This window comes from Cibotium barometz, chromosome 29 (genome assembly GCF_041138505.1).
Source record: "Cibotium barometz isolate CiBa-2024 chromosome 29, ASM4113850v1, whole genome shotgun sequence".
Taxonomy (NCBI): Eukaryota; Viridiplantae; Streptophyta; class Polypodiopsida; order Cyatheales; family Cibotiaceae; genus Cibotium; species Cibotium barometz.
The window spans coordinates 36,631,018-36,775,196 of record NC_141074.1 but is presented as its reverse complement, the minus strand read 5'-3'; the positions used below and the strand labels follow the sequence as shown (position 1 = coordinate 36,775,196).

The window sequence follows — 144,179 nt, the reverse complement described above, 5'->3', positions numbered from 1 at the left end:
CCACAGTGTATGTACAGTTTTGGACCTCTTTTGGTAGTAGTAATATACAATACCTAAAGGAAACAATGAAAAGAAAAAAGAATTAGTCCATTGGTACTTATAGCTCAGTCATGCATCATACTATATACATCATGCATTATATATACTATACATACCACCATAGTAAAATATTGAGAATTTTATCTGTGATTTTCATTGCGTCATTCATCTCAAAATATGTAAACCGTATCCATCCAGAGGCTTGACAAGTCTTTGGCCCCGAAGTGAAAATGCTGCTCTCTAACCAGTGCAGCAGCCTCCAAAACTCTCAATTCTCGAATATTCACTGCTTCAATTAGATTTAATTCCCTCTCTATCCACTCTGCATCTTCTTCTTTTGCAACAATTTCAATTTCAGCGAGACGGAGGGCTGTGGTGGCTGTGTGCTGCAGTAGCCTCCGGTTGTGGTTGGTCCTTCGATTGTGGTTGTGCCTCCGGTTCTAGTTGTGTGTGAGGTTCTGCTGCTTTAGGGGCATCATCACTGGGGTGTTCTAGTCTTAACCTACTCTGCGAATGGGTGTCCCTATCGTGAGGAGCATGGGAGCTCTCAGATGATGGCCTTATACGAGGATGGAGGGGGGGAACTGTAAGGATACGTCGCATTCAGGGATCGCTTAAAGAAACAAAAACAAGCATCTGGTCGTATCTGTCACGCAATCTACGAAGGGTATCAAAATCCCTCGGCATTACTGTCAGCCTATGGGCATGATCGGCAAGAAAGTAAGCATTTTCAAAAAACTCGATGATCCAGTCCTCAGTGATTTCTTGAAGACATAATAATGCAGAATCTTGCCACCGCATGCCAATACTCCATTTCTCAAAAAAATTTACGCACAATCCTCTAGAAAGGGAGCTTGGATATCGCAGGCTGCGTGTGTCGCTCAATGCGATGAAGCTCCCGCAAAATTGCCCTCCTGTGAGCTTAATACCTCCTTGTTCTTCCTTGCGCCTGCAGTGACTTGGTATGTCTTTCAACCCTCTGAGCAATTGCCTTGGTACGGGCCATCTAAACATATAAACAAAGTGTGATGAGAAACACATTTAAAAAAGTCAGTACCAAGCAATATAACACAAATAGGATTCCAGAGCACATTGTATCGCTTGTACCTGACCCCACGAAAAACATTATGATAATGTGGTCAAAACCAAGCGATATGAAACAAACAAGAGCCCAGAGGGCTTAGAATCGCTTGGTACTAACCCCATGACCAACGTTATCACAGTGGGTTTGGTACCAACAAGCGATATAAAGCAGACAGGATTCCGGAGGCCTTTGAATCGCTTGGTACTGACCCCATGGAAAACATTATGACAATGGAATCGGTACCAAGTGATATAAAGCAGATAGGATTCCGGAGGCCTTTGAATCGCTTGTACTAACCCCATGGAAAACATTATGACAATGGAGTCTGTATCAAGTGATATAAAGTAGACAAGATTCCGGAGGCCTTTGAATTGCTTGGTATTGAGCCCATGACCAATGTTATCACACTGGGGTCAGTACCAAGCGATATAAAATAAACAAGACTCCAGAGAGGGCTTCGAATCGCTTGGTAACTGACCCCATGACAATGGGGTCGGAACCAAGTGATAAGAAACAAACAGGACTCTAGAGGGCTTAGAATTGCTTGGTACTGACCCCACAAAAAACATTATGAAAATAGGGTCGATACCAAGCGATATAAAGCAGACAAGATTTTGGAGGCCTTTGAATCGCTTTTGGTACTGACCCCATGGAAAACATTATGACAATGGGGTCAGTACCAAGCGATATAAAGCAGATAGGATTACGAGGACCTTTGAATCGCTTGGTTGATCCCATGACCAATGTTATCACAGTGGGGTTGGTACCAAGTGATATAAAACAAACAGGACTCCAAAGGGCTTCGAAATGCTTGGTACTAACCCCACAAAAAACATTATGACAATAGGGTCAATACCAAGCGATATAAAGCAGACAGGATTCTGAAGACCTTTGAACCACTTGGTATTGACCCCATGATCATCGTTATCACAGTGGGGTTGGTACCAAGCGATATAAAACAAACAGGACTCCAGAGGGCTTCGAATCGCTTTTAGTACTAACCCCACAAAAAACATTATGACAATGGGGTCAGAACCAAGCAATATGAAACAAACAAGAGTCTAGAGGGCTTAGAATCACTTGGTACTGACTCCATAAACAAGAGTCTAGAGGGCTTAGAATCACTTGGTACTAACCCCATAAAAAACATTATGACAATAGGGTCGGTAACAAGCGATATAAAGCAGACAGGATTTCGAAGGCCTTTGAACTACTTGGTACTAATCCCATTGATGAGATATGGAGCTCATCTAGTGAGGCGGTGGTGGACACGGATGACCCGCCTAAGCGATAGGCCTCACACTTACACCACTGGCATGGTTGGTGAGATCATGGGTGATATGCGGCCAGTGGGATGACAGGCTGTGTGATAGCCATTCTAGAGACTGGCATAGTTGTAGCGCCAGCTCATTTAGTTGGGTTCACACTATATAGAACCCTAGTATGTATTTGGTTGAGTACCTTTCATATTGTGTGTACTCTTATCTTTGTATATGGTGTGTTGAGTGTTGTGTGAAGAAGAAGATTTTCAGCCTCTCACCTTGTGTGTTCTCTTTTAGGGTTTTGTGAGTGTGTGTGTGCTTGCAAGAGCTCAAGCTCTCTTCTCCCCTGCATCTTTTCATGGTATCACAGCCTGGTTCATGTTAAGGGTTGAGCTGCAAGCAAGAGAAGCAGAGGAAGCGGTACGAGGGTAAGAGCTTCATCTACTCTTCCCTATTTGTGTTGGTGACTACACCCTTGTCGGGAGCTCTACGGGAGGCACCGACAAACGATCTCTGATTGAGAAGCTTTCTTTGTGGGAGTTAAGCTATAGGACAACAATAATGTCCTATCGAACATCAGACAAAATTTTTTGGACCGAAAATGCGTTTCGGGCGCATTAGGACCTCCGTTTTTTGGAAAGTAAGCGATTTCGAGCACTACGGGTAAGTCATTGATTCTCTGCAGAACTCTATTTTAAGAACTACAGGAAGATAGATTGGTTGTGTAGACATTGTGTGTGCTGCAAAGGAGGTTAACAGTTGCCATTGGGTGTATGTATGCACATTGAGGTCACTGGTTGTGACATTTGAGTGTAATACAGTACCACTGTAGAAAATATAGCAGTTTGTGCAAGACAAACCAGAGTGATGTTTCTGGTAAATTTGTGTCTGGCAAGATGTCAAATGATGGCATAAACCAGATTGTTCCTGCTGAGAAGCTTGATAAGAATAACTTCCATGCTTGGATGTTCAGGTTGACAAATTTCTTGATGGGAAAGGGTTACTGGGACTACATATAGAAGGTGAGCATGAAGAGGCAGCACCGGAGATACCGGAGATCAATCCGACTGCTGCAGATGTGAAAGACTTCAAGGATTGGAACCAAGGAGCCAGAAAAGTTATGTGTTGGCTCTCTATCAGTATACACAAGACACCATGATTGGGCACATATAAGATGCCAAGTCCCCTAAGGAGGCATGGGACACCTTGGTAAAACTCTATGAAACGAATACCAAGGCATGAAAGATACAGTTGAAGAATGAACTTCATACTGTGGAGAAAAAGAGTATGTCTGTGAATGACTATGCATTGAAGATCAAGGGTATTGTGGAATCCCTTGCATCTATTGGCATTTCAGTAGATGATGATGATAAGGTGGAAGTCTGTCTATGTGGTCTCGGGCCACAATACAAGGCGTTCAAGACGTCTATTCAGACTTGGGAAAACATTCCCAATTTCACAGATTTAGTGTCTATGCTGATTATAGAAGAGAAGAGCTTGGGTGAAGACCAACAGTCTTCACAAAACAAAAACAGTTCAAAGCAATAGGTCTTCTACACAAGTTCAAGAAGAGGACGAGGTAGAGGAGGAGGCCGTGGACGCGGCCAAGGAGGTGGCCGAACAGGTAATCAGAATTATGGCCAGCACAGTAGCAAAAACAACAGTCCCAGTTCACAACAACAACAACACGTAGGTGGAAGAGGCCAATTCAGAGGCAAGGGGAGTCAAAGAGGTCGTGGAAATTGGCAAAGGCAGTATAATGATACACGTGGATGCTTTTATTGTGGTAAGCCTGGACATGTGCAGGCAGATTGTTATAAGAAGCAGGCTGACATGCAAAATGGAAAATTGTAGCAGAACAACTATGCATCCTCGAGCAGAAACAATGAGGATAATGAAAGGTTGTTTGTTATACAGCCTGTCGCGTTAATGCCATGTCTGAAAATGTTGAAGCAACACACAAAGATGATGTATGGTACATTGATTCAGGTGCTTCGAACCACATGACAAGTCATGGGGAGTGGTTCAAGGAGATGAAAAACCTTGAAAGACCAAGTTTTGTGGAAACATGGAATGACACTGCTCATCCAATTGCCCATGTTGGAGATGTGCCATTGTCTATGTAGGATGGCAAAGTGAAGTTCCTTGCAGATGTACTTCATGTTCTAAACATAACAAAAAATTTGGTTTCAATTGGCCAGATGATTGAGCAGGGTTTGCAGGTTCAGTTTAACCCTGATGGTTGTTATGTTGAAGACTTTAAAGATAAGTGCAGGTTGGTCAACAGGCAATAGAGTGGGCAGAATGTTTACATTGAATGTAAACACTAAAGTGAGTGCTGCGATGTTTGCAAATGGTTCAGGAATTGTTGCAGACACAGACATTTGGCATAAAAGAATTGGACATGTGAATGTGCAGAGAATGAAGTCTATGCAGACTAAAGGAATTGTGATAGGGCTGCCAAAGTTTAAAGTTGAAGATATGCAGAAAATATGTGAAGCATGCCAATTTGGAAAGCAAACAAAGCATGTATTTTCACGTGACAGAAATGTGAGCAGAAATGCACTAGATGTTGTGCATTCAGATGTATGGGATCCTACGAAGACCATGTCTATGGGAGGCTGCAGGTATTATGTGACATTGATTAATGACCACACAAGGAAAGTGTGGGTATACTTCATGAAGGAGAAGGGTGAGGTGTTCTTTCATTTTCAGAATTTCAGAGTTATGGTTGAAAAGCAAACAAGGAATTATGTAAAGTGCCTAAGGTCAGATGGAGGGAGAGAGTACTTCTCCAATGAGTTCTCTGAATTTTTTAAGAAGAACGGTATTTGGAGACAGTTTACATGCAGATACACTCCGCAGCAAAATGGAGTTGCTGAGCGAAAAAATAGGCACATTGCTGAGATTGCACGAGCATTGATGGGAGAGAAGAATATGTCGCATAGCTATTGGACTGAAGCTGTTTCTACAGCAGTTTACATCATGAACAGGACTCCAACTGCAGCCATACATGATGTAACTCCAGAGGAGAGGTTTACTGGCAGAAAACCTGATTTGTCCCATCTGAAAGTCTTTGGATGCATTGCATATGTGCATGTGCCAGATGAGCTGAGAACTAAGTTGGATCCAAAAGTTGAAAAATGTGTGTTTATTGGATATTCCCTTGAGCAAAAGGGATACAGGTGTTATAACCCTGCTACACATGAGTTGAGGGTAAGCAGGGATGTTGTTTTTGATGAGATGAGCAGCTGGTATGCTGCTGGAAAAAGATGCTATTGGGGCTGATGTGAGTGAAAATGTGGTTGCACAAAATGCAAGTCAACAATCACAGTCTTTGAGTGGACCAGGAGAGTCCTTATCTAGTGGTTCAATTGATAGACCATGGAGTGGCAGGCTACGTCATAATACCAGTCCTGCAAATGTGATTAGTACATCACATAAAGGCAAAGAGAAAGTGATTGAGCCCCTTAGTATGCCCGACATTTCTTGCAGGGCATTCTCATGTTGATGGAGAGTCTAGTGGCTCAGAGATGAGCCTTGATGAGGATCTTGGGATACCAGCTATGAGAACACCTGGTGTAAAGAAGGCTATGGAAGCCATGAATGCAAAGATGCAAAGATCTGGGAGAGTGAAGAATCCTGTGCAGAGGTCTACCTATGATGATGGTTATGTGGCACATCACTATGCATACATGGCAAAAGTTGTGCTGGTTGTAGAGCCCACATGCATACATGGCAAAAGTTGTGCTGGTTGTAGAGCCCACATGCATTGATGAGGCTATTGGAAATGTGTGTTGGGAGAAAGCTATGGATGAGGAGATGGATGCACTATATGGAAATGAGACTTGGGATTTAGTGCAATTACCTGAAGGCAAGAAAGACATTGAATGCAAGTGGGTGTATAAAGTAAAACATGTGATGGAAGCATAAGCAGGTACAAGGCTAGATTGGTAGCCAAAGGATATGCGCAGACATATGGCATTGATTATGAGGAAACTTTTAGCCCAGTTGCCAAGATGGCAACAGTGAGAGTTGTGATAGCAGTGGCTATGTCAAAGCAATGGTCTTTACATCAGATGGATGTAAAGAATGCATTCTTGCATGGGGATTTGCAGGAAGAGGTGTGTATGTTGCAGCCATCTGGTTATGAGGATGTGAGTCACCCCGAGCATGTTTGCAGGTTGAAGAAGGCCTTGTATGACTGAAAACAAGCACCAAGAGCATGGTCTGAAAAGATTTCTGAATATCTTGTCACTATTGGCTTTCATGTAGCCAATGCAGATTTCTCGCTGTGTATGTGAGACACAGTGATAGAGGGGTTGTGCTTGTTTTGTCATCTATGTCGATGACCTGATCACAGGGGACCATGATGCAGAGATCTTTGATGTAAAGATCTTGCTTAGATAGAAGTTTGAGATGAAGTTTCTGGGGGAGCTCAGATATTTCTTGGGCGTTGAGGTGATTAGGTCACCACATGGTATTGGATTACTGCATAGACAGTATGGCTTGGACATGTTGTCCAAGTATGGTATGACAGGCTATAAGCCTATCTCGGTGCCATTGGATCAGAATGGCAAGTTGAGTACAGATTCTAGAGAGATTTTGGAGGATCCTACTATGTATAGGTGCATAGTAGGAAGCTTGATCTACATGATGATCACCAAGCCAGATTTGAGCTATGCTGCTGGGCTGGTGAGTCAGTTTATGCAGTTTCCTCGAAAGCTGCATTTGGATGCATTGAGATGCATACTGAGGTATGTGACGTCTACTTTACATTGTGGACTATTTTATGAAACCAGGACAGAGATATATGTACATGGGTACACAGATGCTGATTGGGCTGGTAGTATCTCAGATAGAAGATCTACTAGTGGCTTCATATTTTCTTTGGGGAGTGCTGCTGTGATTTGGAGCAGCAAGAAGCAGCCTACGGTTGCTCTACCAAGTATAGAGGCCGAGAACAGAGGTGCTGCTATGGCAGCATGTGAGGTAGCTTGGTTGAGAAAGCTACTTGTAGATTTGGGTCTATCAGTGTGGATAGACAAGTTGTCATTTTCTGTGATAATATTAGCAGTATTATATAGTTGGCCAGGAACCCAGTTTTTCATGCTCGCACACGAAGCATATAGAGGTCCACTATTATTTTGTCAGAGAGAAGGTTTTGGTAGGAGACGTTGACCTTGTTTATGTTAGCACACAGGATCACGTCGCTGACATCTTCACCAAAGCATTGGGTACAGAGAAGCTCAACAGATTCAGGGCTTCGCTTGGTGTACATGAGATGGAGTTGAGCTCGAGGGGGAGTGTTGAGATATCGAGCTCATCTAGTAAGGCGGTGGACACTGATGACCCGCCTAGGGGATAGACCCCACACTTACACCACTGGCATGGTTGGTGAGATCATGGGTGATATGCGGCTAGTGAGATGACAGGCTGTGTGACAGCCATTCTAGAGACTGGCATAGTTATAGTGCCAGCTCATTTAGTTGGGTTCACACTATAGAGAACCCTAGTATGTATTTGGTTGAGTACCTTTCATATTGTGTGTACTCTTATCTTTGTATATGGTGTGTTGAGTGTTGTGTGAAGAAGAAGAAGATTTTTAGCCTCTCACCTTATGTTTTCTCTATTAGGGTTTTGTGAGTGTGTGTGTGCTTGCAAGAGCTCAAGCCCTCTTTTCCCTTGCATCTTTTCACCCATGACCAATGTTATCAACAGTGGGGTTGGTACCAAGCAATATAAAACAAACAAGACTCCATAGGGCTTCGAATCGCTTGGTACTGACCCCACGAAAAACATTATGACAATGGGACCGGAACCAAGTGATATGAAACAAACAAGATTCGAGAGGTCTTAGAATCGCTTGTGGTACTGACCCATGACCAATGTTATCACAGTGGGGTCGATACAAATTGATATAAAGTAGATAGGATTCTAGAGGCCTTTGAATTGCTTGGTACTGACCCCATGGAAAACATTATGACAATGGGGTCACCACCAAGCGATATAAAACAAACAAGACTCTAGAGGACTTCAAAACATTATGACAATGGGGTCACCACCAAGCAATATAAAACAAAAAAGACTCCAGAGGACTTCAAAACGCTTGGTACTAACCCCACAAAAAACATTATGACAATAGGGTCGGTACCAAGCGATGATATAAAGCAGACAGGATTCCAGAGGCCTTTGAATCGCTTGGTACTGACCCCACAAAAAACATTATCCCCTTATGGGATTGGAACCAAGCGATATGCATAGACAAAAACCCACAGGAGGTCGGAACCAGCAAAACATTAATAGAGGGTCTGAAAGAGCTCTGAAATACCTGCAATATGGATGTAGAGGCCGATGGCATTTGGCTCATTTTGGGGGGCATTGAGGAGGTTGATGTAGTCAGAGACTCGAAGGATGATGGATTAGCTAAGACACCCATTTGCATTGAGTAAGATACGTTGTCGTCCCTCTGCATCACCAACGCCATCGTCCCTTCGTCCTGGAAAACTAAAGCGTTCAATTTTTTCTGCAGGTATGCCCATCTCTCCCTCCCTCCCTCCCTCCCTCCCTCTCTCTCTCTCTCTCTATCTCTCTCTCTCTCTCTCTAAAAAACACTCAAAAGGAGCAAGATCAACACACACACACACACACACACACACACACACACACACACACACACACACACACACACACACACACACAATGAGGTGGGGGGCGAGCCGGTTTGAGCCACCCTCCACTAAAGCAAAAACCTTCATATTTTTTCTGTAAATATGAAGGCCAAGTAAGTTGATAGGCTTTCACGTTGAAGGTTAGGGCAGGCCATCAATTTTCAGGCCTGGAAGACAGACTATTTTAGCTTACAAAATACAACTAAAATACAAAATACGCCACTTGTATGTTTTTTATTTAATATATAAAGACTTCATCTCAAAAAAAAAATATTAACCCCTTTAAGTCTCTTCAAATTTAGGGGTCAGTACCAAGCGGTGATGGTCTCGTGAATCCCACGTGAGCCCTCTACCGCTTGGTACTGACCCCTCTTTAGGGGGCTTGCATGTGTATATCCAAATCTCCTTATCGCCAGGTACTAACCCCATGCATAATAAGCGTGCATGTTCTAATTGACCAAAATGTTTCTTTTAGGCATGTCTTTGAAAGAGTTGGACATTGTCTACGAATCGGATAACGAGGCTAGGGAGTCTTGTGCAGAAAAGCTATTTATGTTCTTGTACAATGCACAAGCCCACAAGCGTTTGCATGAGTTGTCTTCAATGTTCAACAAGGAACTTTCTCTTAAGAATGTTATTAATTCTTGTAGGATTGTTCTCATCAGTGACCGTGAGTAGGAGTATGAAGACATTGTTTCTGCCAATATCGTTATGTCCGATATATGAACGATATGTTTATCCATCTGATTTTGCAAACAGACAAAGTCATGAAGAGGAGTCTTAGCCATTGTCTTGAAAAGATTCCCAGTTTTAGCAATAGAGTAGAGGAAAAATGCCCAATACACTCAAAGAAGTGTTGCCTACTCCAATTTAGTTCTGGTTTTCTTTGTTTTCTGCGTCTTCTTTACTGAGGACTCAGAGCCCGAGACAGTGACTTTGGCAAGCACTCAAGTGCCAATCGAGGATGATGGGGTTGAGGAAGAGGTGGCTATAGACCCAGCAGAGGAGAGGACAGAGGTCGAAAAGGAAACCTTTGAGGCTAATGCATCCCTTATCCCCTTCGATGCAGCACCTATTTCATTGGAAGACAGTCAATCTAATGAGAATGAATGAGTTGTCACTACCTTCCTTGCCCAGCTTTCCTATGGAAGCCCAAGCTGATTATGTATTATTAACAAACATTATGCAACATTTCAATATTCCTGAAGACTATTGCTTGGCTACCTTAGCAAATTTTAGTGAAGCAGACATGGGCTAGATAGAGGAAGGAGTTGACAATTATCTACTAGTAATTAATTCTGCAGTCCAAGACTCTGAGTACCTGCCTGGCAAGGAGATATTAAAGAAGATTTTCGATGAAGCTAGGACATATGAAACCCAATTGCCTTTCGAGGAGGAGGCTGCAGCAGTTGCCGACTGTCTTGGTTTGGCAGATATGGGTAAATTTTTGGTACCTACTGTGCATGAAGACAGTAAGTCCACAATCCCTTTGTGGACAAGATCCATCCTTGAGGGTGATGAAAATCAATAGGTAATAGAGCCGAAGATTTTTCAAACTATAAGAATTTGATTTACATGGACTTTGTCGATTGTGTCAACAATTAAACATATAACATTGGGGGTACCAAGTTTTTGTATATGATAATGATTTCCTGAAGAGAGCAGGAGGCTCAAGATCATCCAATGCTTCCACTTCAAAGTCAACAGGTCATCAAAAGGATGTTGCTCTCACTCAATATATAAGACATTTGAATCGTCAAAAGGTACGTGCAATTTACAACACTTGCTTAAAATTGACAAAGCAAGAAGTGACATGAGCCATGATTACAATTTTAATACGCAAATCATTATATTTCACAAGGAGTTCTCAAAAGACAATGCAAAATTTCCTTTATTTGTATTCAAAGTACTATCCAGGTGCCTTTAAATGCTGAGAAGGTGGTGCTTTTAGAGAAACAATTTGCATTGCGGGTGTTTGGTCAGGGGTATGGTTGCTAAGCTAAGATGCCCCTACTACCTGTCATATATAGGGCATGCTGTTGTAGCGGCAATTACACACCTAGACACATTGCATCCATATGGGAAAAGATATCTAATAAGGACAAGAAAAATCCGATCAGAACTGTTGCCTCCAACGGTGCAGATGCCAAAAATAGATCTCCCGACAGATGAAGAAAGAAGAGGAAAAGGAAGATGAAGAAGGAAGACCACTGAAGAAGATCAAGCCCACCTCATCTAGACCACCTTCTCCCAACCCTGACTCTTAAGCGACATCACAACTGATGGCGCTCTCTTGTAGATGACTGATTCCAAGCGCATTGTCACTTTTCTTTATTGAAAAATTGTATTACACGTGTCAATGATGAGAACTTGAATGTGTCTTTTTGTTTTGCTTTGTGAATCAATTTCCTGTAAGTCCATTGATGTAACTCTAAAAGACTATTGGCTCGACTCTTGCCTCCACTATGTCTAGTGTGCTTAAAGTAACATGTTCTTGCCATGTAATGTGACTTCTCCATGCCTTGAGTTGACCATATTGACAATGAACCGTATGTCTTTGCAAAATATGGTGTATGATTATATAGTATATGCTACAATCAATGACAAAACAGAAAAAAATCTAATGTATGTATTAGTTGGTCTCATAGTATTGAGATTGCAGCAGTTTTTAAAGTTCTTACCATGTAATGAGTTACATGCTGATCACTCCATCCTACAATGAATGCCTTCCTCCAAGTCTCTAATATGTTTTTAAATAATTTTATCTCACTATTGCTCCAGCTCTTTTTCTCCATGAATGCAAAGATCTTGTCAAGTGAAATCCACACATCTGCCTTTCGATTTTGGATTGAACCTTCATTTCCAATGTCCTTGACTGCATTATGTAGATCTTTCCATCGATTCAACATCTTTTGCTTGTTTTTATCTCGATAGTCTTTGAGGCAGTATGACAAAAATCTTTTAGCTTTCACACCACCTATTGATGGTTTTTTTGGTACTTTGCTGCCCCCTTGTGATCGCTTGTCATCCTCCTCAATTTTAACATGCCCCCCATGCAAGCCAATGTTTGATAGCACTTTTTCTATTGCTTTGATTGCTTTTAAAGATTCCAACGTCCATGCAAAGCATATGTACAAATACACCACCTTCTCTACAATTCTACATAGTGTATGCAATGTGCATATGTGCACTCTGAATAGAGGAATCTGCTTTGAAATCTTTATCTTTTAAATGCCTATCAGGAGCTTTGTTCCATAGTACACGATCTAAAGTCTTGGCACTTGACATGTAATATAGACATGGACTCTTTGCATTTTCACCTTTGTTTATGTTATACATGCATTTTAGAGTCTTCAAATCACCTGCCATGTGCCATTCCACTTTATAGTCACCTGCCATGTAATATAGACATGGACTCTTTGCATTTTCACCTTTTCTTATGTTATACATGCATTTTAGAGTCTTCAAATCACCTGCCATGTGCCATTCCACTTTATAGTCACTGAACCCAGGCACATGAAGGCTCGGGGGGGTCACTTAGCATAAAAAATGAATATCATGTGCGTTCAACAGAAGGAATTTAAAAAAAATTTGACTTACAGATATTTATTCATCACAGAAGGATTTATTTCAGAGCATATGCATGTATTTACAGAAGGTACTTTTTTATTGATAAATTTGACCCAAGGTTGTAAAGATAAGAAAGGTATAGGTGTAGTGGTTTAAGCTGCAAGAGCATAATTTTCCACACAATGGATCGAGGTTCAAATCTTGGGAAGATTTTTTCCTGGATATAAAATTTGATTTTTATTTGGGCTGCAACGTGATGATTCTGAAATGAAAAGACATTTGATAATATTTGAAATTGCTTTTACTACACACGATTTATAGGTGCGCATTCAAAACACGCAGCATTGGGTGGGTAGTGTAGGTTGAAACCAATACTATGGCAGACGGGTAGTATGCTCCCAAACTCAGGTACGCAGCTCTCTCTCTCTCTCTCTCTCTCTCTCTCTCTCTCTCTCTCTCTCTCTCTCTCTCTCTCAAGCATAAGAAAACTCAGGTACGTAGCTCTCTCTCTCTCTCTCTCTCTCTCTCTCTCTCTCTCTCTCTCTCTCTCTCTCTCTTTCTCTCTCTCAAGCACATGTAAACTCAGGTGTGCATATGCTCTCTCTCTCTCTCTCTCTCTCTCTCTCTCTCTCTCTCTCTCTCTCTCTCTCTCTCTCTCTCTCTGTGTGCTTGATTTCTGCCAATCTTCCAAGGTGTCAATGATGTTGCCAAGGTGCCTTTGCAGAACCATGCATTGTCATGACAATGATGCTTGCCAAATCCAACTTGGCATTCCAACCTTATGACCTGGTTGCCTTTCGCAACTTGCACTTCAGCGGCGCGTAAGTGCGTAACAAAGGGCTTGACAAAACCAGATGCAAGCTTCTCCATGAGACCATCTGCTGAAATGAAGAGTTTGCATCTGCGGCACAAGAACAACAAAAGAAGTGAATGCAGATCAACTTAACAAGCAAGCAACCGACCACTTTATAGAATTTGAACAATAGAAAAGCTTTTGGGAATTCTTTTGAGTGCTCTGACCATCTTACAAAGGGGCCCTTATTACCTGGTATGCTTGGGCGTGAGCTGAAACTCTGCATAATCAAGGACTGTGTCTCCTCTCATTGTGTTGATATGTACAGCTTTGACTTATGCGTTATGCAAGATTGCAAATACTTCAACTGAAGTTGGGGAAGATATCTTGCACTGCATTTTGAATGAAGCAAGCAGGTTGGATAAGCTCTTCTAATATGAGAGAGAGAGAGAGAGAGAGAGAGAGAGAGAGAAATGAAATGAAATGAAATGTTGTATTAAACGTCTTTAGAAGGCCAAAATGACCTATGAGACCAAAAAGATTACATCCCAATAGAATCTGATTCTCTGTCTGGAAAATAAATGAAATGAACAATATAGATTCTAAAATCTAGGCCTGCCATACATCAAGAGGATATGAATAGGGGAGGAGGTGGTGGGGGGTAGAGGCTCAGGCTGTATACAAGCTCATCTCAGGAGGTCAAGCATGGGTCTCTGTCGTAAGGAGTCGATGCCTTCCATGCCGAGAGACCTGACAGGCCGTGCTCAATGTCGATCAATAATGACTCTAATCCGCCTATGCAAGCGTATGCGAAGATGTGAGGATCCTGGTAGTCTGGGGCGTCTGGATCGTCCTAACTGAACAGCTCTGTCAAGTAAGGTCCCCTGCCTATCTGTAAGATTCCTCCCCAGCCTCTCAAAATGTCCAGCATCTTCCCCTGTAATCAATTCCCTTTTCTGAAATATAAGAGATCTTGTCTCTGTCTGTTTTGGCATAGAGAGAGAAAATATTCTAGAGAGAGAATATTCAGATTATGAATATTTTTGGATAGAAAAATAACTCATCTTATTAAAATAAGTTTCCCTAAAATAGAAATTCAAAAAGAACTTTCCAATGTGCAATTGGAATTAATTGGAAATGGGTATAAAGGACCTTAGCCTAAGGGTCTAGATTTTTAGAAATTTCTGGATTATGGTCCAATTAAGGTTCGTATGGGCCAATAGCATCAATCCATGTGTAGGGAGGAGATAAATCCAATTTGTAAAAGAAGATACCCAAAAATGAGTAAATGCTCACATAAGATGAAGAGTTGAAAATGTACAAGGTTTATTAGTAAAAAACTATGAGCAATATTAAAAATATGAGATATTTGGGTATAATGATTCCATTTTGACACATATGTAAGGAAGGGGAGTTCTTTAAAGGAGGTGCATATTTCACATAAGATGAAGAGTTGAAAATGTACAGGTTTATTAGTAAAAAACTATGAGCAACATTAAAAATATGAGATATTTGGGTATAATGATTCCATTTTGACACATATGTAAGGAAGGGGAGTTCTTTAAAGGAGGTGCATATTTCACATAAGACGAAGAGTTGAAAATGTACAAGGTTTATTAGTAAAAAACTATGAGCAATATTGAAAATATGAGATATTTGGGTATAATGATTCCATTTTGACACATATGTAAGGAAGGGGAGTTCTTTAAAGGAGGTGCATATTTCACATGCTTGAATGAGTTTTAAACTCATAAAAATTGAGATATTTCATCTCTCATCTCTCCTCATTCAAGTCTAGTTCCAAAAAGTTAGCTTAACTGACCTAAAAATGGTCAAAAATTGACCAAATTGATTTGGAAAATTCTAGAATCAGTTTGTTTGGTTAGGAGCTCAATTTTTCCTATAAATAGAAGCCTCCCCCTTGTTGAAAAATATATAGTGTTTATGCATCGTTACTCTACTCCACCTAAGCCAAGAACTGTGAATTCATTAATAATTCACTAGTTTTTGGAGCTTCCCTCTTTCTTCAATCCCCATTAATGGCTCCATCAACATACTTAACCAATTGATTGGTTGGGGGCCTCTACCGTGAACAAAGAATCAAGCAATTGTAAGGTCTATAATTTCTCAATGTTTCTCTCTTCTCAACCCCTCTCAAGCTTGAGAAGCTTAATTGGTATGGTTTTTAAATGCTATTGAAGTTAATTGGTGAATAGTAGTGAAGAGTTACATAATTTGATGAATGCTATTGAAGTTAATTGATTAATGATAGTTAAGAATTACATAAATTTTCATTTATGCTTAATTCAAATGGTTTTTATGTAATTTCTCTCTCTCACTCAAGAAATGGTCATACTCATGACCCATTCTCAATCCAAATGAAGCTTTTCATAAAGCTTTTCCTTAATCCAAGATTAATCTATACTTGAGGCTAAATTAATGGCTTTTTTCTATGCTTTTAGTTTATGTATTTCATGAATATTGATGATTCAATCCATTATGGATTATTGATCCAATTAGGGATCATTCTAATTATTTCTTAATGATAAGCTTTATCCCTTAGAAAAATTGAGATTTATTAGTCATAGCAGCGGAGCTATGGCAAAATTTTTATAAAAATTACGCATAAAATAATTTCATTCAAAGCATGAAAAGAGGATTTCCTACCATATTCTAGGAATTATCATCCTAGATTAATTAATGATATTCATTATAATCATAGAGAAATTGATTTTCATATTATGCATAATTGATTTCATGCATAGAGGTATGCATAAAAGATTATTATTTTAACATAAAAGTGTTACTTTTATCATATTTAAATTTCATGCATAGAGGTATGCATAAAAGATGATTATTTTATTATAAAAGTGTTACTTTTAGCATAATTGAATTTCATGCATAGAGGTATGCATAAAAGATGATTATTTTATTATAAAAGTGTTACTTTTAGCATAATTGAATTTCATGCATAGAGGTAGGTATACATAAAAGATGATTATTTTATTATAAAAGTGTTACTTTTAGCATAATTGAATTTCATGCATAGATGTATGCATAAAAGATGATTATTTTATTATAAAAGTATTACTTTTAGCATAATTGAATTTCATGCATAGAGGTATGCATAAAAGATGATTATTTTATTATAAAAGTGTTACTTTTAGCATAATTGAATTTCATGCATAGATGTATGCATAAAAGATGATTATTTTATTATAAAAGTGTTACTTTTATCATATTCGAATTTCATGCATAGAGGTATGCATAAAAGTTGATTATTTTATTGTAAAAGTGTTACTTTTATCATATTGGATTTTCATGTATAGAGGTATGCATAAAAGATATTCTTTTTATACTAAAAGTGTGATTTTTCATCATAAATGGATTTTATGCATAGCTTAGATGCATAAGAGAAATTCTTTTATTCTAAAAGTGTAATTCCTACCAAATTGATTTTATGCATAAGAAGATGCATAAAGATTGATTTTTAATTCAAAAGTGTCATTCTCATCTAAATTGAATTTATGCATAGAAAAATGCATAAAAGATTGAAATTTAATTCAAAAGTGTCATTTTCATTTAAAATGAATTTATGCATAGGAAGATGCATAAAAGATTGATTTTTACTTCGAAAGTATTAATCTCCTTAAATAGAATTTATGCATAAATAAATGTGTAAAGAAATCTTATATCAAATATAAGAATTCTCTTGTATTCTATGAATAGATATGAGATGTGATAGGATGTGATAAGAGGTGTATAAGATGTGATAAGAGGTGATAAGATGCTTATGAAATAAGTTAGGAGGTGATAAGATGAATTAAGATGTAATAAGATGTGTATGGGAGGAGGTAAGAAGTGTATGTGATAGGATAAGATGTATATGGGTTGTGATAGGGCGAGAATGGATGTGATGTAAAAGATTAGATGTGAAGGCATATGGGGTTATATGAATGGGAATGTGGAAATGGATGTATGTATGTGGATGTGTGGATGTGGAGATGGGAGTGTGGATGTATAAATGTGAAAATGGATGTATGCATGAAGATGTATATGTATAGATGTGAATGTGGATGTAGATGTGGCTATATAGATGTGAATGTGGAATGTGGATGTGGATGTATGTATGTATGTGGATGTAGATGTGGATGTATGTGAATGTGGATGTATAGATGTGAATGTGGAATGTGGATGTGGATGTATGTATGTATGTGGATGTAGATGTGGATGTATAGATGTGAATGGGAATGTGGATGTGGATATATGTATGTATGTGGATGTGGATGTATGAATGAGGACGTGATAGTGGATGTATGCATGTGGATGTGGATGTATGAATGTGAAAATGGATGTATGCATGAAGATGTATATGCATAGATGTGAATGTGGATGTAGATGTGGCTGTATAGATGTGAATGTGGAATGAGGATGTGGATGTATGTATGTATGTGGATGTGGATGTGGATGTATGTATGTATGTGGATGTAGATGTGGATGTATAGATGTGAATGGGAATGTGGATGTGGATGTATGTGAATGTGGATGTAGATGTGGATGTAGATGTGGATGTATAGATGTATAGATGTGAATGTGGAATGTGGATGTGGATGTATGTATGTATGTGGATGTAGATGTGGATGCATAGATGTGAATGGGAATGTGGATGTGGATGTATGTATGTATGTGGATGTGGATGTATGAATGAGGACGTGATAGTGGATGTATGCATGTGGATGTGGATGTATGGATGTGGATATGGATGTGTATGTATGAATGTGGATATGGGATGTGGATGTATAAATGAGGATGTGAAAATGGAGGTAAGTATGTAGATGTGGATGTGGATGTAGATGTATGGATGTGGATATGGATGTGAATATATGATATGTAATGTGAAGGAATCTGAAGTGAAGAGATGGAAAATGATGTGATTGGATGAGTACACATATAAATGGAATGTGGAATAAGTAATGTGGATTAATGAGAGATAATGTGGAAAAATGAGAGTTAATATAGAAATTGTATTTGTAAACTGTTTGTAAATGGCTGTTTTATGTCAAGAATGCTGGGGAAGCATTTTGACCGTCTTGTGATTAAGGTCGTGGAGACCTAACTGATAAAGTTGCAACTGCTGATGGAGAGTCAATGGAGGACGTCTCGCGTAGCAAGGTCGACCGAGGTCTTGACCAGCCTCGGTTAAAATGGTGAGCTTCCGGTATGGTGGATGAGGGACCAAGGAAGCGGCCTATGAGTGAAGCACTAGGTCACCTGCGAAGGATCCTAGAGGGTGCTGACCATACGGTGCTCGGGCTCTGGGTCGCCTAGGATACCCACACGTGCATCGAGGAAGATATTGGAACAAGGAGTAAGAGTTGTTTTCTGAAACCGGGCATGGATCTGATTGATTGACCTTGCTGGTCTTCAATGGATGAGTCCATGGCTCTTTTTATGGATCTGTTGGTTGATCTTGCTGATCTTCAACAAGAGTCCATCTTGATTTTTATAAGTGATTATATTGCCGAGTATTATGGGCTAGGAACTATTGAAAAGGCCCCTGAGTGGACAGGTGGTGAGCGTTCTAGTTGCCAATGATGCCATAGATACTCTGATGAAGGAATGATGGAAAATTATGGATCAACCGAATAAATTGAAAGATTGTGATCAGTGGTACTATGATTTCATTAAAGTATTGTTTTAAAGTTTGCTGATGTTAAGAAAAAGGCAATTTCATATTGGGTGTGTAAGTGGTGTGGCTAGTTTTATATTTGCATGAACTTCCGGCTAGGGGGCCTTGGAACTCTTTTCCTTGGTACCCGGGACAAATCCTAACCAAATTCCAAATTGGATGCCATCACTACAGTGGTTGGGCGGTGGGATCGGATGGGGTTAGGCTGGACTAATGGATCCGTAAATCGAGACTCAATTTTTGTTATTACGATAGATAAAGTAAATCCCGGATAGTAATTGTTCTATGGATAGGAATCAACGGTTGTGCCTCTTGATGGGGAAAAAAGCGTTGATCCCAATGATCCAAGTGCAAGTTTCTTCCTTGATCCGATCGAGTATCTTTATAGGTGCAGTCGGATCAGCGTGATCAGTAATGATCTTGACTACGTTAGAGTGAAAAGTTATCCTGGTGGAATCGCCCGTGCTTTCCGGGTAAGGGAAGTTTTTCCGAGTTCGGTTTTGGAAAAACCGACGGATTAGTCTCTTGTCCGGATATCCGTGGACGAGGCCCCGAGTGTGGATCCCTGCCCCGCGCATGAAGTGCTACTTCCGCTGCTAGTACCCCGAATCCGTCGCATGGTGGGGATAGGGATCTCACACTATCAGGTAAAGTCTCCTCTCTATCGTGCTGTTGCTGGGAGTGGCCTCTAAAGAAATCTGTCATCTGTCTCTGTGCCGGGTGTCTGCCTCTGAGGAGAATCTCTCTAAATCTGCGTATCTCTAGGAGGTATAGCCCTAGACACCTCTGGTCGTATTACTCCATGACCCTAGATAATGGTCCAAAGCCCTCTCTGAACAAACAGTGGAAGCGTCCTCTAATCTCATAGAAGGCGGTACAATGGCAAATGTAATGTTCCTCTGTCTCTGGCTCATGCTGGCACACCTGGCAAATCCTCTCCTCTGGTGGTACTCTCTGGTGGTACTCTCTCTCTCTCTCTCTCTCTGTCTCTCAAGCACAAGTAAACTCAAGTATGCATATGGGTTCAGCATAGACAGGCTACCCCCCTTTCAGTACTCTCTGGATGCACCCTACATCTCCTCCGTCACTTTTTGTGCTCTCTGACGTATATTGCATTTGGCATACATGTCGCTCAAGGCGATGCAAAACGCAGCCTTTATTTTTCAAAAGCAATAATATTAGTATCTTCTGTAGTGCCACCAACCATCAAGATGCAAGCATAAGTGATTGCATCTATAGAGATCAAACAAGAAGCTCCTCAAGTACTTTTTGTGCTTTTTGAAGTACACCACATTTGACATACATGTTGATCAAGGCATTTCCAACAGCCCTGACTAACAATATCATCCTTCAACATCTTGTGTAGTGCACATGCCTTTAAGATGCAAGCGTCGGTGATTGAATCTGTAGAGATGCTCTCACTTCGTATCTGCTGAAACCAGCCCACAGCTTCCTGCCCCTGCTCATGTAGGCATATCTTGCAATCAGCGTGTTTCAAGGATGACCTTCTAGACAAGAAGCTCCTTGAGCACTTTCTATGCTTCCTAAAGTACATCACATTTGACATTCATGTCGATGAAGGCATTGCCTTCCAGCTCCTAACTTAGAATATCATCGAGAATTAGTTTTCCCATATCAACATCTTGCGTCGTGTTGGTGATTGCATCTGAAGAGATGCACTTGCTTTGCATCTGCTGAAAACAACTCAAAGCTTTCTGGTCTTGCCCCTTTTGGGCATTTGATGCAATGAGTGCACTCCAAGAGACTACGTTTTGGACATAAATTGTCTCTGTCACTTTTCGTGCAAGTGTAGGTGATTGCATTTGGAGAGATGCCCTCACTTTGCACACACTGAAAACAGCCCAGAGCTTCCCGCCCCTGCTTCTATTGGGCATATCTCGCAATCAATGCGCTCCAAGAGATGAAGTTTTGAAAAGAAGCTTCTTTTGTGCTTTTTGAAGTACACCACATGTGACATACATGTTGATGAGGGCAATGCCAAGAGCCCGTGAGTGACTAAGAATATCATTGTGCATTCTTTTGCTACCACATGAAGACCGCATGCTTGGTTGCATCCGGAGTATGTATACTCATGCAATGATTTCCTTGCTGGTTAAAATGAATGTTTTACATGAAAGGGTACCTTTCACAGAAAGGCTTACCTTTTGCATCCCCATTGAAGGGCAACTCTCAAAAATGTGGCTAACTTTGAGACATAGCAGGGTCGTTCAAAATGTCGAGGATGCTGATCTGGGTATGCTAGGGTTCTTGGCCTGCTATTAGTGAAGACCAAGGGACAACATTTCAAACCAAAAGCTCTTTAAGCACTCGTCATGCTTTTGCAAGAGCACCACAGTTGGCATACATACCCACCAAATCATTGCCGAGCATAATATCTTTCTCCAGCAACCCCTCTCTGGCAATTTCATTAGGAATCTGTTGCCTCTTATCAGATGCTCCTATGCTGCCATACACTTTCAAGACCCAGGCACATTTCCATGATCATCTAGCTCCTTGCGCATCGAGGGGCAGCGGTGGGTTCCACAGTTCCACCACATTTGGCACCAATCAAAGCATTGCCAAAAAGCAGCACATCTTTACCCAACAAACCCTGCCTAGCAATCTCATCATGAAATTGTTCCCCTTTGATAGCTACTCCTATACAAGTGCAGGCCTTCAAGATGCAAGTGTACGTCATTACATTTGCTGGCATGCCCTTGCATTGCATCTGCTCAAAACACTTCAAAGCATTCTCACCCTGACTCTGTTGTGTATATCCTGCTATTAGTGAAGACCAAGAGAAAACATCTCAAATTGGAAGCACTTGTTGTTCTTTTGCGAGAGCACCACACTTGGCATACATATCAACCAAAGCATTGCCAAGCACAATATCTTTCTCTAGCAACCCCTCTCTGGCAATTTCATTATGAGTTTGTAGCCTCTTGTCAGATGCTCCTATGCTGCCACACGCTTTTAAGATCCAGACATACATCACTGCATCCTTGTCCCTTGCATTGCATCTGTTTAAAAGAGTTCAATGCATTCTGGCCTTCTGCATGCCCGCTGGGCATGTACTCCAAGAAGTGTGCTCTAAAAGACAACATTGGTTGTAGGAAGCTCCTCAAGAACTCGTTGTGCTTTAGCAAGTGCACCACATTTTACATACATGTCCACCAAGGCATGAACAAGCACGATATTTTTTTCTAGAAATCCTTGTTTAGCAATTTCTTCATGAATTTGTTGCCCTCATTCAGTTGCTCGTATGCTGGCACATGCTTTCAGCATGCAAGTGTGCAGGCAAGTGCAGGTCACTACATTCGGGGAAAGGCCCTTGTGTTGCATCTGTTCAAAACAATTCAGGGCTTCCTCACCTTGGCCTTGTTGGGCAAATCCTACGATTAGTGCAGACCAAGAGACAACATCTTGTGTAGGTAGATGGTCAAGCACTGGCTGTTCTTTTGCCAATGCTCCACATTTTTGCATACATACCAAAGCATTGCCTAGTACAATATCTCTAGGGACTTCCACCCTTACTTTTGGGGTTGTCAAAGACCCAAACCCACTACCATGTTCATCTGGATCCTTGTGCATCGAGGGGCAGTGGCTAGCCTACAATTCCACCACATTTGGCATCCACCAAAGCATTGCCAAGCAGCACATCTTTACCCAACAAACCGTGCCTAGCAATATATCATGAATTTGTTCCCCTTTGATAGCTACTCCTATACCAATGCAGGCTTTCAAGATGCAAGTGTATGTCACTACATTTGCTGGCACACCCTCGCATTGCATCTATTCAAAATAGTTCAAAGCATTCTCACCCTGACCCTGTTGTGTATATCTTGCTATTTGTGAACACCAAGAGACAACATCTCAAACTTGAAGCTCCTCAAGCACTCATCGTGCTTTTGCGAGAGCACCACACTTGGCATACATATCCACCAAAGCATTGTCAAGCACAATATCTTTCTCTAGTAACCCCTCTCTGGAAATTTCATTATGAATCAATTGACTCTTGTCAGATGTTCCTATTTTGCCACACGATTTCAAGATCCAGACATATGTCACTGCATCTAGGGAAACACCCTTGAGCTGCATCTGTTCAAAAGAGTTTACAGCATTTTGGCCCTATCCCTGCCAGGCATATCCTCCAATAATTGTGCTTCAAGTGACAACATTGGTTGTAGGAAGCTCCTCAAGAACTCGTTATGCTCTAGCAAGTGCACCACATTTTACATGCATGCCCACCAAGGCATGACCAAGTACGGTATTTTTTTCCAACAATCCCTATTTAGCAATCTCTTCATGAATTTGTTCCCCCTGTTCAATTGCTCGTATGCTGAAAACAACCCAGAGCTTCCTGCCCCTGCTCTTGTTGGGCATATCCTGCAAGCAATGCGTGATAAGATGCAAGCGTCGGTGATTGAATCTGGAGAGATGCTCTCTCTTCGCATCTATTGAAAACAACCTTGAGCTTCCTGCCCCTGCTCATGTAGCATATCTCGCAATGAGCTTCTTGCCCCTGCTCATGTAGGCATATCTTGCAATGAGCGTGCTTCAGGAGATGACATTCTAGACAAGAAGCTCCTTGAGCACTTTCTGTGCTTTCTGAAGTACAATAGATTTGGCATACATGTCGATGAAGACATTGTCTTAGATTTGGCATACATGTCGATGAAGACATTGTCTTCCAACCGCTAACTTAGAATCTCCTTCTGTGCTTTTTTGTCCTTTATGTGATGATGCCTCCTAGTAGTGGGATGATGATGCAACAAAATGGTGGGGTGGTGATACATGCAAACGGTGGGAGGATGGTCCACTCTATGCGCGATGCAGCCTCTGCCCTTTGCCTTACTGTAATGCACAACCAGCCAAGGCTGCTTGCAGCAGTGTGCAAGTAATTTTGGTGCCCCTCACCTACTCCCTTCCCTTCACCCCGCCATCCTTGCCATTCCTGCTGTGCAAGTGATTGTGCTTGACGCTTGTGCTCAGCCCCTGGATCTCTCTTGTTGCTGCTGCCTCGTGTGGGCTCGCCCAATCGAGCTCCCTCTCTCTTGCTCTTGGTGATTGCCAGGTGCACGCTCTCGTTGTCCCCTACCTGCTGTAAGTGCGCCCGTCCCTAGCGGTTGGCAGCAGTGTGGGTATAGATCAAGCCTTCCTCTTCTGCAACTTGGTTTGAGTTGTGGTTGAGGTTGAGCCTCTCTCTCCCTCTCCTCCCGACTGCCAGGTGCACGCTCTCGCTATCCCCTACCTGTTGTTGTAAGTGCGCCCGTCCCCAGTGTGGTTGGCAGCAGTGCGAGTACAGAGCAAGCCTTCCTCTTTCGCAACCTGGTTTGAGTTATGGTTGAGGTTCAACCTCTCTCTCCCTCTCCTCTTGACTGAGCCGACGGAATTTTGGTGACTGGCCTCTCACTTGCCGTTTCCTCCCCCAATGGCTTCTCCCTTCAGTTGCTCCCTCCTCTCTGGTTCCTTCTTCCTCTTCTGTTTAGCTTCTTTGGCCCTGCTCTTGTTTTCTATTTTTTGAAAATGTATTGCTGATATACTTTGTTGATATTGCATGCCACAATCTATTTTTTATGTGAGGTTGATGTTGCATGCCACAATCATAGCTTAAAAACATACTTTGTGTCGCAGGCTAGATGGGATCTTTTTATAAGATTCAAGTGATCAATGATGATAATGAGGATGAATTAGGCCTTGTGAGGCTAAAGAACGATAAAGACGAGCCCACCTTTGCTTTGGTTCGTGAGCAGATAGAGGGCAATGAGCTTGTGATTGGATCCTTCGTCTTCATAGAGGAAAATTATATTATAAAGAAACGACAAGAAGAGCGATGGACACTCAACAATAAGGTTCAAGTACGCATTAAGAGGAGTGCCAATAGCATGCATGAACTTCCTTCTCCAAGTAAGCGACAATGCTCAAATCAGCTTGATAACAAGAAAGGTGACACTTTGAGTGGCTCCACTTCCAAGCTTACAAGCAAATTGTTAAGTGCAAGTGTTCTTGAGCAATGGGAACAAGAATGTATTAGAACAAAACTAAAGCTGAAACAGATGAAGGTTGAAAGGGATGATAGGTTTGAATTACATAGTGAAGATGTCAATGGGAAAGCTTTAGTTCGAATATGGTGTCATGAGTGCAACTCTTTGTATGGCGTAGGTTCAATAGAAGGGAAGTATGCTGCATATAATTGTCATGCTAACTTTATGAGAACCCACATCTTGGAGAGCAAAAGACATGAAAAAAATTATATGGCATTTCGGGGGCTTGGAAAGGAGTCGACGCACCGTGTGCAGGCTGATGAAGAACAAGATGATAGGAAAGAAATAGAGAGACTCTACGCTTTTTGATGGAGACCAATGAAGGTATTGTTCAACCTTCATAAAGTTACTTAAATGTTTGAAAGATAGAATGGTTTTGGAAAGTCGATTTTGTAACTTGTTTGACTTTGTTATGTGTTGTATTTGCATGTAGGTTGGGACTTTGAAGTCGTTGCAGCCACACTACATGATTTTAAAGACAAAAGCTTTGTTCGCGTGCTGCGTTTGTATCCTCCAAGGTCAGATCTGTGTACCATTCTCACAGAGCACTCAAAGTCAATCTTGCACACAAAGGCAGTCATGAAGGAGGAGTTGCAAACATCCAAGCCAGTTCTAAGTGGCTTACGTGGATGTCCTCGAAAGGGGAAGGAGCATGATCCAATGCAAACATCTCTCAGCAAGTTTGTGGTTTCTACAAAGTTTGAAAGATCATCTCATGATGATTCTCCTTCACTCTATAACAATGAAGAAAGTGGGAAATTTTCAATAGGTTTGAATTTTTTATGTTGGGGTTTATGGATTCACGAAATCAAAGTGAACAACAAGAATATTAGTGTGAAACCTTTGCTAGATGATCAGTGTGGTGGGAAGCTTTGGTTTGCAGAGCCTTTCACAAAGGCTATCCTAAATGATGGAACTTCAACCTTTCACATAGATGGTTGCTTTCGTCATATTAGTTGTCCACGTGTTTCCAATAATGGGCAGCCATTTGAAGCTTTCTCATGCAACAATTGCAAGGGTATGCCTAAGCTTCATGATTTTAGGATGAGATTATATAGGGAGAAGACGGCGGAGAAGAAGAGAGGCACTAGAGGAACGGATTGCGGAAGAAGATTAGACTTTCTCACTAAACAAGAGCTTCGGCAAACAACTTTCATTGCTAAGAAGCATGCAAGAGATCTCACCCTCAAACTATGGTCAGCAAAGGCTCATATTGCTGTCCTTTCGGTGCGACTACGAACTTTAAGGGAAGCAAGCATGGAGTCCCTAAACTGCAAGGATGTAAAGAGGTTTTGTAACAATATAGTAGAAGCCCATAGACTAGGTAAGTTTGGTGGAAAACCTGCTCTATGGGACTTCTTACAGGATGTGGCTACAAACATGTCGAGGCCAAAGGCAGGCAAGAGTGCAAATACTAAGGCTTTGTTTGAGGTTGCAAGGATGTGGGGTGGACCAAGGTTGCATGATTTTCTTGCTGCCAACCTCAATGGCCCTTCACTCTCAACGACAAAAAGAGGCCAAAGCCTTGCCACACAATTTTTACCGGGCATACATGGCTATATCTTTGATGCCATTGCTGAAATATATCAAAACGAGAAAGAAAAACATGGAATCAAATCACTAATTCCTTTCATCTTGGTGGAGGATGAGACCGCCATAAAGAAACGGATAAGGTAAACATAGTATAATGCAAAAGTAGTTCTCATGAGACATGTTGAATTGTAGTGGCTCTTACATATTTTATGTTTTCAATCTTAATATTGTAGGTGGAACCCAAAAGATGACACGCTTGTTGGATTTGATGGATACAAGGTGGAGAGCCATGAGTGTGGAACGTCAAGCTTAATCAAAGTTGGAGCGAGAAAAATAGGCTATGACATAATTGTTAAAGCATTTGAGAATCATGTGATTGGTGGTTATGCAAGAGTTTTTGTGGCAAACCCACTTCATGAAGCACTTCCACGCTTAGTTTTGGTTGCTCATTGCACTTGTAATCGATTTGATGCATGTTTTGTTCGAAGACAATGGGCTGAGATTTTGAGCTTATGGGATGAGAAGCTCAAGTCTAAAGTAGGTCCGATTATTGGGATGGAGATAGTCGCCGAAGAATGTTGATGCTAGCTGATTATGTTGACAAACATGCTACTAGATTCAAGATTGGATGGGATGGATGGCCTCTTTCCGCCAAATTGTCAAACGGAGATGTTTTAGGCATGCATGATCAGGACTTTGTACACAATGGAAAGAAGCTCGTCAATGTTCTTGATAAACCAAAGCGTCAGTTGGCTCTTGGTGATGTATAGGTTACCTTGAACCATGTTACCATTGTATATGATTCCTTTGTTGTTGTGACAAGCATATGCTCACGGAAGGCGATATGAGGCGAGATGATCGTCAAAATTGGGCAGCAGCTCAAAGGATATGTAGTAGACAAGTGCAATGGTGTTTGGGAGAGTTGGCAAACAATGGGCAGCATAGAAAAGAGCGGAGTATGGTAGGGACACAAGCCTACCTTGAAATTTGTGGAGACTATATTGACATTTTCTTGTCTCCACACTTGAGCTTGGCAGGGAGAGTTCATTTAGCAGCCAAAGTGACTTTTTTCTTTCAGATTTGGAGATCTTGGATATTACAACATCCAACATATACACTATCAGCAAACTTCATTAGCACGGAGACATTCTTGGATGTGCAAATCTCTTGCCATTTTGTGGTGTTGCTAATAAAGTATTTCAGAGACTTTAACCCAAGCTTGAAGTGCCCTCTATATCTCACCGACACAGATGCGGCTGAAATCTTCTTCAGCAAAGTCGGAAGTATGGTTGGGCAAGAGCGTACTTATGACTTGATGGACATGCTTCATAGCATAGACATTTTGAATAGGCTTGCCCATTTTGAATGCAAGGAGGATGGTGTGGCATTCATAAGAGCTCACAAGAAGCAGGAACATATATGGAGAGAGTTAAATCTTAACGAGGGCTTGCAGATTTGGAGATCTTGGATATTACAACATCCAACATATACACTATCAGCAAACTTCATTAGCAAGGAGACATTCTTGGATGTGCAAATCTCTTGCCATTTCGTGGTGTTTCTAATAAAGTATTTCAGAGACTTTCACCCAAGCTTGAAGTGCCCTCTATATCTCACCGACACAGATGCGGCTGAAATCTTCTTCAGCAAAGTCGGAAGTATGGTTGGGCAAGAGCGTACTTATGACTTGATGGACATGCTTCACAGCATAGACATTTTGAATAGGCTTGCCCATTTTGATGCAAGGAGGATGGTGTGGCATTCATAAGAGCTCACAAGAAGCAGGAACATATATGGAGAGAGTTAAATCTTAACGAGGGCTTGCAAGAAGCCAATTTAGGTGACTATGATTGTGTTTCAACTGATGAAAAGGTCATTGCTACCTTGCAAAAAGGATTGCAAAGTGCCCAAGAATTATGTGAACGCTTACACATGAGACCAAAAGGTAAAGAGGACAAGAAATGGTGGGTGCAGCCTTGGTCCATTAGAGTGTTTGACACATATGCAAATTCAAATCTACAAGACTCTGATACAGATGAGGAAGATCCTACTGAGGTGGGCCATGCATTAGATTCAGATGAGGATGCTTCTACAAGTGAAATAAGGCATGTAGTAGATTCAGATGAGGATGCTTTTACAAGTGAAATAAGGCATGTAGTAGATTCAGATGAGGATGCTTCTACAAGTGAAATAAGGCATGTAGTAGATTCCATTTTGGATGAGAAAGAAGAGGTGAACCCGGTTGTTGAAGTTGAAGACAATAAGTTTCTCTTCAAGTCTACATTGGTCAGCCAGCTCAATGGCAATCCAACTTTGTCAAAGGATAGACTTACCAGGGTCCAACAAGGTGTGTACTATGCCAAAGAAGAAAAAAAGTATATGGAGACAAACGAGAATTTATTTGGCATTGGTTCAGATTGTGCTGTGTTCTTTCATGAACAAATAGTACAAGGGAAGATCACAAGGTCATGTAAGCCAAGCTCTTCAGGAGGCAAGAAGAAAGCCAAAAGTGTATGGTATCTAGGACGAGTTCAAAAGATGAGAAGAATGGTTAGTGGTGCATGTGTGGAATATAAGCGAGGATTTAGCCTTTCAGATAGGCCATCAGGGGTGGAGGTTCAACTTGGTTGGTATCAAAAAGCAAAACGAACTAGGTGCTTTACGTATGACCTAACCGACCTTGATATGATAAGCATTGATAGCATCATCGCTCTCACAAACCTTACATATGATTGTGGCAGCAACAACAAGTATGAACTTGATGAGAATGATTGGAAGGTCTTTAATGATTTTGTGAGGGATCACTAGGTACGCAGAAAGGATGCATCTGTTTTTTTTTTCTTTGTTTGATGAGACATACTTTGTATGAGTTTGAAAAATAATTCAAAATATGAAAATCTCATTGACTCAACATCTTCTTTGTCTCATGCAGGAATTTGAATTGGAGAATGAAATCTTCATATTTTGAGAAGGTGACCATCGACAATGTGTATTTATCTTTTTGTACATCTATAAAAATCGGTACAGATTATACAAAATGTATAGCTATTAGATGTATTAGTTTTGCTAGATTTGTCCACAAGATTCTATCTTATTTTTTGCAAAAATAATTTTAGAGTGTATAAGATGTATAGGTCCCATATGTATGATTTGAGCAACATGTATCGACATGGTAATTTTGTTATAACCATGCTGCAAGTGGATGTTTCGGATAATATTTAAGAAAGTATTGTGGTTGTTTCAATGGATTTAGCATGAGGCTAACGGAGTCACTTGCGTCTCGAAAGCTTATGAGTTGTTTGTCGAGATCTCTCCCTATACTTGATCAGAGGCTTTGAGTTTGCACAGGGGCTTTTTAGTGGCCAAGGATTTTCATGCCTTGATGTGGGACATTGCAGCCAGCAATGAGCAGCAAATCAGCCCCACACTTTCTGGCCAAGGATTTTCATGCCTTGATATGGGACATTGCAGCCAGCAATGAGCAGCAAATCAGCCCCACACTTTCTGACACATTTTACAAAGGCAACAGCTAGGTCATTTCATCTCTAGCTTGTGGTCGCCATTCAAGCCACTTTTGGGCTGCATTTGGACATGGGCTGGGGTCATTTTGATGTGGTCATTAGTGTTGGTCTTGAGCAGTTGGAATGAAAGTGTACATTTGATAATTTTCAGCCATTTACAGATCATGAACATCATGGTTTCTCAACCAATTTGTTGTCCACAATTTATGTTTGATGCATGTTGACGCAATGTGCTCTGTAATCACTGTGATTTGTTAGTAGTAAATGGTTGATGTTGGAGTGGGAGATTGGTATAATCTCAGCTTGGAAATCTCAAGTCATTGTTGTCTTGGACCAGTGTTTGAGCAGTGTTGATACTTAGTGTTTGAGCAGGTGTTGATGTTGAGTGTTGGAGCATTGTGTATGTATTTTTGGTTGCATCTTATATGGGACTTGCATGGTCTCATTGAGTAGTTGACATTGGGGCTATGTATTGTAAATGCTTATGGCCCTTGATGACTCCTAAATGTTTGGCAAGCTGTACTTATTGATTAGGAGTGATACTTCTTTGGTCATCTGTATATAACATTCTGGATTCAAATGCTTTGAGGATCGTGTTGGTCATGTATGTTATGGTATGCTCCATGGATTGAGTAATCTTTTGGAGTTTTGAGACTTCAATTGGAGCTATAGTCAAAAGTTTTTGTCTTGAGCTTATGCATTGTTTATGCTTGGCATTGTTTGCCAAGCATAAACAATGCATAAGAGTAATAGTAGTTTATGCTTATGCATTGTTTACTCTTAGCATTTGTTTTGCCTAGAGCTTGCTTGAGCTTTTGTTTTGGACATTGGGAAAGTACTTGGTGGATACTTTTGGATCCACTGGGAGAGCTCTAGATTGAGCTAGTTGATTGAGAATATGCATTGAGAGTTTATGCAAGACAGGTCATGGGATTTGACTTGTGGTTCTAAAGAACTCATGGTTAGTTGATCTATTGATATGCATAGAGCTACTCTCTTGCTATGCAATTTGGTATCATGGAGCTAGATACTGTGGGTTGTACTCTCATTCGTGGACATTAGAGCTATGACTTATACTCTTAGTAGCTTGTTCAAAATATCACAAATGAAGAGCTTACAATGTAGCGACTTTCATAGTTCAAAACAGTTGCATTTGTCACTTTCAAAACCCCCCAATACTTCTAGAGTGACTTAAAATGAATTACATCTCTTACACAAGGGATTTTAAAATTATTCTATAAAAAAAAATTTATTGACAGAAAGGGAATTATATATTTTATCAAAAGTTACAGAAAGGGTTTAAAAAATGGCCAGTGTAGGTTACATAGGGATTTATAAAATAGGCCATGAACGCACGTGATATAGGCAATTTTGCTAAGTGACCCCCCGAGCATGAAGGGCCCTTCCATTTCTTTGCTCACTAATCAATGATGGAATTGTAGTTTGATGAAACGCCCAATGCAAAATTTCAGTATCTTCTTTATCCACCTGTGTCATTAGGAAGAAGCTCATGTTTAATACAAGTTTCGTATTTAAATTATTTCAACGTAATACACAGTCATATTCAATGATAAAGAAGATACCTCAAAATATCCAAGCAAAAATATGTTATTCTCTCTGATTGAACACTGAAATATCTTGCATCATCTTTTGTAATTGATGTGTCTAAGGCCCTCTTCATTAGAGTGATAGTAAACCTTTCCATTTTTCTGTTCTTTAAAATCTCACACTCATCCAATTTCAAAACAAATTTTAGAACTCCTTCACATTCTTCTTGACTAATCTCAAAGAACTGAACTCCATACCTTTGCAAAGCTTCGAGATCAAAGAAAATATTGTTGTGCTGGTTAAAGAGTACCTCTCTGTCTTTAGCAATGAATGTTGCTTCAATATGTACTGGTGAACCAAGCTTCTCAAACACCTCTGAGTTCACATGTTGGCGTGCAGAATTTACTTGGATTGGTTTTGGAAGTAACGAACCTTTACGCTTCTTACTTTGACATTTCTCTGCTAGTGCCTTAAACAGTATACTATATGCTTTCTGAGAGATTCCAGTCTCATCTAGCATTTCTTGCACCTAAGTTGCATCGAGCTGGTTCTTGTTCATAAAAGAAGACACATGCTTCTCATTGATTTTTTGAAACTTCTTTTGATATAGCATCTCTTCCACTATTCCTTTTGGTACCAAATCATGGTATCCTCCTTATTGATCTCCTTAAGCCACTATTTTGGTACAACTCTTATTTTTACTTGATCATCATGAGTACCGATTGTAATCATATCTTGATGCCAACTTTGGTCACAAAACGAGCCTGAAGTAGCCACAGTCATCACAATAGCATAGGATAAGACAAAATTTAAGACGTGGGGTGCACCATTAGGAAACATATCCTAAACTCTAGCCCTGCAATGATAGTGTTTATAACTCTTAATGCTCATGCTGGTTTGACTTTGTGTTGGTTAGCCAATCGAACTATAATAGTTGTCTCTAGGCCCTTTAGACCTAACCTTTCCATGGTTTGTTCAGTTTTTATTAAAAACTAACCACAGCTCCACCATCTAATTGTGCTCCTGTGACACAAAGATTACCAATTTTCACATCAATAATAGGAGCTCTTGGATCTAAGAAAAGATCCACTATGTGCACCTCTTTGGCTTTTCCCATTTTTGGTCTTAACCTCTCCCCTTCTACCCTAACTCTTCAAGTTCTTTTGCTCACTAACTTCTAGAAAAGTTGCCCACAACAACTAGGGGAAGTTTCAAGCAATTGTCTCAAATTAATGTTCAAAGGGATTTTTTCTAATTCAACCCCATAAGTCAAACATTTGGTTCTCTATAGACTTTTCTGATCCTCCCTCTCTCTTGTTTCCTACTTGAACTAGTCGCTCTGGCAAGGTCGCCACTCCCATTTGAATTTGATGAGTTTGCAAAGGAAAAGGTAGCATGGGATGAGATCCGAAGATTTCCCTTGGGACTCCAACTCTGGTGGTTCAATGTCATGGCCTACATTCTCCCCCCCCCCACACTTATCTTTTTAGGTTCAGGTGTTGCCACATCTGCTAGGTGAGGTTCTTTAGCCTCTAACACTTTTGGTTTTGATTACAAATGCGTAACCACGCTAATCATAGGCTCAAGAGAAAAGGCCACTCTTCATGATACAAAATTTGACCTAATAGATGACATTGAATCCTCACTTTCTATCTCCACGATATTGGCCAATGAACTAAGGCCCTCACCAACCACTTGTTTATCCCTCCCTAATATCCCTCCCTATTACATTTAATGAACGTTGTTGCTCATAATGTCCCCCTCCCTATTACATTTCTGACGTAATGGAATACATGTTTGATGCTCATTTGGGAAATAAGTAATAATCCTGGTTTGACGACAAGGGTCACTTTTTGTGATGCTTGTTTACATTGTCGTTAAAGTCGGGCTTATGATTTAATGGACATTGTTGCTCGTAGTGCCCTTCTCCACTACAAGTTCAACATAACGGATGCTTAAGTTCATTTGGGCAGTAAGCAGCTATGTGTCCTTCTTTCTCACAACTGTAGCATATAATGGGGCCTTGCGGCCTAAAGTGGTTCCTTCATGTTGCATTGTTCTTGAAAAAATTTCTCCTAAAAGGAGAAGATTCTTGCACATTTCTACTATTTCTACGATAAGCCGTTCTTGGCATAGGGGGTCGGCCTTATGTAGGTAGACCACATTGCATGAAAGAATGGGGTGGTGGACCTATTTCATGAGTGACATTGGATTGGTGCATGAAGTTGTAATTGGTTTGCAAACCTTGGGCTTGCCGTTGTTGATGATTACGACTGACAAAGCATTGATCCTCCGTATGATTTTTTTTCAAACAATTAGCAGAATAAGCCACGAGGCTGATCTGGGACATTTCTCAAAATTGTCACACTCTATTGCCAAATGTTCCCAACCATGGCATTTTCCACACCACACATTTGATCTTGGTGGAGGCTGGTTATTAACCACATTTTGTGATGTTACGGTGTAGACCCCTTTCTCCTGTGGGTGCATTGCATTAATAATATCTTCCTTAAATTTTCCTGGTGAGGTTGCCACTATCTCAAAAACTTTAGCCTCTCGCTTAAGGGTGCTTGGGGAGTCCCCATCTGCACCATGTATCCGGGTGCCATCATATAAGGATTAGGTGGCACATATGCCTGCTAAATTAGCCTAGGAGCCTCACTCTTAAAGAAGACTCCCCTATCACGTATGTTCCAAGGGTATTAAAAAATAGGTTTGTATACATGGTTTTTGGAATATATATATATATATATATCATTTCTTGTATGTATACATTTTTGTTTTACACTAGAGCCTAATAAGTTGGACACCTCCTGTAAATGTAAACCTATAAATGGCCTAACTAAAAAAGGGTCTCCTGTGCATGCACGTGATATCATTAAAAAAATTTAGTGACACCTAGGACTTACTACTGTAGGGTTATGCATAGTGGCACTCGGCATAACTGGCATAGCATAAGGTTGTGGCAATTCTGCCAGCCTCACTGGGGTCTCATGCATGGGTTGAGGAAGCCTAGGGTCTTGAAACAATTCTGGTTGTCATTGTTGGCTCAATTGGACTTCCTCCCAATACCTAGCCTCTTGTTTAATCCTAAGTCTTCTTCTTCAGAGAAATTTAGGGCTTTTCCTATAGGTATGTGATATAATTGTCTAAGGCCAAAGCCTTCACTATCTTCTATCTCATTATATTATTCTTGATTTTGTAGAACACATGTACTATCATCACTCTCAACTATACTCAATGGTGTACTTACACGTATGTAGTCCACAGGGCTGATTTTTTACGGGTCCTGTTGTGACGGGTCCTGTCAAAATCTGCAAAATGCAAAAATATGCATGAATTTTAATGTAAATTTTACCGGCTAGAAATTTTCCAGCCTGTATTTTACGACCCACAACCCCAAAAACGGGTGTGACACCAGCTGGTAAAAAACGGCCCTGGTAGTCCATAACATGCTCCATGTAAACCCAATTTTGCCTTCCAAGACTTAACACACGCATGCCTCACTAATATCCCAAACTCACTCATCTCCCACTCCAACACATCACACAAAATTCAAACATATTTGACATTATAAACTCATAAGAATAAGAAATTCAAACACTTTGCTTCCCACATCTCTCCATTTCAAAACACCTATCCATAGTTATTACCAAGACACTATTTCCTCTTGAACATCATTTTCTTTTGAAAATAATTAATAATTCCTCTCTCATGTATAATGAAATGCTCCAAACACAAAATCTATTCTTAAAAACCTCTAGAACTCAAGAAAAATTTGTGCTTTTGCTTTTCATTCCATTACAATCCAACATACACATTGAAAGATATGATAAAAATAGCATTTTCATCGAAACATAATTAAAAATTAATTTTCTTCATCCACTACTATGAAAGTTCCACAAAACCCATCTTTGACCACCACAAAACCTTTTTTCAAATCATAAAAATAACATAAGCCACTCTTCATTTTAACCCCATATGACAACTTGTTCAAAAGATATAGCCAAAACAAAAGTTTTTAATTGCGATTCTTAAATGATTTGTGATACACATCATCATTCACTCATGTATTCCAAACACAAGTTGCAACTTTGAAATCGAAATAAACTTAAAAAATAAAGAAAGGTTGCTTTTCATTCCATCTGATTTTGAGATATCATTCATAGGATATGCGTGAAAACAATGAATTCGATGACATGCATAAAAGATGGAAGTTTTAGATTCATTGATTCCTTTGCACTTTCACACGCTTTGGGTGACATATGCATATTGTAAACCAAAGTGAAAGGAAATATTTTCATGTTTTTAACTGGACATACCAACTTCAAGATATGACATAAAAAATTGTGTACAACTTTATAAGCAATTTCTATCAATAATGTGTCTTACAATACATCCTCCAAGTTGAAAGCAAAATCCAAGAAGTCATATGACCGCCAAGGTCAAATGGAAAAGGATAATGATGAAGCTAAGCATGCAATCGCCTGGATCGAAGGGAAATCTAAACCATCCAAATTCTAAAAGAATGGTCCTCCACCCACTGGATCAAAGGGTAAATATGGAAGACCAACATTGATAATGAGGATAGCCCCAAATCCTCCTGTTTGTAAGGGAAGACCAATAACTAGCCCATTTTGGCAGTCATAATGTGAGTTTGACACTGTCGACATCCACACGATAAACTCAAAACTCATGGCTAAAATGTCAAAATATCCTGGCACAAAAGAACCATTATGCAAGCCAAGACTAGGATGTGCCATAGGTGCATTTGAATGTTAAGCCACATAATCAAAAACCAAACACTCCAAATGGAAAATGATGCACCCAAAAGTCAATGTTGTTGCGGCTCCGCAAAACATAGGATCATGTCAACAATCACAAGAACCAAATGCACATAGCTCATAGTCAGCATCATGTAAAGCTAAATAAGAATCGATGCCGGCACAACTCGATACATCCAAGGCATGACCCTCTATATCCATGTATGTATATACATGACCTAAACTATGCGTCACATCCTCATGTGCAAATCCCTCTATGTGCATGATCCTCCAAGATAAGAGTATGATCAATAGGATCATCATAAACATCATCGTCATTCACTGAGGGGGGCTGACAATGTATCCAGCACTACACAATGCACTGAGCTGCTTGCCAGTTCTCAGATTGGATGAAGGAAGGAGCTTCATCCATGTGTTATATTTGAGACCAAAAGCAACAAGGTCAAGGGGCTCAGTTTCCACACTCGCAAACCCTAGATATTAGCAAATCTTCATAGCAATGCAATTACTAGATAGGAACGCTGATTGATAGGTTTAATGATCTTGAGAGCTGCACTTTCACGATTCAACCTCTTTTTGTCTCTAGAATGAGAGAGAGAGAGAGAGAGAGAGAGAGAGAGAGAGAGAGAGAGAGAGAGAGAGAGAGAGAGATACTCTTGCCTATAGTGGATGCTTCAAACATCAAACGATCTCAAGAACATTTTGTGGACTCTAAAGTAAGTAATTTTCATGCTTATGGGAAGGTTGTTATGCCACGTTGGAAGCTCTTGAGCAGTGCAAACAATGGGAGAGTATGATGCACTTGACCTTGACAAACTGAGCTAAGCCTTAAATGACCAAGGTGATGAATCTTGTTTATAGATGGCCATATGAGGCTAACATCACTCAAAGTACTTGTGCACCAAGGCCTCCAAAGGAACCTAAAGGTGAAGATTGAGCCTTCTTCTCTATCATAGGCCGACTAAAGAAGGCGATGAAGACTGACCTAAGGGTTGCAATCAACAACATGTAGATATTCCAACCATTTTGTTGCATCTAAAGAAATCTTTAATCTTTCTTTACATGTGAGGGTTCCAAGTAAGAAGGCGCTGACTATGATACACTACCCTCAGTGTGCCCATGAAGCCTAGAGCTTAAAATCTCAAGGATGGCTATGCACCTACCTGCATCCACCAAATGAACGATGCATCTCATTGTGTTTTTGACAAATGAAACAAGAGATAGACATCAAGATTCATATCTTTGACATGTTCAAAAATATTTAGCTCATTGTTGAATGTTGTTGTTTCTTATATTTGTTAAGGGTTGAAAATAAGGCTATGGCTAACATGTATAGCATTGTTTATGTTTGCCCAAAAACTTTACCACAACTTGTAAGTCATACCCATAGGATTTTACCGAACCCTGGATCAAGATCTACATGTGGCATCCATAGATTCAAGCCTTAATAAGGCTCTGCTATGAAACCTTATCTCAATTGTGTGTATGTTGAGCTACCTTGCATAGTGTCTAGGAGACCCTCTGTGGTGTATAAAGCACGCTGGTTTCACCAGTGGACTGGGTTTAATTCCTAGGAGGGCTGATACTGAAATGGTTGCTAAAAACTTGGTTAAAATGTTTGTATTTTCATGTCCCTTAAATCTTCTAGCAACTTTTCATCAAAGCTTTGCAAGATTTATCCTTTTCTTGATCAATAAACTATCAAGCTACTTCTGATTTGTCAAGTTTGATCAAGATTACTTACTAATCACAAAATCATCGCTAGTGTATTGTTGTTAATGACTTTCTTGGTCAATAAGATGTTCCCACTATCTTAGATCATATCACATAATAAATTGCTATCTCATAATCTTGCATTAAAATATACTAATCTTGCTTACTTACATCAAATTAAGTAAGAATACCATAGTTGTGCATATCTTGTGTCAAACTTTGTAGTATTTCTTGATTTCTTGCAGTTTCAACAATTACCTATTAAAGAAACATAATTCTTGTAAGAAATGATCAAGGTTAGGAAAGTTTCAATCAAGAATCACTCACTGCTCAAGGTTGCACCAAGATTTGTTGATTTATGTACTTATTCTTTTAAACTTTACAATTTTGCATCAAGATTCTTGAAATTTGACTTTGCACAAGAAGCTTTGTATAAATATGCAAATAAACTGTAAACTACAATAATCTACATAAAACTCTTCAATAGGACTACAATATGTATACTGGAGTGCTCAAATCTGCTTCATAACTGTTACTACATTGAAATCTGCATAAAATCTTCAATATACACCAATCCTTGATAAAACAAATGCACCAAAATTTGCACAACAACCTTCAATATCCTTCAAAAAGTGCCAGCATTCTCTATAAACTAGGCACATAAAAGCAAATTAAGGTTTATGAATAGATTTGATGAAAAGAAGGACTAATCAAGGAGATTTAGCAAGAAAAGTCTAATAAAACTACTCTAAAAATGAATGAAAACCAAATCAAGGAAATTTAATCAAGGAGATTTAGCAAGAAAAGTCCAAGAAAGATACTCTAAAAATGGATGAAAACCATAATTCTAAAATCAAGAAAATCAAGATTCTCTCAAATATGTATAGGAATTAGGGTTTGTGAAATGTGTGATTAGCATATATCCAAAAATGATTACCATTAATCTCATTACTAATCCATTGAAAATAGAATCAATAAAAAATCTAAAAAACTATGTAAAATTACTAATCTAAAAATAGATTAAGCAATAATCACTCCCTAATTAAAATATCAAGATCTTAGCCAAGAGCTCTAATACCGATGCAATGAAGAGACCTAGGGGTTTACACTTATTAGTATGGAGTACACACATGTCCCACTCAACCCACGGAGTAGCACCTAAACATGGAAAGACTACCATGAATCAACCATAAAGCTTGGGCATAAGCTCCAAGAAGACAAGATGTTTATATCAAATGATAAGGTGATAAAAGATACAAAAGCCTTGACCAAGGTCACTTATATATAGTTCCTAGTCATTTCACACTAGCTAATCGATATGCCCATGCCCCAAATCTATGCTCAAGGGACCCAAGGTCCATGTGCCTAGGCCCATACCCATACATGTGCATGTGCATATATAATTGCTTCATTACAGGATGTTTTCTATGGGATGCATCACACGAAGGTGGTCTCATCATCCTGAGACAGTAACCTCTCTTCTCGACCAAATGTGGGTGGTCTCATCATCCTGAGACAGTAACCTCTCTTCTTGACCAAATGTGGGTGGAGTCTTGGCCACGGTTGATGTGATGACATGGAAGCGGCTCTAGTTTGATTACGGGCAAGTGGAGCCTGGTGACTAAGTCTGTGTGCTGATACTAGACATATGTGTCCCTTGACACCGCCTACTAGAGTGTAAAAATGTTTGGGACTAGTAACAACTTAGTGAAATGACTCCTTAGGATAGTGGGTTTTGGTGGATGTGAGATGTATGTGGGCTTCTCCATGCATTGGCCTCATCGAGGTCTAAGAGTGATCATGCTCTATAGTACGTGCCATCTTGTTGAGGATCATGGTCATGGTACAAGCAGATATGTGTTGATGATGTGTTACCTTATGTTATATTATTGGACATATGGAATCATGCATGTTATGTGAAAACTTTGTATGATGTTACGTTTTTATGAATGAAAAGGGCTATTTCCACAAAAGTGTGTGTGTGAATTGTAAGCTAAATTATAGTTTCAACTATGGGTGTGTGAGTTCACATCGGCTCCATAGTCCCCACTTATGGGAGATGCATATAGACATCACATAGGTGTTTGGCATTGTTCTTGAGCCCGATGTCCCCACTCTAAGAGATCTATTCCTCTAACCACCACCACTAAAGATATAGGAAATCCTCAATGCCAAAGAGATGTACCACTAGATGAGGTGGAGATTGTTGCACTATACACCAATCAAGGGGAGATTCAAGATTAGGATTAGCTTTGAGTCTCTTTTTATATCCATGGTTTCACTAGTACGTGGGCCTATTAGATGTTTATCTTTTTTATTGTTTTGACATCTAGTTATTCATGGATCTTGGTTTTATGTAACATTACAAATAGCCTATATACAAAGAGGAACTACCTACATGTGGAAAAGGTGGCTTATCTTTATTGGCTTTTGTTTGGAGGAACTACCTACATGTGGAGAACATGGCTTATCTCTATTGGCTTTTTTTGGAAGTTCAATGCTCCCTTATTTCCTTGTCACTTCACAGTCCTTCTAGCTCATTCATGATGCCATACTTGACTTGGAAAATGGCTCCTACAAGGAGGATGGAGAAATAGATTTTAGAATTGTAGGAAATGTAATTTTTTCTTATGATTTAAAGGGTCCCATGTTGCTTAATATCTTAGATCATAAAGGGTATGTGGGAATCCATTTGCTGTAACCACCCTTTATCATGCATATGTATTATTTTATGGTGATTATGTTTTCCTTATACTTGGAAATGGAAGTGGTTAGGCTTTGTTATTCTTGATGTAAATGATTTTGAGATGCTCTAAGACATACAAAAAGGGGTTCTTGTTGGAAGATGCATACACTAACATAGAAAAAGGGTTCTTGTTAGAAGATGCATACACTAACATAGAACTAAGTGTGGGATTATATGCTTTGGATTGGTGCCATGAGATTAGTGCACAAATATTAATTCCCAAAGGTAACACTTTGTCGATTATCCACTAGCTATAATAGGTATTAAAGTTATGTAGTGATAACCTTTTGTTACATTTTGATAGGGGAATGGACCTCCTTGAAATATTGAAAGCATATCGTGTGTTTGACATGGCAAGGGTTAATGATCTTGCTTAGTGAGGTTCCAATCATAGTATTAGCCCAATGGTTTGAGGTGTCCTAGATGTCATCCTTACCCTAGCCTCACCTTCCAAGTCATGATGGGAATCTCTATCATTTGGGTAAAGACCACATGTGATTAGCTAGAAAGTTTATGTCATCCTTACCCTAGCCATGTGTTCCAAGTCATGATGGGAATCTCTACCCTTTGGGTAATTGGGTAAAGACCACATGTGATTGGTTGGAAAGTTTATGTGATAACCACTTTTTGAACATGATGTAAAAATCCATAAGATTCTCATGCTTGGATTTTATTAGCCCAATTTGTATAAGCATCTTCTATGGCTATATCCTTCTACTCGTACTTCTTTCTCTCTACTTAGCTTCCTCCAACTTATGCTCCTTTTCTTGAGCTTTCTTCTTTCCAAGGTCTTTTTGCTTTGGCCTTTTGAACTTTCTCCTTTTCCTATCTCTTCTTTTCTGCAAACACCCATTCTTTTGCAAATACTTTTCATTCTCTCCCACTCTTCTCAAAAAATGACTTTGACAGTGTATCTTTTCTTTATGTTGTGTCCTAACTTTCTTTTTTTGGTCTCGTGTTGTGTTCCTTCCTTTTTCTTTCCTCTGTAAGCTTTCTTTCCCTCATTGGCACCTACTTCCTCCAGATACTTACTTCTTAATTGGCATCAAAGACTCCACTAGTCTTGCAAGATTTTCCTTCCCTTCCATGGGCTACGGCCTCTCCTCACCTTCTTTCTCAGCTTGGACAACTAGGCTACCTACTTTACTTCTTTCTATCCTTTTTTTAAAATGATCTTGAATCCTATGTTGTATTTGGGTCAGCATAATCCTATGTTGTATTTGGGTCACCATAATCCTTAGGTCTATGAGTGGAAATATTTTCCTAAGGTCTTTTGTTAAAGGTGCATTTATCAAAGGGTTTGGATGGATCTTACAAGGTGGATGATGATACATTAAATATGGCCAAAGGTGGCTCTTAGAGTTAATAAGGGCCGTGTATGTGTAAGTGGATTTTTCCTCAAATCCTATAAAGATGTATTTAACCTTTTTCTAATTACACATTAATCTTAATTAGCAATTTCAAATCTTTATAACAATGTCTGGCTCCTTAGTCTATGATCTTGGCTATCACGATTTTAATTTCTCTAATTATACATTAAGTCTTAATCTCAATTAGCATTGCTTGATATTTTTCACAATATCTAGCTTCTTAGTCTATGATTCTACCTAGAAATCATGAATCCTAAGTTATTTCTTCTTTTTCCTCTGATCTTTCATCTACGTGGAAGTTTTCTCTGTCGAGGCCTTTTCCTACTTCTTTGTCTCCTTTTCATCCACTCTTTTCTTTCTTTTCTTTGATCCTTTATCTCTTAGCGTCTTTCACTTTGGCTTGGTATAACAAAGTCCCGTGTTTCTTGCACCTATAAGTCTTTTTCCCATTGTAATTGTTTTTTATATATGCCCATAATTTCTTTTCCAGGGTTCTCCCTAAGTTTGCTAGCTTTCCTAGGACTCTTGTTATAGCCTTTTATTAACCCATTTTTAGGTTTAATAGATGATGTCACTAGTATTCTACACTAAAGCATAAAGACAGAGACACCAAAAGAATGTATAGTCAAGCTATAAAGTAACAGTGTAAGATCCCTCTTCTTCCTATGTAATAAATTAACACGAGGTATTGTTCTCTCTAAGTGTACATTCTAGTGAGAGAGAATACAAATATAATAAAAGGAGGTGTGCATTTAAATTAGATAAACTTAAAATTTTAAAAAAATCAAATAAATATTTTAGTATTTTTCTATGTAATTGAGGCAAGCTAGTGTGTGCACAAATTTATTCAGGTTATCTCGTGTGCACATGATATTAGAGTTAAAAAGAGAAATACAATATTACAAAATATTATGAAATGAATAATCTATTTCAATAAAATTAAGTAAATAAACAAATAATCTCCATGCAAATAAAAATAAAACATATGCTTAGGTGTGATAGAAATAGCCTTGACATTTGTAAATAAAAGAGTGCATATTAGAATAAGGTTGAATGCGTAAGGTGTAAAGCCTAAGGTTGAATTTTTGAAGCCAAGGAAATAAATTGAATAAGGAGATAATCTTTGGAAGTAATAGAAAACCCCAATCATGCATGAGAGAGAGAGAGAGAGAGAGAGAGAGAGAGAGAGAGAACCTAGCCTGAAGTCTAGATGCATGTGAGAGTGCTTAATTGCATGAGAAGTGTAAAGAATTCCTCAAGCTCATTGGCCAAATACACAAATCTTTTTTGCAGCTAGAGATTATATTCTACATCAATTTCAATGTTTAGACTAGATTTGTACAAGCTCATTGCATAGGGTACCTCAAATCACATCAATTTTTGTGCATTGGGGTTTGTAGCTGCACAAATGGGAGCTCAAAAGTAGGCTTGTATTTTTGAATAGGAGGGAGCATCAACATCACCCAAATTAGCATTTACATCAACCCCAAAGCTAGACTATCAAGGTATTGCAACTCTTTTGCTTTATGCAAATTCTCACGTTTCCTTGTAAATTGGTAGACATTTTTATGGGAATGAAAGCTTAGGGAAAATGTAAATAGAAGACCCTCATTTACTGTACTATTCATAAGAACATAGTATATTAAGGCCTAAAATTGACCTTATGGCCTTAGTTTAATTTAGAAGTATGTATACTCTTTTTTATTCCACATTAAAATAGATGAAACCTTTGATGTCTAGACTGCTCTTAGATTTACTCGTATATACTGCCAGTAAAGAGCTGCAGTTATACCCTCGGTATATACGAGTAGTCACGGTCCTTGGAATTATAAGGTAAATACCATCATGTCTAGGCCTCAAGCAAGTCAGGGATTCCATGCAATTGCGGTACTTCCATCTGAAGACCCAATTACTAATTTATAAATTTCAGTCTAAATATCAATTTGTATGAATTTCATCACACAATTATAACCTTTTACTGCTACTTCATAAATTTTTTGACATTTTAGGCTTCTCCGTTGATCCACATTAACCAAATGGCTCTGATACCATTTATGAGATCCCTGTCCCCACTGCGTAATGAATTCAAGGGTGCTAGTAGAGCGGAAGCAACACTTCTTATGCGGGGCAGGGTCCCTCACATGCGGCCTCGCCCATGGATATCCGGACAAGAGACTAATCCCTCGGTTCTTCCAAAACTGAACCTCAAAAAGCTTCCCTCGCCCGAAAAGCACGGGCGATTTCTCTAGGATATTTTTACTCTAATGTAGTCAAGAGCCTTAACTAACTGAACTAATTTGACCGAACTCGTAAGTCCCATAGTCAAATCAAGGAAAAGATTGCACTTAGATCATAGAGACCAACACTTTTTTCCTCATTGAGAGGCACAGTCGTTGATTCTTTTCCATAAAACAATTTTTATCTGGGATTTACTTCACCTATCATACCATAACAGAATTGAGTTTCAATTTTAGGGATCCATCACTCCAGCCTCAGTCCCATGGGTTAGCCAACCACCTAATCATTGTAGTGATGGGATCCAATTTAGGAATTTGGTTAGGTTTTGTCCCGGGTACCACGGAAAAGATTTCCCAGGCCCCTTAGCCGGATATTTAGGCAAACTTAAAATTAGTCACACCACTTACACACCCAATATGAAATTGCCTTTTTTCACAGAATCAGCTGACTTTAAAACAATCATTTAATGAAACCATAGTGTCACTAATCATAAACCTCCAAAATATCCGGTTGAATCCTAATTTCCAATTTTTCCTTTATCGGTGTACCTGTGGCATCATTGGCAACCAGAACGCTCACCACCTGTCCACTCAGGGGCCTTTTCGATAGTTCCTAGCTCATAGTAACCGGCAATATATTCACATTTCAAAATAGAATCTCTGTTGAAGTTTAAATTCAAAGATGAATTTTAGATAAATTTATTTTATCTATGAGAAATATTTAAATGTTAAAAGAGCAATTCCTATGACATTTGGAATTCCATCATTTAGATGGGAAAAGAGAAATTCCTAGCATATTGGAATTAGTGAGTATTGTATTTAAATTCAAAGATGAATTTTAGATAAATTTATTTTATCTATGAGAAATATTTAAATGTTAAAAGGGGAATTCCATCATTTAGATGGGAAAAGAGCAATTCCTAGCATATTGGAATTAATGAGTATTGTATTTAAATTCAAAGATAAATTTTAGATAAATTTATTTTATCTATGAGAAATATTGAAATGTGAAAAGAGGAATTCCTATGACATTTGGAATTCCATCATTTAGATGGGAAAAAAAACCATAGGATAAAGGAGATTTGGATCAACTCTACAAGAATTTGATGAAAACATTAAAATAGATGAAACCTTTGATGTCTAGACTTACAATAAAAACATAGGGTAAAGGAGATTTGGATCAACTCTAGGAGAATTTGATGAAATGAAAACATAGGGTAGAGGAGAATTGGATCAACTCTAGGAAAATAAGTAATTAATTTATAATTAAATCTTAACTAATTAGGCTAGCGAGAGAAATTAATCTATGTACATTAACATACACATAGATTAGTCTATGTCCATCAATTAATCTAGAGAGAGAAATTAGTCTATATGCATTACCATGCACATAAATTAGTTTATGTGCATGGTAATGCACATAAATTAGTCTATGTGCATTACCATGCACATAAATTAGTTTATGTGCATGGTAATGAGAAAAAAGCTAATACCTTTCGACGTTCTATCTTGAAGCTTGCATCTTGTACTTCCTCAAATCCCATGATTAGTAGGTGTTCTCGAACGTCTTCTAAGTTCCATTCTTTGCTAGCGTTGACAAGGTCAATGGTGCCATTGGATAGTTTGACCGGTAGTTCTATGGGTGAATGAACACCCTCACATGACTACAATGGTATCCACTCCCCCTTTTTCTTCATGGATCGCTCGTAAAAGAATCAGATGTATAAATTTGAGCGTAATTTCAAGTATCGAAGTGTGATACTTGAAATCACAACTCTGCAAGAATATACATCTCCCTTATGCACCCCTTACACTATATCCCATGCATTTCCAAATAAACCATTCATCTGCTCAGATTGCAATTTCTTGCAAATGAACATTGCTGGAGTGGCTTGTGACAATATCTTACAAAACATGTGCACAAAAAGATGAATGGGAGCATACCAACTAGACCTACTGATCAAGAGGGCTTTGTACATTTTCAAAAGGATTGGATATCACTAATCATCTTTTGTTTGAAGGCATCTACACACCATTTGTTTGGGATTGGCCATTCAATACTGCCTAATGAGGGAAATGGAAGCTTTTCAAGTCTTCCATAGTCTTTAGGTCTAGAGGGAACTATGTAAGAGTGTGTGAAAAAGAATATTCTATTGCCAAGAAGTGTCCGAGGGTTCTTGTTGGAAAATAAAACCTCACCTATGGTGGAATGAAAAGCATTGAAGGTCCCTGTTATGCTCTTCAATGGTTGTTCCTCTATGTAACTTGATGGGAATATATCTGCATACACAAACCACCAAAAAAAAGAAGTGAACAACAAGGGTATAACAAATTTATTTGAATAGAACCACATTAGTAACAAAATACTTACAATTACAAGGAAACTTAGTTTTTGCCATTTGAGGAGGAAGATGAATGTCTGAGCCATGTAGACATGTTGAACCACTGCCCACCATGCCTTCATTTCAAGTTTTCTTGAAAGCTAGCAATCTTCCCTTCCATGACGATGTTCCAAAACACCACAAGCTTTGACTCTGTGGTGGCTCTCTTGAGCTTTGGCTGTAAGTAAACCCAATCATTAAGCCTGAATCTCTCTCCAACCCACATACCTTGCTCATTCCTAGAGTTGTTAAGAACATACTCAGAGATGGAATCACTAGGTCTCCTATTCGATGTTTCCATGGCTGAGAACTTGCTTACAAGAGGATAAAGTGACTTAAGTGGGATAAGAGGAGGAATAGGTAGGTTAGAAGGTTGCTAGAGGATTAGACAAGAGCATAGGGAGCCATTAAACCTTGCACAACAAGATTTACATGGCTGAGAACTTGCTTACAAGAGGATAAAGTGACTTAAGTGGGATAAGAGGAGGAATAGGTAGGTTAGAAGGTTGCTAGAGGATTAGACAAGAGCTTAGGGAGCCATTAAACCTTGCACAACAAGATTTACAAGTGGTTAGAGAGGGATTAAAGAGGTTATAGCAAGATTAATAGAGATATGGAATCTTGCAAGAGGGTTAGAAACTTGCTCTGCAAGATTAAGGAGAGATTAAAGACACACAAGAGAATTGGAGAGAGAATACAAGCTTACAACAACGACTAGAAAGAGATTAGAAGGTTTCAGGCAAGATAGAGAGGGATTAGAGAGGTTATAGCAAGATTAGTAGAGATATGGAAGCTTGCAAGAGGGTTTGAAACTTGCTGCGAGATTAAGGAGAGATTAAAGACACACAAGAGGATTGAAGAGAGATTACAAGCTTACAACAAAGATTAGAAAGAGATTAGAAGGTTGCATGCAAGATCAGAGAGCTTTAGGGCTAATCGTTTACAAGTGTAATTAGATTAAGAGCATAGAAAGGGTTTAGGAAGCTTGGAGAATCCTTTTTTCACTATAGAACAATATGGAAGCACTTTTTTGGGGATAAAATCACATTTTGAGAGGGAAAACAATTTTCATGGCTGTGCAAATCTAGTGGGGCCCAAGAGGGAGGTGAAGTGACTCTAGTGAGACAACTAGATAAAAAAGGAGATGTGATTGGGGTTACTAGGGGGAAAAGCCTAAAGTATATCAATAAATACCCCTATTTTAGGTCCTAAATCTAGTAGATAGAATGTGCACTCCCCCCCTCCCATTGGTCCAAACTTGATTAAAATGTCATTCAAATTAATCCTAAAGGTCCCTTTTTGTAGTCCATATTTCCCTTAAAGAATACCTTAACTCTCATAACTTGGCTCGAATATACCATTGACAGGAGCTTGGTACAAGGAAAAATCTGATACCTTAGCATTGGTACCACTGACATGATCTTGGTATAAGGAGAAATCTCTCACCACTTATCTTTCAAACTTGAATTGAATGACTAAAAATCAACCATGTTAAAGTATATAAAATCACATAAAAGCATAAAGAAAAATAACACAAGACAAGTTGGGTGCATTCTCCCCCCTCCCCCACGATGTGAGTGGCTCCACTTCTCATGCATGGGTATTTTTTATATTTCTTCCTAAAAAGCTCAAGGAGTCATAATTAGCTTTCCTTACAAAGTTGGGCTGGTCTTTTACCAAAAAAAAACCATAAATTTTGCTACTAAGGTTACAACCATAAATAATTACACTCACATGTATACAAAATATAACACGCCCATCTATACAAAATGGGTGGTGGATATAAATGACAAAATGTCAGCTCATGGCTAAATAAATCAAGTAGCTCTGCATGATATATCAAATGATAAATATGCACTACGCACAACCCTACACCCATACGACATCCTAGTTGACTCCGTCATAGTACTCATAAACTATTACGCAATAATGCCAATCATGTTAGTTACATATAATCAATTGGAGTCCTCACATTAGGAAAATTCTAGACTCAAAAGAGGGCTGTTTCAATAATAATATAATAATAGACACATAGATTGAGTGACATGAAATCTAGCAACGATATTCATCGGTGGTGGGACCTCTGTACAAACCCACCTAAAATGTGGAGAAACTCTTATCTTCATGAAATATTAAAAAAGCCATCACCTTGTCTTAAAATATTTTAAACCGTTTTTTTGTCAGCACCTAACACAATAAAAGAATGTTTTCCACATTCTTGTGTTAGACGTGGAGAAACTCTTATCTTCATGAAATATTAAAAAAACCATCACCTTGTCTTAAAATATTTTAAACCGTTTTTTTGTCAGCACCTAACACAATAAAAGAATGTTTTCCACATTCCTGTGTTAGACGTGGAGCACTAAAAAATTCTTTCCACCACCCCTAGAACTAATGATTTTGAATGCTTGGAATAGATAGATACCCAATCTCCTGGTTATTTCCTCAACTTGGTTCCACTTTTGAAACTCGAAACATCTTTGGCACCCAAAAGGACACACCATCCCTCATTTCTTCTTTCCTCCTTGATCCACAAAAGTGGTTAGCTCAGTCATCCACTTTTTGCTACTTCTTCTTTCTCATACGTCTGTTAATCTCTCATGGCAACCGAAAGTGGACTGAAACGAGCAAGGAGCTGTATCTCATCTGTTGTGTTGTATAACATAAAAGACGAGAACAAAGCATGGATTCCCCAAGTATACAGGAAGTACTCTTGGGTCACTATGCAGCCAGGAAAACGTGGCCACTACCGAGTGAAGGGAAAGGCATCTGAAGACTTGGCCAAACATTGGAAAGGAAGGATCCTTGACTTCAAGATGGCACTAGGAGGGAAAACTGTCAAAGAAGTGTTGATCCAGCATGTATTCATGCAAAAAGAGATCAACGTGGGACCATTGGAAGGACCAAGACACAGACCACATTGTAAGTGCTTGTGTTTTATATTCCAATGTTGCAAATAAGGTGATTGATATACATTTTTTGCCTTGCACAAATTTGTACCCATCCAATCTCCAGGAGTGGGAGCCTGCACAATGCTTGACGGGATTCTTGAATGTCGTACATGGTGAGGTGGGGGAACTTCAATATGAAGGTCATGCATCAAGTGATCTCGCAAGAAGTAGAACATATTTCTATGACTCATTTTATACCTTGCCCACTCAATCGAGTCGACATGGAAAGTTGGAACGTATTCCTTTGCCTGCACTTGATAGTCCTGAGTGGCCATTGCTTGATACAGAAGTGATAGAGTCATACAGGACCAAAATGTTTAATGATATTAAATGTGCTATAAAGCCTAGCATTGGTGCAAGAAATGTCCACTTAAGTTTGTGTGTTCCAATTGCATGCTTTGTTGATTTATTTTCTGATTGTAAACAATTGAGAAAAACTAGAACAACTTTTATGTGCAAAGATATAGATGAAGCCTGGCTTGATCATTTGTTTGACAAAGGTTGGAGAGTGAATCATCAAAGGAAGATGATTTGATCGAATGTCGATTGAACACCTCCGACATTGCATTTCGGTGAGTGTTATAACATTCAAATGTCTTTTTGTGAAACAGTTACAAAGCTTATTTGATTATACTTGAGAAATTATCCTAATGATATTTTGGAATCAGATACTATATTGCCAGGCAACATCTGTGCATGTCATTTACTTATAGAAGGTGGCGATGGATCAACAACAACTGGGAAAGCATGGACCAAGATACAAGAGATGGCAGCCACTCTTGCTTGATAGATATAGTTATGATTCGACAGGGTCACCCATCATTGACATTGGAAGTGGAAGAGAATTGGACTCTCGAATATGTTAGGAAGGAATTAGAAGTAGCTATTCAGAATCCTCCAGATCAATTTTTCTTCAAGCTCGATGGTCAGAAGGTAAGTAGAAGAAGAGAGCATCGGATCATTTGTAAAGATGTTGCAGCCCCACATGAATTGGAGGCACTATAAGATATATAATGTGACCATGTATATGTATACGGTGACAATGTGTTTTTCATATGCAATAAACTTATCTATTCAGAACATTGCTTTTGTAATGCTTTATTGTTTAAAACAATGTATTGAAGGTAAAAATTCCCCAATTGAATTTTTATGTACACAAAAAGGCCTAAAGTAAGAAAACAAGAAGTGAAGGAACACAGTAGAAAATTTGATCCTTTGATTTTCAAATTAAAAGTGCATTTTCAATTGATGTTCTCTCTCCAATAACACTAAATATGTGTTAAAAAATATAAATGTACATGTGTAGTTGCATATTTACAAATAGCATGTTACAGAGTGGAGTACATTTGTTGGAAGAAGCAATCCAACAACATATCGATAAGGAAAAAACTATATATCACTAGAACCCATAGGCCTGGGCTTCAGGATGGAGCCATGGCTCTTCTCCCAAGTACGGAGCCCATCTCTAAGAGGCTCAGGGGGGCCTATCCCCCCTCGTGGATTGGGCGGGATGAAGTCCATTGGGCCGTCTGGAAGCATTGCTTCTGCGACCTCGATCATTTTCGCAATCGTTTCCTCCCTAAACGTTTGGACGTCTAGGTCCACGTAACGAGACATGGATGGAAACTGCCATCATAATTCATCAAGGCATAACATCAACATGACAATATACAAGAAGATAAACAAGAGTACACATGCGTATGGGAGCTGGAAAATGCTTACATCCTCTGAAGGGAGCTGAAAAATACTCCGTGGATAGCAGCAACAATGCATTGAGAGCAACCCTCCACCCACAGCTATAACCATCGTCTTTTTTGGGCAATCTAACCCTTCGAATGGTCGCTCGCTCCAGGGTGTCGGTGTCCATGCTCAGGCTCTCATAAAGCGGCCTTAGTTTCCTGACACCACTGCAAACAAAGACCAATCAATATCTTGGTCAATCCGGACTTCTAACTTAAACAATAATATGTATCGTAATGATTTTAACTCACAACAAAACATTGCCATCATGGACACCAGATGTCGAATTTGCAAGGTAAATAACATTGTCTTGCACATCGACTAGAACAAGACTCCAATGGGCACTGCATCACATCCAAATAGATTTCTATTAGTTTCAAGCTAGATGAAAAACAAAATGCCTCCTCGCATTGTGGGTGAATCGATTCACTGTTGAGCGAGAGCACGTGCCAAAGGAAGCACTATATAACTCGTGTATGGTGATTCATATAAACATCATGCAAGAGAGATACAGAGACAAACTTGCTAGAGCACAACGAGTTCTTGAGGAGCTTCCTACAACCAATGTTGTCGCTTGAAGCACAATTATTAGAGGATATGCCCGTGGTGGCAGGGATAGGGCCAAAATGCTGTAAACTCTTTTGAACAGATGCAGCTCAAGGGTGTTTCCCTAGATGCAGTGACATATGTCTGGATCTTGAAATCGTGTGGCAAAATAGGAGCATCTGACAAGAGGCAATTGATTCATAATGAAATTTCCAGAGAGGGGTTACTTGAGAAAGATATTGTGCTTGGCAATGCTTTGGTGGATATGTATGCCAAGTGTGGTGCTCTCGCAAAAGCACGATGAGTGCTTGAGGAGCTTCAAGTTTGAGATGTTGTCTCTTGGTGTTCACAAATAGCAGGATATACACAACAGGGTCAGGGTGAGAATGCTTTGAACTATTTTGAATAGATGCAACGCGAGGGTGCGCCAGCAAATGTAGTGACATACACTTGCATCATGAAAGCCTGCATTGGTATAGGAATAGCTATCAAAGGGGAACAAATTCATGATATATTGCTAGGCACGGTTTGAAGATGTGCTACTTGGCAATGCTTTGGTGGATGCCAAATGTGGTGGAACTGTAGGCTAGCCTACACTCACCACTGCCCCTCGATGCGCAAGGATCCAGATGAACATGGTAGTGGGTTTGGGTCTCTGACAACTCCAAAAGTAAGGGTGGAAGTCCCTAGAGATATTGTACTAGGCAATGCTCTGGTCATGTATGCGAAATGCGGAGCATTGGCAAAAGAACAACCAGTGCTTGACCATCTACCTACACAAGATGTTGTCTCTTGGTCTGCACTAATCGTAGGATTTGCCCAACAAGGCCAAGGTGAGGAAGCCCTGAATTGTTTTGAACAGATGCAACACAAGGGCCTTTCCCCGAATGTAGTGACCTGCACTTGCATGCTGAAAGCATGCGCCAGCATACGAGGAGCAACTGAACGAGGGCAACAAATTCATGAAGAAATTGCTAAACAAGGATTGCTAGAAAAAAATATCGTGCTTGTTCATGCCTTGGTGGACATGTATGTAAAATGTGGTGCACTTGCTAAAGCACAACGAGTTCTTGAGGAGCTTCCTACAACCAATGTTGTCTTTTAGAGCACACTTATTGGAGGACATGCCCAGCGGGCACAGGGCCAGAATGCATTGAACTCTTTTAAACAGATGCAATGCAAGGGGCAAGGATGCAGTGATGTATGTCTAGATCTTGAAAGCGTGTGGCAGCATAGGAGCATCTGACAAGAGGCTACAAACTCATAATGAAATTGCCAGAGAGGTGTTGCTAGAGAAAGATATTGTGCTTGGCAATGCTTTGGTTGATATGTATGCCAAGTGTGGTGCTCTCACAAAAGCACAACAAGTGCTTCCAATTTGAGATGTTTTCTCTTGGTCTTCACTAATAGTAAGATATACACAACAGAGTCAGGGTGAGAATGCTTTGAAGTGTTTTTTAGATGCAATGCAAGGGCATGCCAGCAAATGTAATGACATACACTTGCATCTTGAAGGCCTGCACTTGTATAGGAGTAGCTATCAAAGGGGAACAATTTCATGATGAGATTGCTAGGCAGGGTTTGTTGGGTAAAGATGTGCTGTTTGGCAATGCTTTGATTGGTGCCAAATGTGGTGGAACTGTAGGCTAACCTACACCCACCACTGCCCCTCGATGCACAAGGAGCTAGATGATCATGGAAATGTGCCTAGGTCTTGAAAGTGTACGGCAGCATAGGAGCATCTGACAAGAGGCAACAGATTCCTAATGAAATTGCCAGAGAGGGGTTGCTGGAGAAAGATATTATGCTCGGCAATGATTTGGTGGGTATGTATGCCAAGTGTGGTGCTCTTGCAAAAGCATGACGAGTGCTTAAGGAGCTTTTGGTTTGAAATGTTGTCCCTTGGTCTTCACTATAATAGCAGGCCAAGAACCCTAGCATACCCAAATCAGCATCCTCGACATTTTGAATGACCCTGCTATGTCTCAAAGTTAGCCACATTTTTGAGAGTTGCCCTTCAATGGGGATGCAAAAGGTAAGCCTTTCTGTGAAAGGTACCGTTTCATGTAAAACATTCATTTTAACCAGCAAGGAAATCATTGCATGAGTATACATACTCCGGATGCAACCAAGCATGCGGTCTTCATGTGGTAGCAAAAGAATTCACAATGATATTCTTAGTCACGGGCTCTTGGCATTGCCCTCATCAACATGTATGTCACATGTGGTGTACTTCAAAAAGCACAAAAGAAGCTTCTTTTCAAAACTTCATCTCTTGGAGCGCATTGATTGCGAGATATGCCCAATAGAAGCAGGGGCGGGAAGCTCTGGGCTGTTTTCAGTGTGTGCAAAGTGAGGGCATCTCTCCAAATGCAATCACCTACACTTGCACGAAAAGTGACAGAGACAATTTATGTCCAAAACGTAGTCTCTTGGAGTGCACTCATTGCATCAAATGCCCAAAAGGGGCAAGACCAGGAAGCTTTGAGCTGTTTTCAGCAGATGCAAAGCAAGTGCGTCTCTTCAGATGCAATCACCAACACGACGCAAGATGTTGATATGGGAAAACTAATTCTCGATGATATTCTAAGTTAGGAGCTGGAAGGCAATGCCTTCATCGACATGAATGTCAAATGTGATGTACTTTAGGAAGCATAGAAAGTGCTCGAGGAGCTTCTCGTCTCCAGAAGGTCATCCTTAAAACACGCTGATTGCAAGATATGCCTACATGAGCAAGGGCAGGAAGCTGTGGGCTGGTTTCAGCAGATATGAAGTGAGAGCACCTCTACAGATTCAATCACCGCATCTTAAAGGCATGTGCACTACACAAGATGTTGAAGGATGATATTGTTAGTCAGGGCTGTTGGCAATGCCTTGATCAACATGTATGTCAAATGTGGTGTACTTCAAAAAGCACAAAAAGTACTTGAGGAGCTTCTTGTTTGATCTCTATAGATGCAATCACTTATGCTTGCATCTTGATGGTTGGTGGCACTACAGAAGATGCTAATATTATTGCTTTTGAAAAATAAAGGCTATGTTTTGCGTCACCTTGAGCGACATGTATGCCAAATGCAATATACGTCAGAGAGCACAAAAAGTGATGGAGGAGATGTAGGGTGCATCCAGAGAGTACTGAAAGGGGGGTAGCCTGTCTATGCTGAACCCATATGCATACCTGAGTTTACTTGTGCTTGAGAGAGAGAGAGAGAGAGAGAGAGAGAGAGAGAGAGAGAGAGTACCACCAGAGAGTACCACACCAGAGGAGAGGATTTGCCAGGTGTGCCAGCATGAGCCAGAGACAGAGGAACATTACATTTGCCGTTGTACTGCCTTCTATGAGATTAGAGGACGCTTCCACTGTTTGTTCAGAGAGGGCTTTATCCAGGGTCATGGAGTACTACGACCAGAGGTGTCTAGGGCTATACCTCCTAGAGATACGCAGATTTAGAGAGATTCTCCTCAGAGGCAGACACCCCACGGAGAGAAGGTCGGCACAGAGACAGATGACAGATTTCTTTAGAGGCCCCTCCCAGCAACAGCACGATAGAGAGGAGACTTTACCTGACAGGCAGGGGACCTTACTTGACAGATGACAGATTTCTTTAGAGGCCCCTCCCAGTAACAGCAGATAGAGAGGAGACTTTACCTGACAGGCAGGGGACCTTACTTGACAGAGCTGTTCAATTAGGACGATCCAGATGCCCCAGACTACCAGGATCCTCACATCTTCGCATACGCTTGCATAGGCGCATAGGCGGATTAGAGTCATTATTGATCGACATCGAGCACGGCCTGTCAAGTCTCTCGGCATGGAAGGCATCGACTCCTTACGACAGAGACCCATGCTTGACCTCCTGAGATAAGCTTGTATACAGCCTGAGCCTCTACCCCCCACCACCTCCCCCCCCTATTCATATCCTCTTGATGTATGGCAGGCCTAGATTTTAGAATCTATATTGTTCATTTCATTTATTTTCCAGACAGAGAATCATATTCTATTGGGATGTAATCTTTTTGGTCTCATAGGTCATTTTGGCCTTCTAAAGACGTTTATTACAACATTTCATTTCATTTCTCTCTCTCTCTCTCTCTCTCTCTCTCTCTCTCATATTAGAAGAGCTTATCCAACCTGCTTGCTTCATTCAAAATGCAGTGCAAGATATCTTCCCCAGCTTCAGTTGAAGTATTTGCAATCTTGCATAACGCATAAGTCAAAGCTGTACATATCAACACAATGAGAGGAGACACGGTCCTTGATTATGCAGAGTTTCAGCTCACGCCCAAGCGTACCAGGTAATAAGGGCCCCTCTGTAAGATAGTCAGAGCACTCAAAAGAATGCCCAGAAGCTTTTCTATTGTTCAAATTCTATAAAGTGGTCGGTTGCTTGCTTGCTTGCTTGTTAAGTTGATCTGCATTCACTTCTTTTGTTGTTCTTGTGCCGCAGATGCGAACTCTTCATTTCAGCAGATGGTCTCATGGAGAAGCTTGCGTCTGGTTTTGTCAAGCCCTTCGTTACGCACTTACGCGCCGCTGAAGTGCAAGTTGCGAAAGGCAACCAAGTCATAAGGTTGGAATGCCAAGTTGGATTTGGCAAGCATCATCGTCATGACAATGCATGGTTCTGCAAAGGCACCTTGGCAACGTCATTGACACCTTGAAAGATTGGCAGAAATCAAGCACACACACACAGAGAGAGAGAGAGAGAGAGAGAGAGAGAGAGAGAGCATATGCACACCTGAGTTTACTTGTGCTTGAGAGAGAGCATATGCACACCTGAGTTTACTTGTGCTTGAGAGAGAGAGAGAGAGAGAGAGAGAGAGAGAGAGAGAGAGAGAGATCTTCAGAGAGCTACGTACCTGAGTTTTCTTGTGCTTGAGAGAGAGAGAGAGAGAGAGAGAGAGAGAGAGAGAGAGAGCTGCGTACCTGAGTTTGGGAGCATACTACCCGTCTGCCATAGTATTGGTTTCAACCTGCACTACCCACCCAATGCTGCGTGTTTTGAATGCGCACCTATAAATCGTGTGTAGTAAAAGCAAATTCAAATATTATCAAATGTCTTTTCATTTCAGAATCATCACGTTGCAGCCCAAATAAAAATCAAATTTTATATCCAGGAAAAAATCTTCCCAAGATTTGAACCTGGATCCATTGTGTGGAAAATTATGCTCTTGCAGCTTAAACCACTACACCTATACCTTTCTTATCTTTACAACCTTGGGTCAAATTTATCAATAAAAAAGTACCTTCTGTAAATACATACATATGTTCTAAAATAAATCCTTCTGTGAATAAATATCTGTAAGTCAAATTTTTTTTAAAATTCCTTCTATTGAACGCACGTGATATTCATTTTTTATGCTAAGTGACCCCCCCCCCGAGTCTAAAATCGGGCATGGATCTTGTTGATTGACCTTGCTGGTCCTCAACGGATGAGTCCATGGCTCTTTTATATGGATCTGTTGGTTGATCTTGCTGATCTTCCACGGAGATTCCATTTTGTTATGTGAATATATTGCCGGTTACTATGAGCTAGGAACTATCGAAAAGGCCCCTGAGTGAACAGGTGGTGAGCGTTCTGGTTGCCAATGATGCCATAAGTACACCGATGAATGAATGATTGGAAATATGGATTCAACCAGAGATTTTGAGGATTGTGATCAGTGACATAATGGTTTCATTAAAGGATTGTTTTAAAGTTAGCTGATGCTGAGAAAAAGGCAATTTCATATTGGGTGTGTAAGTGGTGTGACTAGTTTTATGTTTGCACGAACTTCCGGCTAGGGGGCCTGGGAACTCTTTTCCCTAGTACCCGGGACAAAACCTAACCAAATTTCTAATTGGATCTTATCATTACCAGTGGTTGGGTGGTTGGCTAACCCATGGGACTGTAGGCTGGACTGATGGATCCGTAAAATGAGACTCCTTTCTGTTATATTACGTTAGATGAAGTAAATCCCGGATAGTAATTGTTCTATGGATAGGAATCAACGGCTGTGCCTCTTGACGGGGAAAAAAGCGTTGATCTCTATGATCCAAGTGCAAGTTTCTTCCTTGATCTGACGACCAAGCGACTTTAGGTTCGGTTGGATCAGTTTGGTCAGTGATGACCTTGACTACGTTAGAGTAAAATTTTTATCCTGGAGGAATCACATGTGCTTTCCGGGCAAGGGAAGTTTTTCTAAGTTCGGTTTTGGAAGAACCGAGGAATTAGTCACCTGTCCGGATATCCGTGGTGGGCGAGGCCCCGAGTGTAGGACCCTGCCCCGCACAAGATGTGCTACTTCCGCTGCTAGCACCTAGAATCCGTTGCACGGTGGGGATGGGGGACCTTACAGGAGACACCTCGTTCGGCCATGCAATACAGGCAAGGATACTTGGCCATTGCTCCTTGGGAAATACCAAACATGCATTTCAAGGTTTTAAGATCTGCAGCCAGGTGCCATTCAACCTCATATTCACCATATCCTTCTACATAAAGCTTTTTGCCATTCGACTGCTGCTAAGATAGTGGAAGGAAGCTCAGTCTGGTTAAAGTACCACTTTAGAATTTCATGGGTCTCTGTTGGAACCTGTTAATAAGAGGCCAGTTAAATTGTCTACAACATGTAATGGATAGCAACATAATATACTTTTTTTTAAAATGGATAGCACCTCACCTCGAATGCAGCCAGTCACCAAATCTCATTTTGGGATTGTACACTAAAGTGCCTCTCACCATCAGCATTACTAATACTTGCATCCAAAGCTCTATTCATTAAAGTCAAGCTAACCCTTTCCAGCTTCTGTCCTTTGATCACCTCACTCTCATCATGTTTTAAAACAAATTTCAGCCTTCCATTGCACTCATGAACACTGATGTCATAAAATTTCACCATAGCCATTTGTAATTTTCGAACATCCATAATGAAATTGTTGAACTCTGTAAGCTCTATGATTTTCTGTTCCCCGCTCTTTTTAGTCACTGTCAATGTACTAGACACGTGACAAGGCTCTCCAATAAGTTCGACCATTCCCAAGTTGAGAATATTTCGAGCTTTGTTCACTGAAATGGTTTTGGAATGGGAATTACTGTTTTTTTTCCAAGTTTAGAATTGAAACCTTCTTTAACTTTATTAAACAACATCCTATAAGACTTTGTGCTTATGCCAGCCATGTCACATAGACCTTGTGCATCTGCAGGAGTGAATGCTTCACTCACCTTCTGCAAGGATTGCTTTGCTATGTCTGATCGAAGTCTTGCAAACTTAGGATGATGTATTGCTGACTGCCAGCCATGTCACATAGACCTTGTGCATCTACAGGAGTGAATGCTTCACTCACCTTCTGCAAGGATTGCTTTGCTATGTCTGATCGAAGTCTTGCAAACTTAGGATGATGTATTGCTGACTCCACGATGTCTTTTGTCAGAACTTTGCCAAATATGTCAGAACCTTGCTCTTTTGGACCCACAACATCTGTGACCATCCTGAAGCAACAATGATAGCTACTGCAGTCCATCATTCATCTAACTATACCACCCCCACACCCAATCCCCCATCTCCAAAAAAGGAACTAAAGATGAAAATGAAAAGTGAGTGCTCAAAGACCCATAATACCTGCAAGCTTTTACACGACGCTTCCATTGGCCACCTCCAACATTGAGTTCTTCCAATGGTTTGAACTGTCTCTTGCGTAATCGAGCACCCAATGGCGTGTCTTTCAAATATTGTAATTTTTTGTTGAACTTTTCAAGTTGTTTTCTAAGGTGTGCATTCTCACTCTCCAAAGTGAAATTATTGATTTCTCGAACTGCCAAAATTTCATTCTTCTCTTTAATAGTGGCCTGCATCTTACGAATAGTCTGCTTGCAAATGATCAATCTCTTTTTGTAACCCAGAACAAACTTTTGCTTTGTCCTCATATATGAAGCTTGCAAAGCTGTTGTGATCGATGCCAAGTAAAAATTCGCACCTTCAAGCATTTTTATTCTGGCATCTCTATCACTCAAATGTCTTTCAAAGTTACATTTAATGATACTTTGACATTGGCCAAACAATCTTTTGCAATATCCAAGCAATCCATTTTCACCCTCACACAAAAACTTGAAGAAACTTGTCAACCCAAAGAATGATGGAGATTGAGAGGAGGTTGGATCTAGTGGGTAAATACTACCATCCAACCATAGGTCCATATTTTTATTTCCTTCATTTTGAAGCTCAATAATGTGGGCTTTGCATGCTGGCCTAGACCAATTTCTCTTACAGCAGCAGCAGCAGCAGGCAGGGAGCATAATCGGCTTCTACTTGGAAGTGGATGTCCATCTTTTTTTTCTTTTGTTTCACAGGTTCCATTGCATTGTTCTGTGCTTTAACAATACCAAAAAGCATCATGAACTCACACTTTAACCAAAAGAAACCAAAGATATTACACTTATCTCCCGTGAAGAAGATTGCTTCATTAAAACCAAAAGACAACATCACTAAATAATACCTCCTTGTCCATCAAACAAACTTGTTGGTATCCTGGATGCACCAAAATGTACACAATACTTGTAAGAACAACCCTCACTTGAAAAAGGTAAGAAATGGGATTGTTATTCATGCACAAGCAGGTATGGCGCATGAAGAACAAATTCTTTTCCATCCTTTTTCAAAACTTGCCGCCTCATTCTCTCCTCAAACCTTGATGTATGATGAATCAATGTTCCATTGAATGTGCCACGAACTTGGAGGTAGGCGGGCACTCATGAGATGGAGAGGAAGATTGTGGCGTGAGAAAGACGCGGGAGGCTATGAGCTTCCAAAATGGAAGGAATGTGAATGAGAAGAAGAGAAATCAAAAACTTCCCGCTCAAAACAATTCGGATTTGGAGTGGTTGTGGTTGTGGTTGTGGTTGTGGAGTCGGGAAGACAATGAGGGAGACAATGCAAGATGATGGGTTGCAGGGACGAAGTATGGTTCAAGTTTGGTAAGCAAAGTTGGCTTGGTTCCATTCAAAAGTGTAATGAAGAAAGAGAGTGGTGAATTTTTTCAATAAAATAAGGCACCATAGTGGGAATAAAAAACTATACTTAAGAGGCATTGTTTTGAATTAAAAAACACCCCACATGTCAGTTAATGGAATAAAGAACTCAAAAATGACACACCTACCCTCCAATATTATATGTGGGTTTATTGGCTTGCTTTGTCCACATCACCATCCCAAGGGATCTGTTACAAGGCCCCTTTTTGAGTCTAAATTTTCCCTAATGTCATGATCAATCCCAACATGACAGCATATAATAGGCACACACATAAACATAATAACTTTGTATATAACATAGAATCACCGCAATACCAATTGCACTAGTATGGCCCCCCAAATGTGTATACACCAATAACAATAGCCCATTAGTATTTAATATGGAATCACCCATGATACCAATTATCAGCACGGTGTAATGGTAATTCAAGCATCCCCAAGCGACACTTTGAATATCTCTATGCCCCACATGTAAATCATCTCCTTGACCCGGCATGATAGCTGAGCACTAGCTAACATCCATATAATTCAAGGCTCAAAAACATTACATAAAGGCATCACTTAGTCTCATGATGTGTATACAGTAGCATGGCCCCTGTATACACCAATAACAATAGCATGTTAGTATTTCATATGGAATCACCCACCATGATACCAACAACTACCAGCATGGTGCAATGGTAATTCATGCATCCCCAATCTACCATAGAAAGATCTACCTAACATCCATATAATTCAAGGCTCAAAAAGATTACATAAAGACGTCACTTAGCCTCATGATGAGGTTTTTTAAGACAATAGCTCTCTAAGCCAACAAACAAAAGTATTGAATGTCTAATAACAAAAAACTACACTGGTGATCATTAAAATAGAAGGCAATCATTCTTTAGATGAAACTTTGATGATTTAAAAATATCTTAAACAACTTTTAATCATGCTTGTGCAGAAGGTGATGAGGGTCAACCTTGTCTTTGGACTGATTCCTATGGATATTACATTGATGATTCCCATGGACATTACATGAATCTTGTTGAAAAGTTAGACAATGTGGTGAGATATAAACCCATGGATACTATAACTTGGAGAAGGAATTTTCCCACATCATGGTGATGGTAATTCATACATCCCCAATCCACCATAGAAGGATCTAGCTAACAACCATATTATTCAAGGCTCAAAAAGATTACATAAAGACATCACTTAGTCTGATGATGAGGTGTTTTTAAGACACCAGCTCTATAAGCCACCAAAAAAGAGTATTTAATGTCTAATTAAAAAAACCTACACTGATGATTATTAAAATAGAAGTCGATTTCATTCTTTAGATGAAAATTTGATGATTTAAAAATGTCTCAAACAATTTGTAATCACGCTTTTGTGGAAGGTGATGAGGGTCGACCTTGTACTTGGGAATGGTGATTCCCATGGATATTACATTGATGATTCTCATGGAGGTTACATGAACTTTTCTAAAAGTTAGGCAATGGGGTGAGATATAAATCCATGGATACGATAACTTGGAGAAGGAAGTTCCCGAGAGAAAGGCAAACATGTGTGTGAGGTGCTCAATTATTTTCTTTTAAATTGTGATGGGTTCAAAGGTATCGACGCAAAAGTGCACTACAAGGAAATGTGCGGAAACGAGTGGACACACTTTGAACTAGATATCCCATATGCAAAACCGTTTCTTGCTACTCAAGGTTTATTAATGTTGGGAGTATCGCTATTGTAATCGACCGTGAAGAGTCTGTTGAAGGCGTTCTGATTACCAGAAGACAATGTCATCCCTATGCATCTGAGCCAGCCCCTTTACCCCAACCGATGCTCTCTTAAAGCCGCCTTTTTTTTTGGCAAGCATAAAATGCCTGTTGTAATTTTCCCGGCTGAACCTCAGTTGGAATTTGACGTTAGCTTCAATTTTAAGGGATGAAATTTGTACATTTTAGTTACACATCCCAGCATTTGTATGAATTTTAGTGATTTCCAAGTCTAAATCTTGGAATTTGACTTTAGCTTCAATTTTATATTCTTTACATTTTAGGTACACATCCCAGCATTTGTATGAATTTTAGTGATTTCCAAGTCTAAATCTTGGAATTTGACTTTAGCTTCAATTTTATATTCTTTACATTTTAGGTCCACATCCCAGCATTTGTATGAATTTTAGTGATTTTCAAGTCTAAATCTTAGTTATTATGCCTAAGCATCGCCTTTAATTTTTTGGGTTTTTTTTTCACACTTTTTTCGAGCACTACAGTACGATTTAAAACAATTAATTTTCTGAAGTCCTGAAACAACAAACCAATGAAATAGGGGTTTCTCTGGCATCTCCATGATTTTCAAAATCAACTAAGTAGCAAAGTTCCAGCACAGGACACCACTCTTAGTCTCATGATGAGGTATTTTGAAAATGCAACACCTCTACACTATGATCCACCAAACAAAAGAATATAATGTCTTAAAATGACAAACTACACTACAAGCCATGAAAATAGGAGGAAAAAAATGAAAATCCAAATGTATCACATAAAACCATCTTGATGTACTAAACCTCTAGTAATTACTTCATTAAGAAACAAAGTTTCGCACTCAAATATTTTGACTTGTAGACATAAGAAACACATTCTTGCATTACTTTCGGCATGCTCAGATGCTTAAGCCATGCATAGTTGTTCCTTAGCTTCATTGCGCATTCTTAGCTTTCAAATCTACACATTCATTCAGTCACTTGGTGAAACATTCAAACTAAGACCTCTACTCCTCCACCCCAATAGGCATTACTAATGTGCTCCAAGGTGGTAAACAAAGAGGCAAAGAATCCTTGTAGCAAAATGGGAAGATAGTTCATAAAAAGCTTTTGATATGCGCGTCTGATGCATTGCACATGTTTTGTTATCAATGGATTAGAACAGAAAAAATTAATTACAACTCCAACTGAATATTGTCATAAGCCAAAAATATCCATGTATATTGTAACATGCGAAAGCTTACAGACAGGATTATACAACTCCAGCTGAATATTGTCATAAGCCAAAAATATCCATGTATATTGTAACATGTGAAAGCTTACAAACAGGATTATACTTTAGATAACAAATATTTAGCACCTTGGTTCTTCACGATTGCACAATGTAGGGGAAGTAAGAGAGAGAGAGAGAGAGAGAGAGAGAGAGAGAGAGAGAGAGAGAGAGAGAGGAATCACAATAAAGATGTACACCCGATTGGGTCCCAAATACCAGCGCCCCCGCCAAGGATGGTGTATTTGCTTTATTGAATGATGAGAAAAGACGAACTTCTGGAGATCTTCCCTTGGCTATAAACCTTCAGCTTGAAGTTGACCTGGCTCTTGACCTTCAAGTTCACCTTTGTGTTATGCTCCCTTTGGCTATCCTAGCCCTTGGAACACTTCACCACTTTCTTGCATTACTTTCGGCATGCTCAGATGCTTAAGCCATGCATAGTTGTTCCTAAGCTTCCTTGCGCATTCTTAGCTTTCAAATCTACACATTCATTCAGTCACTTGGTGAAACATTCAAACTAAGACCTCTACTCCTCCACCCCAATAGGCATTACTAATGTGCTCCAAGGTGGTAAACAAAGAGGCAAAGAATCCTTGTAGCAAAATGGGAATATAGTTCATAAAAAGCTTTTGATATGCGCGTCTGATGCATTGCACATGTTTTGTTATCAATGGATTAGAACAGAAAAAATTAATTACAACTCCAGCTGAATATTGTCATAAGCCAAAAATATCCATGTATATTGTAACATGCGAAAGCTTACAGACAGGATTATACTTTAGATAACAAATATTTAGCACCTTGGTTCTTCACGATTGCACAATGTAGGGGAAGTAAGAGAGAGAGAGAGAGAGAGAGAGAGAGAGAGAGAGAGAGAGAGAGAGAGAGAGGAATCACAATAAAGATGTACACCCGATTGGGTCCCAAATACCAGCGCCCCCGCCAAGGATGGTGTATTTGCTTTATTGAATGATGAGAAAATACGAACTTCTAGAGATCTTCCCTTGGCTATAAACCTTCAGCTTGAAGATGACCTGGCTCTTGACCTTCAAGTTCACCTTTGTGTTTTCCCTTTGGCTATCCTAGCCCTTGGAACACTTCACCACTTTCTTGCATTACTTTCGGCATGCTCAGATGCTTAAGCCATGCATAGTTGTTCCTAAGTTTCATTGCGCATTCTTAGCTTTCAAATCTACACATTCATTCAGTCACTTGGTGAAACATTCAAACTAAGACCTCTACTCCTCCACCCCAATAGGCATTACTAATGTGCTCCAAGGTGGTAAACAAAGAGGCAAAGAATCCTTGTAGCAAAATGGGAAGATATTTGCTTTTGATATGCACGTCTGATGCATTGCACATGTTTTGTTATCAATGGATTAGAACAGAAAAAATTAATTACAACTCCAGCTGAATATTGTCATAAGCCAAAAATATCCATGTATATTGTAACATGCGAAAGCTTACAGACAGGATTATACTTTAGATAACAAATATTTAGCACCTTGGTTCCTCACGATTGCACAATGTAGGGGAAGTAAGAGAGAGAGAGAGAGAGAGAGAGAGAGAGAGAGAGAGAGAGGAATCACAATAAAGATGTACACCCGATTGGGTCCCAAATACCAGTGCCCCCACCAAGGATGGTGTATTTGCTTTATTGAATGATGAGAAAAGACAAACTTCTGGAGATCTTCCCTTGGCTATAAACCTTCAGCTTGAAGATGACGTGGCTTTTGACCTTCAAGTTCACCTTTGTGTTATGCTCCCTTTGGCTATCCTAGCCCTTGGAACACTTCACCACTTTGTGAATAATGAGATGAATTGACCTTTACTAAGCCCATGCTTATATAGTCAATAAAAATGTTGGTTGATGGGTTCTAGTTTATGTTTATTAAATAGGCCCCTTTTGTTCAATCTAAACTGGCGGCCTTTGATCTTATTGTCTAGGCAGCTATGCTAACCACTTTTTGGACTGGCCTCCATGGCTAGCCGATAGCCAGTCCATGCCCTTAGGGCTAGCCAACTGGCTGCCCAAGTCCTATGGCCTGGCCATTGGCCCCTTCTTGGAGTGGTTAGTTGGGCAATAGCCCTTTTTTGGGGGTTGGTAGCCCAAGAGTACAGTAGCATGGGTAGTCCCATGGCCCTGCTCTACATGCATTCCTAAATGCAACTACATGCAGATCCCTGGCATCTTGCTACAAGACGAATACCAGGAAATGATACTAAGGAAGTGAAAATCTCATGCTCATTAATTAACTATGAAATTGACCAATTCAAGGGGGAAAGTGATTGTATTGTATGGTTGTAAATAGGAGTGGATAATGACCCTTAATTAATGAATTGGTGGAAATTGGTCCATCTACTCTAAATTAGAAACAAGCACTAAAAACACCTTCTATGACTTTCACAAAGACTTCACTTAGAGTGGAGCCCAGCATGGGCACTTAATTGACCTAGGAAAAGGGCTCCATAATCATTCGTTGTTCCACAACTCACATAACCCGGTTTGTATATGCTCCACAGCTCACATAACCGGATTTGTAGTGTAATTTTCCTTGCTGAAACTCAAATATCCCGGTTGGACTTTGACGTTGCCTTTAATTTTAAGGGATGAAATTTATACATTTTAGTTACAAATCTCAACATTTTTATGAATTTTAGTCATTTTCAAGTTTAAGTCCTAGTTAAACCTAAGCATCACCTTTAATTTTTAGGGTTGAAAAAAAACATTTTCTTCGAGCACTACATTGCTCGATTTCTGAAGTACAATTTAAAATAGTTACTTTTTTGAAGTCTTTGGCGCATGGCACCACTCTTAGTGATGAGGTGTTTTAAAAATGCAACACCTCTACACTATGATCCACTAAACAAAAGAATTCAATGTCTTAAAACAACAAACTACACTACAAGCCATGAAAATAGGAGGAAATAATAAAAATCCAAATGTATCACAAGATGGAAAAAAAAAACCCTCTTGATGTACCAACTCAAATATTTTAGACTCGTAGACACAAGAAACACATTCTTGCATTACTTTAGGCATGCTCAGATGCTTAAGCCATGCATGGTTGTTCCTAGGGTAGTGACTACTCTACAAGGATCTAACTTCTAGGGCCCACAAACAATTATTAGCTTGAGAACACCAGCAAGCATACCCTCATGCTAAAAAACCTACATGATGTAGACCTACCTCAATTTACCAGTAACACAAATCCTTTTGCATCATCATATAAGCAAAGAGCATCAAAAAATTAGACTTGAAGTGATTCCATCTTTCAACACTCCATCTTTCTTCGATCTGTTGATGATGACTTTGATACTTATGTTTTTTAAGTAATTTTATAAAAATACACTAATTATGAGTGGAGGTTTTTTTTTTCAATAACCCAAATAAAAAATAAGTTTTCTTCAAAATGTGAAATCATCATCAATCAAATAGAACCCAAAAATAATGAAATAAGTACTCACACAAAGGAATAAGAATTTCTTACTTCCACAATCTATCAATAATGCAATAAACCAAATAGTCAATCAATTAATGTAATTTAAAGAAAAGATACACAAATGGAAATAATCCATAAATACAAATTATGGCCAAACATACATTATCAACATTGAGTTCCACTAGTGTTCCTTCATCTAAGTTAAGGACCTCAATTTTAGCAAGCTTCAAGTGTGTTGTGTTGTGTTGTGTTGTACTCTTTCTCATATCAATAGAATTTGTTAGTGTGAAATAATAAGCTAGTTTATTAACCTCATCAAGAGCTAGAGTGCTAGGAGTATTCTTGCTTGTTTATTTTTACCACACAAAGTCAACCTCTACTTTGATCACCTTAAGTACCACATACTCTCCAATCTCAGTTCTTTAACCTCCAGTAGTCTAGTTCACTCAAAACGCATCTGTTCAGAAATAAAGAAACCACAAACTGTTTTAGCATCAAGCAGAGCTGAAGTCATTTAAATGCTCCACCGTCTTCATCATTTGACAAACTACACCACCATGAGACACAGGTTCACATATAGAAAGAGCGCATCTTAAGGAACCAATGGAACACCCAACAAAAGCAGCCTTTCTCAGCATGCAATATACTCATATATGATGAATATTTTACAGTGTTGAAAATGCTAGTCACATCCTGTCCAAATCAAAATGTGTGGCTTCATAACTGCTTCACAGTACAGCTTGTTGGGGCTCAGAGAAAAACCCAGGTATACAGGAGGCCAAAAACTTCTACAGATTGTACGCGAGGGAGACACCCTGATGTATGCATATTGCAAACACAGTTGATCCGTCCTATTGATTCCAATAAGCACTGGCCTTCATAAACCAATCAATGATTCCTGCCCCCATGTCAAACAGGGACATGAGGGAAAGTTTTGCTGTTTTCCTTGAAATGATGATATATGTGCTCACATCATGCCAGAATGGTGAGCCCTGCAAACAGGTGAGGGCAGGATAACCCTTATCTTAGGATCCTATCGTCATGCCGAGCCCGATGTGGAAATACTTTACACACATTTCCAACGCCCAAAGTGGCATATTCCCCTTCGATTTTCTCCAAAACAGTTCCTTATGGAACTGAGCATAAGAACCACTGCTGGCACATTCATCATCTCCTCACTTGACTCCTGCAGGGAAAAATCCATCACATTGCTAGACATGATGTAAAAAGCAGAATAAATAATATCAACATCAGACAAGAGAGAGCTCATACCAGCTTGGCCAATCTTTCCTCTAGCCTTCCTGCCTCTGGATCCGTATTCATAAAAAGCTTTTGATATGCTCGTCTGATGCTTCGCACCTGTTGTGTTATCAATAGATCAGAACACCCCCCCAAAAAAAAAAAAAACAAACAAACAACAACAACAACAACAACAACAACTCCAGCTGAAAATATATTGTCATACGCCAAAAATATCCATATGCATATTGTAACATGCGGAGGCTTACAGACAAGATTATACTTTAGATAACGAATATTCAGCACCTTGGTTCCTGACGATTGCACAATGTAGTGGAAGTAAGAGTGCAAGGGAGAGAGAGAGAGAGAGAGAGAGAGAGAGATGTACTAGCTTTCCCTCACTAATTACTCCGAACCACATCCAATATATAACTGTGTCATTCTCCACCAAATGAGCTGACCACAAGGAAGAGACTTGCCACAATAGTAGCCCTTTTATACGACCTATGTGAGCTGTAATACCAACTTTTGCATAACTTTTGCATCAAATATGAAGGCATTTCTAGTTAACCAAATATGCCACAAACCTGTCCACCTGAAAAATGAAAGAAAACTGAATGTTCTTGGTTATCTGGCCCATTCGAAATCTTGCCAAAAATCTAGTCTTTAACCTTTATGGGCCTATCTGTCAACGGAATCCATACACCAGAAAGGAAATCCCACACCTTCTTTGCCACCGGACATGAAATGAAAAGATGTGGGCATGTTTCCAAGCATGTAGTACATCACCTGGAGGCCATGAGGCCATTTGTAAAGTAATTTTTGGTAATATATCTTCTATTACGAAAAAGAGAGAGAGAGAGAGAGAGAGAGAGCGAGAGAGAGAGAGAGAGGAGGTCCAATATAAGGCTTCAACCAACTGACATGGAACACATCGTGCATCGTCCAACTGGGAGGTAGATTCAGCTTCATGGAAAACTCATTGATCTTCTTTAAAATGGAAAAGGGTCTGAAGCTCCGAAACGATAACTTTGGGCATCGCTTGCCCACCTGTTTCAACCTTTGCTTCATTATCCTGAGATATATCCAATCTCCTTCCGAGAAGATCACATCTCTTCTGTCCTTGTTAGCCTGTCCAAATCTCCTGGTAAGACTCCATCAATCTATTAGCTTCAGGCATTGAGGATCACGACCTGGTCAAAAAAGACTGGAACGGTCTTCCAAATGCTGCCTCTTATGGAGTCCTGCCAATAGCCGAAAAAAAGTGTCATTCAATACAGCTTTTATACTAAAGACAAATTGTTCCCACTTACCTTGCTGGTCGTGAACATCACACTTCAACGCGTCGACTACCAATTGATTGTAAATTTCCGTTTGGATGTCCGTCTGGAAGTGGAGTGCACTAGAAAAATGCAACCTAGTCTCAAAGTTATCAAATAATGCCTTCCAGAATCTCCTGATTAAGGATTTCCGCCACCTTTGCCGGGTCTAATCGGATGCCTTTAGCACTCATTATATATCCGAGGTAGTGAACCTCATATAAATAAAATCCCGATTTCTTCTCATTGATATAAAGCTCGTTGCTTTCCCGTAATTTCATCACTTTTCTGACGTCAATGTCGAGCTGCTCTTCCGTAGCTAAGATAATCAATATGTCGTCCAAAAAAATGAAGACTCTTTCCTATCAAGTCCATGAAAACCCGCATCATCATGCGGTTAAACGTAACTAGGGCTTTTGTTAATCCAAAAGGCATGACCACGAGCTTGTAGTGGTCTCGCTCAATTCAGAATGCAGTTTTGGGAGTGTCCCCGTCCACAATTCTTACCTGATGGTAGCCGCTTTTGAGGTCAATTTTTGAAAGCACCTTTGCTCCATTCAGCCTCTCTAAGATATAATCAATCCGAGGCATAAGGAACTCTCTCTTTATTGTCATCTTGTTGAGCGCTCGATAATCTACACAAAGTGAGAGGATCCATCCTTCTTTTTCACGAAAAGCATCAGGGCTACGAATGGAGAGTCGAGACACACTTCAACGTATGAAACCAGACTGCAGCAATTCGAGGAGTCGACAATCCAACTCCATCTCCATGGATGATGGCCTTGCTCAGGCGGTATGGAAACTTACTGGGGGGGTTCGAAACCTGGGAGGAGCTCAATTTTATGGTCCTCTGGTCTAGATGGGGCAAATTTGGGAGACAAGTTGTCCCAAAGAAAGATCCTCTAGAAGCAGTCATGTAGGGCCTTGTACTTCTCTGAAGCACATGTCACTATTTGGGGTGGTCTAAACATAGATCACCGCACATTGTGCACCTTTCCGCATCTCTTGTTTAGCCTGTAAATGGTTAATGACCGGAAAGTTGGTATCTCGGGTTCACGCTTTATGATCACGGGAGCCTCTGACACATTTAGGGTAATCTGGAACGTGTGTTGGTCCCAACCAATGTCTGGGGTGAACTTGCGAAACCACTAGATCCCTAAGATTAAGTCTGCACCTACAAGAGGGGCAACCATGAAAGCCCACACAAATTCTGTGCCCTGGATGACTAATTTAGCCCAACAAGCTTCAAACTTAATGCTCGTTGTCATGCCCGTGCTAAATCCCTCCACTTTCTTATCTACCAAGGTCAACGAAAAACGGGCACACCAAGCGGCTTGTTATGTGACCACGTCCTCTATACTACTGCTGTCAAACAAGACAACGGCTCTCTGGCCACCTATGTAGCCAAAAGTCTTGAGCAATTCGTTTCGCTCATACTAAAGAGTCGTGGTTTCCCTTTTGCCTATCTTCAAGCTCTCGACTGACAATGGCACCAACCAAAGGTGTGGGAGCTAGAGGACTAGCGACAACTTGGGGGGTTGGTGTGGGAGGCTAGCTCATCACAACAGCTGTGGAGGCCACGGTGGTAGTCTGACCAGGGGTCTTCTTAGGGCAAGCCTTAGAAGTGTGTCCTTTTGTATGACAAAAGAAACACCGCCCCTCCTTGTATTGTTCTTGCTCTTCAGGATTGATCTTACCACCTCTTTTGCCAGCCAAAACCTTCTCGTCTGGAGTAAGGCGAGATCAGTTGTTCGTGTTCTTGGAGGCAGAGGCCTCCCGCGAAAACCTTGACTGAGCCTAATTCTGGCCCTTGCCAGAGGCAGTGGCTGCCTTGACTAAGCCTGATTTTGACCCTTGCTAGAGGCAATGGCTACCTTGGCTACTCCAGGCAAGGAGGTCTTTGGTTTTCCGTTGTTGTACTTCATCTCGGCACTCTAGCAAGCGAAAGTGCCCGATCAAAAGTCTCTGGTTCAAACATGCACACATCCCACTGGATTTGCGTTTCCAAACCGTAGAGGAATTGACCTCTTTTGTTTGCGTCAGATTTCTGCAACTCCAAAGCCAGGTGAGTGACTTTATTTGCAAATTGGAGGACAGATAGCGCGTTCTGATGCAATCCTCGATACTCCTCCTAGAGTTGCTCAAGATAATAAAGCGGTAGAAACCGCTTCTTGAGGTCACTGACAAATTGGTCCCAAACATAGGTAGCAACTCCATAATTGAAATTGACCTAGGCCCAATGAGTCCATGAGATGGCTTCCCCTTCAATATAGCAACTAGCTAACACCCACCTTCTCTATGTCTCACTTCCTACCAGCATAGCAAAGTAGGCTTCAAACCGATGAATCCAAGAATACAGAGTTGTGGGATTGAATTTACCATTATACTTACTAAAATTCACCTTCTTGTGAAGATAGTTGTGGGTACTGTCTTTGCATCAAGGACTGCAAGGTATCACTTGTGCTCCACGCATCGATGTTGGTCCTCTAGTGCGGCGTCATGGGCTGCCCGTCTGTGTTCGAAGCTCTACCTCCCTTACCTGCAATTCATGTAATGCACAGGAATGTTGTGTTAACTCCTCAATGGAGATAGCTGAAGCCTGGATCTGGGAAGGGATCTCAGTGATGACTGGGAGAGGAGAGGGGAGGGGAATGAGTGTCGAGGTTTCTTGAAGAGGTATCTGTTTCTCCAAGGCCTTTATAAAAGTCGTACATGCCTACATTTGTTCCCCTCGTTGTGCTATGATGCACATAAATTCCCGAAACATGGCGTTCGTGTCATCACTGATGACCTGGCTTTTGGAAGTAGTCGTTGTCGAAGAAACAGCTTCTGCGCTACGATCTGGTATTCTCTCTCGTCATTGGAATTCGCCATAGTGGGAGTAGTCGAGATTTTCCCTGACCACAACAATACCATCCACTATATGTGTGGGAGACATTTTCGGTCGCTTATGGAGGCTAGAAACCAACCGTCCTTCGAGGGACAGACAGAGTCACACCAAAATGGGGCCAACTCAAACGATGAGAGTCGCACAATGAGCAATACTAAGGTTCCCAACATGAAGAGGAGTTGCACAAGTAGCACCTCCCTTACAGACATTTGTGGAGAGAGAAACCTATATCCATTCTAACGAGCAAATCTCTTTCACTCCTTCAGTTAAGAGGGACGTGGAAGGCATTGCAAGGACTAGAGAGACCTTTTCTCCAACGAGTGAGGAGATGGAGATAGAAATAAAATTCAAACAGGCCCAGAGGCAAATACAGATCCTTAATCAAAGGAAACAAGAACTCAACGCGAGAAGAGCCTTAATAAAACATAGAAACCTTTAAAGAATGTAAACTCTAGAGCCAGACACGCACGTGAGGGATAGAATGGAGGTTGCGGCTTAAGTCCAAGCCCTTGCACAAGCTTTGGCAGAAGGGATGCCACCCTTAGAGCCAATCTGGGAAGATCCAAAAGGAGAGTGGGAAAACAACTACCCTTTATGCGCTAGTAGAACCAAGAAAAGGAGGGAAAATATAAAGAAGAGCTCTATACCAAGAATGATATCAATAGAATGATGACTGATCCTGAGTTCCTCACATACATGCAATCAATGCTCTCACAAGGACAAGAAAGGGTTCCCCGGGGGGAAGATGCACTGAATAGGGAAGTCCCGCCTTTCCCATGACCTTTGGCATAGATGTGTATCACCAAGAAACCAACCCAAGAAGGGGGAAGGGAAAAGGGAGAGGGTTAACACACCTCACAAGACCAGCTTATGAGCCAGCCCCAGTCTTAACCACAACTCCAGCTGATTTGTTAAGAATGGCAACAGTTATAGGTAGGGAGTGGCAAGGGAGTTGGGGACTGATCAAGTTCATGCCCCAAGGCAAAACCCCATGAAGCCATACAACATTGCAAAACTCATGCAAAGCTTCAATGGAGATGGTGATCCCATCCAACACGTGGAAATCTTCGAGTCTATTTGTGAAACATGTGGCATCTGAGGAAGCATGTAGTTGCATTTAGGAATGCATGTAGAGCAGGGCCATGGGACTACCCATGCTGCCCTACTCTTGGGCTACCATTGGGGGCAGCCCATGGGCCATGGCATTTGCCCAGTTGGCCAGCCCAAGAAGGGGCCAGGCCATAGGATGCCATGGCCAGGCCGACCAAGGCCTGGCCATGGCATGTACCCATGGGCTCATGATGCCTTCATTTGCTATATAAAGAGAACCATTTCTTTGTATTGGATCATCAAAACTTTTAGAAGTCCTCATCTTTAGCTATGTTTTCAGTTCTCTTCCCAAGATGTGAGAGTGCAAGGTAGTCCTCTTTTCCTACTCTAAATGATCAAGTGTAGTAGTGTACAATCATCTCTCTTGAAGGTTAAGTCTTAGCATGTGCTTACTTTAGCTTAATATCATCATGAGTGTGATAGTTATATCTGTGTTTATGTCTGGGATTGAGAGTGCATATCTTGCGAGTGATTTCTTATTCTACCCCTTACAAGGATTTTGGATCCACTCCCTCAACATGCATACATACATACATACATACAACACACACAAGAGCACAAACATACACGCCTACATACACATGAACACATGCATGCACACACAAATACACAAACACACATTTATTTTCTTAGAGAGAGAGAGAGAGACCTCGTCATTACAAAACCCATGTCGTCTTAGCCCTTCTAAGTTCAGCCCACAAAGTTCAGCTTGACCTCCCGACACCATCATATACATAGGAACGTCCCGAGCAACCTGACAATCAGAATAAACAGATGTTAGCGATTTTTCAAAGCAATGAGCCACAAATTTACTTTAAATTTGTTTCAAGGAGAGAAACAAGGAAACTAACAGTCTATGAAATTTCAACAGATGGAAGAAGCAATCACCATGGAGCCTCCTGCAGCAAAAGCATATGAATCTATCTGGCATCTCTGATGTACTGCTACACCTCCCCCAGTGTGCACATGATCCTAGTCAGAGCACAACACAAGCTTTGGTGAGCTCAATATTGTATATTGTCTACCACCAGCACCAAAGCTGCTACACATCCTTTTGGATGCAGACAAGTTTCTCTACCTACGTATAAAACAGAGACAAGACAATGCATTGGACCTGATCAACTTACCTGGAATATCACGTGACCACCCAAAAGTGTGCCATTAGCCAAAATGTTGTGGTCCCCAAGTTTGCAATCATGAGCAATGTGACACGACCCCATTATAAGGTTTCCATTTCCGACAATCTGCAGCACAAAGACAAGTGGACGACAAGTCTAACTTTAGAAGCATTGAAAAAGTATTATCAAGAATTCAAAAAAGCTCAGAAGAAAAGATGAGGGTATACCGTTTGATCACTAGATTTGGAAGATCTGTGGATGCTTACGTATTCTCTTATGTCATTATTGTTTCCTATGTGTAAGTGGCACTCATCTCCCCCCTGCACTAATCCCATGTTATCACAACCAGATCTTTCTTTGATGACCTACATGCTTACTCAAAAGCCTGAGCTCACAAGAAATGTTGAGAAGGGTACACATGTATTCAGGGAGATTGAAAACCATAAACACAGAAAGAATTCCAAGACCTAGAGTCGTAAGAATGAACATAACATACTTGCTGAAACAAAAATGCTCCTCAAATCATAAGGGCACATCCTAAAAATATACAAAAAAATGTAGCATAAACGGCTTGTAGATGTGGAGCCCAACATGATCATACATATACAGAAACCATACAGCTTCCATTTGCAGGGGATATTATCATTTGTGATGTGAGACGGGGCATTGCATGGTGGATCTGAGTCAAGAGGACCTGCAAGATATGCACCTTTCCAGCACAAGAGACTAATCAGCAAACTCTCCTCAAGTGCTTCTTTTAATACCATCTGTGCAAGCTTCCCTCATATCCTTGGGGAGTTGGACAACATTCACACTTTTCCTTGCGCACAGGGAAAAGAAGATTGCCATCACCACTTACATCAGAGAGGGGCTCCATGGGCAAAAACCATACACTAGACCAGCCACATCCGTTGAGGCCCATCAAAAACATTGCACCTCTGCTCGCCAATGGGATGGCTCAATTGTTCCACGACAGGGGTAACTGCCAGGACCCTTAAGCCGGCAGCAATCCCTTCTAAAAGAAGGAACTTATTAGTAGTCTGGGGAGCTTCTTAGGTAGTAGAATTGCAGAAGGTACTGAGGAAATTGATTCGAAAGAAAGTGTTCTCTTTCATTGGAATTATTCATGTTAAGAGGCATTGTCACATGCTTGACTTGGGTTGCCTGGTGGAATTCCCAGAGTACATTACAGCAGTATCTTTCACCCATACGAGCCGACAAAGCCTCAATCTCCATGGCTAACATCAACTTAGAATCCCCATAAAGTCTATTCGGATGGCACCTGTTTGAAAAGTAGCTGGAGCTCAACTGCAAAAAGTAACATGCTAACACTTAGGCCATCGTGTCCCAAGCAGTTACCATGCGAGTCATCCTCACAAAAAAGACCAAGGGATATGCATTAAGAATCCTTCTGCAATGCACCAGTGCCACCTTGTGTGGAGACGAAAGAGAAAAGGAAAAAGATCAAGAAATTAGGACAAGAAAGGAGAAGGGTTTCACACACCTTGTACTTCAAATCTTGACATTTGACTCCAACGACAGCATAGTGACCGATTGAATTCTCTTTGCCTATTATCGTGCAGCCTGGTATATCAGCACCGACAACAGCACCACTGCCTGACAGAAAGCATGGAAAACACAGCTTGGCTGTGATCTTTGAGGTAAGACATCAAGTATACCAAAGCAGCTTATCAACACAACTTAATACACAAGCCAAAAGTCCAGTCATGGAGCCTTACGTATGGAGGGTACATCTTTCACCCAGTTCACTTCTGCCAAGTACATGGCTATTTGCGTGCAACATGCAACCCTTGCCCAATTTCACTCCAGAACCGACTGTACAGAAAGGGCCAATGACTACATCCTATACAACATGGCTCAACTATCAATTCAGGACCTGCAAAACACATCAAAAAATGTGCTTTGAAACCATTGATTACCTCACAAATGATGGCATCCTGGTGTACAACTGCTGTAGGATGTATAGACTTCAAGCATGTTGCAACTGCAGAGCTACATATGTTACCAAACCAGTTCTGTTGAGCATCAAATTCTCCAATGGATTTTGTTTCCTTTGATGTGTTGACAGTTCTTTTATCTAGAAACTCCATATCTAGTACTGATACCCATCTGATGAGTTTAGGTTAGGAATCCAATAAATCAATGATGGCAAGGACAAGGAGCTCTATACATGGTATCGCATACACTCATTAAATGTTTCTGCACGTCCAACTAATGCAAAAACCAATAAAATAAATACCTGCAATATTGTTGCTTCTTGTAGGGATATCCTCATGGTCACCAGAACTTTCTACAAATGAAGAAATTATGCGGATACCAGAACAAATTAATGCCTGGGACACATACAAAGTAAAGACTTAAATTATCAACAAAGCATTACCACCATGCAAAGGATAGTTTTCCATAAAAGGAAGGCAGCAGCACAAAAATGCAACACCACTAAAACCCAAGCTAATTTTTTCTCCCTAAAACAAAAGAAAACAAAATCTGATTGAAATACAACTCTGGTGCTATCGGTTGTCCTTACTGCTGGCCGACTGCTCATGTAATATGCGGAAGCTTCGGAGAAGAATCGGTAACTTCAATACTCAGAATTCAGCACTCTTTTCGCGACGGAAATTAACACACAAACTGAAAGGAGAAGTGCAGAAAACAGAGAGAGAGAGAGAGGGAGAGGTGGAGAGGACACAGTATTGGGTCCCGATTACCCTCTGTAGGGACCCCACCACGGATGGTGTATTTGCTTTATTAGAATGATGAGAAATCTGAACGAAAACACAGCAATCTTGGACATTTTCTTAGCTGGGAATACCCTGCCCTTGACCTGAATCCTTCACCCCTTTGCTTAGCACCCTCTTGGCTTTGTCTAGCCTCTTATGCTTGAGCTCTTGGTGGAGAATCAGATGAATGAATGGGATTGTGGGCTCTCCCTTTTATACTAGCCCAACTACAGCAGTCGGCCAGTACTACTGCAGTCAGCCAGCATTAAATGCTCCCACGACTGGAAATTCAGCATAAAATGCTGGAAATATTCACATTAAATGCTGCGTTTTTTTCCTAAAAGGCTAGGCATGATGCGCCTGCTTCCAGAGGGCTGGGCACAGCCTTTGCCCACATTCCAAGGGCTGGGCAGCCTGTATGGGCTGCCCCATACTTTGCCCTACAGCCATGTAAAGGCTGTAAATTCCTGGAATTTGCCTTATTCTTGCCCTAGGGCTGTCCTACAGCCCTTCCATGGCTGGTGGGTTCAGCCTGGGCCTTCCTGGCCCTCATGGGGGTGGTTCCACACCATTCCCATGCCCACACTAAGATCCGGGGTAGCCCTATGGGCTGGCCCCTTGTCCTAAACACTAACTACTCAATGATCTGGCATCCGATACCATACCAGATACACAGAATCACTGACATCAGTCTAGAGGGAGACTCGCAGCGCGGACTGGCACTGTTTCATGTGCAGGACAGTGCACACCTGACCTTAGACTCCTGTGCAGGACAATGCACACCTGACCTCGGACAACTCAGATGGATCCCTGGCTAACTCGTCCCGGACTGGGCTCACATGGGACCAGTTCACCATCACAGGTCCTGCACCTTCTGAACAGAAATGTCTACGTGGCATCCAAGTGCGGGATACACGTGACATCCCCTTCTGCTTAACTTGACGGAAGGTGCATAGCCTCCAAATAATCCGTCAATAACGCCGGATAGTCTTCGAAAAACTCTATGTCGAGCCATACCGCTTCATGAGTTCCTCGGTCTTGAAACTTCGTGAGGAACTGTCGTAGTCTTCGGCCTGAGCCATGCTTGAAACGGTGCAAAAGGATCTGTTCTGGAACCATAACTTCTGCTTCATCCACAATGTCTAGTTCCGCTTCGTCTTTGATCCCTGAAGGGGTTGGACCTGCATATGGCTTTAGCCAACTGACATGAAATACATCGTGCATAGTCCAACTCGGAGGTAGCTTTAACTGCATAGACACCTCATTAATCTTTTTCCGAATGGGAAAAGGTCCGAAGCTCCTGAAAGACAACTTTGGGCATCGCTTGCCCACCTGTTTCAGTCTTTGCTTCATAATCCGAAGATAAACCCAATCCCCTTCCGAAAACTTCATATCCCTTCGGTCTTTATTGGCCTGTCGAGTGTAGGCCTCTTGCGCTTTAGCCAATCTGTCTTTTACTAACTCTAAAATCTCCTGGTAAGACTCCGTCACTCTATTCGCATCCGATACTAAAGACGAAGTCCTGGTCAACAACGACTCGAAAGGTCTTCCAAACGCTGCCTCATATGGAGTCCTGCCAATAGCTAAAGAAAAAGAGTCATTCAAAATAGCTTGAACTAAAGGCAAATACGATTCCCACTTACCTTGCTGATCATGGACACAACACTTCAGCACATCAAAGGCCAACTGGTTGGATATCTCTGTCTGGCCATCTGTCTGTGGGTGGAATGCACTGGAAAAATTCAACTTAGTACCAAAATTATCAAACAATGCCCTCCAAAAATGACTGGTAAACTTGGCATCTCGGTCTGACACTATGGTTCTAGGAATCCCGCTAATCGGGTACCAATGCCGAATGAACAACTAGGCAACATCCTCGACGGTCACATTGGCCCTGCAAGAAATAAGCATAACAAATTTGCTAAACCTATCAACAATAGTTAAGCACTGCGTATTACGCTTACTCGGACTGTGAGGCAGATTCGTGACAAAGTCCATGGAAATGTCTTGGAAAGGACCCTAAGGAATTGGCAAGGGCTGTAACAACCCTATCTTCTTTCCACGAGGAGCTTTCACCTTTTGACAAATGTCACAGCGTTGTACATATGTAAACACATCACGCCTCATCTTTGGCCAATAGTATTGTTGTTCTAATTTCTCCAAAGTCGAATTCATGCCCCTATGACCACCTGTAATGGCATCATAGGCATCATGGAGAAGAGCTGCCCTGAATGACTTCATGACACATAGTCGGCCTTTGTAGAAAAGCCAACCATCACGTATCAGAAAATGGCATGGTCCTGTGGCATCCAATGCCTCTTCCCACTGTGTACCGAATTCCTCGGAATCCGCGTACGTGTGCTTCTTCATGTCCTCTAGTCCTGTACCAACAAGATCAAGTCTAGTGTTCTAAATCGTAGACACTTGTCCCTTCCTGCTCAAAGAGTCAACCACTGGATTGGCCTTTCCTGGAAGATACTCAATCATACCACCAAACTGCTGGAATATCTGACTCCAGCGGTGTTGTCGATCACTCGACTGTGCACTTGGCATTGTCTGAATCCAGCGTAATGCCTGATGGTCAGTGCGAACCTCGAAGTCACAGCCATACACGAAATGTTTCCAATGTTTCAAGGCCTGTATCACTGCTAGGAGTTCACGATCATAAACTGAGTAGTTCTTCTCGGCAGGCAGTAACTTACGAGACATGTAAGCTACTGGATGACCATTCTGTTGTAAAACACCTCCAATTGCGATGTTACTCGCATCGGTGATCACCTGAAATGGGTCGTCCCACGAGGCAAGTGCTAAACAAGGCGCTTCTGACAAAGCCACCTTGAGGTTCTAGAATGCCTCCAACGCTCGTGGAGTCATTCGAATCTTTTGCCTTCTTGTCTTCACTCCCTTTAGCAGATTGGTGAGATCTGTCGAGAGGTCAGAAAACTTGTCGATGTGAGTGGAGTATGCCTGGCATATACCCACAAAAGATCTAATGTCATAGGCTGTCTGAGGTACTTCCCAGTTGACAATCTCGGCCACTTTAGCCGGATCAAGTCGAATGCCTTCAGCACTAATTATATATCCCAAGTAATGCACCTGGAACAAATAAAATTCCGACTTCTTTTCATTGACGTAAAGCTCGTTGCTTTCCAGCAACTTAAGGACTTTCTCCACATCAACGTCATGCTGCTCAACCGTAGCTGAAAATATTAGTATGTAAACCAGAAATATGGACACTTTTCCAATCAAATCCCGGAAAACACGCATCATCATGCATTTAAATGTAGCTGGGGCGTTTGTCAAGCCAAATGGCATGACCACAAATTCATAGTGGGCCCGTTCCGTACGGAAGGCTGTCTTGGGGATGACCCCCTCCACAATCCGCACCTAGTGGTACCCACTCTTTAAATCCAGTTTTGAGAACACCTTTGCTCCATCCAACCTCTCGAGAATATAGTCAATTCGAGGCATCGGGAATTTGCTCTTGATAGTCAGCTTGTTGAGTGCACAATAATCGACACACAAACGGGAAGACCCATCTTTCTTCTTGACAAATAAGATCGGTGCTGCGAATGGCGACACGCTAGGGAGGATGAAGCCAGCTTGCAACAATTCTTGGAGTTGGCGGTCCAACTCCGATTCCATTGCCTTAGAAAGGCGATACGGAAACTTGCTCGGGGGTTCCGAGCCTGGGAGGAGGTCAATCTTGTGGTCCTCCGGTCTGGACGGGGGGAGCTTGGAAGGGAGGCTGTCCCGAAAAAAATCTTCTGGAACTTTTCATGGAGAACCGAGTACTTCTCGGAAGCACTTGCCACCGTCTGGACTGTCTGGATGTAAATCATCGCACACTGTGCACCTTTCCTAACTGCTCGCTTAGCCTACAAGTGGCTTATGAGCAGAAAGTTCGGAATTCCTGGCTCACACTTAATGGTTACTGGGGCGTTTGACACATTCTGATTGATCTGGAACGTGTGCTTGTCCCACTTGACATCAGGAAGAAACTTATGAAACCACTGAATACCCAAAATTATGTCTGCTCCTACAAGAGGAGCAACCATAAAATCACGCACAAACTCTATGCCCTGAATCACTAACTTAGCACCTAGAGCTTCATACTTGACGCTCGTTGTCATGCCTGTGCTAAAACCCTCAACCTGTTTGTCCACCGAAGTCAGCTCGAAATGGGCACGCCTAGCGGCCTGTTCCGTGACCACATCCTCCGTGCTACCGCTGTCAAACAAGACAACGACCCTCTGGCCACCTATGTAGCCAAAGGACTTGAGTAATTCGTTGCGCTCATACTCCTAGTCATGGGCGCCCTTCTGCTTATCTTCGAGCTCCCGGCTAATAATTGCTCCAACTGAAGCACCGAGGTTTAAAGAACTAGGGGTAGCCGCTGGGGTTTGTGTGAGAGCTGAGCTCACCACGGAAGCTGTGGAGGCGGCGGCGGCGGGCTTTGGAGGCTTCTTCGGACAATCCCGAGAAGTGTGTCCTTTTGTATGACAAAAGAAACATCTACCCTCCTTGTACTGAGAAAGCTCCTCAGCACTTAACTTGCCACCAGTCTTGCCTGCCTCCACTTTCTAGTCTGGAGTAAGCTTTGAGGCATTGTTCGAGTTCTTGGAGCCAGAGGCTCCCGGGCTCTATCCTAGGGAAGACCCCGTCTGGTTCTGGCTTTTGCCCCCTGAGGCGTTAGCCCTGGGAGAAGCCGGCTGGGAAGTCTTAGGCTTGCCACCATTATGTTTCATTTCTGCACTCTGCGCAAGCGAGAGTGCATCTTCAAAGGTAGCTGGCCTAAACATACGCACCTCCATTGGATTTGTGTGTCCAGGCCATACAAAAACTGCCCTTTCTTGTCCGTATCAGATAAGCCTAACTGCAGACATAAAGTCGAAATTCTATTGGCAAACTGAAGGACTGGTTGCGCGTTCTAACGCGCTTCCCTGAACTCGTCTTTGAGTCGCTCAAGGTAGTGGGGCGGTAGAAACCGTTGCTTAAGGTCGCGGATAAACTCGTCCCACACATAAGCTGCCATACCTGCTCTGGTGTGGGCATGGGCCCATTGAGTCCACCAAGGAATGGCCTCACCTTCCAAGTACCAACTGGCTAAGATCACTCTGTCAGTATCTGTTTTCCTAACTGCGGCAAAGTATGCTTCAAATTGATGTAACCATGAATAAAGAGTTGTGGGATCGAGTTTACCATTATACTTACTGAAGCTCATTTTCTCGGGAAAATGATTCGAGGGCGCCGCCAGTGTCAATCTCGCGTCCAAAGCTCTGAGGTAACGCTCGTGTTCCACGCGTCGCATGGCGTCGTCTTCTCGTTGTCGGATCTCCAATGCACACATCTACAACTCAAGCAAGGAGCTTGGCTGCGGCTGTGACTCCGCGAGAGGGTCCCTCTGTCGAGGATCTGGTATCTCGGATACAGAAGGAGAGGGAGGAGGAGATGGAAAACGCGACGCTGGAGAGCGGGTATGCTCCTACAGAGCCAAGATCTGCGCCTTCTGCTCATCCAACTTGGCTGTCTGTTCTGCAATTGCTCGCATCATCTGCTGGAACATGTCCGTGTGACACTCAAGCCTAGTGCCCTAGCTGGGCTGCCTGGTGCACTCTGCTCCCATGGTTCTTAGTCTCTGTCGTCCTCGAAGCTCGCCATAGCAGGAAAATGCAATTCCTTTCCGGAACGCAATCTGACCATCCACTATCTGTGTGGGAGACTTCCAGAGGCTTCCAGAGGCTAAAAACGAACCGTCCTTCGAGGGATAGGAGTCACTCTGAAAGGGGTAGTCCACCCGCGTCTAAAAACCAACCACACGAGCGAGAAAAAATTCTGGTTTCTTTGCTAAATCTTTGTACATGAAGTAGGCTCTGATACCACTGTAATATGCGGAAGCTTTGGAGAAGAATCGGTAACTTCAATACTCAGAATTCAGCACTCTTTTCGCAACGGAAATTAACGCACAAACTGAAAGGAGAAGTGCAGAAAATAGAGAGAGAGAGAGAGGGAGAGGTGGAGAGGACACAGTATTGGGTCCCAATTACCCTCTGTAGGGACCCCACCACGGATGGTGTATTTGCTTTATTAGAATGATGAGAAATCTGAAAGAAAATACAGCAATCTTGGACATTTTCTTGGCTGGGAATACCCTGCCCTTGACCTGAATCCTTCACCCCTTTGCTTAGCACCCCCTTGGCTTTGTCTAGCCTCTTATGCTTGAGCTCTTGGTGGAGAATCAGATGAATGAATGGGATTGTGGGCTCTCCCTTTTATACTAGCCAACTACAGCAGTCGGCCAGTACTACTGCAGTCGGCCAGCATTAAATGCTCCCACGACTGGAAATTCAGCATAAAATGCTGGAAATATTCACATTAAATGCTGCGTTTTTTTCCTAAAAGGCTGGGCATGATGTGCCTGCTTCCAGAGGGCTGGGCACAGCCTTTGCCCACATTCCAAGGGCTGGGCAGCCTGTATGGGCTGCCCCATACTTTGCCCTACAGCCATGTAAAGACTGTAAATTCCTGGAATTTGCCTTATTCTTGCCCTAAGGCTGTCCTACAACCCTTCCATGGCTGGTGGGTTCAGCCTGGGCCTTCCTGGCCCTCATGGGGGTGGTTCCACACCATTCCCATGCCCACACTAAGATCCGGGGTAGCCCTATGGGCTGGCCCCTTGTCCTAAACACTAACTACTCAATGATCTGGCATCCGGTACCATACCAGACACACAAAATCACTGACATCACTTTAGAGGGAGACTCACAGCGCGGACTGGCACTGTTTCATGTGCAGGACAGTGCACACCTGACCTTAGACTCCTGTGCAGGACAATGCACACCTGACCTCGAACAACTGAGATGGATCCCTGGCTGACTCGTCCCAGACTGGGCTCACATGGGACCAGTTCACCATCCCAGGTCCTGCACCTTCTGTACAGAAATGTCTACGTGGCATCCAAGTGCGGGATGCAGGTGACAGCTCATGTGGGGCCATATAAAATGGCCCCTTGGTCCCCCACTCATTATATTCAGTATTCGGGATTTTCTTGTGTATATATAGAAGAGTTACACGCCTCTCTCTCTCTCTCCTTCTCTATTGCTGTATTTTTCTGCAATACACTTGCTCTTGTGTTCTCAGATTTTGTCTTCATCTCCGCTCCATATTCTGACATGTTTCATGTGCTAGACAATGCAAACCTGACCTTGGACTCATGTGCAGGACAATGCACACCTGACATCGGACAACTGGGATGTAACCTTGGCTGACTCGTCCTGGACTGGGCTCACATGGGACCGGTTTACCATCCCAGGTCCTACACCGTCTGTACAAATATGTCTACGTGACATCCAAGTGCGGGATGCACGTGACAAACAGATCAAAGCATCCTGAGCAAAGAAATAGAGATTGTCGTCTACAAAGCATCTTTGAAAGCCAGCGAAAAGAAAGAATGCATCAATCTTATTAACCATGCCTTGGGTGCCTGTTTCTAACCATACAAGGCTTTGCGCAATCTGTACACCTTACCCTCGTGTCCAGGAACTTGAAAACCTAGAGGCTGCTCAACATAGATCTCCTCATGCAAGTCACCATTGAGAAAGGCAGAATTGACATCCATATGATAAACCGGCCAGGAAGGATGAGCGAAGAGAGCAAGAACTATCCGGACAGTGGTGTATCTGGATGTAGGGGCAAAAGTTTCCTCATAGTCAATACCCTCAATATAAGAATACCCCTTTGCAACCAATATGGCTTTGTGTTTGTCCAAAGAACCATCGGCATGAAACTTGGTCTTAAAGACCCACTTGACCCCAATGACCTGCCTATGCAAAGGTTGGTCCACAAGCTCCCATGTACCATTCCTTTCAATGGAATCAATCTCCGCCTCCATAGTTGCCTACCATTCAGGAAGAGCAATAGCCTCTTTAGCTGTAGTAGGCTCAGATGACTGCAACACTCTACTCATCAAGACGAGGTTACAAGAATGAAGAAGCTGTTGTAATCTCTGTGCCCATGTCAAAGGTGTTGCTAAGGAGTCAACAAGCTGATGAAGATCAACATCTGAGAGGTGAGAGTCACGAACATGGGCTTCCAACCATTGGGGAATCCTAGGGACTCCGTTGCACAGATGCAGGGAGGAGTAGAAGAAGCTTAGGGCAAAGAAACATGGGGTGGAGGAGCTAAGGGGGGTGGGGGTGCCAGGAAAAAAGAGGAAGAAGCAGGAGGATGAAGAACCTCTATGGTAAGCTCAGGGTGAGACCGGCAATCATCGAACAAGGGTTTAACAAAGTGAACATCGCAAGAAATCACTAAGGACTTCTTCTCGGATCCCATAATCTGTAAGCTTTGGATTGAGAGCTATAACCAAGGAATTTACACTTTCCTGGATCTGGGATCAAATTTGGACCTGGTAGAATCAAGGATATAAGCATAGGCATCACAACCGAAAACCTGGAGATGTGAAACTGAAGGTTTCTATCTCCTCACAAAGAGAGAGAAAGATCGGAAGAAGAAAGCATGGTATGGGCATCTCCTAAATAGTCTTTCTTTTGCGTTCAACCACATCATTCTACTATGGACTACCACGTGTGGAGAACTGACAACCAAGAACAAAAGTTGTGGAAGACTTTGGCGATGAATTCTCCTCAATTGTCTGAACGGACTTGTCAAACCTTCTGTGTGGTCGCATTCTCGACAAGAGCCACCCACTCTTGAAAGCAGGAGAAAACCTGAGATATTTCCGCCAACAGATACACCCAAACTTTACGTGAGAAATCATTAATAATAAGCATGAAGCACCTGGCACCACCCTAGATAGTAGTCCACATGGGACCGCACAAGTCCATATGTATAAGCTCCAGGATGTCAGAAGCCCAATGAGTAGCCTCGGAAAGGCTCTCTGTGTTGTTTGCCATGCAAACAAGCCACAAGCGGAGTGGGAGGGTTTCTGTCACGTAGCTTGTAACAGCACGTGGGAGCTTGACCGGATGTGGAGTCCGTATGCCAAAGCGCGGACTCCACATCCGGTCAAGCTCCCACGTGCATCCGGGGTCTAGGGGTGAGGGCGCCCAAGTCAGAGTACTTGAGCGCCTGGGCAGGCTTATGGTGAGCGGGCAAGCCCCTATAAGTGCCCGGTAGTGTGGTGTTATCCACATTCTCCTCTATAGCTGGGTGATGACTAGAGCTCCTTGCCCTCTTGTGCACTTGAGTCCTTGGAGTTACCGCACTTCCACATGAACCAAGGAGAATTCTTAGGTTCAAAGACCGGAACACAGTACACAAGGTGTACTATGTACCGATGAGAAATTGTCAAGTGGGAGGATATATATATACCTAGATGAATCCAGGAACATGCCCAAATTCACCTTTTAGGAACGTGCTTGTCAGAGGAAGGATAGGTCAGAAAAGGTCTCATGTGAGAACAACTATATATGCTTGCCAATAACTTTCCCTGGTTTGTTTTCACGGACGAAAACTCTTTAGAAGGGGAAAGTAATGTCACGTTATAACACGCGGAAGCTCTAGAGTCTTCTTTCAGCCCTAAACACCACCGAGAACATGCTGATGCAAAAACGCAGACAGAAGGGAGAGTAGAGAGAGAGAGAGCTGGAAATTCAGTATATTCATATGGTACAAAAAGGTATCCAGTCTACAACCCCAAGCTGCCTCATATAAAAGGTGGAATACACCAAAAATTGTCCTACTCTAGGGACCCAACCCAAAAGGAGTTGAATGACTCAAACATTGAGCAAAAATGCCTCTTTATAGGCCCTTGGACTCTTGGAGTGCTGGTCGGCCAACTGACTGGTCATAAATGCCACATATGATGAAGCGCCTACAGCCAACAGCATCCCTGGTCCAGCCGACTCTTATCTGGTTCAGCCGACAGCCTCTGTGTGCAATCGACAGCATCTTCCATGTCTTCCATGCCCTGCTCCAAGTCCAACACTGGCCACTACTGCTGCTCATGCTCCTAAATTCTGGTTCTAGTAATCTTTTATGGCTGCCCCTTCTGGCTTAGCTTCTGAAAATGTACATGGCAATTCTTGCACATGACATCCCCCTCTGCTAAACTTGATGACGGGATTCCAACCTATTCTTGGATGACTATCATCATCCCATTCTTTTCCCGAAGTCCCTCTGTCATCCATCCATCTTTGGCAACCCTTTTCTCTGAAAACCCGGCCCGGTCTCCAAAACCACTCCGACTCTGAATAATATCTATGCATCTATTCCATCCAATCCCCAATCCATTCTTGCCCTAACTCTGAACACTGTCTTGGTCTTCATTCCTGAGAAATGAGTCTGGCACTCTCACATCACCCCTTGGAGGATAATCCTCCCTTAGGACCGTTGCTCGAGAACCTATCTGGCTCACAGGACTTCCATCCCCTCTGGCTTTGTGGAACACCACCAACAAACCTCCTGGGAGCTCTTCCCGATCTTGTGTTCCTTGCCCTGGGCTTCGTATCCGTGCACTTTCCTATACCTTGGACCTGTACACCATCATATGGGACTGAATCAGTGTTTAGCTTTGCTGAGCCTGATGCTCTGATACCAATGTAGCACGTGGAAGCTCCGAGAGTCTTCTTTCAGCCCTAAACACCACCGAGAACATGCTGATGCAAAAACGCAGACAAAAGGGAGTGTAGAGAGAGAGAGATAGCTGGAAATTCAATATATTCATATGGTACAAAAAGGTACCCAATCTACAGCCCTAGGCTGCCTCATATAAAAGGTGGAATACACCAAAAACTGTCCTACTCTAAGGACCCAACCCAAAAGGAGTTGAATGACTCAAACATTGAGCAAAAATGCCTATTTATAGGCCCTTGGACTCTTGGAGTGCTGGCCGACTGCTGGTCGGCCAGCCGACTGGTCATAAATGCCACATATGATGAAGCGCCTACAGCCGACAACATCCCTGGTCCAGCCGACTCTTATCTGGTTCAGCCGACAACCTCTGTGTGCAACCGACAGCATCGTCCATGTCTTCCATGCCCCGCTGCAAGTCCAACACTGGCCATTACTGTTGCTCATGCTCCTAATTTCTAGTTCTAGTCATCTTTTCTGGCTGCCCCGTCTCGATTAGCTTCTGAAAATGTCACGACCCTGTGTTTTTCTCTGGACAGTATGCAGGTGTGCACGGGGACGTAGTGGACAGTGTGAATGGCATCAGATTGGAGTTAAAAAGGAAGCCCATGTGTGGACAACCCCAAGTGTGAAGGGGGCAAAGATACTTTAATTTAAAAAGGTTTTATAACCTTTGGTGGGCAAAAAATTAAAGTTCTAAAGGTTTTAAAACCTTGGGAGGCCCCTAAGCAATTTATAGAGACTACTCCACTTTTGGAGGCCCACGTCTCTCTCTTCTCTCTCTCTCTTGCTTTTGGGGAGGCATGCAAGGAAGCTGCGTGGAAGAGAAGGAAAACATGGTCGTCAGACTGCATATGTGGGCTGCTGGTTTTTGGCTGCGCACAGAAGAGCCCGTGTGGATCTGTACGACTGCAGTACAGTGTACGACTGCTGCAGGTACAATGTACGGCTGCTGCAGGTTTAGGCGATGGCTGTGGTGCAGGTGCAGACCTGAACAAACTGACGCAGGCATAGATCTGTCCAGCAGGTACACAAGTGTGCAGCGTGTACTACTGCAGTCCTGTCCAGCAGGTACACACGTGTGCAACGTGTACTACTGCAGTCCTGTCCAGCAGGTAAAGGTAAGGGCAGTACAGTATCGTACAGCTGCAGGTGGCGCCTCATCTGGTACAGTCGGCGCATCACCAGGATACATTGGTACGGCTACTGCAGGTGTTCACCTGTACGGACAGGTGCAGGCGCATCGTACAGGCAGCAGTGTATCTCATAGGCGGCCAGGCGTGTGCTTTTAGGAGGACGGCGTGTTTTTGCAGAAAGGAGGGGCTGTTTTCCCTGGAATTCTCAGGTGGCCAGGACTACAGAGGTGCACATGGTGCTGAACCTCCTTGCAACAGGGATGTTTTGGGACAGTTTATGGGCTGTTTTTGGTTGGTTGCAAATTCAGCTATGTGCTTGGGTTTCCGGCTGCAAGTACAGGTCACTTGGTTATGTTTCTTGGCATGGGAGTGATGCAAGCTCGCATGGCTGCGTGCTCATGGAGCAGATTGTTTTCTTCCTGCTAGAAAGGAACAGAGGGACCTACAGTTATGGGCATCTCTATGTTGCCAGATGTTTCATGAGGGAACAGGTAACTAGATGTATGCTGTTGTTGGCACTGTTGTTGAATGGTGCCATGAATGGTTCTGTATGGAAACAGGACAGAAGTTTCAAAGGGAAACAGGCCTAAGGGTTTCGTGTGGAAACAGGTCGTAGGTTTTCTCGAGGAAAAATGTTTTTGGGTTTCTCCAGGAGATAGGTCACAGAAGTGGACACATGTTTGGTACAGCCTTGCTACTGATTGGGCAGGGGACAGGGAATCCATGACAGAGATGGATAGTACCCTTGGAAGGTAGAGAAGGTTGGTACAGGTGTGTCAACTGTATGGTATGCTGGGCTGTGATACGAGTTCTCTCTTGAGAAACAGTTTGGGAGTATGTGTTGTGATGCAGAAGCACTGGATGTGTCAGGGTGTGATGCTGTTCATAGTGTGAGAGGCTATGGATGGTTGTGGCAGCCCTGATCATGGGAGAAAGCTTCTGAATGCAGACTCAATGTGAGAAAATCTTTTGATGCGAACAATGGCTGGACTTGTTTGTGGATGCCGGGTGGACAAGAAGCCATGATGCAGGTTCTTTGCAAGCTTCAGGGGTTCTACTGTGACGGCTGAGTTTCCAGCCTTATTGTAATCAAAGCTCTTATAATCAATTAAAGAAATACCGCAAGGGGCGCCACTGCGTTTTGGGGCCAATCGGTGTCCGTGTACTGTTTGCAAGAGCACTCTAACTCCCCCTGTTTGTTTTCCTTTTCTAGGTCCTCAATGGCGTTGAAGTGTTTTATGTGTGAGTGATTGTTTCACTGCCCGTCAGGCCGGTTTCAAGGTTCCGTTGCCGGGACATCGCCGACTTTCTCAAGGAGGCGAGCTCGTGGTTGTCACATCAAAAGCTTCAACATGAGGAAAGTGAAAAGGAAGTGCAGGAGACACTGCAGGGTTGTGTGTCTTTGCCTATATGAGGTGAAGAGCAAGAGCTGAAGATGAAGCTCAGGAGAAAAGACACCAAGGACAAGAAGTAGTCAGCCAGGAGAACAAGAAGCAGTTAAAGTGTTATGGTGCAAAACATTCGACAGTTTGTCACCAGTCGTATCTTCAGGCTTCATGGGTTCGGAAGACAGTTTCTTTCTATGTTCAGCAGTGGTGATCTACTATGCTTCATCGAGGACTTGTGCTTACCACTTGGGTGGAGTGCAAGCAGGTTTTGGGTGCCTGAGGATGTATCAGATGAGGCTCAGACGGAAGTGGAGGAACTTGACGAGGTTCTTATTCCCGAGCAGATACTGGCACATAAGGAAAGAAAGGTACAAGGTAAAGTTTCCCGTCGCTATCCTGTGAAGTTCAAGAGCTGTTCACTGATGGATGCGAAGTGGATGGAAGAGGTTCACTGATGGATGCGAAGTGGATGGAGGAGGGTGACTTAGCAGATTCACCTCAGGATTTGCAGCTTTATCTCGATGCCTTTGAGTTGGAGTCGACTTTTGTTACGGCTCATTCAGATTCAGCAGAGCATAGGTCTGGATGTAACTTGGTTGAACACAATGCTAATCAATACACTTAAATACACTAAGATTTGATGGACACTTGCTCAAATACAAGAAGTAAATTGCTGAATTGACAAGAGACACACAATGAGCCGGAACGGCCGACCCCTCCCTTGAGTAAATTGTATTACTATTGAAGAAATTCAATACATAGCTTCACGGGCATCCATTGCCAACTCCTCCATGCCAATGCATATGAAATTCAGCATTTAGAAAACAATGGTATGTCGATGTAGATCACCAAGGAGCTGCCTTGATGCCCGGCCCGAGTCAGTGCCCATATTCTGTACCATTGGCTCTATGTTCTACCAAGCAAGGTAGCAACATCTTCAAGAGCACATAGGATGAGCACCAATCATGTGCGTAGTATGCATTATGCCTCTATGACCAGCATATGGAGGAGCATGGCACTCATCCAAAACCTTTTGCCTCATGTCAAACACCACACATAGGTAATTATCTTTCATGAGATAACCCTCTTTGATCACATATGAGGCATGTGCATGACTAGCCATCAAATCAGCCCAAATAGTGGCAAAATCAACATCCGTATGATACAAATCACGCATGGTAGACAAGTCCCCATGAGAGGCAACCGAGATAGCTGCTACATACGGCTTTCGTGACAATGCATCGGCCACTACATTCTTCTTTCCCGGGGTGTGTAAGATCTGAAAATGAAACATAGAGAGGAAATTGGCCATCCTCATATGCTTCTCTGATAACTTAGTTTGAGTAAGAAAATACCTCAAACTCTGGTGATCTGTCTTCACAGTGAAATCAGCCCCAAGAAGGTAATGTTTCCATATAGTAAGTGCATGAATTACAGCCAAGAGCTCTTTCTCATAAATGCCAAGAGATAGCTCTGCATCATGCAATCTACGACTCTCATAAGCCACGGCATGTCCCTCTTGATTAAGGACAACCCCTATGCAATTTCCAGATGCATCACATTCCACACAAAAAGGCTTTTGCAAATCCGGAACGATCAACACTGGACCATGAGTAGTTGCATCTTTCAATTTAAGGAATGCATCTCTCTCTACATTAGTCCATTTGAACACGGCCTTCTTCTTTGTCAAATCATGCAAAGGAGAAGCAATCCATGCAAAGTGCCGAATGAACCTGCGGTAGTAAGAGCATAATCCAAGCAAACTACGGATCTCATGCACCGAACTCAATTTGGGCCAATTCCGAATTGCATCAATCTTTGCAGGATCCATCCGCACTCCATCTTTGGACACAATATGCCCAAGATAATGTATCTCTGACAAGAAGAACTCACTCTTCTTTGCATTTATGAAGAGTTTATGCTTATGGAGCTCTTCAAAAACAATAGCCAAATGAGCTTTATGCTCTTCTTCGGTCTTCGAGAAGACTAGGATGTCATCAAAGAAGACACCTGTAAATTTCCTGTACCCACGGAATATGCGATCCATCATTCTGTTGAATGTAGCCGGGGCATTTGTAAGACCAAAAGGCATACCAAGATACTTATAAAGCCCAAATGCTGTCCTGAAAGCAGTTTTATGTACATCCTGAGGCACTACACGCACTTGATGATATCCACTCTTGAGATCAATTCGGCTGAAGCATGCCGATCCATCCAACTTGTCAAGGATGTCATCTATGTGTGGGATCGGAAACCGATTCTTGATGGTAAGCTTATTCAAAGCTCTATAATCCACACACATACGAAAGGATCCATCCTTCTTTTGAACCAAGAGGACGGGTGAACAATATGGGGAAGAGCTTGGCTGAACCAAATGTTGGGGTAAAGGCATTATGCCCACCCTTATAATGTGTACAAGCCCATAAGTTATAGTACATAGTACACTTAGTACTTTTAATGTACTAAGTGCACTATGTGTACTAGTGCAATATACATGTGTGATAGGGGAGTCACACACTCATTCCCATGAGTTGACTTATCCCCACAACTCTCTCTCTCTCTCTCTCTCCCTTGTTTCTCTGTGTATGTCTCCCACATGAACTCTTAACCCTAATTCTCTCTCCCATTCAACTGGTATCAGAGCCTGCATGTACTGTACGGACCTGCGTTCTACATCAGAACTGCTCGCCTGTGTGTGCTGCGTGGGCAGAATCTCTTGTAGGTGCTAAAGCACATGTGAAGCTGCCCTGTAACCCTGTCGTAGGCAGTGTGACAATTGCAGCAGAGCTCGCAGCAGGTGAGGAGCTAAACTCCGCCAGCAAGCAGGTCGTGGCAAAAAGTAGCTAAGCAGGTTGCCCAACGCGTTGTTGTGCGCTAAGGCTTCCAAAGCGGACTGCGGACAGTTGAACACTGGGCGTCCATACTCAGGCGAGCAAGGAGTAGCTGTGCCGCAGCGCCGTCAGGTTCTCTAGGTTCGCCACCGACATCACGCGTTCTTGTGTGCTGGGCGCAAACTGTGCGCCTAGTGGCCATCGCTACTACCCGCCACCACTAGGCGAAGGCGGCGGCACAAACGCTGCACGTGGGGCGAATACGTCGAGCTGGCAGTGAAGCGCAGCAACGCTTGAGATTGGAGCTTCTTGTAAGGACAGAGAGCGCTGAGCAGCGCACAGCACTGAAGACAGGGCAGGGCGCCAGGCAAGAAGGCGTGGGCTGCTCAGCTGCTGCCCAGGCGCAGCCACGCTGCCCAACCAGACAGCAGGCACAGCCACGCTGCCCAGCACGCGCAGCCAAGCTGCCCAACCAGTCAGCGCAGCAGCAACCTCAGCGCAGCAGCAAACAGAAATTAGAAATCGCCTGAATTCACCAGAAGCGCCTCCCCCCTTTCTGCATCAGATTTCTGCAACAGCATCAACACAAAGAAATTCAGCCTGCAGATCAGAGAAATTCAAAAAAATTAAGAGGTATTTGCCTTCAATTTTGGGAATTTCTTATCAATTCAATCAATTGCGCAGGTACAGGTGCCGAATTGCTCAATTTCTGAGCAAAATTGGCAAAATTGGGTGACATTGGTCACAATCAGGATCAATTTGTAGGAAATTGGATGTCGAAATTTGGGGCTTTTGATGTAATTGTGCAATTAAGCATTCATACATGCTGTATGATGTGAGAAATCGCACATTCGGGCAAAATTGCAGCAAATTGCAGTGCAAATCAAGGGGCTTTTGTGCCGATTTGGTTGATTTGCATGCAGGCACTCGCAATTGATGCTTTGGGCAATGTGTTGATGCCTGTCAAGCACTCAATGTGCCTGTAAATCAAGGGGCTTTCATGTATTGGATGTATATGTGGCCAGGGGGAAGCATCGCAAAGACTCTGGATGCCTTCATGTGCGTCAATGTACCATGTATGATCAGCAATTGATCTTAAATCAAGGGGCTTTTCAAGATCGTATGCTTGTTGAGCTTGGCAAAGCAGCAGGCAAGACATTTATGCCTTGAATCCTCAGCAATCAGCTTGCAGTCAAGGGGCTTTTGCCCAATTTCTGTTCGGAACTGTTGTATGCAGTGTTCGGGATTGTAAAAGTCTGATTTTCACTCATTTGGACAGCCAGGAGAGCATTTATTGCTACTGTACCTGCTGGTACAGATTTGGCACAGCTTTGTGCAAGTTATGGCATGGCTGTACACTGATTTGAGTGAGGAAAAGGTTCAATTTCGGCTGCTGTACTTGCCGGTACAGGTTTGGTACATCATTGGTGAGCACTTAGTACTGCTGTACAGTACTTTGGAAGGGCAACAGAGCACATTTAAGGTGCTGTCCTAAATCTGCAGCAACCAGATTTTGATGATTTCATCACATAAAGTGGGAGAAAAGTTGCATTTGTGCTTCCGCAGTGGGAGATAAAGTTTGGGAGAACAACTGTGAGCACTTTGTGTGCTTTTGGTGCAGTGTTTGCACATTTTGCAGGGAGTCAGGCATTGACAGGTTGCATATTGCTATGGCAACCACAGGTGAGAGCTCTTCAATGCTTCACATCAAGAAGCTTGAAGGCTCACATAACTATGATATTTGGCAAACCCAGTGCTATAATGTGTTGCTCCAGAAGAAGCAGCACAAGCCTATCAAAGAAAGGGGTGTAAAGCCCGCTTCTCTTACTGCTGAAGAGTGGGAAGATATGGATGAGCTGGCAAGATCTACTATCATGTTGTCTGTGTCAGACTCTTTACTTTTCAGCATTCGTGAAGAGAAGACAGCTTGGGGAATGTGGCAGAGATTGCAGGACTTGTATGCCCAGCAAAGTGCCTCAAGCAAAGTGTATTGGTTGAAGAAACTCATAGGTCTTCAGATGAAGGAAGGGGCGTCTATGACAGCCCATCTAAATGAGTTTAATGGTATTGTCAGCCAAGTTATAAATCAAAAGTTGGCAATGGACAATGAGTTCAAAGCCACTTTTCTGTTATGCACTTTGCCAGAGAGTTGGGACACATTCAGGACAGCCACTAGCAATTCGAATGCTATGCTGTCGTATGCAGATGTTGAGGGTGCTCTTCTTCAAGAAGAGATGAACAGGAAAAACAACTCTGTTGGAAAGTCCAATGCAATGAATGCACGTGGGAGATCCCAGCAAAGGGGTAAAAGCCAAGAACGGGGAAGGAGCAGGTCTCGCTCCAAAAAGGACTTGGAATGCCATTATTGTGGCAAGAAGGGACACATCAAAAAGCAATGCTACAAATGGAAAAATGATCAAAAAGAAAAGGGAAAAGGCAAAGACAAAGACAAAGATGAAGCCAAAGATGTAAAACCAAAGGGCAAAAGTGGAGTCAAGATTGAAGAAATCAATGTGTCACATGCAGGTGACAGTGAGGATGAGGTCCTATTCACGTCTTCACTTGATGCCCATTCACTTCTTACAGGTGGTCATGGTATGCACTCATGGATCATTGATTCAGGTGCCTCCTTTCATGTCACAAGTTGCAGAGACTTGTTTGTCAGGTATACTGCTGGCAATGAAGGAGTAGTTTATTTGGGTGATAACCATGCATGCAAGATTCTTGGCAGAGGTGATGTGAGGCTTGTGTTTTCAGATGGCTCACAGCTTCTGCTCCATGATGTCAGGCATGTGCCTGAGATCAAGAAAAACCTGCTTTCTACTGGACAGCTTGATGATGCTGATTATGTTACCACATTTGGTCGTGGAAAGTGGAAGATTAGTAAGGGCTCACTGGTTGTTGCCAGAGGCTCTAAGGTGGACACTCTTTACTTCATGCATGCAGGTGTTTGTCACCATGCTAATGTAAATGCAACCGAGCTGTCGGAAATTTCTATGTGGCATAGCCGGTTGGGACACATGAGTGTCAAAGGAATGGAGCAATTGTCTCGTTTGGGTTACTTGCCTTCTCTAAAGTTTTCAAGTTTTCAGTTTTGTGAGCATTGTATATATGGCAGGAAACTGCAGTGCCCCCACAAGAAAGCTCTTGGACAGAAAGATGCTCAGTTAGAGCTTGTGCATACAAATGTATGTGAGATGCCTCAGCTTTCTTTGGGAGGGGCAAAATATTTTGTGTCTTTTATTGATGATGCCACACGCAAGGTGTGGGTCTATCCTCTTCGTTTGAAGAGTGATACATTCTCAGTGTTTCAGAAGTTTGTTGCTCTTGTTGAGAATCAAACTGGCAAAACACTGAAGGCTTTGCGTTCCGACAATGGGGGAGAGTATATGTCCAAACAGTTTCAGGACTTTTGTGATGCTAAAGGCATCAAGAGGGAGCTTTCTACTCCTTATGATCCTCCACAAAACGGGACAGCAGAGAGGATGAACAAGACTATACAGGAGAAGGTCCGTTCTATGTTGTCACATGCTACATTACCTCATGGTTTTTGGGCTGAAGCTGTTATGACAGCCGTTCATCTTATAAACAGGTCACCTAACACGAGGCTTGGTGGGAAAGTGCCAGAGGAAGTATGGACAGGGAAGCCTCCGTCCTACAAGCACTTGAGAGTGTTTGGTTGCGTTGCGTACGTGCACATACGCAGGGAAAAGCGCACCAAACTTGATCCTAAGTCTCACAAATGCATATTCCTAGGATATGGTGACAGAGGTGAAATGGGGTATAGACTTTGGGATCCCGTGAATAGAAAGATTATACGCAGCAATGATGTCATTTTTTATGAAACATGCATGTATAAGGAGCCTGCAAGGCAACAGGAGCCTGGCAGAGTCATCTTTGATGATGATGGACATCATGGACAACAACCAAGGGCTGTAAATCAACCATTACAGCAGCAAAACCAGTCCTTAAATGGTGCTGAAAATGGTCCAAATGGACAGCCAGAGATGGCAGAAGATATCCCTATGGATATACCACAGTTAGAGGAGATACCGGGCATGATTTTTCAGCCTTATGGCATGGAACAGGAGCCACCAATGGGTGATATGCAGGCTGGACAGCAACCTGCAAATGATGGTCATTGGGTACGGAGGTCCACTAGACCCTCCAGAGCCCCTGACAGGTTTCTTCCAGGGGTTGACTACTTGATGCTCACTGACTGTGGGGAGCCCTCATGTTATAAGGAGGCTTTACAGAGGGCAGCCAAAGCTCTATGGGAGCGTGCCATGAAGTCAGAGATGGATTCTCTGCACAAAAATGGAACATGGAAGTTGGTGCATTTGCCTGCAGGCAAGAAGGTTTTGCCATGCAAGTGGGTTTACAGGCTCAAAGTTGCACCAGATGCAAAGCCAAGATACAAAGCCAGGTTAGTGGCTAAGGGCTTCAAGCAGGAATATGGTGTGGACTTTGAGGAGATCTTCTCTCCAGTGGTCAAAATGACCACACTTAGAGCTGTGTTAGCTTTGGTTGCACATGATGATCTGGACTTGATTCAGATGGATGTGAAGACTGCTTTTCTTCACGGTGATCTCCATGAGGAGATATATATGCAACAACCAGAGGGTTATGCAGTGAGTGGAAAGGAGAAGCTTGTATGCAAGCTGAAAAGGAGTCTTTATGGGCTTAAACAGGCACCAAGGGAATGGTATCATAAATTTGATACATTCATGAAATCCCAGAAATTCAGAAGAAGTGACATAGATCACTGCTTGTACACCAAGAAAGCTTTGGATGGCAGTCTATTGATCCTCATCTTGTATGTTGATGATATGTTGATTGCCGGGAAATCCCGTAAGGAGATGGATGCCTTGAAGCAGAGGCTGCATCAAACCTTTGATATGAAGGATTTGGGTGATGCAAATCACATCTTGGGTATGCGGATACTTCGGGATAGAAATCAGCATGTGTTGTATTTGTCTCAGAAGGAATACATTGGCAAAGTTTTGCAGAGGTTCAATATGGACGGGGGGAAGAAAACTAGTACTCCTTTGCCTCCATATGTGAAACTCAGTGCTATGGACAGCCCACAGTCAGATAGTGGCAGGGCTGATATGGCCAAGATTCCGTATGCTTCAGCTTGTGGCAGTCTGATGTATGCCATGGTTGCTACTAGGCCGGACATTGCATTTGCAGTGGGAGTGGTTTCTACATACATGGCCAACCCTGGCAAGAAGCATTGGGAAGCAGTGAAAGGTGTCATGAGATACCTGAAGGGCACACAGGATATGTGCATTTGTTTTGGCAAACAGGATGCATTAGTGCATGGTTACACGAATTCGGATTATGCCGGTCATCCAGATAACCGGAAGTCTACTACCGGTTATGTGTTTACATTCACAGGAGGTGCTGTGTCATGGATATCCAGGATGCAGAAGTGCACTGCCTTATCTACTACAGAGGCCGAATATATTGCAGCCACAGAGGCTTGCAAGGAGGCATTATGGCTATCTCGGTTAGTGGTTGATTTGGGTTATACAGGGGATATTCCATTGTTGCATTGTGACAGTCAGAGTGCCATTCAGTTGGCAAAGAACCCTGTTTTTCATGTAAAGACGAAGCATGTGGATGTGAAGTATCACTTCATCAGAGAGGTGATAGAGAACAAGCAAATTCAGCTTGTTAAGATTCATACGGATGACAACCCGGCTGATCTGTTGACAAAGAGTTTGCCTCCGGAGCGGTTTGCTCATTGCAGACACTTGATGGGCATTGGATGAGGCCAGTTTCAGCCATGATATGGCCTTGTATATTATCATGTACATGCTGATTTTTCTTTTCCTTTACTTAAGGGCACTTTGCCTTTAAGTGGGAGGTTGTTGGGGTAAAGGCATTATGCCCACCCTTATAGTGTGTACAAGCCCATAAGTTATAGTACATAGTACACTTAGTACTTTTAATGTACTAAGTGCACTATGTGTACTAGTGCAATATACATGTGTGATAGGGGAGTCACACACTCATTCCCATGAGTTGACTTATCCCCACAACTCTCTCTCTCTCTCTCTCTCCCTTGTTTCTCTGTGTATGTCTCCCACATGAACTCTTAACCCTGATTCTCTCTCCCATTCACCAAACCCTTCTCAAGAAGCTCATTTACTTGCTTCATGATCTCCTCTTTTTGGGATGCACTTACACGATAGGCTGGCCTATTAGGTGGTGAGCTACCCGGCACAAGATCAATGCAATGATCTTCCGGTCGTACAGGTGGTAACTCATTTGGTAACTCATCAGCAAAACAATCATTGTGCTCTTGCAAAAATTTCAGCCTATCATTACAAAGAGTGTTTACATGTACATTATTTTCCTCAACAGGATCTCGTACAAAAATCAAGTACGCAAAAATACTCTTTTTCATTGCTTTCTTAATTTGTACATGAGATACAAGGGGAATAGTATCACCCTCTTCACCAGCATCAATTACATGTTCTCGGCCTTTATGCATGAAGGTGATCCTGTTAGTCTTGTAAGCCTTGCACGGATCAATACGTGTATGCCAAGGCTTTCCAAGCAATACATCACAGCCATTCAAAGGCGCTACAAGAAAATCCTCATGATCCACATAGCCTTGAATGTGTATACGCAACTTGCCAAAAATAGGCATGACCTGCACTTCTCTACCAACAAAGGCAGCCCCTGCTTCAATTTGAGGACCCATGTCCTCCACTTCAATACCCAAAGCAGCTGCCATCTGAGTGGATATGAAATTCTCCGATGCACAATCATCAAACATGAACAAAGCGGGCTGATCTTTGAGCTGTCCCCAAGCTTTACATACAACCCTATCTTTGCTATCATGTGAAGTGTTGCCCTGCACATCCGGAACCATATGCACATTAGGCTTCGGTACATTAGCATTTTCAGCTTTGTTATTTTTATTTGGGCATGCTCTTGCCATGTGCTCAATGCTGCCACAAGTAAAGCATTTGCCTTCACGCATATATTGCTCCTTCTTCTCAGCACTAAGACCAAAGTTTGCCGGCTTATAAGGGCGCTTTTTAGCAAACTTATTTTCAGCTTTTGGACCTGATTTGGCTTGGTTTTGGTCCCTTTTAGGTGGCTGTCCATCATTTTGCAGGTTTTGGACAGCCCTCTCTTTGCCTTGAAATGAGGGTTTAGCCTTACTTGATCGACTCAATTTGAGTTCCAATTGCTCGGTGGCGGTGGCGGTGGCGGCTGCGATTAATTGGTGTAAGGTATGACCAGGATACATTTGTAATCCCGCTTTGTACACGGGTTGCAACCCCGATTGAAACCTTCTCTTCCTTTCCGCCTCGGTGACATGCATAAATGGAGACACCTCCAAGAGCACTTTCCAAAACTTTTGTACATATGCATTTACCGATTCCCCCTCATTTTGCTTTACCCAATCCCACTTCATTGTTATCTCGTTCAATGCATTGAGACTCGGGAGGCAAGAATTGAGCATAGAACCTCTCCTTGAACTCTTCCCATGATCTAACAGGATTCGGTGAGAGTTTCTCCGTGAGTCACCAATGGGCAGCAATGCCTTTCATGAACATGCTTACATGCCGGATCATGGATTTCTGAGTGAAATCCTCATCACTGAAAGCAATATCAAACTGGGCAATAAAAGCAAGTGCCTTTGATGCATCATATTCCCCATGATATGTGTCAAACTTCACAAATTTGTCTCCGGCTTTGAAGTCACGAGACTTTGATGCATGTGTGTGCATCTCAACATGTTTTCCCCCATGTTTGTCCATTGGGACAGCCCCTGTGACTGGCATCATTTTTGGACCAAAAGGTGATGCATAAGGCATAGATACATGTGCCCTATAAGCATGAGGCATGGCTGGCCAGATACATGTGCCCTATAAGCATGAGGCATGGCTGGCCCCTCAACATGCATTGATACATTTTCAGCCATAACTTCTCCCTCACGAGCACACTCAAAGGCATGAATGGCATGAGAGATACGCGGAATACCTGCACCAATAGAAAATTGCAGCCCATGTTGCATGTGTTGTGCATGTACATTTTCAGCCGGCAATGGCATTTGACATACATTTTGACCACTGCCATAAACATTGTATCTTTCACGGGCTACATGAGGTATTCCTGCATGGCGTGATGTCACATGCGGAAGCCTCTGTGGCCAGATCATCACTCGTAAGAAAAGCAGCACTCCCACTGGATGCTTGATGCACAAACAACTGGATAAAAACGCAAGAGAGAAAGCAGTGACCTAACCTACTCAAAATCTTATTCATATACTTGTCTGTTACAATGCCATGTTGGAAGCTTAGCTTCCCTTGAAAAAGGTCACTTGTACTCCTACCTATGACCCAAGTCCCAAGGGGGAACTTGAATGACTGACTAAGAGACCTGGCCCTCTTTATATAGGCCCTTATAATCTGGCCGACTGGACCAAACCTGGCTGACCAGCATTTAATGCTGCCGACCAGCACTTCTGGGTGTTCTCCTCTTGTCGGGCTGCTGTTGGCTGCCTACCGACTGCGGCTCTACTACTGAATGCTCCACGCTGCCCTTCACAGCCTTGTGAGGCTGCCGCCTCGTCCACGCCTTCTCATCCAGTGCTGCTGGTCACTGGCTACAGTCCTCTTGGTCCCACTCAGCCCTGGAAAGGTGTCTAACCCTGTCCTACTGCTTGTCCAGATCAGAAGAAGCATGTCCGCGTGGCATACACGTGACACGTGAAGTCACTGATTGTTCCTCTCCCATCGCGTGAAGATTCATCCTCTTAGACATAAGTTCTTGTTCGGGCACTTGTCGGGATTCCAAGACATGTGGGATGGTTGCCTTTTCTGCATAGGCATCCTCGGTACGAGCCAAGTATGCACGTGCTACATCCCTCGGTTGCATGTGCAACTCTTGAGCAATCATTGCCATTGCATGATCCATATAAGATTCAGCTTTCTTGGCCTTCAAACGGTCATGTACCAATGGATCCTCGCGGAGATAGAGATTCAATTCTTCTTGTTGTGCATGGAGAAGAGCCTGCATACGAGTGAGTTCAGCCCTCAAGACTATGGACTCTTCTTCTTGCACCTTCTCTTTGCCACGGGACGGCTGTCCCACATATTCATGTTCCCTATTGTGCACCACATGAGTTTGCTCATCCTGTAAAGCATTGGAGGCATGCATTTCATTGTCCCTGCCTCTTGTATTAGCATCTCCAACATTCATTGTATAGTTGTCCATAATGTTCTAAGTGTAGAGATAGCTAGTGTTCACGGTGATCGTCTCTCACGATAGAAGTGAAAGAGAACTGTATGCTCTGATACCAATGTAACTTGGTTGAACACAATGCTAATCAATACACTTAAATACACTAAGATTTGAAGGACACTTGCTCAAATACAAGAAGTAAATTGCTGAATTGACAAGAGACACACAATGAGCCGGAACGGCCGACCCCTCCCTTGAGTAAATTGTATTACTATTGGAGAAATTCAATACATAGCTTCACGGGCATCCATTGCCAACTCCTCCATGCCAATGCATATGAAATTCAGCATTTAGAAAACAATGGTATGTCGATGTAGATCACCAAGGAGCTGCCTTGATGCCCGGCCCGACTTCAGTGCCCATATTCTCTACCATTGGCTCTATGTTCTACCAAGCAAGGTAGCAACATCTTCAAGAGCACATAGGACAAGAGAAATACTACACAGGGCGGCTAAACAAGGAGTCCTGCCCTTCTACTAAGTAAGTAATGACAACACATTGTCCAATTAGCTTACCAGTCTTCATAGAAGTTGTTGCAAGCGGAAGCCTTCGCGTTGGAAGCTTTAGAAGTGTTGATATCTTCGATTTGCTGCAATCCTTCGTGACAAAAGTCTTCAAGAGGATGAAGGGAACCCTGGGAAAGCTTCCCCTATGGTTCAACTTGAGAAAGGAAGGCTGAAATTAGGGTTTTCAGCAAAAAGACCAGAAATTACAGCAAAAATGAGAGCTGTTTTGCTGAATTCAGTCATTGGGAGTGAGTAGGAGAGTGATTAGCACTTGGAAACACTCTTGGAAGCTTGGAAAACACCCTAGCAAGTTGGGTATGGCTATGGAGAGCTTTGAAATGGAGAAAAATGGTGGAAAAACAGAGTTTTCAGCCTCTAAAAATCCTCATGAAGAGAAAACACGAATTTTCTCTTAATAAGTAAGTGAATTGGGGTCCAATCAGGTGAGGGGACATGGGGAGATGCCCATTTATGAGTAAAAAGGGAGGATCAGGTCCTGGACATTGAGTCTTGTCCGCCTCGGGACTTCAGTGAGTGTGAACTTGGAAGCGGTCATAATTTATAAGTGACTTTTGGGTGCCCAAACTTTAATGAAGTGGGAACGCACTCACTTATAAATATTGGCTAAGTCCTAAGGGCTATTTGAGCCTAGATTGGGTAATACTTACCACCTGTTCACATGCCACACAACCATGTCAGCAGACAGTTTCACACGCACGGTTCACGGGCGGGCGTCTCCTTACCCGGAACTACACATTGGTCAAGCAAGCATGAAAACAGCATGCAATTTCAATTGCAAGCAAGCACATAAAGATGCTATGCAATGCAGCATTGGCATGAGCAATTTCCGTTCATGAAACCATATAAGACCAGGCGTTTCCAGGCAAGTATATGCGATACCAGACCCAGTGGAAAGCCAATCCTCCAGGCGTTTCCGGGCATGTACACAAAGGCACAAGTCCCAGCGGAAAGCCAAGTCCTCCAGATATTCCGGGCATGATAACATCAAGTCCCAGCGGGATATCATATCCAACTATACAGCATGACACGTGTCAATCACATGCATAGGCACATTCCATAAGCCATGGACACCAATCCAATATGTACATAGTGTGAAAGCAAGAGTGAACCATTCGGGTGGCCAAATGGTAACACTGGAGCATTGTCTGATGCTCAAGAGGGGGGTAGCACCTCCGCTCCCTTGTTACAGACAGGCTCAGTTGTCATCTAGGAGTCGCTTGGTGACATCTTTGTACTCACCCGAAGGTGCTGGAGGCTGACAGTATATCTGCTTATGGGACTTCTATGATCTTGTGTTCTAGACACATGAGATGGTACAGTTGGGTATAGTTCACAGTCGGCCGCACCTTGAACTATAACTGCAACTATGGATAACTCTATGGAGGGCATAAGTCTTGTGAGCAGTCCTAGAGTTGGTTTGGTTCATATATGGATTGAACTCTATTTGTGCATGTATGCATACACTTTTTGAGGTAGAGGTATTTTTGTATTCTGGTGCCATTAGATCCTGGTACCATTGAGAATACATTGGGAAATACTCTGGATTGTGTGGTGTGATGCATGTATGTTGGTATGATACATCAAGTGCTTTATTATATTCATGGATGCACCACTGGGTGTCACTCCTGCGGGATGGCCATGAGACATAAGTGGGAAGTACTTAGTGGATGTAGTGTTTGGATGCATTGAGTGCTTTCATATGCTCATGTTGTACCATCAGTCGTGGGTCCTGCGGGATGCCCATGGGCGTAAGGCTTGCGAGCAGCCCTTAGACTATTACTTTGGAGTGGGTAGAGCATCTTGAGGAGCATATTGTTTGCGAATGCATATGTGTGTCATGCATATGTGTGCCATATGTAGAATGATGCATGGTTTTGTTTTTGGCTAACACAGTTAACGTGTTTCCATTTGGTTTTAGACTTTTGCTGTAGGTTCTGAAGGAACAAGCAAGAGGTGTTTTGGAGTGACAGTGTGGCCTATTGTGTAGGATGATTGTTTTATCACCCAGATGCATTGGAGGGCCATTGCTTTAGTCATATGGGGAGTCTTTGCTCATACGATGCCTTACTGTGCCATTGAGTGCAATCGAGGACGCTTGCTATTTTTCAAGAGGGGGGTATGTCACGACCCTGTGTTTTTCTCTGGACAGTATGCAGGTGTGCACGGGGACGTAGTGGACAGTGTGAATGGCATCAGATTGGAGTTAAAAAGGAAGCCCATGTGTGGACAACCCCAAGTGTGAAGGGGGCAAAGATACTTTAATTTAAAAAGGTTTTATAACCTTTGGTGGGCAAAAAATTAAAGTTCTAAAGGTTTTAAAACCTTGGGTGGCCCCTAAGCAATTTATAGAGACTACTCCACTTTTGGAGGCCCACGTCTCTCTCTTCTCTCTCTCTCTTGCTTTTGGGGAGGCGTGCAAGGAAGCTGCGTGGAAGAGAAGGAAAACATGGTCGTCAGACTGCATATGTGGGCTGCTAGTTTTTGGCTGCGCACAAAAGAGCCCGTGTGGATCTGTAGTACGACTGCAGTACAGTGTACGGCTGCTGCAGGTTTAGGCGATGGCTGTGGTGCAGGTGCAGACCTGCACAAACTGACGCAGGCATAGATCTGTCCAGCAGGTACACACGTGTGCAGCGTGTACTACTGCAGTCCTGTCCAGCAGGTACACACGTGTGCAGCGTGTACTACTGCAGTCCTGTCCACCAGCAGGTACAGGAAGGGCAGTACAGTATCGTACAGCTGCAGGTGGCGCCTCATCTGGTACAGTCAGTGCATCACCAGGATACATTGGTACGGCTGCTGCAGGTGTTGACCTGTACGGACAGGTGCAGGCGCATCGTACAGGCAGCAGTGTATCTCATAGGCGGCCAGGCGTGTGCTTTTAGGAGGACGGCGTGTTTTTGCAAAAAGGAGGGGCTGTTTTCCTTGGAATTCTCAGGTGGCCAAGACTACAGAGGTGCACATGGTGCTGAACCTCCTTGCAACAGGGATGTTTTGGGACAGTTTATGGGCTGTTTTTGGTTGGTTGCAAATTCAGCTATGTGCTTGGGTTTCCGGCTGCAAGTACAGGTCACTTGGTTATGTTTCTTGGCATGGGAGTGATGCAAGCTCGCATGGCTGCGTGCTCATGGAGCAGATTGTTTTTTTCCTGCTAGAAAGGTGCAGAGGGACCTACAATTATGGGCATCTCTATGTTGCCAGATGTTTCATGAGGGAACAGGTAACTAGATGTATGCTGTTGTTGGCACTGTTGTTGAATGGTGCCATGAATGGTTCTGTATGGAAACAGGACAGAAGTTTCAAAGGGAAACAGGCCTACGGGTTTCATGTGGAAACAAGTCGTAGGTTTTCTCGAGGAAACATGTTTTTGGGTTTCTCCAGGAGATAGGTCACAGAAGTGGACACATGTTTGGTACAGCCTTGCTACTCATTGGGCAGGGGACAGGGAATCCATGACAGAGATGGATAGTACCCTTGGAAGGTAGAGAAGGTTGGTACAGATGTGTCAACTGTATGGTATGCTGGGCTGTGATACGAGTTCTCTTTTGAGAAACAGTTTGGGAGTCTGTGTTGTGATGCACAAGCACTGGATGTGTCAGGGTGTGATGCTGTTCATAGTGTGAGAGGCTATGGATGGTTGTGGCAGCCCTGATCATGGGAGAAAGCTTCTGTATGCAGACTCAATGTGAGAAAATCTTTTGATGCGAACAATGGCTGGACTTGTTTGTGGATGCCGGGTGGACAAGAAGCCATGATGCAGGTTCTTTGCAGGCTTCAGGGGTTCTACTGTGACGGCTGAGTTTCCAGCCTTATTGTAATCAAAGCTCTTATAATCAATTAAAGAAATACCGCAAGGGGAGCCACTGTGTTTTGGGGCCAATCGGTGTCCGTGTACTGTTTGCAAGAGCACTCTAGCTCCCCCTGTTTGTTTTCCTTTTCTAGGTCCTCAATGGCGTTGAAGTGTTTTATGTGTGTGATTGTTTCACCGCCCGTCAGGCCGATTTCAAAAAATGTCCATGGCAATTCTTGCACATGACACACGTAGCTTGTAACTACTAACAGCACGTGGAGCTCGACCGAATGCGGAGTACGTATGCCAGAGCGCGGACGGTGAGTGCATCCGGAATCTAGGGGTGAGGGCGCCCAAGACAGAGCACTTGGGCAACCAGGAAGGCGCGCGAGTGTGGTGTTATCCGCGTTCTGCTCTATAGCTGGGTGGCGACTAGAGCTCCTTGCCCTATTGTGCAGTTCAGTCCTTGGAGTTACCCGCTACTACTGCAGTCCTGTCCAGCAGGTACACACGTGTGCAGCGTGTACTACTGCAGTCCTGTCCACCAGCAGGTACAGGAAGGGCAGTACAGTATCGTACAGCTGCAGGTGGCGCCTCATCTGGTACAGTCGGCGCATTACCAGGATACATTGGTACGGCTGCTGCAGGTGTTGACCTGTACGGACAGGTGCAGGCGCATCGTACAGGCAGCAGTGTATCTCATAGGCGGCCAGGCGTGTGCTTTTAGGAGGACGGCGTGTTTTTCCAAAAAGGAGGGGCTGTTTTCCTTGGAATTCTCAGGTGGCCAAGAATACAGAGGTGCACATGGTGCTGAACCTCCTTGCAACAGGGATGTTTTGGGACAGTTTATGGGCTGTTTTTGGTTGGTTGCAAATTCAGCTATGTGCTTGGGTTTCCGGCTGCAAGTACAGGTCACTTGGTTATGTTTCTTGGCATGGGAGTGATGCAAGCTCACATGGCTGCGTGCTCATGGAGCAGATTGTTTTTTTCCTGCTAGAAAGGAGCAGAGGGACCTACAATTATGGGCATCTCTATGTTGCCAGATGTTTCATGAGGGAACAGGTAACTAGATGTATGTTGTTGTTGGCACTGTTGTTGAATGGTGCCATGAATGGTTCTGTATGGAAACAGAACAGAAGTTTCAAAGGGAAATAGGCCTAAGGGTTTCATGTGGAAACAGGTCGTAGGTTTTCTCGAGGAAACATGTTTTTGGGTTTCTCCAGGAGATAGGTCACAGAAGTGGACACATGTTTGGTACAGCCTTGCTACTCATTGGGTAGGGGACAGGGAATCCATGACAGAGATGGATAGTACCCTTGGAAGGTAGAGAAGGTTGGTACATATGTGTCAACTGTATGGTATGCTGGGCTGTGATACGAGTTCTCTTTTGAGAAACAGTTTGGGAGTCTGTGTTGTGATGCACAAGCACTGGATGTGTCAGGGTGTGATGTTGTTCATAGTGTGAGAGGCTATGGATGGTTGTGGCAGCCCTGATCATGGGAGAAAGCTTCTGTATGCAGACTCAATGTGAGAAAGTCTTTTGATGCGAACAATGGCTGGACTTGTTTGTGGATGCCGGGTGGACAAGAAGCCATGATGCAGGTTCTTTGCAGGCTTCAGGGGTTCTACTGTGACGGCTGAGTTTCCAGCCTTATTGTAATCAAAGCTCTTATAATCAATTAAAGAAATACCGCAAGGGGAGCCACTGTGTTTTGGGGCCAATCGGTGTCCGTGTACTGTTTGCAGGAGCACTCTAGCTCCCCCTGTTTGTTTTCCTTTTCTAAGTCCTCAATGGCGTTGAAGTGTTTTATGTGTGAGTGATTGTTTCACCGCCCGTCAGGCCGGTTTCAGAAAATGTCCATGGCAATTCTTGCACATGACACACGTAGCTTGTAACAGCACGTGGAGCTCGATCGAATGCGGAGTACGTATGCCAGAGCGCGGACGGTGAGTGCATCCGGGGTCTAGGGGTGAGGGCGCCCAAGACAGAGCGCTTGGGCAACCAGGAAGGCCCCTATAAGTGCCCGCGAGTGTGGTGTTATCCGCGTTCTGCTCTATAGCTGGGTGGCGACTAGAGCTCCTTGCCCTATTGTGCAGTTCAGTCCTTGGAGTTACCGCACTTTCACATGAACCAAGGAGAATTCTTAGGTTCAAAGACCAGAACGCAGTACACGAGGTGTACTGTGTACCGATGAGAAATTGTTAAGTGGAAGGATAGGTCAGAAAAGATCTCAAGTGAGAACAACTATATATGCTTACCAACAACTTTCCCCAGTTTGTTTTCGCACACAAAAACTCTTTAGAGGGGGGGGGGGCGGTAATGTCACATAGCTTGTAACAACACGTGGGAGCTCGACCGGATGCGGAGTCCGTATGCTGGAGCGCGGACGGCAGATGCATCCGAGATCTAGGGGTGAGGGCACCCAAGTCGGAGCACTTGGGCAGTCGGACACACTGATGGGGGGGCAAGCCCCTATAAGTGCCCAAGAGTGTCGTGTTATCCACATTCTCCTCTATGGTTGGGTGGTGACTAGAGCTCCTTGCTCTCTTGTGCTATGGCAGCGATTACGATGACAACAGTTTAAGTTTTACGGAAGAACCTCAACTATCTATTAAGAAGACAATTGCTGAAGAGAAGCATAGTTCAAGTGCTCATAGCGAGCATGCCACAATGTTGTATCCACCTAAGCTACCAAGGCACGATAGCTTTGAAGAAGTTTTAGCAAATGAGACTGTGACTCATTCAAAGAGACACCAAAGTCCTTCAACCTATAAAGACCCCCTTCCTATTGGCAACAATCTGCAAGGTGCTGGTGTCAATGACCTCAAGAACTTAACTCTCAAAGTACACGGCGTAGCCTTTCTCTGCAATCCAAAACACTAACAACAGATTGCTAGAGAGCTTGGAAACATAAAGCACATCTCAAATGGTAGAAGGCTGGCCAGGAGAAGAGTTAAGCCACACATAACCCAAACAAGAGGCCTCAAGGTTGGAAGCATCATAAATGGACACCTTCGAAGAGCTAGGCCAAATATCATGCAGAATGGACCTATCATGAGTCATGTGAGTAGTGCACCCACTGTCAACCACTGGCTTCTTTGCAAAACCACCTTCTCTCTTCTTCTTGCGACAATCAGGCTGAATGTGACCTTTGTGACCACAATAATGGCAAGTAAGATCCTTACGAGCAGGATTGTTAGCAGATTTAGAGTCAACTTTGTTGCTAGTGGAATCCTTAAACTGTCGCTTCCCTTTTCACCTGACCTGAAGAAGGGTCTCGCAAGCACCGTGGCTTGTTTTCTTCCTCATAGCTCTATCTTGAAGCATGCCAACAACAGTATGCCGATCGGGAGTAGAGGGAAGAAGTGAAATTGTCACAATTGTGACTTAACTCTCTTAATCTCTCCTTAATTACTCCTTAATCCCTTATTAACTGAAAGGACACCTATGAAGGGTCACACCCTTACACATAGGTCACTATCAAAGAAGGATAATAGCTCCAGTACTTTTGGTGGAAAAGAAAGATAAGTCTATGCGCCTTTGCATTGACTATCGTGCCCTTAATGAGTTGACTATCAAGAATAAGTACCCTCTTCCGCACATTGATGAATTGTTTGATCAATTGCTCCATGCAAAGGTCTTCTCCAAAATTGATCTTAAGTCTGGATATCATCAGATTCGCATTCGCGAAGGTGATGAATATAAGACAGCTTTTCGCACAAAATATGGTCATTACGAGTACCTGGTCATGCCATTCGGGTTAACCAATGCCCCTACAACATTTATGAGTATGATGAATGATCTTTTTCGTCCTTTTCTGGACAAGTTCGTCATTATCTATCTTGACGACATCCTGGTGTTCAGTCGTAATATGGAAGAACACAAGGCACATCTTAAGATCGTTTTCCAGGTGCTTCGTGACAATGCTCTTTATATTAATCCAGGCAAAAGTGAATTCTTCAAGACATCCTTGGAGTACCTTGGACATGTTTCAGCAGACAGTATTTCCGTGGATCCAAAGAAAATATAGGTTATTGTCAATTGGCCAACTCCCACAAACATCCATGATGTTCGTTCTTTTTTGAGACTTGCCAACTTCTATCACACAAAGGTTCATCAATTTTCCGAAACAGCTCCTCCTCTCACATAACTTCTAAAGTCCGCTCCTGCACTCAAATGGACTAAAGCCGCAACACAAGCTTTTGAAAATTTAAAGACAGCTTTGACAACAACTCCTATCATGGCTATTCCTGACCTTACTCTCCCCTTTGATGTTTACACGGATGCTTCTGATATTGCCACTGGTGCCGTCTTGATGCAACAAGGACGTGCTATTGTGTTTGACAGTCATAAGCACTCTGCAATTCAAGTAAGATACCCGGTATATGACAAGGAATTTTTAGCTATTGTTCATGCCTATCGTGCATGGAAACATTATCTCCTTGGTGCGGATTCAGTGGTGAAAACAGTGTTAGAATACGCAGCAGAGATGATGACCGGATCTGGGAACACAAGAGCAAACGCAATGCAAAAAACAGCAGCACAAGAGAGAGAGAGAGAGAGAGAGGCGTGTAACTCTACTCTATATACACAAAGAAGATTCCGTAATGATAAAACAGTGGCAAGGGACTGTGGGGCCATTTTATATGGCCCCCAAACAGCAGTCGGCCTGCTGTAGGACAGCCGACGGGGCCTGAACCTCCACGACTAGCCATGATCACCAGTCGGCCACCCAGCAGTAGGGTGTCGGCTAGCTCGTGTGGGAGGTCGTGGACCTGAAGCAACACAATCAGCCAGCGCCAGCATGTCCAAATGCAGTCAGCCAGCTTCAAAGGTCCTCCTTCCACCACAGGGCTGCCACCCAAGCCACAGGAAAATAGGAAAAAATGGGGGAAAAATACGGGGAGTGAGGAAAAATGAGAAAACACCTACAAGGGCGGGCACACCCACAATAAAGGCCCTGGTGTCAACATAAAGACAGGAGATGACTTCTAACACCCCCTCTCAGCTCCTGACTGTGAAACCAACCACAGGGAGCTGGGGTCCCGCCTGAGCAAATCCTAAGATAGCGACTTCGTGAATAGGTCCACCGTACTGTCCTCCGTCGAACAAAACTCTAGCAAGATGTCATCAGCAACAATCTGTTCACGAACAAAGTGCCTCTGGATGACCATGGGTTCCTCCAGTGGAATCGTATCCCCAGTAAGAATGAGACCAGAATACCTACAGAGATCCTGTAAATCTGAACGGGAAGGAGTCATGTGCCTGGAAGCACCACTGTCTAGAATCCACTCCCAAATATCCGTTGTTGCGGAGAATCCTCCAACCTCCTCCCTGCCTGAAGAAAATGAAACATCGGTGTCCATTACCTCCAGTTGCACAAAGGCCGGAGTCTTCATGATTGCTGTTGAGGAATCTTCACCCTTCTCGGTCTTCCGCTTGGGACACTGCCTCCAATAGTGGCCTTTCTCGCCACAATCATTACAGGTCCTCTCTGCCTTTATTTTCTCGCGGTCAGCGATGGACTTCTTCTCAAAAGACTTCTCCGATGAAGCCTTCCCTTTGCCCGTGTTACGGCCTTTCGACCGTTGGCCAATTAAGGCCTCCAAACCTCCACCCTGAGAAGGCTTCGTGAATCGTTCCTCCTGGTCCAAGAACATGGGCACAAGCTCCTCCCACGTGATGGTACTAAGCCTGCCACTGGTAATCAAAGACCAGTAAAATACTGAGTATTGAGAGGGAAAATGCGACAGCAACGTTATGGCCATGTCCTCTGACGATATCTCCGTCCCAGCCTAAAGAACTTCCTGCTGAAGAGCCTGCAGCTTGTTAATATGCTCCCGCATCGTCAACAGCTTTGCAGGGCTCATAACCCGCATCTGTACTTCCAAGGAAATCCTCTTCATGGGCCAAATGTTGCCATATACCTCTGGCCAGCGTCATATGCTTTAAATGATTGATTACCTGCGGTGTGCAGTTGAGGAATATAAACGAACGGACCCTGGCGTTGACACGATCCCACATCTGTGCATGTGCCTCCCGGTCCTTTCGGATCGACGGTACCTTCCCTTCCTCTACTTCAGGTCGTGGAACCCCAACAACGATGAAATCAACGAGGTCGTAAGACTCCAGAACAGATTTCATCATAACCTTCCATATGTCGTAGTTGTTCCCGTCCAACTGACAGTCCACCGAGAACGTGGGGAGTGTAGGGATCTTCACATGCCTCTCGGCCATCTCTAACAGATTTGCCATTGCGGGGATGTACTCTGAAAAAGGGTGGGTGGGTGGGAACAAAGAAGAACTTACACCTGCAAGTGACTGTCCAGCAAATCAGCCCGCCATCCTCTTGCTTCTCCTCTTCCCGAACAGTCCCGAACAGTCCACCAATCAGCAACACAACAGTCCCCCTCTTGCTCACACAAATCCCAAGAACTATCAAGAGCCTAGGGCTCTGATACCATGTCAGAATACGCAGCAGAGATGATGACCAGATCTGGGAACACGAGCAAACGCAATGCAGAAAACAACAGCACAAGAGAGAGAGAGATAGAGGCGTGTAACTCTGCTCCATATACACAAAGAAGATCTTGTAATGATACAACAATGGCAAGGGGCTGTGGGGCCATTTTATATGGCCCCCAAACAGCAGTCGGCTTGCTGTAGGGTAGCCGACAGGGCCTGAACCTCCATGACCAGCCATGATCACCAGTCGGCCAGTAGCAGGGTGTCGGCCAGCTCATGTGGGAGGTCGTGGACCTGAAGCAACACAATCAGCCAGCACCAACATGTCCAAATGCAGTCGGCCAGCTTCAGAGGTCCTCCTTCCACCACAAGGCTGCCACCCAAGCCACAGAAAAATAGGAAAAAATGAAAAAAAAATACGGGAAGTGAGGAAAAATGAGAAAACACCTACAAGGGCGGGCACACCCACAACAAAGGCCCTGGTGTCAACATAAAGACAGGAGATGACTTCTAACAAACAGATCATCATTCTTTGAAATATATCTTCACGCACCGAGTTATGAATGCTAGGCAAGCGCGTTGGGTCGAATTCTTAGCCAATTTTCATATGACAATTGAGTATGTTCCTAGTCTTACCAATGTGGTTGCGGATGCCCTCAGTCGTATGCCGCCAGCTTCGGTCTTGGCTATTTCTACAGTTGAAAAGGATATATCTCAAAGTTTCAAGACATTCAAAAGATCGTGATTTTGAAAATGCATTTCGAGTTCTCAATTCTCATAATGTAACTCCTTCCGACTTGAAGATTTATGGAGCATATACAATAGTGGATGGTTTATTATATTATCAGGACCGTACTTGTGTACCTCATGATACTCATGTTCGAAGAGTATTGGTGAAAGAACATCACAAGGTCACTTATGCTGCACACCAAGACATATCGTCTTTTGACAGCATGTCTCTTGTGCCAACGTATGAAAGCTAGCACACAAGTTCCAGCTCGTCTTCTTCAACCACTTCCAGTTCCCAATGAATGCTGGGAAAGTATTAGTTTGGATTTTATCACTTCATTGCCACGTTCTTCTAAAGGCAATACACAGATTCTTGTGGTGGTTGACAGATTTTCTAAAATGGCACATTTCGTTCCGTGCAAGAAAGCAACCCAGGCTTCAGATATTGCAGTACTGTTCATACAGTATATCTTCAAACTTCATGGATTGCCAAAATCTATAGTTTCTGATCGAGATCCAAAGTTTACAAGACATTTTTGGACTTCGATATTCAAGTCTCTTGGTACAAATTTACTCTTTAGCTCTGCTTATCATCCACAGACAGATGGACAAACGGAACAAGTTAATCAGATTCTGGAAGAAATGCTGCGTCATTATGTTCAGTCTCGATTAGCTTCATGGGAAGAATATTTACCTTTGGTGGAATTTGCTTATAATAATTCTTATCATTCAGCTATTGGAATGACACCTTTTCAAGCAGCTTATGGCCATACTCCAGAACAACTCATTCAGGAAATGCAAGATATTTTATTACAGATTAAGGATAAGATGGTCAGCGTCCACGAGCAATATCAGCGCACAGCTAATAAGCGTCGTCGTCACATTGAATTTCAAGAAGGAGACTTGGTATTATTATATATTGCCCCTCATCGATACAAGACAGTGAAATCAGTCTTCCCAAAGCTTCGTCCAAGATATTATGGACCCTTTCATATTATTAAGAAGAACTCATCTCTCAGTTATAAGTTGGAGTTACCACCTTCTTGGGGTAGAATTCATCCAACTTTCCATATTTCTTGGCTCAAGAAGTTTGTGGACGGTGATTTTTCAGTTTTAGATATTTTGGATTATGTTCCAGAAATCGAAGATGAACACATACTCTTAATTCCAGAGACAATTCTTGATGTTAGACAGAAAGAAACATGACATAAGCTCACTACAAAATTTTTGGTTAAATGGAGAGATCTTGATGATTCCGACTCTACTTGGCAAAGTGATAAAGACTTACAGGAATATCCAGAACTTCTTCCGGAATTCTTTCAAAGACAACCATATCTTCTTAGCCGGAGTCTTATTTTAAGTGGGAGGGAATGTCACGATTGTGACTAACTCTCTTAATCTCCTTAATTACTCCTTAATCTCTTATTAACTGAAAGGACACCTGTGAAGGGTCACACCCTTACACATAGGTCACTATCAAAGGACATGTCTATTCATTAAAAGACACACCCCTAAGTCCAAAGGACATAACCATTAATTCAAGAGCCACACCCCTTCCCAGGGATGTCTCTTCACTTGTACCCTTTCGGCCTCTATTTAAGAAAAGCCTCTGTCTCAATGCAAACAACTCAGCTTTCCACTCTCTAATTATCTTTAGTTCTTGTATTCAATTTTAATCATGTCTTAATAGACTAGGAAGTCCTCACAGAAAGTATCACGAAAAGATGGGAAAGTTTCAAGCAACTTGGCGAGGAGCCAATAAACAAAGTCTTCATCAATAGTCTTGCTCCCCAAAGAAACCAACTGCTCCTGGATGGTAACAAACTCCGTGACAGAATCCATGATGTTGGCAGTATCGAAAATCTTCAAGTTGGCAAGCTGATTCTCCAAGGCAATCTTCTAAGTAGAGTTCTCGCTATGATACCTCCTTTGAATGGCATCCCACAATTCTTTTGAAGTCTCATCAACATTGTCATCAAATTGACGAGCAACAAATGGTTTAATGTTGAAGATGATGAACGCATGTGCCCGAGCATCCTTATCAAGCCAAGCATCAATCTCAGCCTGAGGAGAAGTCACAATTCGCGGGGCGTCGGCCCCAGAACAATACCCCATAGCAAATGATACCAGAGTAAAGTCTTCATCTCCAAAGACCAATCAAGGTAGTTGGTCCCATCTAGGATGGATTCCTTGGGAAGTTGGGCAATACATGAAGAGGAGACAGCCAGTATAGAAGCCATGAAATCCTCCTCTTGAATCCACAGCAGAAAGACTGCAAGTAGATACCCGGGGGCCCACTCCTCCCTAGATACTAGGTGAGGTGAAAGAAAGATGTAGAACTTTACTTCTTCCGGAGATAATGCACAAAGGTGAAGACGGGAGCCTACCCAACACGTGATGAAGGGAGGGAGGGAGAGGCTAATGGAGCAAGTACACAGTACTACCACTAGTCTGGGGTAGGGACAAACTACAAAAATTAGGGAAACCAAAAAAAATTTTGTGTTTTGACTCCTCTGCAGGGAGGAAGGGCTGAAAAAAAAACGTTGGCTAACAGTCTTCGTGTAGCATGTAGAAGCAAGGGCCTAAGAACCTCGGCGCTCTAATACCATGAGAGAATGGTTGACGGCAGATGCAAAGAAGAGACTTGGAGCAACCAACAATGATCCAACACTTTACCAAAATGATGGATGAATTAAATGGTAAAAATCCTATTCTTATATACAGCATAAATAGCCAAGTCGGCAGCAGTAGAAGAAATCCACAACTGGTGAAAAATACCAAAGACTAGGAAAACTACCTAAAAATGTGGAAGAAATACCCACAACTGAGTAAAATACATCAGATAAATATGGTGCATAAATGGTGCAATAAATGAGATAAATGCTCGAGATGAACACAATCCGACAAAGACGTCAAATCACAACCATGTGACCTATAGTACACTGTAGGCTAGCACTTTGCCTACAGAGAAACCCAACACTGAGGAAACCAGATGAATATGCCGATTTGACTACCCACGTATGTATATGCACCAATGCTCCTAGTCGGCTAGTAGTATTGTTGTCGACTACATGTACTCAATTGCCACATCATCAATGCCATGCCACCACCGCCACATGGCATTGCCACCTATTGTCCGGCTTGGTTATCTGAAGTGTCTTTTGGATTGGTGACTTGTGGTCACAGAAATTTTCTTGTTTGTTTTGGATTCACTTTTGTTGTACTTTGAGTAATCAGGTGCAAGCCCATGATGAATCCCCAAGCACCTGTGATCTTGTACTTGGAAGCAACATCCTTTTGGTATAGTATAACCTGAAGGGAAGGAGGAGGAAAGGGGGGGGGAGGAGGCCATCTTCGGCTCCTAGTGTGGTGGGAATTTCGCATGAAGCCAGTCAAAATGAGAAGATAGAGTTGCTGTGACCCATTCACTAAAGCAAGAAGATTGCAAAGGGTTGTTTGTCCCACCATCATCATTAACGCATACACACATGCCCACACTGGGGCCGGAACAAACTGCCCTAATGGCATTGGATTGTGAGAGAACGATGGGTTAATATACAGAACAAAACAAAAGCAACCCAAAATGACTAAGGCCGCATACCAAGCTACAGTACATAGAAGAAAAGGGCTTTGGATCAAATCTTTCACCGGCCGTGGGTGCAGCAGAGCTACGCATGAAAGAATGTAGCCTTCCATCAGCAACAGGAGCTCCTCCACAAAGAAACCCTGAGCGCACAAATCCAGAGCTCCCCTTCCGATGCTCTTTTGCAGAAACCCTAGAACGCTCTTCTGCAGAAACCCTGAAACGCTCTGTAATCCTCTTCCTTAAAACGTCGGCATTTCTATATTTCCTCAAAGGCTTTGAGAAGAGAGCACGCATTTCGTTGGTGCTGAGGCGCACCTGGGAGAGACTCACTATGTTCTGCCCTCTCAAAGCAAGCATTCGTCCCTGCTTTCACAACTATCTTTACTTGCCTCAAACTAAGTGTCACCTAGTCTTAAAACTTTTGTCAAGTGACATCAATGAATTACCAAGAGTGCGGTAGAGTAATTGGTGAAGCGTGTGTGTGTGTTTGGGGTAAGGTCTCCTGATAGAGTCTTACTTCCAGCTTTCATCCGTAAGGACACTGTTCGGTACAAATAAAAATCTCGCATTACTCAAAAAAAAAAGTGATATCAATGAATGGCAATTATCAAAATCGCGATGATTTTTTTGGATCGTTGGATAAAGTAAACTAGGTCGAGTAAACTAAGGGTGAATAACATAAAATATAATGGTTTGAAACCATGTGGCTTTGTTGCTTGAAGGTATAGTGTAGTGGTCAGATGTTTCCAATGGTGACCCAAGTTCTCAAGTTCAAATTCTCTTTTGCACATAACATCTTGCTCCAAAAAAATTTAAGTCCCAAACCCAAATTCACTCTCATCCCATGATATAAACTACGAAGTAAACTATGATTTGCTAAGTAAACTAGAAAGTAAACTATATCCGTTTAGTAAACTAGGAAGTAAACTATGATCGCTTAGTAACCTAGTTTACACGACCTACTTTACTCGTCCTAGTTTACTTTATCCGATGATCGAATAAAGGCGTCGCGATTTTTGATCAATGTCATCCATTGATGTCACCTGACAAGGGTCTTTAAGACCACATGGCACTTAGTCCTAAGGCTTTACTTGGGTAGCGTAGGAGGGTCGAAAAAGGCTTGCACAATGCATAGAAGCAAAAATAAATTTAAATTTAAAAAATCTAAAAAAAAATAGTAAGCTTTGTCGAAAAAAAGTCACGTGCGCAATCGGGCAGCCAGGCAAAGCGATAATTATTCTGGTTGTTTGAACGTCATGTTCGGGCATCTATTCCATCTATTAAAACTGAAGGTTCCAAGTGGTTAAGAAGCTAACACGTGGTAGGAGGAGGAGCCAGAATTTTGAAATTGAATGCGATATATATGCCATTAAGGGGTCATTCACGCACTTTAGCCAACTCTCGAGGTTTCCTATAACTATTGCTGCTCAATTTTGGTACCTTCATCATCATGAACATTGAAGGTTTAACTATGAATGGATGCACCTTCCATTAAGAAATTCAAGGAAACTTATTTTCATGCATGGCAAACACGAATTCGGCTTCACTTAATGAAAGGGAATTTAAGGGGAATTGTCGTTGGACTAAGAAAAGGTCATTAAATTCTTAAGAAGTGGAGAGACAAGAGTCCATCAATGGGAAGTTCAAAATGAGAAGGGGAAGGAAGCACTAACAATTATTAGCATATCAATTCATTCAATAATCCCCATGCAAAGCTTTAAACAACTTACCTTCTTTATCTCGTCCTCTTCAAAAATAAACTAGCTAGCATCACATCATTAATCATAATTTGCAAGGTTATTAACATGTACAATATTACCGATAAAGAGAAACTCTATGCTCGTGTCACAAGATAATGCAAAGAAGATTCTAAGTTCCATTGGTATGGACTCTAATTATGCACATGCATGCCCAAATGATTATGTCCTCTCCCATGGGCATCTTACTAAACTCTCCACATATCCAAAATGTGGTGCTCAATGATATAGACAAGATTTACAAGGTGAAACCATTCCTTGTAAAATTCTAAGGTATGTTCCAATCATCCCAAGAATCCAACACATGTTTAAGTGCAAGGCCATAGTAGAGCTAATGACTTGGCATGATAAAACCCAATCCACGGATGGCATCTTAGGCATTCCTGTTGGTTGCGTTGTGTGGAGACACATTAAGAAGACATGGCTTGAATAAGAGTCTCGATAAATACATCTCGGTTTAGCAATGAATGGTATTAACCCATTTGGTTTTTGTTCCACAACATGGAGCACATGGCTAGTGGTATTGGTAAATTATAATATCCCTCCATGGTTGATCTTATTAAAAATAGACATCTCTTGCTTGGTTTACTATTACCTAGAAAGTATAAAGTTAAAAACATGGATGTGTACATGGCACTCTTAGTAAAAGAACTACAAACCTTATAGGTAGGCATCCCTATTCATGAGCATCCTCAAAATAGATCAACAAGTATAAAGGGAATATCGTATTTAAACCATATGGCCTCATAGGCCACCTTCCCATGTGAATACGGGGATGTCGAGCACCCAGGATGCTCAACCATGGCTACTCCTTTAAATGGGAGCCATACAAACATAACTTAGCCTAGTGCCTAGATAGTACAACAGGGTGAATCATTGCTATTAAACACCCTCCCTCAATCTCCACTCGAATGTGAACTACCTCTATGGTTCGATACTGAGTCAATAAACATATCGCTCCATCTAGTGCTAAGAGCCTTTGTGAAGATGCTTACTTAGTTCTCTATCACGTCAGGTAATACACCATCTTGACCTCCTTAAACATGATGAGCATGCACACAAAGTGATAATGAATCTCAATGTGTTTTGTGCGAGCAAAAAACATAGTATTTTGAGCAATGGCCATGCAACTCTAGTTGTCACATTACAGCATTGTAGGATTCTTCTGCACCACTCCCATATCTTGTAGAATCATCCTCAACCATAATGCCTCACATGATACAAAGCACATAACTTTGTACTCAACCTTTGTTAACGAGAGTGCAAACAGTGGGCTATTTCTTGTTGATCCTTGTTTGTTGATCCAAGAAATGCATTTCGAACCAAGAGAGAGAAATAATACCTAGTTATACTAAGCGCCTAGTGTCTAAGTGTCTAAGTCACCCGCCCAATCTGAATCACAAAAGCCACTAAAGGTCTTGCCCATAGCATAGGTTATGTCGTACTCCTGGTGGGTACCTTGAATGTACTGCCAACATCCACTCACATAACTTTCCAATGATTGTCTCAGGGCTTATTAGAGAACCTGCTCAAAACACCAATAGCAAAACTGATGTTTATTGTAGTAATATACAAGAAGATAAGACTACCAACAAGTTCTAAGGTGTCTTCAATTGTACAACTTCAAATCAACCTCCATTCGCATACCAATTGCCTTGCATTTAGGCATGCCAACTACTGAGAGATAAAAATGTTATTTGGCTTCTGCCAGACCTCAATCCCCAAACAATAATGCAAGAGCCCAAGATCTATCATCTCAAAGTCTGCACTAAGCACCTATCGTGTTTGTGAGATCTTTTTTAGGTGATCCCCTATCAAGATGAGGTCATCTACGTAGAGAACAATGACCATATACTTCCCATGTTCACAAAAGATATACAAATTTGCATCTGAAGGGCTGCGTAAGAGACCAATACTCATAAAATAAGCATCAATCCTCTATTACCATGCTCATGGGGCTTGTTTTATCCTGTAGAATGCCTTCTGTAACATACAAACTTTGTTTTTAAAATTAGAAACCACACAAACCCAAGTGCATGTCCCACGTATCCCTCCTCCTTGAGGTTTCCGTTTATGAGGAAAGTAGATTTTACATCCATTTAGAGAATAGGCCATCCCCCTTGTGCTATCAATCTAAGAACAGTGTGGATTGTGTGGTTAACTTGGCTATAGGAGCAAAACTTTCTTGAAACCTTCTACTTGCATAAAACCTTTAGCGACCAGCCATGCCTTGTACATTTCTAAAGAACCATTAGATCTGTATTTTTCTTTGTAAACCCACTTATTGCCAATTACCTTACATCTTGGAGGATGATGATCTACAAGGTCCCAAGTGTGGTTTTTCTAGATGGAGTGATATTCTACTTACATGGTCGTCGTCCACTTTAGATCCCCTTGTTCTTCAACAAAGGTGGGAGGCTCCTGAATCTTGCGTACCTTTATCATAAGAGCAAATGTCACAAGATTCTTCTACAACCTATTTTGCTCCTTTAACCTCCTAGATATACGAACATCTTAAGGCACATTCTCAATGGTCAAAGGTTTTGCTTCATCCAAAGGTTATGTGTACCACTCAGGTGAAAAGATGCAGGGGAGAAGAGAGCTTGAGCTCTTGCAACAAGCACACACACACACTCACAAAACCCTAAAAGAGAACACACAAGGTGAGAGGCTGAAAATCTTCTTCTTCTTCACACAACACTCAACATACCATATACAAAGATAAGAGTACACACATATGAAAAACTACTCAACCAAATACATACTAGGGTTCTCTATAGTGTGAACCCAACAAAAATGAGCTGGCACTATAACTATTCCAGTCTCTAGAATGGCTGTCACACAGCCTATCATCCCACTGGCCGCATATCACCCATGATCTCACCAACCATGCCAGTGGTGTAAGTGTGGGGCCTATCCCCCAGGCGGGTCATCAGTGTCCATCGCCTCACTAGATGAGCTTGATATCTCAACACTCCCCCTTGAGCTCAACTCCATCTCATGTACACCAAGCGAAGCCCTAAATCTACGAAGCTTCTATGTACCCAATGCTTTGGTGAAGATATCAGCGACCTGATCCTGTGTGGTGCTGACATAAACAAGGTCAACGTCTCCTGCCAAAACCTTCTCTCTGACAAAATGGTAGTGGACCTCTATATGCTTCGTGCGAGCATGAAAAATTTGGTTCCTGGCCAGCTGTTACTGCTAATGTTGTCACAGAAAATGACAACTTGTTAATCCACTGATAGACCCAAATCTGCAAGTAGCTTTCTCAACCAAGCTACCTCTGCTGCCATAGCAGCATGTGAGGCCATAGCAGCACCTCTGTACTCGGCCTCTATAGTACTGGATAGAGCAACCGTAGGCTGCTTCTTGCTGCTCCAAGTCATAGCAGTACTCCCCAAAGAAAACATGAAGCCACTAGTAGATCTTCTATCTGAGATACTACCAGCCCAATCAGCATCTATGTACCCATGTACACATATCTCTGTCCACAATGCAAAGTATATCTCACATACCTCAGTATGCGTCTTAATGCATCCAAATGTGGCTCTCGAGGAACCTGCATAAACCGACTCACCAACCCAACAGCATAGCTCAAATCTGGCCTGGTGATCGTCATGTAGATCAAGCTTTCTACTATGCGCCTATACATAGTAGGATCCTCCAAAATCTCTCCTGAATCTGCACTCAACTTGCCATTCCAATCCAATGGCACTGAGATAGGCTTACAGCCTGTCATACCATACTTGGACAACATGTCCAAGCCATATTGTATTTGCAGTTATCCAATACCATGTGGTGACCTAATCATCTCAATGCCCAAGAAATATCTGAGCTCCCCCAGATCCTTCATCTCAAACTTCTGTCTAAGCAAGATCTTTACATCAAAGATCTCTGCATCATGGTCCCTCGTAATGATCAGGTCATCTACATAGATGACAACAAGCACAACCCCTCTATTATTGTGTCTCACATACAGCGAGAAATCTGCATTGGCTACATGAAAGCCAATAGTGACAAGATATTCATAAATCTTGTCAGACCATGCTCTTGGTGCTTGTTTTAGGCCATACAAGCCTTTCTTCAACCTGCAAACATGCTCGGGGTGGCTCACATCCTCATAACCAGGTGGCTGCAACATATACACCTCTTCCTGCAAATCCCCATGCAAGAATGCATTCTTTACATCCATTTGATGTAAAGACCATTGCTTTGACGTAGCCACTGCTATCACAACTCTCACTGTTGCCATCTTGGCAACTAGCTTGAAAGTTTCCTCATAATCAATGCCATATGTCTCATTGGAGAAGTACTCTCCCCCTCCATCTGACCTTAGGCACTTTACATGTTTCCCTGTTTGCTTTTCAACCATAACTCTGAAATTTTGAAAATGAGTGAACACCTCACCCTTCTCCTTCATGAGGTATACCCACACTTTCCTTGTGTGGTCATCATCAATAAATGTCACATAATACCTGCAGCCTCCCATAGACATGGTCTTCGTAGGACCCTATACATCTGAATGCACAACATCTAGTGCATTTCTGCTCACAATTCTGTCACGTGGAAATACATGCTTTGTTTACTTTCCAAATTGGCGTGCTTCACATATTTTCTGCATACCTTCAACTTTAAACTTTGGCAGCCCTTTCACAATTCCTTTAGTCTGCATAAACTTCATTCTCTGCACATTCACATGTCCAATTCTTTTATGCCAAATGTCTGTGTCTGCAACAATTCCTGAACCATTTGCAAACATCGCAGTACTCACTTCAGGCATGTTTACATTCAATGTAAACATTCTGCCCACTCTGTTGCCTTTTTGCAACCAACCTGTACTTGTCTTTAAAGTCTTCAACATAACAACCATCAGGGTTAAACCGAACCTGCAAACCCTGCTCAATCATCTGGCCAACTGAAACCAGATTCTTTGTTATGTTCAGAACATGAAGTACATCTGCAAGGTACTTTACTTTGCCATCCTGCATAGACAATGGCACATCTCCAACATGGGCAATTGGATGAGCAGTGTCATCCCCTGTTTCCACAAAACCTGGTCTTTCAAGGTTTTTCATCTCCTTGAACCACTCCCCACCATGACTTGTCATGTGGTTCTTCGAAGCACCTGAATCAACGTACCATACATCATCTTTATGTGCTGCTTTAACATTTTCAGACATGGCATTAACAACATGCTGCATAACAAACAACCTTTCATTATCCTCATTGTTTTTGTTCGAGGATGGATAGTTGTTTTGCTGCAATTTCCCATTTTGCATGTCAGCCTGCTTCTTATAACAATCTGCTTGCACATGTCCATGTTACCATATTATAGTAGTGATGTGTGTGAACACACTTAGGACCGCCGGGGCACTTTTTCCCTCACTAGGAGGTTTTTTCCCCCGTGCATTGTATATACGCCCATTATCTTCTAGGGCTTGTAATCTTTTATTTTTGGCACTCATAATACACTACAGTGTTGTGCTCAAGCTTCCTCATCTTCTTGAAGTTGTGTGTGCATTCCTGCAACCCTAATTCCAACAATTGGTATCAGAGCAGGCTTCCTCCTCCCGGGCAGCATCACCGGCACCTGCCGCTTCATCTCCTCCGATTGCGACGAGGTTTCACGAGCGTCTGCAGGTTAGTATATGCCGTGGGAGATCCCATAGGGCTCGGTCGTTTCAGAATTTTGATCTGAAGTCATTTCGCCCTCCGTTTTTGCATTCCAAGTACTGCGCAGGCAAAATCGTCCTACTGTGCAGATTTTCTGTCAAGATTAAAATCTGCAGGACAGGTGCCCATTCGTCTGTTTTGGGCTGTGCTACATAGCACAGGTCGATTTTATACAGGTTTACCTCTTACAGACAGCATTTACATCTAGTAGTACAGTCATTGGCCATGGCTGACAACAATGATGTATTCCGCATGTTGGCTGCTGAGGATAAGTTGGATGGCACCAACTATCCATTGTGGGCATATATGATGCGACATGTATTGGTAGCAAAGGGGTTATGGAACATTGTGCAGGGTATTGATGCACGTCCTATTGTGGCTGGGAATGCTGCAAACACATCAGAAACAGGTACTGTTGATGATGGTGCAGGCACAAGTGCTGTAGCAGCTGTTCGAGAACCACCACTTTCAGCAGAGCAGATTCGTTGGGATGATAGAGATGCGCAGGCTCATGCCTTGATTGCGCTGTCTGTCAAACGTACCATTATCCCACATATTCGCTCCTGCAGGACTTCTAAGGATGCTTGGGATGTACTTGCCACATTGTATCAGGCAAGAAATGAGGCTCGTGTTGCTTACCTCTGAAAACAGTTGGAGAGTGAGCATATGAACGAAGGTGATTCTATGGATAGCTTTTTGACAAAGATCAAGGATTTCAAAGAGCAGCTCATTTCTGCAGATGAAATCCTGTCAGACAGTTCACTTGTGCAGACTGTTTTGAATGGTCTACCAGATTCTTATCAGGGTTTTGCTTCCACTCTTCGCTTGATGATGAAAGGCAATCCCAATGCCTTATCATTTGAGGAGTTAGTTTCTGTTTTGCTGCAAGAAGACCAGTCAAGGCAAAACAGGAATATTATGCGTGTCGCAGATCAAGCTTTCGTTGCTAGTCAGAGAAGCGGGAAAGGTAAAGCTGGCTTTTCTTCTAGTAAGCAGAAATCTGCAAATGCTGCGCAACCAAAGAAGGAAGACAAAGATGAGAAGAAGGGTGACAAACAGAAGACATTTTGCAAGTACTGTAAGGGAAATGATCATGTCATCAAAGCGTGTCCTAAGCTGGCTGCGAAAGAGGCTAAGAAGAAAGAGGCTGGTATGGCTGTTGCAGATGCCTCTCCTTTTAACAATGAATCTGCTAATGTGGTGCTAGATACAGAATGGGCATTCAATGCGCAGTGCAGTTATGACCCATCTTTGCATGACACATGTATGTCTGCAGTAGATTCAGATGTATGGTACTTTGACAGTGGTGCCACTAAGCATATCACCTCGCAGCGCAGTTTATTCACTTTCCTTGAGTCTGCTCCCACAGGGAATACTGTCACTTGTGCCAATAACTCCTCTTATCCCGTTGAAGGAGTTGGAAAGATTGTGCTGAATGTTGCAAATGGCAACACCTTTACACTTTTTGATGCATTGTATGTGCCAGGGATCAAAAAGAATCTGCTGTCAGTCTCCGCATTTGCCAAAACAGGTTTGGTTGTAAAATTTGTGGATGACAGATGTACTGTTCATGATCTCTCTTGTGGTGACATCATTGTAGCATCTGGTTCACTATGTCGAGGGCTGTATAAGCTCAATATGGATGGCAAATGTGTACAGGATTCAGCATGTGCTATTATGGATACGCAGGCTATTTCAGATGCAAAACTGTGGCATGCACGTTTTGGTCATCTGAATTTTGCAAGTTTGCTGCACCTGCAGAAATCTGAAATGGTGTCTTCTTTGCCTAAGCTTGAGGCACCTGTCAAGCATGTTTGTGAGGGCTGCATATTGGGTAAAATGCAGCGTGCTTCCTTTCCCAAAGATGGATCAGTGAGAGCTGAACGCAGATTGCAGCTTGTTCACAGTGATGTTTGTGGTCCCATGCAAACTCCATCATTTGGAAACTACCTTTACTTCGTGACTTTCATTGATGATTTTACCAGGCATGCATGGGTATATCCTTTGAAGGCAAAGTCCGAAGTGTTTTTGTGCTTCAAACAGTTTTTGGTTATGGCTGAAAATGTGTCAGAAAGTAAGATGGGCACCCTCCGTTCAGATCGAGGGGGGGAGTATATGTCTTCAGAATTTAATGCATTTCTGGCTGAGCGTGGGATAAAACACCAATGTACAGTGCCGTATACACCACAGCAAAATGGTGTGGCTGAGAGAAAAAACAGGTCTCTCATGGAAATGGCAAGATGTATGGTTAAGAGTCAAAGTCTACCACATGGTTTTTGGCTTGAGGCTGTCATGTGTGCCACTTATGTACTAAACAGGTGTCCCACCAAAGCATTACAGGTTGTCACTCCATATGAGGCTTGGCATAGCCGCAAGCCATCTGTTGGCCATTTACGTGTTTTTGGTTGCCTGGCATATGCATTAGTGCCTATGCAACATCGCAGAAAATTGGATGACAAAGCTGTCAAATGTATTTTTGTTGGATATAGTGCTGAGAGCAAAGGCTATCGTTTGTATCATCCACAGACAAAGCGCATTTTGGTTAGCCGTGATGTTGTATTTGTGGAAGATGCAGTTCAGCCCTTGGTTTCATGTACTAAGGAGACAGATATCAGCTCACGTGATGTCTATGATACATTGTTGCCTCTTTTCAGTGGTGCACAGTCAAGTGCAATACCTCATGAGGCAGTTTTTCAGCCTATGCAGGTTTTAAATGATGGCACAGATCAGCCTATATCTGATGCAGATGTGCATGATGCACTTGAGGATGAGAGACAAGAGATTGAGGGCTCTAGGAATATGCCTAGATGGCTGGTGCAGACTTTGCGTGACAGCAAGTTGGATGCCCCTTTGTCTAGTCGCACTCGTTCTGGCTCTCATGGTGCCTCTTATGCGTCAGATTGTTATGCATTGGCTGTTTCTAGTATGTGCGATGAAAGTGAGCCTGTTTCATTTGATGAGGCACAAAGTTCAGAAAATTGGATGGCTGCTATGCAAGCAGAATACGATGCTATTATGAAGAATGGTACATGGTCTTTATGCGACTTGCCCCCTGGCAAGAAGGCCATTGGCACTAAGTGGGTATACAAATTGAAGCGTAAGCCTGATGGCACAGTGGATCGCCATAAGGCTAGGCTTGTTGCAAAAGGTTATGCTCAAGAGAAGGGCATTGATTTTGATGAGACTTTTGCTCCCACATGTCGTATGACCACTGTTCGTAGCATCTGTGCATTAGCAGCTCATAATGGTTGGAATGTACATCAGCTGGACATAAAGACTGCGTTCTTAAATGGAGATTTGCATGAGGAGGTGTATGTATCGCAGCCTCGTGGTTTTGTTCAAAGAGGGCAGGAAAACAAAGTGTGCAGGTTAAAAAAGGCTTTATATGGTTTAAAGCAAGCTCCACGAGCTTGGTATGAAAAAATACATGCATATTTGACTGCACATGGGTTTCAGAATAGTCCAACAGAAAGCACTTTGTATGTTAAACGTGTGGATGGTGTACATCTAATCATTGCTCTCTATGTCGATGACATGCTGCTCACAGGACCAAATGAGAGTCATATTGCTGATTTTAAGGCTGATTTGAATGCCTCTTTTGAGATGTCAGATTTGGGGCATTTGCATCATTATTTGGGGATACAATTTAAGCAGTGTGATGGAGGTATTGCTTTGTGTCAGACAAAGTATATTGAAACATTGTTGCGGAGATTTGGCCTTGAAGACTGCAAGCCTATTGCTACTCCAATGGAGACAGGTTTGAAGTTGAGTCTTCATGATGCTGGAGATCACTTTGATGTCACACTCTATCAGACAGCTGTTGGTTGCCTCATTTATGTATGCATTACGAGGCCAGACATTCAGTTTGCAGTCTCACAGGTGAGCAGATTTATGCATAGCCCAGGCATTAAGCATTGGCAGGCAGTGAAGCGTATCTTTCGCTATTTGAGTGGTACTCGGCATCTTGGGTTGTTTTATCCCAAGGGGGGATCATTGCCGCCAGATTTACATGTTTTTTCAGATTCTGACTGGGCTGGTTGTTATGACACACGCGTGTCCACGAGTGGTTTTTGCTTCATGCTTGGAAGCTCATGCATATCATGGTTGAGCAAGAAGCAGCCTACTGTGGCCACTTCTAGTTGTGAAGCTGAGTACAGGGCAGCTTTCACAGCTACGGTTGAGTGTGTGTGGCTCAGACGCCTTATGGCTGATTTGGGTGTTGGGCAGCCATCTGCCACCACCATCTTCACTGACAGTCAGAGCGCATTGGCAGTTGCGCGGAACCCAGTGTTCCATGCTCGTACGAAGCACATTGAGGTGCACTACCATTATGTCAGGGAGAGACTCTCTGCAGGAGAGATCAGTTTGGCTTATGTGCCAACACAGGATAACCTTGCAGACCTTTTCACAAAGGCTCTGCCTCGTGAGAAGTTCGAAGCTTTTCGCAAAGCTTTGGGCTTACTCCCTTTTGTGGATTCGTCCACATAGCTAGACACTTCCCTATACATGAGTGCTAGCTCTTGTTCACCGCATCACTCCAGGGGGGATTTGTTACCATATTATAGTAGTGATGTGTGTGAACACACTTAGGACCGCCGGGGCACTTTTTCCCTCACTAGGAGGTTTTTTCCCCCGTGCATTGTATATACGCCCATTATCTTCTAGGGCTTGTAATCTTTTATTTTTGGCACTCATAATACACTACAGTGTTGTGCTCAAGCTTCCTCATCTTCTTGAAGTTGTGTGTGCATTCCTGCAACCCTAATTCCAACAGTCCAGACTTACCCCACAATAAAAGCATCCATGTGTATCATTATACTGCCTTTGCCAATTTCCACGACCTCTTTGACTCCCCCCTGTCTCTGAATTGGCCTCTTCCACCTGTGTGTTGTTGTTGTTGTGAATTATGGGACTGTTGTTGTTGCTGCTGCTGGCCATAATTTTGATTACCTGTTCGGCCACCTCCTTGGCCATGTCCACGGCCTCCTCTACCTCGTCCTCTTCCTGAACTTGTGTAGAAGGCATGTTGCTCTGAACTGTTTTTGTTTTGTGAAGACTGTTGGTCTTCACCCAAGCTCTTCTGTTCTATAATCAACATAGACACCAAATCTGTGAAATTGGGAATGTTTTCTCGAGTCTGAATAGACGTCTTGAATGCCTTGTATTGTGGCCCGAGACCACGTAGATAGACTTCCACCTTATCATCATCATCTACTGAAATGCCAATAGATGCAAGGGATTTCACAATACCCTTGATCTCATTTACATACATACTCTTTTTCTCCACAGTATGAAGTTCATTCTTAAATTGTATCTTTCATGCCTTGGTATTCATTTCATAGAGTTTTACCAAGGTGTCCCACGCCTCCTTGGGGAACTTGGCATCCTGTATGTGCCCAGTCATGGTGTCCTGTATACTGATAGAGAGCCAATACATAACTTTTCTGGCTCCTTGGTTCCAATCCTTGAAGTCTTTCACATCTGCAGCAGTCGGTTTGATCTCTGGTATCTCCGGTGCCTCTTCATGCTCACCTTCTATGTAGTCCCAGTAACCCTTTCCCATCAGGAAATTTGTCAACCTGAACCTCCAAGCATGGAAGTTGTTCTTATCAAGCTTCTTAGCAACAATTTGGTTTATGCCATCATTTGACATCTTGCCAGACACACAAATTTACCAGAAACAGCACTCTGGTTTGTCATGCACAAACTGCTGTATTTTTTGTACCGGTACTGTACTACACTCAAATGTCACAACCAGTGACCTCAATGTGCATACATACACCCAAAGGCAACTGTTTGACCTCCTTGCAGCACACACAATGTCTGCACAACCAATCTGTCTTCCTGCAGTTCTTAAAATAGAGTTCTGTAGAGAATCGATGACTTATGCACAGTGCTCAAAATCGCCTGCTTTCTGAAAAACGGAGGATACTATAGTTGCCCTATAGCTTTACTCCCGCGAAGAAAGCTCCTCAATCAGAGATCGTTTGCTGGTGCCTCTCGTAGAGCTCCCGACAAGGGTGTAGTCACCAACACAAATAGGGAAGAGTAGATGAAGCTCTTACCCTCGCACCGCTTCCTATGCTTCTCTTGCTCTTGCAGCTCAGCCCTTAGCATGAACCAGGCTCTGATACCATGAAAAGATGCAGGGGAAGAGAGCTTGAGCTATTGCAAGCACACACACACTCACAAAACCCCAAAAGAGAACACACAAGGTGAGAGGCTGAAAATCTTCTTCTTCCTCACACAACACTTAACACACCATATACAAAGATAAGAGTACACATATATGAAAAACTACTCAACCAAATACATACTAGGGTTCTCTATAGTGTGAACCCAACTAAAATGAGCTGGTGCTATAACTATGCCAGTCTCTAGAATGGCTCACACAACCTGTCATCCCACTGGCCGCATATCACCCATGATCTCACCAACCATGCCAGTGGTGTAAGTGTGGGGCCTATCCCCCAGGCGGGTCATTAGTGTCCACCGCCTCACTAGATGAGCTCGATATCTCAACATCAGGGAATGGCTTACCTTTTTATAACACATCATGCTCTTGTTCTTCATCTTCAAAATCCATGTTCGTAGGCAATGGGGCGGGCTGCACTCCATCAAAATACGAGGAAGCTCGTGCTACATGTGGGGGTTGTGTTGCTTTGGTGATTTCCTTGTTGCATGCTGAAGAAGAAGGAAGCTCCTCCTCCATCTGACATGGTTGTTCTTAGAATACCACATCATGGCTCACTATTCCTTGCCTAAGGGTCATAGAGCCGATATCCCTTCGACTCCATGATATAACCTAAGAAGATGTATTTTTGGCTTTTAGCATCCAATTTAGTTCTCTAAGCATCCGGAACATGTACAAACATTCCTACCCAAAAACTTTCAAGTGTGTAGCTGAAGGTTTCTTACCCGAGTAGGCATGTAAACGGAGTCATCCCTTTAAGACGGCCTGAGTGTGATTTTTGAGGGAGATTGGTGGAGGGAGATTTGGGGGGAGCTTTTCTTCGTTGCCCTCTCTCTCTTTACTTGAATAGTCTCTCTCTAACTATTGCCCCACCACCATCTCCGCCCACCACAGCCAGTCAGCCCAGCCCACACCACCAACCTTGCTCCTTCCTTGCTCTCTCTATCTATTACCACCATCCCTTCTTCTCCCTCTCTCCCTTTCACTCTCCCACCCTCCCTCTCTCTCCTTCTCCCACCCTCTTCCCTCCCCCTCTCTCACTCTCCTTCATCTCCCTCTCCCTTCCCCCCCTTTCACTCTCACCCTCACTCTTTCTAAGCTTCTCTTTATTCACTCTCTCTATCCTCCCCCCCCTCTCTCTCTCTCCTTCATTTCCCTCTCCCTCCCTCCCTTTCACTCTCCCACCCTCCTTCTCTCTCCTTCTCCCACTCTCTTTCCTCCCCCTCTCTCACTCTCCTTCATCTCCATCCCCCTCTCTCTCTCTATCCTTCTCTTGGCTCTCTCTCTCTCTCTCTATCCTTCTCTTTGCTAACTCTCTCTGTCCTTTGCTCTCTTTGGTAGCTATCTCTATTCTCCCCCCCCCTCTCTCCTTCATTACCCTCTCCCTCCCTCCCTTTCACTCCCCTCCCTCCTTCTCTCTCCTTCTCCCACCCTCTTCCCTCCCCCCCCCTCTCTCTCTTTCTCGTTCGTTTCCCTCCCCCCCCCTCCCCTTCACTCTCCAACCCTTCCTCTCTCTCCTCTCCCTCCCTCCCTTTCACTCTCCCACCCTCTCTCTCTCTCTCTCTCTCTCTCTCTCTCTCTCTCTCTCTCTCTCTCTTTCTCCCTCCCTTTCACTCTCCCATCCTCCCTCTCTCTCCTCTCCTACCCTCTTCTGTCTCTCTCTCCTTGTCCCACCCTCCCTTTGCATAATCTCTTCTTCCCTCCCTTTGCCTCCTTGTCTCTCTTTCACCTCGTCTCTCTCTCTCTCTCTCTCTCTCTCTCTCTCTCTCTCTCTCTCTCTCTCTCTCTCGTATCATCCTCTTTCATTTCATAAGTTGCAATTGTCTCATGAGATCTTGCAGATTGCATAGCATCATACAACAATTGGAAAACTACTGAAAGCAAGATCAAGTTTATTAAGAACTTTTCAAGACCAAACTGTTTGTTGGATCATATACATGTGTAGCCATTGTTATCCATCCTTGCACACACCTAACATGATCAAAACAAACCAAAGCCCTCCTCAAATCACCGTCTCTCATTTGGCGCATAGAGTTCATGAGATCCAAACCCAATGAGGGCCTTGTGGTTGACATTTTAAACACATAACACCCTCTAAAGCTTGCCCAAGAAAACGTCTACCATGGAAGAGCTCAAAAGCACATTATCTCTTCAATTCTAGGATACTTGAATCTACCCCTTGCACTGAACCGTTGATCCTATACCATCCTCCTGAATCAATTGGATGAGCAGTGTCATCCCCTGTTTCAACAAAACTTGGTCTTTCAAGAGTCTTCATTTCCTTGAACCACTCACCATGACTTGTCATGTGGTTCGAAGCACCTGAATCAACATACCATACATCATCCTTACATGCTGCTACATACCATACACCTGAATCAACATACCATACATCATCCTTACATGCTGCTACATACCATACACCTGAATCAACATACCATACATCATCCTTACATACTGCTACAACAATTCCAGACACAGCATTAACTACATGTTGCATAACAAACAACCTCTCATTATCCTCATTATTTCTGCTAGAGAATGCATAGTTGTTTTGTTGCACTTTTCTATTTCGCATCTCACTCTTCTTCTTATAGCAATCTGCCTGCACATGTCCAAGCTTACCACAATAAAAACACCCTCGTGTATCATTATGTTGCCTTTGCCAATTACCACGACCTCTTTGACTCCCCCTACCTCTAAACTGACCTCTTCCACCTGTGTGTTGTTGTTGTGAATCATGGGACTGTTGTTGTTGTTGCTGACCATAATTTTGATTACTTGTTTGGCCACCACCTTGGCCATGTCCACGACCTCTACCTCGTCCTCTACATGCACTTGTGTAGAAGGCCTGTTGCTCTGAACTGTTTTTGTTTTGTGAAGACTGTTGATCTTCCCCCAAGTTCTTCTCTTCAATGATTAGCATTGACACCAAATCTATGAAGTTGGGAACGTTCTTCTGATTCTGAATAGACGTCTTGAACGCCTTGTATTGTGGCTTGAGACCACGTAGACACACTTCCACCTTATCATCATTATTAATAGAAACACCAATTGATGCAAGGGATTCCACAATGCCCTTGATCTTCAAGGCATTTACAGACATATTTTTCTTCTCCATAGTATGAAGCTCATTCTTCAACTGAATCTTCCATGCCTTGGTGTTGGTTTTATACAGCTTCAGAGCAAGGTGTCCCATTCCTCCTTAGGTAACTTGGCATCCTGTATATGCCCAATCATGGTGTCCTGTATACTAATAGAAAGCCAATACATGACTTTCCTTGCTTCTTGAATTCGTTGACATCTGCAGCAGTTGGATTAATCTCCGGTATCTCTAGTGCCTCCTCATGTTCACCTTCAATGTAGTCCCGGTACCCTTTTTCTATAACAGGAAATTTGTCAATCTAAACCTCCATGCATGGAAGTTGTTCTTGTTAAGCTTCTCTGTAACAATCTAGTTTCCATCATTTGACATCTTTTCTACAACACAAATTTACCAAAACAGCACTCTTGTTTGGCTAGCACAAACTGCTATATTCTCTGCAGCGGTACTATATTGCACCTAAACTATCACAACCAATGACCTCAATTTGCATACATATACCCAATGGAAACTTTAAGACCTCTTTGCAGTACACATAGTTTTTGCACAGCCAAACGCCCTTCTTGCAGTTCCAAAAACGGAGTTCTGCAGAGAATCGAAACTTACCCACAGTGCCCGTGAATGCCTGTGAACTGAAAAAAGGAGGTTCGATGTACCCGAAACACGATTTCGCCCCAAAAAACGCTACGGTTGCCTTGTAGCTTTGTTCCCAAAGAAAGCCACTCAATCAAAGTTCGTTTGCCGGTGTGCCTCCCAAAGAGCTCCCGACAAGGGTGTAGTAGCCAACACAAAGGGGGAAGAGTAGATGAAGCTCTTACCCTCATATCACTTCTTGTGCTTTTCTTGCTTGCTGCTCAGCCCTTAGCATGAATCAAGCTCTGATACCATGAAAACATGTAGGGGAGGAGAGAGCTTGAGCTCTTGCAAGCACACACACACACACACACACACACTCACACAAACCCTAGAAGAGAACGCACAAGGTGAGAGGCTGAAAATTATTCTTCTTCTTCGCACAGCAAAAAAGACGTCTACAAAGAAGATAAAGTGACTAACACACATAATAGAGTATATACAAGTGGTCCATAATGTGAATATGCTAAGAGGAGTGGGTAGGTGTGGATTAGTTGGTGTAGTCTAGCTGTAGAATCTCTGGCGAGATATGTCGGTGCCAGCTACCAAACCCGCCAGTGATGTAAACGTCGAACGGTCATGCAGGCGCCTCGTGAGTGTCAGGTCATGTTGACCTTGACATCTCAACAACGGTCACCCTTAGTGTGGGTGAGGGTTGGCACACCCTCCACCCCCAACTAACGAGACGATCGTCACCCTGGGGGGCAGGGGTCGGCTTGCCCTCCCCCCCAAAAACGTGAACGCATCTCTCCCCCTTAAACGCGAACGCCTCACGCTTAAACACCAAATAGCTCCCCCTTAAATGTGAACATCTCTTTCTCCTCCTTAAATGCCAAACGCCAAATGCTCCCCTCTCACCTTAAACGCGAACACGTCTACCCCCTTTTAAACATGAACATGTCTACCCCCTTTAAATGTGAACACCTCATGCTTTGTCTCTCCCTCCTTCTTAAATGCCAAACACTCCTCTATCCCCCTCCCTCAACTAAAATAACAGCCCCTCCCTCCCTCTCTCCCTCTCTCTCACGTATCTCCCTCCCTCTTTCTCTCTCTCTCTCTCATTGACCAACCCTTCCTTCACTCTCTTTCTCTCTTTATCCTTTTTCCTCTCTCTCTCTCTCTCTCTCTCTCTCTCTCTATATATATATATATATATATATATATATATTCCTTTTCCTCTCCTCTCCTTTCTCTTTTCTTCATTGTTTCTTCCCTCTCCTCTCTTCTTCTTCAAAACCCGAAATTTTTTTAGATTTATCTTTTTTCTCTCTATGTTTATCTCCTCTATTTATATCTATTGATTTTTTGCTCTATTTTTATCTTTTGCTCTATTTATATCACCTCTTCTCTTTCTTATATCTTTTAGGACTCTTTCTACCTTGTTCAATCTCCTTCTAAGTGATTGTATTTGGCAATCTATTTCTTCTCTCTCATGCTACTTGCTCGTCCTCTTTTTTACATGGCATTTCCTCAATTCCAAAGAGGGACATGAGTGTCATTGATGTTTAACGATACCAAGGCAACTACAGGGACTGTTTTGCATGTAGACCCCACTGTGGATACTCTCCATGGAATTGGTTTGCCTCTTAGTCATGTTGGTGTGTCGATAGAAGATGTTGAAGTGGGAGAAGTACCTCTTCCTTTTCCCCTTGAAGATGGTGATATCGACAAGTTAAAGCAAACCAAAGGATACATCATTGTGGCGAGCTAGAGATTGTGTAAGTGTTATTTTATCTCTCTCCACCTTTCCAATTATGCTCTTTTTTAGTGTTTTTTTTAGAGCAATCTCTCTTGTATATATCGATGTGTTTAGATTGTTGGCAAACACATCAAAGGATACCCCACATCCAAAGCGTGTAAAATGCGTAAAGAGCACATCTGCCAGACAAGCAAGCCAAGAAGTGACAAGTACAAAGAAGAAGAAATTGCAAGAGGAAGATGATGATGATTGGAATCCTCCTCGAAGGAATCTTGGTCGAGTTGATAAGTCTTTGAAGAAAGGTACTTCTTCAAAATCCATTAAAGAAACTAAGGAAGTAGGAGAGGTGGATGAGGGAATTGAAAAAAGAAGGTAAGAATGAAAAGGGTTTCATGGTGACTCCTGCAACTCGCTTGCGATTATAACTCCTACAAGGTAGTCTTAACAGAGTGAAGGTAATTGTTATCCACTTTTTATTAAGTATTACATAAGGTATTTTTTAGATTACCAAGCATAATGTGTGTGTGTGTGTGTGTGTGTGTGTGTGTGTGTCTCGGGGGGGTCACTATATGTAAATCCTCTATATCATGTGCGTTCAAGGCCTATTTAAAAAGTCCCTTATCTGTGAATTTTTTAATGAATATAATGTATCCTTTCCTATTCAAATCTGTATTTTTTTTAAATACAATAAATAAATCCCCTCTGTAAATATATTTCTGTAAGTGTTAAATATTTAAAATGTCCTTCTGTTGAACCCACGTGATACTTACATATTTATACGAGTGACCCTCCCGAGGTGTGTGTGTACATTGCAGGTGGTGAAATCCACTCCTTTGCCACCTATTCCCTTGTGCAGACTTGTGCCTAACCTCTCCATGTCCGTAGAAAATGGGGCAGGCTGCACTCCATCAAAATACAAGGAAGCCCGTGCTACATGTGGGGGTTGTGTTGCTTTGGTGATTTCCTTGTTGCATGCTGAAGAAGAAGGAAGCTCCTCCTCCATCTGGCATGGTTGTTCTTAGAATACCACATCATGGCTCACTATTCCTTGCCTAAGGGTCATAGAGCCGATATCCCTTCGACTCCATGATATAACCTAAGAATATGTATTTTTGGCTTTTAGCATCCAATTTAGTTCTTTGAGCATCTGGAACATGTACAAACATTCCCACCCAAAAACTTTCAAGTGTGTAGCTGAAGGTTTCTTACTCGAGTAGGCATGTAAACGGAGTCATCACAACCAGCCCAGTCCACACCACCAACCTTGCTCCTTCCTTTCTCTCTCTATCTATTACCACCATCCCTTCTTCTCCCTCTCTTCCTTTCACTCTCCCACCCTCCCTCTCTCTCCTTCTCCCACCCTCTTCCCTCCCCCTCTCTCACTCTCCTTCATCTCCCTCTCCCTCCCCCTCTCTCACTCTCCTTCATCTCCCTCTCCCTCCCCCCCTTTCACTCTCTCACCCTCACTCTTTCTATCCTTCTCTTTATTCACTCTCTCTATCCTCCCCGCCCCCCTCTCTCTCTCTCCTTCATTTCCCTCTCCCTCCCTCCCTTTCACTCTCCCACCCTCCTTCTCTCTCCTTCTCCCACTCTCTTTCCTCCCCCTCTCTCACTCTCCTTCATCTCCCTCCCTTTCACTCCCCCCTCTCACTCTCTCTATCCTTCTCTTTACTCACTCTCTCTATCCCCCCTCTCTCTCTATCCTTCTCTCTCTCTCTCTCTCTCTCTCTCTCTCTCTCTCTCTCTCTCTCTCTCTCTCTCTCTCTGCTAACTCTCTCTGTCCTTCGCTCTCTTTGGTAGCTATCTCTATCCTCCCCCCCTCTCTCTCCTTCATTACCCTCTCCCTCCCTCCCTTTCACTCCCCACCCTCCTTCTCTCTCTCCTTCTCCCACCCTCTTCCCTCCCCTCCCCCCCTCTCTCTCTTTCTCGTTCGTTTCTCTCTCCCTCCCTCCCTCCCTCTCTCTCTCTCTCTCTCTCTCTCTCTCTCTCTCTCTCTCTCTCTCTCTCTCTCTCTCTCTTTCACTCTCCCATCCTCCCTCTCTCTCCTCTCCCACCCCCTTCTGTCTCTCTCTCCTTGTCCCACCCTCCATTTGCATAATCTCTTCTTCCCTCCCTTTCCCTCCATGTCTCTCTTTCACCTCCTCTCTCTCTCTCTCTCTCTCTCTCTCTCTCTCTCTCTCTCTCTCTCGTATCATCCTCTTTCATTTCATATGTTGCAATTGTCTCATGAGATCTTGCAGGTTGCATAGCATCATACAACAATTGGAAAACTACTGAAAACAAGATCAACTACAAACTGGGTTATGTGAGCATTGTCCACCATCGACATCATCCTTCGTCCTTCTTTGACCTCCCTCTACACGTGACCCCATAGCTGGCCAGATACATATTACTAATGTAATTGTGCTTGTCGCACGCAGGCATGCTGTTTTAGTCTTAGTTGGGATCTAGACTTGAAAATCAATAGAAATCGTACAAATGCTGGGATTTCTAGTATGCACACACGTGATGAAGTGGTATTGTATGGCACACGCACATGATGAATTCCTTAACATATAGTACTTAATATATACTAGTGCCTTTTTCCTTTGAATCACTTAGCATATTTACTCGATTAATAGTGCTTCTCTTCTTGGTTTTCTATAGACATGCATTGCTAGGAGAAAGCACACTTTGGTAAGAAGTGGTGATTACTTAACATATACTAGTGCTTTTTTCCTTGGAATCACTTAACATATATACTAGATGAATAGTGCTTCTCTTCTTGGTTTTCTATAGGCACGTATTGCTAGGACAAAGCACACTTTGGTGTGAAGTGGTATTGTACCACATACACACGTGATGAATTCCTTAACATATAGTACTTCATGAATAAGGATATAAGATGTGAAGTCACGTTGTAGTAGACACACGTGATTAATTACTTAACATATACTAGTGATTTTTGCCTTGGAATCACTTAACATATATACTAGATGAATAGTGTTTCTCTTCTTAGTTTTCTATTGACACTTATTGCTAGGATGAGTTTCTCTTTTTTGGGGGGGAGGAGGCGTAGTAAATGGTTATCTACAAAGCACATGACCTGTATAAGCGATGTGAAGTAAGTATACTATAGTGTATAAGATACCTGATAAATTACTTATTATATAGTTACTAATACTTAGTACATGAATACAATGGTTTTTTCTTGGTTTTTCAACCATGCATTTCTATTTTTCCCTTGGTGAATTCTCACTCTCATGGAGTAACTACATAAAATTTTGATAGACATATTAGCAAAGCTTGGTAGAATATGATTATGGTTTCCTCCAAACCAAATTGGGATTTTAAATTTCTAACTAGTTTAAAAGGTAACTCCCTAAATTAATTAAATTTTTAAATTTGTAACCAATGCAAGAACACAAGTGTCTAATTTACATATAATTTTGAGAATAAATGAATGCAGATTGAAAACTAAACTATATATATGAAACCTCATTTTAAATCTCTATCAATACTTCACATTATTCTATAAAGGATTCACCCAAGTCATAACTACCCACTATAACCCAAGTCATAACTATATATCCTCTTTTTATTCTAGTGTCATCTCTTTTGGTTAAAGAGCGTGTCATCTCTTTGTTAGTTAAAGAATGTATTTTTATACGAATACCGGCCAAACCGTGATGAATCTTAGAATGGTCCAAACACGGACTTTGTTTCTCTTATTATGATCTATCTTTCTTCAGTTTATGTCTCTAACAAATAAAGTTATCTACTCCTTCATAAGAAGACATTACTGAAAATTAAGGGTTAATTCGATGTCCGGGCCATGTTTTCGGGAACACATTTTGTGGCTATGTTTACTACGTAAACCCCTATACGACTTTCTTTTAGTCTAAGCTACCCACCACTATGACCCTATTATACATTATCTAACATGGTTAGATATGGTATAGAAATCACTTACAAATGACAACACGAAACAAGTATCAAGACCCCAAAATTGACCAAAATTGACATCTCTAAAATGACACCAAAATTAATCTTTTATGTCCTCCAAGTATTTCCCACTTATAAACATTAAGTATAGATGCTAAAAATCACCAAGTCAATTGGACCCTAAAATATGGACATATGATTACGTTACATATAATAAGCTTACATCACGATATTGAGCATTACAAAAAATGTCATATAAGCATCACAATATTGCAAAATGTATCACTAGATTCTAAGACCTTTACACATCGTTTTTTTTCTCACATGAAAATTCTCACCATATGCATGTAGCTAGTCAAAATCTATTGAAAGATGCTTGGTCTACTTACTATCCTAAAAATTGGCTTAAAACTCTTTAAAAAAAATTATTGCAAATAATTTAAGTCCTACTAGTATCCATTTTTTAGTGTCTACGAGTATGTTTCTGGACCCATGAACTACGTAGATGCCATGAACCCTTAATACCCTCTAGTAACTATTTAACACATGTTTAGAGAAGCCTGTGCATAAAGTTTTAGCATAAGCTTAATGCATATGTGCTTTAGTAACATGTATATTTGCTTAAACTTGTAGATTGACTTTGTAACATAATCTCACAACCACATAAGACAAACTCAACTTTTCTTCTTCTCAAGGTAAGAGTACTTGTCTTTCAAAATTCCTTTCTTTACTTGTTTATGGTGAACTCCCGAGTGCTTGGGAGAACTTGTTTTCATTATACATAAGGATAAGGCTCATACATTATGGATTTAGGCTTATGCTTATGCATTCTATTTTTATGATGCATAAAGCTTCATGCATAAGGCTTTATGAATTAAGCTTTATACATAAGGTTTTATGTATAAAGCTTGTGTTTTGCCCCTTGTGCAATGTTTTGGCCCTTTTTCTTTTGTGCAGTTGTATTTACTTTGTATGCCATTCTCGACCTTGTGGTCAAACTTTCTTCCTAGCGATGCAACCTTTCTTCTTAGTGATGCACTCTAACTAATAGGCATTTCAAGTTGCCTTAATGTATAGTCAATTTTGAATATAATGCAAAACTTGTAACTTGTTATTTTTGGGAATCTCTCTCTCTCTCTCTCTCTCTCTCTCTCTCTCTCTCTCTCTCTCTCCAAACCTGGGGTAGACTGGGGACATACTAAGTATGTCCCTACTCTATTCTAGGTTTGTTTTTTCAAAAATCGCTAGCATAATCATTGGATATACCAACAATCCCGTACACCAGGGATGCTACCAACGATTGGCAAGTCCAAAAACCCATTAAAAAATGTTGGTATAGGCGCCGGTTCACCCTTCTCTCCTTGTAGTGGGGTTTTCAATATGTGATTCTATTTATGTCCAATGGTCATGAAATTTTATACAAATAGCTAGCTACATTATAAAAACACTTATGTTAAGTTTTATGTAAAGAACACATGAATTTATTGGTCTAGGAGTTAGAATTTAGAGTTTATGGTTCTCATCATTATGGATTATACTTTTAGCTGATGGGCACAAAATTCCATATTTTGTTAGTGATAGCTTGGCATCTATGTGCTCTATGGTGGGGAAAGAAACCTACTCACAATGCAAACACTTAAAAGTGGACTTATGCACTCTAGAAGTGAGTCAAAAGGATATTGGAGTGTAGAAAATGTGTTTTAAAGGGTGTTAGGTATCTACATGGTCTATGGGGAAAAAAAAAGGTACTCCTAAACACTAAAAAATGGGTATTCAATGGACTTTTTTTAATGCAAAAACTATATGCATATGGCTTTATGCTTATGCATAACACTTTTGCATTAAGGAAAGCATAAGCAAGGCAAGGCAAGCTAATACAGGTTTTGACGAGCAGCCATATGCAAGCTATATATAGGTAAGCATCTCCTACCCACCAAATAATCAAACTAGGCATAAACATGCAATGATTATGATTACCTCACACACACTTGATTTGTATCTTGTCACTCGATTCATACCTCACACACACTTGATTTGTAGGTCATCAATCAATTCAAGGGCGGGTTTTTCCATTTTCCTACATAAACACACACAAACAAGTAGGTAGGTGAGAATCAAGACCGAGTGCCTGTGGGCAAGCCATATGCAATAATGGGCAAGCCTATGCAAGCTATGGGCTAGCATAAGCCAAAATTGTGAAGCCTATGTAAGTCATGGGAAAGCATATGCAAGCATGGGAAAGCTTATTCAAGCCACGGGCTAGCATAAGAAAGTATGTGAAAGTCATGGAAAGCCTATGCAAGCCATGGGAAAGCATAGGCAAGTCTATGGAAGCATGGGAAAGCCTATGCAAGCATGGGAAAGCCATGGGAAATAAGATGTTAAAAAGTTTAAAAAATGATAAGAGAGGGTGCCACATATCTTGCAAGCACTCACAATAGTTGAGTATGGCGGGGTGCCTATTCAAGCCTTCTTCTTAAACTACTCTCCACCTAATCAAAAACCATAAAAATAGGTTTATAAGCATAAGAATGTACTAATTAATATACACTATAATGTTAATCTACACTAATTAATCTACTCTCTAACCTCTCTTTACTCCCCACACCATGCTAGTGAAACCCTAATATTGACTATTAGGATCTTGTGCATGAGAGATAAGATTAATCTACACTAATTAATCTAGTCTCCAAACTCTCTTTTCTTCCCCCCGCCATGATATTGAAACCCTAATATTGACCATTAGTGTTTTGTGCATGGGGGATAAGATT

General features: G+C 42.3%; 2 protein-coding genes across 5 annotated transcripts; one reads left to right on the top strand and one right to left on the bottom strand.

Annotated features, from left to right (window-relative positions):
- The first annotated feature begins 52,835 nt into the window (after positions 1–52,835).
- On the top strand, positions 52,836–53,327 carry LOC147622114 (pentatricopeptide repeat-containing protein At2g13600-like). Its single transcript, XM_086823547.1, has one exon. It carries the CDS (start codon positions 52,836–52,838, stop codon positions 53,325–53,327), a length of 492 nt encoding a protein of 163 aa, XP_086679673.1.
- Positions 53,328–68,297: 14,970 nt separating this feature from the next.
- Positions 68,298–118,859, bottom strand: LPXA (bacterial transferase hexapeptide repeat-containing protein). 4 transcript variants are annotated; one of them, XM_086823213.1, is made up of 11 exons: positions 118,486–118,859; positions 77,627–77,720; positions 77,307–77,485; positions 77,106–77,230; positions 76,871–76,979; positions 75,594–75,686; positions 75,376–75,492; positions 75,137–75,220; positions 74,898–75,002; positions 68,963–69,049; positions 68,298–68,876 (listed from the first exon to the last, which is right to left on the bottom strand). In XM_086823213.1, the coding sequence occupies exons 1-11, from the start codon at positions 118,531–118,533 to the stop codon at positions 68,757–68,759; spliced, it is 1,161 nt and encodes a 386-aa protein (XP_086679339.1). In that variant the 5' UTR covers positions 118,534–118,859; the 3' UTR covers positions 68,298–68,756. The 4 variants fall into 4 exon arrangements, 3 of the variants coding, with proteins under 3 accessions (XP_086679339.1, XP_086679337.1, XP_086679338.1); XM_086823211.1 differs by having other exon boundaries at positions 118,439–118,851; XR_015269646.1 differs by lacking the exons at positions 68,298–68,876; positions 68,963–69,049 and adding exons at positions 69,351–69,718; positions 69,854–70,173 and having other exon boundaries at positions 118,439–118,853.
- Positions 118,860–144,179: the final 25,320 nt, after the last annotated feature.

Excerpts from the sequence above, each read along its gene's own strand:
- LOC147622114 (XM_086823547.1), top strand. The coding sequence starts at position 52,836 with ATGCGCAAGGATCCAGATGAACATGGTAGTGGGTTTGGGTCTCTGACA.
- LPXA (XM_086823211.1), bottom strand. The coding sequence starts at position 118,780 with ATGCTTGCTTTGAGAGGGCAGAACATAGTGAGTCTCTCCCAGGTGCGC. Across the intron at positions 77,231-77,306 it reads AGGATGCCATCATTTGTGAG|GATGTAGTCATTGGCCCTTT; the intron begins GTAATCAATGGT and ends CATGTTGTATAG. Across the intron at positions 75,003-75,136 it reads TTGCTGCAGGAGGCTCCATG|GTTGCTCGGGACGTTCCTAT; the intron begins GTGATTGCTTCT and ends TCTGATTGTCAG.